Source organism: Sturnira hondurensis, unplaced genomic scaffold, assembly GCF_014824575.4.
Source record: "Sturnira hondurensis isolate 20B ecotype Veracruz unplaced genomic scaffold, ASM1482457v3 Scaffold0008897, whole genome shotgun sequence".
Classification (NCBI taxonomy): domain Eukaryota; kingdom Metazoa; phylum Chordata; class Mammalia; order Chiroptera; family Phyllostomidae; genus Sturnira; species Sturnira hondurensis.
Window position 1 is genome coordinate 2221868 of NW_028081528.1, and position 113025 is coordinate 2334892.

Here is a 113025-nt window from a genome sequence, read left to right on the forward strand (position 1 = left end):
TCTTTTCTGTTTGGTTGTTTTTTTGCTTCCTTCTGGTCCACTCCCTTGATTTGAGTCCCAGCTTCCTTTCCATCACTATTGGTTTCCTGGACATCTCCCTTCATTTCAATCAGTTTAGCTTTCATATGTTCCTCTAATTTGTGGCTAAAATCAACCAATTCTGTGAGCATCACGATCACCAGTATTTTGAACTGTGCTTCTGAAAGGTTGGCTATTTCTTGGTCACTTAGAATTATAGGCTCTGGGGCTTTGAGTTCTTCTTGAGTCATAATGTTTGGTCTGTTCGCACCTGTTATGTATGAGGGGCGGAGCCTTAGGTGTTTGTCAGGGCCGGGCGACCCAGTTGCTGGGTTGTGATGCTGTATGTGGGGGCAGGGTCAAAAAGGGAAAAAAATGGTGCTTTGCTCTGCTCTGCTCTCTCTCAGATTTCTGTCCCTTTTGTGGCTTCCCACAAGCAAATTGGGCCCCTCTGGTGCTGGTTACTGGGTGTGTGGGCCAGTGTACTGTCCAGGACCCTGTGGGTCTCTCCAACGAAATCTCTGTGGGCCTGGGAGCCTCTCCCGGCTCCTCGACCCCAAGAAAGTCTTTCCAGTTGGTGCTTTCAGGCTCTAATTCCCGTCACTGGGGCCCCAGCCTGAGCGGTCTGTCTCACTGTTCGCTCCTTTGCTTGGTTTATCTGCATGCGAATGTGTGACCACAGCCAGCCAGCCGCCCTGCACCCTCACTGGGCCCACCCGTCACCACCCTACACCTGGGATCCGCCAACAGCTGTCGCCACCTACAGTCCTGGGTCAGTCAAACCGAAAGATTTTTCAACCTGACCCCGCTCCGATACTGACTTCACCCCTCTTACCGGTCTGGCTGAGTGGTTTGTTGTTGTTGGACTTCCATACAGTTCAATTTTCACTGTTTTGGCTGCATTTTTGTCACTAAAACTTCACTGTCTTTAAACTTAGTTGTGGGAAGCGGCACAGTGTTTCCACCTACACTTCCATCTTGGCCAGAAATTGAGGACATTTTTAAAAACTGATTTTATAGAGAGGAGGAGGAGAGAGAGACAGACATCAATGTGAGAAACATTGATCAGTTGCCTCCCGTACAGGCGCTGACCAGGAACTGAAACCCCATTCCTTGGTGTATGGGATGACACTCGAACCAAGCCTCCCAACCAGGGAAATAATTCCTACATTTTATGTTAGGTTTTTGTTGAAGTAAAACATGTGTATAGGAATATATATAAATGATCATTGCTCAGCTCAACAAATTTTCCAACAATGAATGTTTGTGAAACCGGCATTCTGGACCAAGGAACGGAACCTGTTGCCTGCACTCTGAAAGTTTCTTCATTCTTGTCACCAGTCCTATTACTTGTTAGTACCCACACTTCAAAAGTAATCACTGTCCTGATTTCTAAACTGTATATTATGTCTGTTTTGAAAGGCATATACATGGAATCATAGAAGTTGAATTATTTGTACTCAGTTCACCCATGTTTTTGCTAATAGCAGTAATCCTGCTGTTCTCCTTGCTGTGTAGTATCCCATTGTATGAATAGCACAATTTATTAATCTACTCTACTGTGTTGGAGGCATTTGTCATTTGTAGGCAGGCCAATATCTGAGCTTAGTCTGGCCAGAAGGGTACAGCTAGAGGAAAGAGAAGCCAAAAAAGCTTCCAGCAGTAGCTTGGTACTGAGACACAAAACTGGACAGTTATGGTAATGCAAACACATTGCTGCTTTCCTGCAGCTAATGTAAAGAGCTAGATCACAAGTTTATAAAAAAAAACAGGGTGACATCCCCTTCTCTGATGGTGCTCAGAACCATCACACTGTTACATAGACATACAGGGTGTGGCAAAAGTAGGTTTACAGTTTTTATGGAAAATAACACAATAATTCATAAATAACAACACAAGAATAAACCCTGCATTTTGTGTACTCAGAATGGCAAACCTACTTTTGTCCACCCTGTACTGTAGAAGTGGGACTGGAATCAAAACAGGTGAGAGAGGAAAGCCCTAGAGGGAGTGGTGGACTGTTACTGATAATCTGTAATCAACCTTTACCGGTGTGTACAGCTAGAGTCTGCAGTTCAGGTATGGTCCCTGGCAGAAAGTTATAGCTGAGAGAGAGAGAATATGAGAAAGAAGAACTTGGCATTGATGTGGGTGCATGGCAGATATCAAGGTGAAAGTGATGTTGTGTGGCTTCCAAGATTAGGTCATAGAATCAGAGTTTTCCCCTGCTCTCTCTCCTGGACCACTTACTCTTCAGGAAGCCAGCTGCCATGATATGAGGACACTTCAGCAGAGTCCTCTGGAGAGGTCCACGTGGTAAGGAACTGAGGTCTCCTTCCCAAAGCCAGTGAGGGACTGAGGCCTTCTGCCAACAACCATGTGAGTTGCAGGTCATCCTCCAGACCCAACTGAAGACTCAGATAACTGAAAGCTTCACGCACCCTGTTGAGAAACCCCAAGCCAGAACCACCCAGTTAAGCTGCTCCTGTATTTCTGGCCTGTGGAAGCTATTTGAGATAATGCTTATTGGTGCTTCAAGCTCATAAGTTTTGGGGATAACTGGTTATACAGGTAAGCACAGCAGTAACCCAGCATAATCCGTGGTGCTAGAAATATCTGTTGAAGGTAAGGTTGCCTTGTGAAGTCTCTGGCAAGCTCTGAGAGTCATAGTCCAGTCGTCAAGGGTTTCTGAATAAGGACACCCCATCAGCAGCAGAGAGCTGAGTAGTCACTGTTCAATTAGTTCTTGGCATGCTACTGCATTCATTCTGGAGCTGAGAGCCTGACAATGGACCATCAAGTAATAGTTTGATCCAAGCTACTTATCATGAGCTGAGTGTATCAGACCCACCAAACAATCATATTGACTGGGTATAGCAACAATCCATTTCACACGGAAATGTATATTCAAATTACGTTGCATAAAAAGTATTAATTTTTAATTGGACTATAATGAGGATGGGGTATTATAATCAGGTTAATCACTAAAAGGGAAGTAAAAGATTGTGCAGTCTGGTATTTTTAAGCCTACAGTCACTGAAAATGTTGAAGAATGTCTCCCAATTATAAAAATATGGCCAGGAAACTTTACTTAATCTCCCTTTGAGAAAACTAATAGAAATGTTCCATTGTATTAAAAGATTTGCTTTAAACTTCACTCAATACTGAATGTTTTTACTCAATAATGAAAGGCTACTAAGTGAGATTAAAAAACACAGTAGTAAGACCATTTGGGGAGAAACACAAAACAGAGAAGACATAATCCTTACTATGTAACCTAAAACTTTACCCAAATGCAACACACCATTGAGAGCGTGCTTTCAATAATTTGTTTTAAACAAGAGATCCACTGACATTGGCTTATGTGAAAACATATTTATTTCAGGATCCCCCAGATGTCATGACCAGGAAACAAGAACGCTGATATAAAGGTCTCCCAGGGTGGTGGCTCCAAGCTGGGGCTCTGGGGTTGGAGAGACCCAGCTGAGCTCTTCCACTCACTGGCCACATTACTTGGACAAGTTAGTTAGCTTCTCTAGGCCTTAATTTCCTATTCCTTAAAATAATAATTGTGGCTATCTTATGGACCCTCAAGGATTAAGTTAGATAATGTACATAAAGCATTAGGTAGAGTGGCTCTGTCAAAGTAAATGCTTAATACTACATTTTCGCTAATACTGTTATTCTATCCCAGGAGCAATGATGCTCCTTACGGGTTATACCTGTCGTCACAGACTAAATGTTTGTGTCCACCCCCACACCCAAATTTATTTGTTGCAATCTAATTCCCAGTGAGATGGCACTTGGGGGTAAGGCCTGTGGTCATGAGGGTGAAACCCTCAGGAATGGGATTAGCACCCTTGTAATAAGACAGTAAGGCAGCCCTCTGCAAACCAGGAAGAGGCCCTCCTGGTCAGCCCTCTGCACTCACCAAGAACGGACAGTGCTGGCGCTGTCTGACTTCTGGCCTGCACAACTGTGAGAAACACATGTTTGCTGTACAGGCCGCCTTAGTCTGTAGTAATTTGTTAAGCGCCCCCAAACTAGGACACTGATCTCTGTCAGGGTTCTTCAGAGCAACAGAACCAGCCAGTTATGCGCATAGAGAGAAAGCAATTTCTTTTAAGGAATTGGTTCATGCCACTGTGGAGGCTGGCAAGCCCAAAATTTGTCAAAGGGCAGGCTGGGGGCAGACCAGAAATGTAGGCACCAGTTGATGGTTTAGTCTTGAGTCTGAAATCCACAGGGCAAGGGAACAGAGCGGCAGGAGTTTGTCAGGACGTATTTCTATCTTGTAGCTGTTTGGATGTTGCCGGCTTCTTCAGCACCAAGACTGGGACATAGGAGGCCAAAGAAAACTGAAAACAACCCAAATACCACTGCCTCGAGAGTGAGGTCTCCAACAGGTCTGCCTTTCCATTTGTCTTACATATAATGTCCAGGGTTTCTAGTTTTACTTAGAGGGAGAAATAGGGGGGAAAATGCATGTACCCCATTCTTTGTTGAAGCAGAAATGTTATTTTTTTAAATGTAGATCAATGTTTCCTTTTGTGGCTTTTGGGCTTAGTATCATCTGGCTAGTCAACAATTGTGATTTCTTTTAGGATTGATCATTTTTCTGCATTTACGACTTACCAATTAGGAATCATCCTGTGATTAAGTAGTTTTATGAATGTATGAACTACCTGGTAATATTGCCCTGAATTTGCCAATAATGCACCTTCCTAAATTATAGTTGGGGGTGTCAAAACTCACTTTCACTGAGGACCACATCAGCCCCAGGTTGCCTTGAAGGGCCAAATGTAATTTTAGGACCGTGTAAATGTAACTCCTCCTTAACTAGGGGCAAGGAGCTCAGTGCTGCCACTGGGTAGAAACAAGGTGCCGGGCCAGAGATAACACAAGGTGGAGGGCTGGATTCAGCCGGTGGGCCTTGTGTCTGCCACCTGTGTGCATCTAGACAAGTTTTCACCATTTAGAAAGATGCCTTCATCTATTTCTAAAACTAGAACTTTGTCCTTATAGGATATAGAAACTATGCTAGAGCAACTTATGGGGGGGGGAAGAATCTCCTGTTTATCGACTGAATTATTAAAAGGAAGAAATTTGCTTTTTACGAAATTAAGACCTGACTTTTCATCTATGCAAATGATGTTTTAATAGTACAAGATGTATTAGAATAGGAAGAGTATATAACCCTTTAGGTCCTACTTTTGAGAAAAGTTTCTTAGTAGCATATTGAAAATAATTCAACATGGTAAAAAAAAGAACTGGATGACCACCAGTTTTGATGGTGTTATAATGGAAATATCTATTTTCGGTTACTTACGACAAAGGGAGAAATTATAACCGGAACCAACCTCATTTTCTCTTACACACCATTTTCTGACCACCCTTTCCCTGAAATACATTCATGGAAAATTTTGATACTGACTGTTTATATGAAGTCCTCTTTGTCCAGTGTAAAAGTTCCTACTTATGTCAGTTACAGCTGTGTTACAGTTCCGATTCATATCCAGTCATTTCAATGAAGCGGAAAATCACCTCTACAGTGCCACATCTCTTGATTTTCCTATTTCCTTTGCTTTTTTTTTTTTTAAATAATTCCCCATGGTATTCAGAGACAGGGACCATGCTAATATTATAGAATGATGCTAACACAAATGCAAAAAGAAAAGAGAAAAAGTCAGGGAACTCGGATAAAGAATATATTTCTGTGCAAAGGCAGCCTGGGAGGACTAGTGTATTGTGTACAACCCCCAAAATAAACGTTTACATCAGTGTGCAGATGAGATACCTTGATGAATGAAGGGAGGCTTGTCACGACTGGTAAGTTCAGACAAAAATCGGCCTGAGCATTCCTAAACAGTTATCATTTACTCACACGCAGTCTTCCAAAGCAGCACAGTATAGGGCGTTCAGAAGATGTAAGTGCTTGGGACGAGGAGAAAAGCATCTTCCTCTCCTTTTAAGGAAAAAGAGAACCAGCAAGACAGAATAATTGCTCAGTGAAGTGAGGTGAGAATTCTAGTTATTTTGATTTGTAACTGTACACATGAAAATAATTACTACTTTGTTCCCCAATATTTGCCAAGTTTCCTAAAATTTGTTAATTTCTCTAATATTTATCACCCCGACAGCAGTAAACTATGAAACAAGACGTGAGCTGGTTATATTAATAGGCACAATTTATTTTACAATCAACACGAAACTATGAAACACAGCCCTATCTTCAGCTATCACACTGTTTAAATACTGCACACTCTGAAAACCGGCGCCAGAACATTCTATAAATGACAGCTATAAATCAGTTTCTGAACAGGAAGGGTCACTTGAAAAGCACATAGGCAGATAAAAGCCAGCCATTCAAGTGAGCATGGCACATGAACTAGTACAAGCACCGTGTTAACGGTACGCTCAGACATGCTTAATGAGAAAACCGTGACACATTCCTTTTAATGCACATGCTGAGATAACTCTGGCAAGCCTTCGTTTCTTCTGGGGGTGTGTGGCCTTTCTGAAAGTACGAATATTGTATGCAGATAAAACATCACTGCAGGAAGTACATAAAGTTCAGACTGCTCAAGATCATTTCTATACAAAACTATAATTAGCTGGACTATGGCAAAGATCCTTAAACACACAGCCTCTCTTCATTCCGTGACACCCTAACAGGTAGAACTTCACTACTATAAATGCTACTTATATGCATTTTATTCACACATAAGTTATATTTTTAAATACCTATGTCTGTAGCTATAACATTTTTCTTTCTTGAAAATCTCCTCTTTCCTACACCTGTTCCACTTGACCCTTTGCTCCCTAGAGCCCATGTGTCTTCTTCAAGGGGATTTCTTTTTCCCTTTGGAAAGCTGGCCGCAGAAAGGAAATAGAAATGTTTCTCCTGTTTTTTGAAAATATTTTTCCCATAGGAATATCTGTCCAATTATAGAACATAATCCAGTGGGAATCAGAGTGTGGTAGACACAACTTTGCTGGAAAGCATCTATTCTATGAAGTCCTGCCCCAGTGTCACGTGGGTGTCACAAGGCAATGGGGACACGGTCACGAGTTTTCCAGCCACTGCCAGGGTGAGGACCATCCTCGCTAGCATGTGCTCTGGCTTTCACTCCTCAGATGCCAGTGGTCCCGTGGCAGCATCCTGTGAGCATTCTGACCCAGCATCGCACCGGAGAGATTCTTTCTCCCCTTCCACAGAATCTTTAGGGTCGCTATCCTCTTGGGGGATGGCAGTTTCGGCCTCTGGCTGCTCTTCATGAACACAATTAGAGTTGACATCGAGTTTGCCATCTGATGATGAAAAGAAAAACAAGTCATTTTGTTTTTATCACGTGCCAGACACTGTTCTAAGTGCTTTCTGTTGTTATTTTATCTCTATAACAACCACAAGAGGTAAAGTATCTATTATTATTTTACAGATGCGGACACTGAGAAGAGAGGACTTTGCTAACTTGCTCAAAGCTTACAGCTAGTAAAGCACCAAAACTGGCATTTGAACTCAGGGCTCGGGCTCCAATGTCAGGCACTGAACCCAGGACTGTGGTCTGGGATCTGACAGAGTTACCATGCAGATACACCTGTACCTCGAACAAGCTTGATGTCCATGGATTAACTGTCTGTGCAGAGCTGTCTCCTTACCTGCAGCGTGGGGGACAATAAAACCTACACTTGTGGCAGACAAAGGTGTTTGTAACACTTAGAACAGTGTGCGGCACGTGCTGATGTTCAACAAAGGGGAGGGAGTTCCCACTCTACCAACAATCCTCTTCTCTCTCCCTTGACTTGTACAGAACATAACCAGCTATGTTATCCTGTCCTCGACACACAGGATACAAGTTGTGTCCAGAAAAATAGGAGAAAACATGCTGTCAGAAAGCCTGACCTATTTTCTGAACAGTTTACTTACACAAATTAGATTTGACTTGGAAGAAATTATCCAACCCCACTAATAGTTGTTTCTCAGCCAAGTGGTGAAGGAGACATGGCCCCTGAAGGGTGAGGGCACAAGTGCTTCGCATCAGTCATCTGGGCAACCTTTTCAAACGACAAGCTCTCCGCAGCGATACATACTCTGGGGTGCGGCATGGGAGTGGGGGTGGCTTACCCTTCCCAATAGCCAATCACTGCTGAAGCAACTCACTCTTTCTGACCCAGATGAGTCAGGTGCTTCATGAGGGAGGGAGAGGAAAAATACCGTGGAATTCACTGCTCTGACACTTGTAGAAATGTCACCTGTGCATTAGTAGATCTGCAATTCAAGTGAAATTCATAAATCTGCTCTAATTTCACCTAAAGTGTTTTAGTTAAGAAATTTAAAAGCTTTACAACCTTCAAGTCTTTGGGTGGCCATTAGGGGAAATTTAATTATCCCTTATTCAAAGACCTTAAAATCCTGTGCACAGAGTGTAAGTAAATGGTTAACTAAGAGCCCCCAGTTCTAGGGCAGCCAGAGAGCAGGATGTGCAATAAAATCACAGCTTTATCTTCTTTTTCCAGCAAAAGCTAGGCTGCCTATATCCTCTACATTATCCCCCCAAACAGGGATTCAAAATAGGGACACATGTGAGATCACACATAAGTGTGATCCTTACGTTAGTCACCCCCAAGCTTCGCTGGTCCCCCTGAAAAGACTCCATTTCTGTGGGCCTGTGTGTTAACAATGTCATCTATCACTCCTCTTCCCACTAAGAAGCAGTACCAGCTTGGTTTTTATGTACATACTGTTCTCCTCTTCACTCTTTTCTTTGGCAGCTTCCAACTGTTGTTTCTCATAAATGTCCTTGAGATTCTTACAGATTTTCTTATGCGCAAACCAGTGTGTTTTCTGGCAGGTCTGATCGCAGTATATTACCTGAAAGCAATTGCAGTTATATTTTCATTTCAAGAGCTGTGATTACAGAATTTTTCAAATTGTGACATTAGATTAAGACCTAAGCTGTCAAAATGTTAATTTTCCTGTATTTTAAAACCATGATGTGTATATGTATATTAATTTGTAATTGTAATTTTAGCTTACACTTTAAAAAAAATAATGGATATATAACAAATGGTCTACCAAAAACTCTTAATAAATGATTTATCTAAGAACCTACTATGTGCCAGGATTGGGACAGTGCCAGCTGTTGTCTCAGGTGAAGCTGGGCTAGAGAAAGAGGGTGGAACAGCATGTAGGGAACCAAACACATGTCCCAGCAGAGGATGTAACAGCAATGGGAACACACAGGAATCAATGACTCACTCCAGCTGGAGGAATGAGTAGGCAAAGAACTGAGAAAAGCATTCCAAGTGCAGGGAATATCTTGTACAAAAATGAAGGAAAGGGGAAGTGAATGACATGTTCAAGGACAGCAAGAAGTTCGTGTAAATGAAGCTTAGACATTTGTCAGATTATATGCCAAGCATTTCTGGTTGCCCCTTACACATTAATGGTGTTGGTTGTACTATGGGCCCAATTCTTATTCTTCCTGGCATGCATACACTTTCCCATGAAATCTTCTTTTGCGGAAGGGGAGGAAAACTGACTTTAAATTTGGCCACATGACTTGTTTTGGCCAAATAAAACGACACATAGCGTGGCAGTTTCAAGGCCTCATAAGTGACTCTACCTGTGGACTGATGCTTCTGCCATCACCATGACAACATGCTCAGCCGGGCCTGCTGGTCTGAGGAGCATGAGAGACACATGGAACAGAAGTGCCCTGGCTGAGCCCAGCCAACTACAGACATGGGAGAAGTAATAGTTCTTGTTTTAAATACTGAATTTTGGAGTGTTTTTATATGCAGCAATGGTTGCCTCTTACAGTCTCATTTAATCCTCACAAGAACTCTAGCCCCATTTTGCATGTAAGGAAACTAAGACTCAGAGAAGTAAGTAATCAAAGGAGATAAAACTGGAGAAGTAGGTTACAGCAGAATGTGATGGGTTACAGAAGAATATGCTGAATAATGACAACCTTAAAAACAGCCCTGGCTGGCGTAGCTCAGTGGATTGAGCGCGGGCCTGCGAACCAGATGATCGCAGTTGGATTCCCAGTCAGGGCACATGCCTGGATTGCAAACCGGTTCCTTGCAGGCTAACTACCAGCAGGGGATGCACAAAAGGCAACCATACATTGATGTTTCTCTCCCTCTCTCCTTCCCCTCTAAAAAATAAATAAATAAATAAAATCTTTAAAAAAAAAAAACAATAGGAAATTAACATTGTAGAGTAAGGCAAAGGTACAGACACACACGTGTGCAATATCTGAATGTGAGGAAAACCGCAAGCAAATGTTATTGTGAAGAACTGCCCTCGTGAAGATAATCTGGCAGAAGTAGGTGGTACAGAGCAGAGAGCTCACAGGTGGTGACACCGAGAAGGGAGTTCCAGTGCTACGAGGAAGAGCTGGTGAAGAGATTAAAGTCAGTATCACAGTACTTAAGACTGTATATTTATAAACTGTCCTATGCTAGGTTCTCATTTCTGCACGGGCCTCAGTCCTCTATCTATGATCTTTTATTTTCTCATATTCATTTGGTCACATCCTTCTTTATTTGGGGCAGTTGACACAATAGTTAGGGCAGCCTGGGCGTCTGGCCAAAGATTGGGCACAGAACTACATTTATTTTAAGTTCTCTTCCAAATTACTTTTAAGTATTAGATGCAATACTTTTTATCGAATATATCAGAATTTATTAAAAAAACTAATGTCAACCATTATATTACAGAATATTAAACTCAATTATCAAATTGGATGAAATTTAAACCAGGTGTTAGTGAACTTCAAAGAACTTCATTCTTACCATTTTGCATACTGAGCATCTCTTACTCGCTCCCCTTTCTCCACAGGTGGTACAAAATTCCACATCCACAAAGCCCACCTGACCAGTGATGGCTTGAGTAAGCACAGAGAATGCAGTGGGTTCAGAACCCTACAGTGAGTATAAAGAGAAAAAACACTCTAGAATCACACGAAATACTACTGAGACGACGTCTCCGGAACAATGTTGTATAAAAGCAGGCATGCAAGAGACAAAATCATCAAGGCTAAAGATGACACAGACTTATCTATGACAAAATGACAAATATATTTTCGAGTATACCTTTGGCTACAAAAAGTATATGGAAGGTAAGTCATGGTTCCAAATATTCAAAAAGAAAAAGTTGGCCGCCTTCTAAAATAAAAGTATTTTTCAATTAGGATTATCCCATAAACCCGCAATGATTTCTGATACAGGGCAATAAACTCTGAGTGAGATTTCCTTACAACATTGTTTATACTGTTATATACATGCTCAAAATAGTCAAACAAAATATTCAAAAGATTTAGTAAGTGTTTCATTTTGAAATTGTTACGCTCCTTCTGAAAACAAATATAATGGCCGGGTTCCCTTCCTTATTAAAATGCTAAGAATCCTCTTTTGGAATGCAGGTAGTATAATGGTGGAAAAATCGGTGAAATGAAACCTCAGACACTAGGTATTTAAGTCACTGCATTGTACCAGGAACGAAGCAGCTGTGCCCAAGTGACAGTATGTATCAGAGTTTGTTTACAACTCAGACCAGTCCGCCATCCCACACCTCCTAAATTGGAATCTCTAAGGTGGTCCGTCTACCTGTTCATTACAGGTAGCGCTGAAACATACCAAAGTTTGAGAATCACTGGTACTTAATGTTACACTAAATACTTATTAATCTATGTAAATTTTTTTTTTCTTCAGCAGTAGACTACTGGACCACACAATAAACAGGTCCACAAATCCACGGATTACAAATTATTCAAAGATTAATAACAATTACACTTTAATGTTCAAATGTTTTTTCACAAAATTACCTGAGACACATTCAAAATCCAACCCCCCCCAAATGGAATGTTTGTGGGAGTGAGAACACAGCAACATTCTCACAGATGTAGCCAAGGATAAAACTAAAGGCTATTTTGCTGGAAGCACAGCTGTTAATATGAACTATTGCTGCAGAAACAAGTGATGACGCAGCTAAGTAACCACATGGAATCTTCTCGTCTCTATTAGATGACAAGAACTCTTTCTTGCTCTATGAAGTCTTGTCATCTACTTTGTTAAATAAGAGTCTGTTTAGGTACCAAAGCCCCACCTATGGAAGACATTCAGCCTAAAAACAAACAGGACACTATTATTCAGTGTATCCTTTGATTTTACCTAGCTGCTAAAATCAGAGACATTACCTAGCCTTCCAGAAGTTAAAATATACACTGTGAGTTGATAAAGCAAAATAGCTTTAATCTAAGGCTGAAGTAAAGCCTTGCACTTCCTGCTGGACTCTGTGACAGACAGAAGCCAGAACTCCACACTAAGCAGAGGGAATCAAAGCCTTGGCAGCAGCCCTGGCCAGGCGGCTCAGGGGGCTGGGGCGCTGACCTGCACACCGGGGCTGGATCCTGGTACACAGGTCAATGCATACAGGTATACACAGGAGGCAACAGACTGGTGTTTCTCTCTCGCATCAACATTTCCCTCCCCCCCCCCCATCTTTCTCTAAAAAAAAAATCAATAAACATATCCATATATCTTCAGGTGAGGATAAAAATATTTTTAAATAAAAAATTAAAATAAAAAACAAAACCTCTGCAGCAGGCCCTGGCACCAGCACTGTCAGACGGGGCCAGCCAGAGAACCACCACGTTATGGAAAAAGGTTAGCACTGCTTCAAGGCTTATGAACTTGTAGTATTCACAGAACGCACCAGGCAGTCAACAGCGGCTGTCTGGGACACTCAAAACCACAAGCCTTCCACATAAAGTTTTCCACAAAGCAGAATATGTAACTCTTAAAGGACAAAAATTTTAAACAGAAGTTTTTCTAAAATGCATTAAATGCTATTTTATCTTTATTAATAAACCTCCTTTCAATGACGCAGATCACAAGGATGAACAATCACACTCCATAAACTCTAAGTACATTATTCTATGACGCAGGACTAAGACGATGAATTGTTGACCTCTACACTGATCTGCTTTAACTTTTTTTAAAGGACTCTGGGCTACTATTTTTAGTTCTGTTTTCCCCCTTGAATGCAGAAGGTCAACTACCACATGGTAATGGTGGAAATGCCCCGTAGCAGCCATTGCTAGCTGTTTCTCTGATAGCCATTTCCCCCACTTCCTTACTAATAGAAGCATAATTTTGTTCAGAACAGACCAGCCAAAAATTACGCACATTCCCAGATGACTGAGCAGCTCAGAGTGGTCATGCAGCACAGGCGGTGGGTGTCCGGGAAAGCTCGTGTTTCCCAGCTACAGAGCCCCTTCCCTTTCGGCCTGCCTGGGATAGCGATGTGGGCTTGGAGGGAGAGCAGCAGATGCCTTGCAACGTGAGCTCATAAGCATGAGTATGAAAATCTATACGGCTAAAGAATATTGAGAGGGAGAATGTTTGGGTCCCTAATCCATTTATTTTTGAGCCATTGTGCCAGATCTGGTCTGACTATTTTGGGGCTTCTGAGTATAATAAATAAGTAAACCCTTATTTATTGAATTCACAGTTGGCTGGAGTTTGGTATGTACAGCCAACACATTCATAATTAATAAACCAGCCCCATAATTGGCTAACTTTAATTTTCCAAAAGGTTAAATACTAAGTAGCCCAGCATATTAGAAGGGGTAAAAGATCTCTATGGGAAATTATGAAGCGTTCTTACACATAAATCAAGGCATGAACTTCCTGAGATCACCTTGTCTGCTCAGGTCGTTCGTATTTCATGGTTCTGAACAGGTGAAGTCTTAATGTATAAAAAATCACCCGGCGCCAGTTCCTAGTCTTGATGCACACGGAGAGTGACACTACACCCTAGGGATGAGAGAAAAGGGCTGGTGTTGCCAGAGGAAGGGAGGGAGCCATGGGCAGGACTAGTGTCAGGATCAAGTTCTGGCCTTACAGACAAGGCTGATAAAGGCTTTGATTGAAATTTATCAGCATGATGTATAGAGAAGGTGAACAGAAAACTATTCAAAATAGTGAAGGCAGGGAGTGCCTTATGAAATGCTACTTAAATAAATACAGGACAGTGGGGCACTAAGTAATTTAAAGAACAGAAAATAAAGTTAAAATTTACTTCCCACAGCTGCAAAGTAGAGACAGATTTCTTTTTAAGAATGGAGAATGTATAATGTCGGAGGCAGCGGGTAGAATATAAGAAGCTGGAATGTACTCTGAGACTGTTTATCAGCACATGCAATGAGGCACGACTCATCCCTCCACATCTCCGCTGACCAAGCCCGTCCTCCTCGACATCCAATGCCTGCCTTCACTGAGTGTGGGACTTGGTGGTGGTTTTTCACAAGCTACAAGTGAACATTTGTGCCTCTGTATTACATCGCAGATGTGTTTCCACCTTTACACGTTCACACAGGTATTTAAAAATGCCAGTTTTCACTGGAACCATCTACATTCCAACATAGGGAAACACTGTTTATTAAACCTCGAGCCCCATAAATGGAAGGAGAGGAGTGGAATGGATAAACAGAAACAGGGTTATTAGCAGGCAGACCTGTCCACATCTGTTCCTGAAATTTTTCTAAGATAATAGTTATTCCCTTTATTAAATCACGACTGCAAAGAGACTGTGTCTTTAACTACACGCGACATGCGAATGAGGTCTCCCTGACAAGGGTAACGGAGTGAGAGCTTACGATTTCCACAGGAGCGATGCTCTGCACCAGCTGCTGCAGGAGGGTGGCTTCGCAGCAGGGGAATTTCCTGATGCTCTCTCTGATGAGCTTTTCTTGATACACCGGAAAGCCGTCAGAGGGACGGCCTTTCAACAGGCTGAAAGGTAGTTTTAAAAACGTAACTGGAGTTGAATCACTAAGCATTTCCTCCCCATGAACTGTTAGTAGTTTCTTCTTGGCTATTTAAGATTGTCACTGTCTTTTCAAATCACGATGATTAGACTCAATTCAAACTGCCTGTCTCCCTTCTCTAGGCCGGGCCTTATCAGGCTTAGGGCCTGAAGAAGTACTTGTAAAAGTGACCCCTGCCATAAAATACGCTAAACACTGTTATCAGATTAGCTAGTTACTTATTACCGGGTCACTTCTTTGTACAAAGAATGAAAACTCTCACCAAGTCACACCCTTCCAACTTAGTTCACTTTTCTCAGTAAAACTGGAGAATTTGATCCCAGGTGAGCAGAGAACAAAGGTAACACACAGCTGTCCCAGGTACAGTGTTAGAGACACAGTGCAGTTAGGAACCTGTGGCATAGCACACCTGTCCTCACATTTGGTCTTGAGCCACTCTCTAGGTGTATGATCTTACGCACGCTCTTTAACCTCTCCAAACCTCACTCCTCACCTGGAACTGGAGCTAACAACATTACAAAGAGTAGAGAACAAAATAACCAGTTCACCGTCTAAGTATAACATTATTCTTGTTTCTTACAGACTGAATGTGATCCCAACTGTAACAACTGCTGCTAAATTACTTACACTTGAAATCTCTAACAAGGCTTCACATAATAAAACATTATCCGTTTGACTGGATTTTACACATGACGTGGTAAAAACAGTACCTTTTGATCAGAGTGTCCAGTTTATTCTCTCCATCTTTTAAGAAGTTAATACATTTCTGAAAGATACAGCTGATGTAATGCATTTTCACAGCCAATACTTCATTCATGTCTCTCTGCTTCATACACTNTTTAACCTCTCCAAACCTCACTCCTCACCTGGAACTGGAGCTAACCACATTACAAAGAGTACAGAACAAAATAACCAGTTCACCGTCTAAGTATAACATTATTCTTGTTTCTTATAGACTGAATGTGATCCCAACTGTAACAACTGCTGCTAAATTACTTATACTTGAAATCTCTAACAAGGCTTCACATAATAAAACATTATCTGTTTGACTGGATTTTACACATGACGTGGTAAAAACAGTACCTTTTGATCAGAGTGTCCAGTTTATTCTCTCCATCTTTTAAGAAGTTAATACATTTCTGAAAGATACAGCTGATGTAATGCATTTTCACAGCCAATACTTCATTCATGTCTCTCTGCTTCATACACTTCTCACAAATCAAATCCATCACCTTGTAGCATTTATTCAGAGCTGCTTCTTCTGCCAGCAGAGGATTCTCATTTATAAGCATCACGATCTAGAAGAAATTCTAATGAGCTTAGGAATCCCATGAGAAACTTTTCCACATAAAAATTAGGTATGCAGCTTCAGTTGATTTTAAAAGATTACCAAATATTACTATCTTAATTCAAATTAGAATGCAAATGGCCTTAGAGTTATAAAACTAATACAGAGGGACCCTAATATTGTGGAATTTCTTGGAACTCTGTACATCAAAGTTATCACAGGATCTGCCATCTAGCTAAATCAGGGTGTTAGTTAGCTACTCAGAGTCCTGGTTTGGTATCTCTATTGTTAAAAGTACTTTTACTAAAGATAAAGATGGCATATTTGCATACCCTTTATGTACAGAATCCAATCAATGAGCAATCCCCACTTTTAGTTAACATTACTGAGCTTTAGAATGTCCTGGCTAAAAGAACTACAGCGCTCATTAATTCTTATTAATTATAAGGAAGTGAGATTTTTATAGAAATAAGTCTAAAAATAAAAGGTGTATTCCTTTCTGATTAACTACATTTCTTTGTAGAAAATTTCCTTCCTAATGTTCTAACCATCCATAGTAATGAAAATAGATCAAAAAGAAAAGCAAAAATAGCTTTATAAGGAAGCATATTAGAACTATTAAATGTGAAGCATTGAGTCCCGAACTTCCCATATATGCACAAATTAAACTAGTGAGGCATATTTCCTTCTTACTGACTTTGTTATGGGGTAGATGACCTGCAGGAGGTCTGCACCGGACAGCTGTAAAATTCCAGTGACGTAACAGTAATGTGAAATGTGCGTGCCCTGGGTACAATTGTACACACAGAGCAGAAAGCCAGTATTTGTTAACCAGTGTGTTACAGCTAAATACCCATTCTGGGTAATGTAAATGTTAGGGAACCACAGGTAGCAGAGTGCGTGAATTAGATCCTTTTCTTTAGACATAAAAAAGAAAACTTGTTAATTTACATAAAACACAAGCCTAGTCTCCTACTTGGAAGTTTTATGTAAACTAGTGTTCTTGTGAAGTTAAAATATGAGTTTTAGCCCTGGCTGGTATAGCTCAGTGGATTGAGCGTGGGCCTGCGAACCACACGATCGCAGTTCGATTCCCAGTCAGGGAATCGAATGCCTGGGTTGCAGGCCAGTTCCCGGCAGGGGACACACCAGAGGCAACCGTACATTGATCTTTCTCTCTCTCTCTCCTTCCCTTCCCCTCTAAGATAAATAAATAAAATCTTTAAAAAAATATGAGTTCTACTTATTTTTGAGACGCCTAGATTGATATATAATGTGTTTTACTTAAAATATAGCACTCAATAATAAATCATTAGACTTCATGAACAAAGTATAATCGGAATCACTGGTGGTAAATTTGTTGACAACTTTCCCTACCATAACATACCAAAAATCAACTGCAGTAGTGAAGACTCATTAATTGGCCATTTATATTTCTGCAGTCAATTATAATCATTTGAAGCTGTTTGTTCAATATTTTTGTATACAGCATTTATAATAAAAGCATAGGATCTTAAACTTATAAGTTTAACATCAAAAAATCTCAAATAGAACTCAGATTAATGATTTTTTGTTTGTCAAGAAATTAGGCTTTCTTTTATCATATACAGCAATACACACAAAACAAAATGTTTCATCAACAGAGCTAAACGGTGAGCTTACAGAAACATTTACATAGCTGCACACAAAATGATAATACTTGAACTACTTTCCTTCCCTTAAGCTCTGCAACATTATAAAGTAATACAATATGAAGAAAATCCTTATTAATTATTAAGGAAAAATAAATATATTCCTGTAGGTCTGAAAGCCAGATGTGTCTCATCTCCCAGAGAGCAGCTACCTTAGAATATATTTATATAGTGGCATTTTGAATTTTTTTTATTTTTTAAAAACTACTAAATCAACAATTCTGGGCTTCAAGATCATGTTGACAATCAAAAACGGTATCGTTTGCGCACATCTGCCCCCTGACCCCTGGAGTCCCGTCATTGCCTGTGTGCGCACGCACACGCAAGTGTGAGAATGCGATTTTCTCCTTTCTAACCTCTGCATTCTGGGCAGCAGCTCAATTCCCCAAGTCCCTGTTTAAAACAAACATTCAGCCACTTAACCTCGACTCAAACACGGCTACGTCAGGTGCACTGTAGGAACAGACGAACTGTGTGTTGAGGAGGATTTCTGTGTGCTTTTTAAAGGTCTTTAGCTTTATGGAATGGTTGTTAATTACATTTTTTATAATGCTCCCTAGAAGACCGACGCCAGCTTGAAAAGGGGTGAAGTAATGAAAATGGTCCGCCTCAAAGGCAACTGGGCAGCTCTTAATCGAACTGTGAGTAAAGGCAAGGTTTTCAAGTGAATGGACCATTTATGCCTACAAAAATGAGGGTCTGTTCCTCAAGGGAGTTACTAAAACCATAGAATAGTAGCTCTTGTGAGACCAAGTACTCTAAAAACTATAATAGGTTACTCAGTTTATGTCTTTGTAATTTATTGCCTGTATAAACATGTCCTTAATCTTATTTACTCAAAATAATTGAAGGTACCATAATTCTTAGAACATTTAACTCCGAGAAACTAGGCTCCATGCAAACATCAAGAGTTACTGTACAGACTGAATTACTGCAATAACTGAGATTATTGCAATCTCAAGGAGTAGAAACACAGATATAAAAGGGAATCAGAAAAATGCAGGAAGCTTCTTCAAATCAGTCTAAACCAGAATATCCAGTAATGCTCCAGCTAGAGGGGTAACAACAAGGGCTTTGTAAACCCACACACATCCTCTGCATGGAGAAATAGGTGTCCCTAGGAGAAATCCCGACTTCCCACCCTCCGCCCCTCCAAAGAAAGAGTGCCCTGCAGGCACACTCGCTGCGATGTACAGGGGCCCTGTCTTTTCCTCTGTGCTGGGAGGACAAGGCTCACTGATACAGAAGGGGCTACATATTTTCTAAAGGTTAAGTTCTAAGTCCCGTATAATCTCTGGTAGAAATACAAACATGTGATTCACAGCTGCATTTCTTTCTTGCCCGCTTAGGATCACAAGTTTGCGTCTAGTGGTTTTTTTCAGAATGTTAGGTAAAACATTTGAGTTTTGAAAAATAAAAACAGCATAGACTCTATTCATCTGTCTTATGAGAAAGATCTGCTAGTTTGTCTTTTCTCTTGATGGTCCAGAAAATTAATTTGGATATAGGGCCACATGACAAGTACCATTTACTGGATATAATGCGCTCCTATGAATAACATATACCCACGTTTTTTACCCAAACTTTCAGGAAAAAAATCTTTTGATTTTTTAATTCAATTTTTTATTTATTTTTAGAAACAAAACCGGTTACTGTATTCCAGGTTATTATTCTGCATATGGATATCATTATTGCTTTCTAGAGCTACACTTTTAATGCATTAAGCATAAATGAAAGAATTAACATTTATATAGATACAGAATTAGTACTACCCATGTATAATGCATATCCTTAATTTTCCCTCAAAAATTTGGGCAAAGAAGTGTGCATTATACATGGCAAAATACAGTATTTTTTTTGGTTCATTGGTTTGTTTTAGTTTCAAAGACTATATGCATAGAGATACATCAATAAAGTAATAAGATTACATACAATTTGGAAATTTATATATATAGTTTTGTTGTTCAAGTACAGTTGTCTCCATTTTCACCCCACCCACCCCATACATCCCTACCTTCTACCCTTGAACCTACCCCCTTTGGTTGGAACTTCATATTTTCAAATGAGTGTGTACCATCAAGAGTTTATCAGAATTGTGCACTTACTTTAATGGTATTCAGTACAGTCCACACATTCTTTTTCCTAATAGACTTCTAAGGAAATCGATTTCACTGCATTATAACAACACCTTGTATTACAGCAAAATCTCAATTTTTGACCCAACTTATTGTCCTGCTCACCAAACAGCTCTGAATTACTATCAAATCTATACATTATGTATGAAGACTGTAACAGACATTGAAATGTGGTCAAAGACGGCGCTATTGTAGCACACATGCAGTTTTCTGTAATGACTCATTAAAGAAATTATATTCCTTTGGCTTGATTAAAATTTATTGTATAAACAAAAAGGCTGCATATAAAATATGAAGTAAACAGGTGTGAAAATAGTTCAGAACCAGGTTTTTTTTAAAAAAATATTTTATTTATTTATCTTTAGAGGGGAAGGGAAAGAGAGAAGGAGAGAAATATCAATGTATGGTTGCCTCTCGTGAGTCCCCCGCTGGGAACTGGCCTGCAACCCAGGCATGTGCCCTGACTGGGAATCGAACCGCGATCGTGTGGTTCGCAGGCCCGCGCTCAATCCACTGAGCTATACCAGCCAGGGTCAGAACCAGTTTTTGAAGTGTCCCAGTTAAATAAGTCATTTGAACTTCTGGGTTGGTCTACAAAATTTGAAAATTTGTGTGATTGGCCTACTTACTGGAAAAGCTATATTACTTAACATCATCAAATAGCTGCTTACATTTAAAACTGTGTCCATGATTACATTTCAGAATATTCTGTAGAAGGACAATTGTTAGAGCAGATGCTACTGGTGCCCCAACCAAATGCTCTTCACCAGGCCTGTGCACAGGCCGCCACTGCCGGGAGTGTGGCTGCTATGGGCTCAGAGCCACCTCCTTCCCCAGGACACTGCCTTCATCCAAAGGGAGCCACCTGACTTGACATGGACCTTTAGCTTTGGGGAACAGCCTCAGCCAACGCTGATCCGAAAGCCTAGCTCCCTTGCCTCTCTGGAGCCATTAACAGTGTGGATCTCCCTGTGAGATCAAGTGGCAGCTAGGCTTCAGCTGAATCCACCTCTTTGCCTAGGTTTTCTCCTTCTCTAATCTGTGTCTCTTACTGTAGTCTGTTCCACGTTTCAAATAAGAGCACTCCTTCACTGTATCGACCAAATTAAGAGAGCCCACTGCAAGCTCTGCATTTATAAAGCCCAACCAGAGACAATTATGATCCTACATAGTAAGAGCAGTTTAGACTCCGAAGCAGTATTTAAATAAAAAGCAAATACAATAAAGACTACCCTACCTTGACAGGATGAAGATTTGTCGTGGTGATAATTTTGTGCAGCGGGCCTGCCAACTTTGGGGGCAGTTTCGGCTCTTTATCTAGTCCCTGGGGCTTAGTGTAATAATCCAGTCTCTCTCGAGGAAAGAAGTTGTTGATGACAGTTACACAATCATGTTGACCTTTTAACAAACAAATAGGAAATTGGTTATTTTTTTATTCACAAGACATTTTCCAATTTTTGTATTATGTTGCTGTTTTCCTGTGAAGTAAACGTACATTCACATCTTTAATTGTCAAGAAAGGAGAACAGAGGAGGAAGAAGGGAAAAAAGTTTGGGGAATATTTATCAGCATGCTTTGTGAACTGAAGAAGTAATCTCTTTTTAAAGATACAGAATTCTATGTATGAAGACTGTGGATTACAAAAAAAAGCAGTGTTTGATTTATAATTTTTTACCCTAAATATTTTACCAAGGTTGCTTGTAATTTAAATGTCTCTTCTTCTACCCCTATATAAATGAGAGTCATTATTCCCTAATCACATATGGCTTTCTTTACACAGAATTCCAATTTATTCTATAGAACTTTTTATCATTATAAATAATATTCATATCAGTAAACTCATCTCCACTCCCGTGAAATCTGAGAAAAGCTTCTGCTCCCGAAGCCAGGAATCTACACTATGGCTTCTCGTAGATTCCCGTGAAACTTCCCTAAACCGTAGCTAATGGTGAAAATGGTTCTAAAAGAAAGCTGTTGTAAACGAACTCCTAAAAAGTATGAGAACAGACATAAGAAGGTTTGATGGGCTGAGAGGAAAATGAAGAATTAGCATGTAACCCTGTCTTCTCATCAGCCCCAATAGTATGGTCAGAAACGGCCCTGGTGACAGGTGAAATTATTTTTACACAAAAGTCCTGCTTATATAACAGTACTGTCACAGCACTAGAGGTTTCTTAAGATAACATCTTTGTGAGAAGGAAAAAATATTACTTTACTTTTCACAAGACTAATCTCTTTAATTTTAGGTTAATCAGCTTAGATTATTTTGTTATTTTATTGTAACTAATCTGCTACTAATTTATATTAGAGATATATATTTAAAGTTTATCATCATAAATATAAATTTTTATTTAACTTAGATTTAAATTTTTATAATCAAAACTATTAGTTTTATTGGTTAACTTATAAATTCTGAGTACATATGAATAAAGCAGTACTATCAATACAGAAAATAAATGCTGGGAGTGGGGAGAACCAGTGTACCATTGTGCTGCCATATTACCAGCACTTGGACCCAAGGCTTCTAAATTGAATGGGCTCACTGAGTCAGACCTGGGTAAGATGAATGAGAATACATACATACCTAGACAGAGCCTAGAAATTTTTTTCTTTACTTCCACAGATAAACTGAAATTGAAACATGCTTCCACAATGAGAATCAAAAAAGTTTATAAAGAAAAATAAATCAAATTATATTTGCAAAACCAGGATTAGGAAAATTGTGGAGTAACTCCTACATGTAATCGCAAGAAAAGAACAGTGATGCATGAACCCTGAAACTAGCCAAGATATGACTCATTCTCTAAACAGAAAGACGGTTTTGGTTATGATGAGTTTCTCACAATATACAACCTACACACCATCTGAGAAGGTCCTATCACTAAAACCTAAATGAGAACAGAGATCTCAAGATGGAACAAGGAGAAAGGAAACAGTGGAGAACAACAGCCCAGGCCTCAGCGATAATCAGAACGGTGTGGACAGCATAACTAAAGAATTGTAGTACTGACCACAGGGACTACTGAAAGAGAATATACCAAAGGTACACACTACTAACATATGGTTACTAAAAATACTAAACTCTCTCAGCAAAGTCCACAGCTAGTGGTAGTGATGGAGGAGGAAACAGGGCCTGTTGGCTAAAAAACCACAGCAGAGGATGTGAAGAAACAAATGAGTTACAAGGTTTTCCTCTTGTTGGGATGGTTAAATGGGCAAATCCAGGGCTTTGGGGGTGGGACACAGGGTACAGCTGTGTTCTTGTTGTTAGATGATAACTGGGAACCATGGGAGTATTGGGGATGGGAAAGTACGCACTGGTGGAATGGATAAACATTCCTGGTTGTTCAACTTAATAAAAGGAGAAATAAAATGCACTGGAACATGAATCAGGCCGTCACATGGAGGAAACACACACACGCACACACAACCACTAAATAAAGGGTAAAATAAGGGGTAAAACACTTTAGTAAAAAAGAAACAGTGTCACCAAGTTTATTAGGAATTATGTGAAATCATCCTAAGCTGAATGAATACCTTTTAAAACAGAGAATATCTTTTGGGTTATAAAACAGCACCTGCCTAAAAGATCTCTTTTAACAAGACAAGAAACACAGAAGCTAAAAGAAAAGCTATGACTACTTAATAATAAATTTTCTATGGTAAAAATTCCCATAATATCAAAAGAAAAAGACTGACATAAAACATTTGACACATATTCGATAAACAAAGGGTTAGCATCACACCCCGTGTCTCAGCCAGTTTTCATCTTCGAGTGTGTGTTACAGATATTAATTCACAACCATGCAAAAACAGAAGACCAAGGATCTTTATTACATTATTTATAGTGAAGTGATTCTTAAAGAACTAAAACCCGGGGCACAGCTAAGTGAACTGCAGTACCTCTATCACGGAGTATTGGGTAACTGTTGAAATAACTGAATTTATTCACACCAGTAAGATGGGAGGGACTCCATAGCACACTGGTGAATAAAGAAAACAAGTTACACAGAATATATCCATATGATCTCATTTTTAAAAGATAAAAATATTATACATGGGTGCAGATATGTGTATATGCTGTTCAGCTTGAGGGGGAAAAAAGGGGAGAGTGAGTTTTAAAAACTATACTCCATTGTAAAAGATAATGTCCAGTGAAGGGTGTAATTTTCTATGAAATTAGTCTAAGCAGATTAAAATGCAATGAAAATATTACTTATTTTAGGACGGGACTGTTGATAATTTCTACCTTAGGTTTTTATTAATATAGTCCTGTTAAGAAAGAAGAGGCTCCTCCACTTCCACCCTTGTGATCTGCAGAAAGTCACCTAACTGCTCTAGGAGCTCTATTTTGTTACATCGTGGACATCATGAAAACCTGCAGGGTCAAACAGAACCTCAGATCATCTTATTCCCCCGCTTCGTGGCACAGGTCCGAACGCCAAGCCCCCTGAAAGTGAAGAAGTCTATCTGCCTATGATCTTGTAACAAATTAGCAGCAGCCATGAACTAAAATGCAAACTGCAAGATTCCCAGTTTATTGTTCTTTTCTCACTGTACTGAAACCCTTGTAACTATCCTTGAAGTGTGTTGGGGGCGACCAGGGAACCCCATGACTATGGCAGACAAACACTTCTCTGACATGTGCAAAGCAAGGCCATACCTTTCTCAAGTCCGCCTGAAAATGAACTAAAATAACATCTGCTCTCACAGAGCTGTCACAAAGTGACAGGGACCGACATAATCAAAGGCAGCTAGTAGTAGTAGTCATAAGATAATTTGATAGTAAAACTTAACAAAATATATAGTTACAATAACCCATATCTGACTAATTCCCAGCTTAAATGTTATTTTTCTTGAACCCCCCCCTTGGAATAAGGATGGGAGGTCCTTCTCTGATGTACTTCTATGGACCTCTTAAGCAGTCCCTTGGAGGACACTAGTTCACAATGTCTGTCGCTGCTATTAGCTTCAAGTGCCACCAGCACATGAGGAGTCTCTGTCTCGTTCACCACTGTAACAAAGCAACCTAGCGTGATACAGGTTGTGAACGTCAAGTACTTGTCTAATGAATTCCCAGTCCCCACGGGGCCACTTACTGCACTCCCACATATCAGGTGTTTATAGCCTTTCAATGGACTCTGCTAACTGCCACTTCAGTGTGGCCCAAATACCAATGGTCAAATATTCACCCCCACTTTCTTCTAAAACCTCTACATTATGTACAGGATTAACACACCAAGAACACTGGGCACACACAATAACATTTGTGGTTGATGAGGTTGATAGTGAAGCAGCTGTATATTGTATTTTTTAATGCTCCTTCCTATGAAAGAATCACATTATTGTAATTAATATTAACAACAATAACTGATGGTATGTATTTAGTATGCTTGTAAAGCCTATCGTCTCATTTAATCCCTTCAATAACCATGTAAACACATTACAACAAGGAAACTGAAGGTCAGAATCATTAACTGAGATGCTCTTGAGTGGCACAGTCAGAATTTAAACTGAGGACTGCTGACTCCACAGTTCATGTTCTCCAACATTAGGTTTAACTACTTCTCTTAGGGCAGTAAAATATACTCAGGCAAAGCATTCGACTGCAACTAAAACAGCCCTACCGTTCTTTGTCTCTCACAAAGTAGACATTCAACAAACAGCTTGCTCCTTTTCTCCAAAGTGTCTGGGTATTTCAGTAAGGTAGACAAAACCTGGTGCCTATACACATTTTTTAGAAAGTAAACATAACCGTTTTTGTTCTTTGAGAAGCAAAGTGGTATTCTTTCCACTGAGGAAAGTTTGACTACAGCCTCATGTAAAACTATCATAAAGTAACTCACCCACGAAGGCTGCCATCTGAGCTGCTGTCCTTCCCACTGAATTAACAACATCCGTCTCGGCACCAGCTTCCAACATGACCCACGTGATGTCTTTACTACCTAGGGTTTTTAAAGGGAACACTTTTGTTAATATTAAGGAATGTGCAATTCAAATACCTCCTATTGAATTGTATATATCCCTTTGTCCCCACAGATTTTTAGGTTTTCCTCTTATGGATATTGTCACTTTTGTAACTACAATAAAGAGTAACATGCTATAAGAACCCACTAGAAATTAAACTTATTTTCTGTAAAACACATCAAGTAATATAAAAATTGAGTGGAAATATCATTTTTTAACAATAAAATACATTTCTCCTAATGATGATGCTTAGTGCAAAGTCAAGACAAACAAAAAACACCAAAACAAAGATAAAATGAGTATGTCCTTACCTAGTATCTATTAACCCATCCCATCAGGCCCTGGGATAACTATTAACAGGAGACGCTCTACCTTTCTGCACTTTCTTTCCTCTCTAACCATCTATTTGCATTTATTCTATTTGCATTCTATCACTAGTGGACTCATTACAGATATTTAGCTATTATATGAGTAAACTATACTCAGTGAACAGCACTTTCCATTAATTTTTGCAATCTGAACTACAATTTCCTTAGGAACAGTTCCAGGAAAACACTGCAGGATCAAAGGTTATGATATTTTAAATGCATACTGCCAGGCTGCCTTCCAGCAGAGTTGGTCTGACGTACAAGCCCCAAAACAGTGCAAAGAAGTTCCTATGCCAATGCCGGGTGTATTATCAGTCTTTCTTAACCTGTGCCGATGTGGTACGTAAGAAGTGATCACGTATTGTTCTTACCTGCATTTCTCTGCTTGTTGGTGACTGTTTTCTGTGTTTATTAGCCAGATGTATTTTTGTTCTGAAAATTTTCTATTTAATTTTCTACCGCAGTATTTGCTGTTTCTGTTTAATTTATAAGAACTTTTCACACAATAATATGACCCCTTTAAGATACATAATAAATATTTTCCTTAGTTTTTCATTGGTATTTCACCTCTATCTATGGTATATACTATATGTAGAAATGTTAAAATATATGTAATCAAGTTAAGCAATGTTTCCTTTTTGAACTCTATTTTATATCATGCTTAGAAATGCTTTCCTGTTCCAGGATTATGAAAATATGAATTTGTGCTTTTCAATTATAGTATCTTACTACATCTTCATTCCCTTAAAACATTACAACACTTATAGATAACTGCACTTAATTTTAGATAATGTTTCCTAACTCTTTACTTAGCAAATCATAAGCAACATGAATCAAAGTAAATTCCGAAATAGGCCCTGGCCAGTGTGGCTCAATTGGCTGGGTGTCGACCCACAAACTGATTTCTGGTCAGGCACATGCCTGACTTGTGGGTTCCTTTCCCAGTGGGGGCACATGAGGCAACTGACTGATGTTTCTCTCCCTTCCTCCCCTGAGAACAACATAGAAGTTTTCATGTGACTTCAACATATAGAGATAAAGAACATCAAAGGTGCCAACTTGAAAGAATAACTGATCTAGCTCCTCAACACCACACAAAATACAGGGTGGGGGAAAAGTAGGCTTATCATTATTCATATGGAAAATAATAAATCACTAATAAACAATACAAGAGTAAACACTGTTTCATATACACACAACTGTAAACCTACTATTGCCCCACATTGTATACTGTCAATACAAAGAATCAACTGATTTAAATAACTAAAAAAAAATCACCAAACTAATTATATAACATTTCATATAAAATAACTTTTCAAATACCAATTCCCACTGTTATTTTGCATTAGAATTGAACTCAAATTACTGTAATAAAAATTCATTTCATTTAAAAGTATATATGTACTTATAATAAACTTGTGTAGATAACTAATAACAATAACATATCAGAATAAATGCTAAAACTTCACCAGAAAGTGCAGCAAACATGAGGGCTGTGTATCCGTGTTCATGTTGATGACAGTTGACATCAGCTCCATGTCGCAAAAGTAATTTGCACATGTCGAGTTTTCCTTTATATGCAGCGTGCATTAGAGGAGTCATTCCATTCTTTAATAGAAAGGAAAAGAGTATTAATTTTATTTATTTGCTTTTTCACTTACTGATGAGTGACTCCTGCAATTAAATTAAAAACATAAAATAACATGAATTAATAAAATCATCTTTATAATCTGCCAAGTATTTTTATATTCACTTCCCCGCTTGTATCTTCCATGAACTGCTGAGGAAAAAAGATAGTCTTACTACTTTTTTTTTTAAATTAGCAAACAGACTCAGAGAAGACTTGCTCAACCTCACAGAACTACTCAAATGGCCAGGGCAGGGACCAACACCCAGATTACCAGGATTCTCATCTCTACCACACACACTTAGTTCCTGGGGAAACAAATGAACAAATACATACACATGCATTTTTTTAAAAAAGAAAAGAAAAAAAAACCCTCAAAACAAGTACAATGCCTACCTAGGGAAAACTTAAATAAAGAATGGTATATCCATAACCAAATTATCACAAAACTATTGACTAAATTCATCTCCATCTATTGAATTGGAGAAACGTTGATGAATTACTGCCAATGAGAAAAGCAAGATGCAGGCAATGTACATTATAATGGCATCATTTTTAAAACAATGCTCTCCCAAACTACTTTTATATTTTGATCACACACATGATTTGATCATACATACACTGTACAAATATGGAGAAATGGCTGGCAGTATTTGCAGTAGGCTGCATTTCTAGTTTCTGTGTGTTACGTGCACATCCAGTGAAACACCCAACCGTGTATGTCCTGGGCACCTAACACTGTTGGATAGGGAAATGAACAAGCTGTTCCCTGCCAAGTTAACTTTCTCAGTAACCATGATTACGTTCTACAAGTGCTGGAATTTCAAAGCTGTTTTGGATGAAAACCTTCCTAAAACATGTAATCTCTTACTTTACTAAATCTTAGCATGCTAACATAATTGGAATTGTTCCTGATGATTCCAGACTATTATTTTGAACATAAGCCATAATATTCTGAAAGGGCTGTTTATGTGAGAATTATAGGGAAGCTGGGACCTTTCAGGTGGTTGTACAGGAGGCAACTTAATGAGAGTAGTAATGGAAAAATGATGATTATAACTTTAAGACTCCCCTCGTTGGGTGTGTCTGCAACGATGTGGTACTTAAATGTTGGGAGTGCTTTGGGTGATCAGAATCTCATTGTACAGAGGCACCTTTAAGGGAGTGGGAATGGACTACATGGTGATTACCCTTTGAATGAGGCAAAAAAAGTACTGAGAGCATGACTAGGGTGAGAGCCCCTAAGGGTGATATAATCTGTACAGAAAAAGGGAGTGTGTGGCCTGGGGGCAAAGGAGGGACAGGTTGGCAGTCCATCACTGGGCAATCCCATCCTCCATTGACAGGCTGTCTGACTCAGCGAGTAATTCCGAGACTACAGAACTGTCCTGTAATTTAAAAAAAAATTTAAATCAGCTTTCACTACAACGTGATAATATGCTTACAAGCAGAGAGGATGTGCCAAGCTCTTGGATCTTACATCACAAACTGTCCTCATTTTCTTTTGTCTGCCGTGTTTTAACTATCTGTGTTAATCTTAATCACATAAACCCATCTATCTGACTGCCTTCCTGTTTCCTGATACCCCTTTTCTTCTCATTAAATAAAAAATGTTTTCCTGTTTCTTTCTTTTTGCTTTTCTCTTTGGTATTTCTTGTTTACCAGCTGCCTTCTTAGCAGGGTTGGTGTTCAGAGTCAACCAATGAGAGACCTTCTTTCCAAAAAGGTAATGAGCCATCCCAATTATAGCATTTGCTGTGCAATGTCTGAAACTGTTTTTGTCATGTTTATAACACAATGTATTTTTCCCACATCAATTCTTTGATAAATGTATTTTCAGTTCTAATTGGTAAGCAATTTCTACTTTTATTTCTTCTTTGAACCAAGAGTTACTTTGACTTTTTAAAAAATTTCAAGTTATATGTTTTATTATTTGGATATTTTTGTTCATTTTCAATGTATTCTATTATATTTGGTGAATTTATCTGAAATTAGCTAAAATTTCCTATAAAATAGTATAACACCTACATCAATGTTTCATGTAAAAAAAAGGTGTACTATTTTTTTCTGTCCTATACACAGCACAGACTTAATTAGACTATCTGAATTTTCTGTTTCCTGAATTACTTTTCTTCTACTTAATCTGTAGGTTTCTGAAAGGTGGTATTGTGGTTTTACAAATTTTTCCTGTTAATTATATCTTTTTTAAGGCTTACAAGCTTTGTAAGGGAAGTGTTAAGACTGGTATGTTCTCAGTGGATTATTAATTTAATCTGTAAGCACCTTGGTCTATTAAATTTTTTTGCTTTAAACTCTATTTTGTCTGATTCTAAGTCTGCTACACACGGGTGGCTAACGGGTTAACAAAACCGGTTTGCCTTCTGCACGAGAAACCGAAGTTCGGTTAACTTTCCAGCACCAGAACCGCTGCATGGCAAAACCGCCACACACGAGAGTGGCTGATCCTGGACAGCTCAGAACAGACTTGCCCTCATCTCCGAGAGCCGTCTTGGATAACAAGTTCTACGAAGCTGAGTTGAGGTGTAGTTAACTTTCTCTAGAGGTGGAGTTGCTGGATCAAAGGTACCTACATTTAGAAATGACCCAAATTTTAAAATTTTCTCCAGATGTGATGTCAATTTACATTTAATCCATTAGCATATAAAAGCCCATGTTTCCCACATTTCACAAGAAATGATATCATTTTGGGTTGATTTTTATTTATTTGATTACTAATAAAAGTAAGCATGTTTTTACATGCTTCTTTGTCTTTTATAACTTGTCTGCTTACATTTGGTTTACATATTAATATAACTTGAGCTCAAATTCTAGAAAAATGACTCATTAGACTGTATATATTGTTCATTCTCACAGGCAATAAAACACTTTATTAAACTTCTAAAAAATTTACCTCATCCAAACAGTTGACACGAACATTCTTGTTGGCTAACAGTGTTCCAGCTTCTTGGACAGCACCTAAAAAAAAATTTTTTTTAAAGCAAAGTAAGGTTATTTAGCATTAGAATAGAAAAAAATGTAACATTGAGGAAACAAAAGCTTATCTGTAAAATTAAGACTAGTCAGGTTAGGTTGTTAAGAAATCAAGTATCAATCACAGACTATTTATTCCACAAAGCAATTATCCAGAATAAAAGATTTATAGAAACTAAAATAGCTCCATCTTGTTTTTATTTCCATTGACCTTAAATATATTAAATCAGCCACTTTTTCCTTTTGGCGGTAATACAATAACCACAAAGCACAGGACTCTTAATACTGAAATAAATCTTAAAGAACATCTACTCTAACCCATCATCTGAAGCTTAAATACCATTCAATGTAATCACTGGAATTAAAAATAGTCAGTATTTATATACTTTGTCACCATTAGGCCCACGAACCAATGGCATGCTTATAATAGAATTCTTGGTTTGGAAATGCTTAGGTAAACATATCTTTAAAGCCTAGTATTATATAAAAGTACTCTGTGGTCAGTCTTCAGACTCTCATACTGAGAGTCCTCTAATGTAATCCTGGAGGGCAGTCCTCTGTAAATTTGAAAATAAGCTGTAATTGGGCCACAACTGTCAGGTGTTTCCAGTCCTCTGTGCGGCGTACCGATGGAAGCAAGTAGTCGCCGGAGAGAATGTTGCTATTATCATCATTAACAAGAGTCAGCCGCACATTCTGCCAACACAATTCTGGTTTGACAAGGAAGAGAACAATGAAATTGAATGTTCTCAGGGAGAAAGGATGAGATAAGCCTCTCCTCTAAAAAAACATAAGAGAATAGAAGCACCCCCAACTAGGAGTTAGTTATTTCTTCTCTTTAAATTTAGAATTATAGTTCAAGAATGTGCTATGTTCGCCCTGGCCCCATCCGTCAAAAAGTTGTGGGTTCCATCCCCGGTCAGGGTGCATATGGGAAGCAACTAATCAATGTCTCTTTCCCACGTCAATGTCTCTCTCTCCCCCTTCCTCTCTCTCTAAAAGCAAAAAAAACACAAAACAAACAAAAAACCATATCAAGTGAGGATTTTAAAAAAAACTTTGTTAAAGAATGTGCTAAATTCTCCAAGTCTTCCAGTCAAAGGTGGAATGCAGAATAAAGATAAGCATGCTTCTCTCTCCCTGACCTACTTCTTAGGCAAGTCACCTGATTGCTTCTCACCAACCTGGAAGAGACAAAGAAATGTCTCACAGACAGAGAAATAGCTCTGCTGGAGAAATGTCAAGTGAGTGACCTGTAAGCCCCTGGATTACGACAGCAGCTATTTTGTAAACAGCACACTGTCTGACCCTGTGCCGCATTCAAACGGCTCCAGAATGAGAGGGGAAAGCCTTCAAGCATGGAAGCGGCACGGGACCTTACCCGTACCTGTGTAGTGCAGACTTCTTCTCAGAGCCTTTCTCAAACATCTTCAGGGAGTAATTAAAACAGAACAAAAATTCCCACACCCCAGTTTCACTTGAATAAGATGCTTCAACTAAATCCCATTGTCCTCCAAGGAATAACAAGTCATTTTCCATCTGATCAGGAGATGATTATGCAATAAAAGAAGAATACCATAGGGATTGTGAGCATGTCTAGGCCTGCTACTTGTTAAGGAAGGATAAAGATTACAATCACAAACATTTGGCTCACAAGAAAAGACCAATAATTCTATTAAAATGTTTAGCCCAATGGCCAACAATCTAAGTTAAATCTGTCCTGTTAGTGAGCAACTAAAAATAAATAAATGAATGAATGAATGAATGAAATGAATGGTGAGGCATGCACACACATAACACTGCACATCAGTTAACCTTTTGAAACACAGAGACCAGGATGAGAATTTTTTTTTCTGAACCTTGTGGAGAATGAAAACACACCTTGGAAAATAGATGAGGAAAATATCCAAAGAGAAAAAACTTATGACAATTTCTAATTTGGTGTTTCTAATTTAATCACATTAGTAGGAAATTGCTGACAGTCTAGAATAGCAAAGAATGTGAAACAGGGCTCACACCAAAGGATTTTTACTTTTTGTCATACCTTACTGTGTATAATAGACTCTCAAGCACTATTTTGTAATTAAGTGTAAAATATTAATTGCTTTACTCTGGGAAGAAATATGTTAAATCTGATTTAACATACTCTTAAGATGGGAGATATTATACTATAAGGGGGATGTAAAATGAGCCAACACTTACCTCAACAGAGACAAAAATCAGCAGACTTGTAACTGATGAAAGTAATATTTAATGACTTGTTTTCCTTTTGAGAATTTCTCCAAGTTGCTCAATCAAAGAAGAAAACACAACCTACCTGCCTCATTAGAGTGGGATTGATCAACTTACCTGGACAGACCAGCATTTTAGCAGAGAAGAAATGATACTAACAGTGATGTTCTCTGTTTTTGCCCTCTCTTCTACCACACTACAGGACTGCTGTGAAACTGAACAAGCCCTGTGCAACCCTCGGTTTCCTCATCTGTGGAGAAGACAGTAGTATCCATCCTATAAGGTTAAGAGGGGAACCAAGGTCCTGTCCTAATGCAGGGCCCAGAGTGAGCCCTCAGTGCATATTACATGCTCTTGTTATTTTATATTCAGAGCAGCACAATATAATTTGCTGTGACATTTCTAATATCTATCTACATGGGAACCAATGATCTCTTACTGTAGCCAAAAGAGGGGAGAAACAAAAAAAATTTTAACCTTTCTGTTTCCAGCAATTCATCAGATACCATGAGATCTGGGTATGTATTGTTTTCAATCATTTAGTGGGATCCCCAAAAGGCATGTTTTAAGGAATCTATATTCAAGTTAAGTATTTAAAAGACTATTTGTCTTGTTAGTTGCTATAATGTGTATGTGTGTGTGTGTGTGTGTGTGTGTGTGTATATATATACTAAACGCATAAAATATTTAAAGTGTCTAAATTTTTAAAATAACAATATGCCTTTAACTGCATATAGCTATAAATGTATTTTAAAAGTGGAAACTTCTAATTATTACATACCTTGAAATCGTAAATTTGTATAAGTGTAAAGTTTCTAAAAGTGCTCACTCACATCTATTTTTAGACTAACAAATCGCTTTAAGTTGGATTATGAACCATTGCCTAAAAATCAGAGTAAGTAAAGAGCTTTTGTTTTATAAATAAAAACAACAAAGCCCAAAGAGGTTGCATAACTTTCTTTGAACTCTACACTATAATTATTAGTAGACCTTTCTAAAACATAAAGGTACTAGAAATAATATTATTAATTCCAAGGGAACTTAGAACAGGATTTTCTTTTAATAGTACAAAATTGGGAACAACTGAAATGTCCATCAAACTGAATGTATAAGCAAATGAAATAGAAGAAAATAAGAAACAGACTATTGGTGCAGCATAGATGAACCTCACAATCATGACACTAAGTGAAAGAAGTCACATAAAAAAAAGAGAGAGACTTTATTGTATAGTTCCACCTATATGAAATTGTAGAACAGAAAATAGAGACAGAAACTTCTCGGTGGTTGCCTGAAGACAATGGTGGATGAAATGAAAGATTATAAAAAGGCATAAAGAGCCCTTTGGAGTGACTGAACTGTTCATTATCCGGACTGTAGTAATGGTTTCATGGGTGTATACATAAGTCAAAAACTGATTTAAGAAAGTGTACAGTTTAAGTGTGCACCACTTATCACACTTTCGTCATACCTCAAAAGTTGGTAGAATAAACCTTATTATTCAAGTCCGTTTCACAGCTGCTTTTACACAAGTAATGGGGAAAAAAAGTGAAAATATTACTCTCTTGTTAAGTCAGCAACAGTGATGCCAGTGATTTCAAGTGCTAAACAATTAAGTAAATGGAAGATCTTTGGTTTATATCCTTAAGAAGGTTAAATTGATTTTGACATAGTGCTTCCTTGGTGTCTAAGGAAAAAGATGCCAGGAGTTAGAAAAATGGGTCAATCTACAAGTTATATAAGACAGTTCAATGAGATTCAGTGATTTTAATTTTCCCTTCTTAAATGTTGCGAAATGGAAGCTGTCATTAACTATGATTTAAATGAGTACACAGAAAACAGCTTCTCAGTTTCATCTGGAATTTCTTGGCATTCTAACAAAAATACAGTCTGCAGAATACCTAGCAAGTGAATTCACTCAGAAGAAATTGTTCTAAAAGTGTCTAGTCTTGGCTGGTGTGGCTCAGTGGATTGAGCACCAGCCTGGAAACTGGGAGAGGGGTTGCGGGTTCAGTTCCCTGGAAGAGCACAAGCCAAGGTTGTGAGCCAGGTCCCTCCCGCAATGACCCGTTGAGGACGTGCGAGAAGCAACCCATAGACGTTTCTCTCCCTTTCTTTCTCCCTCCCTTCCCATCTCTCTAACAAATAAAATCTTTATTTATGAATTAATGTGTCTAGAAACACTGTGCATTATTCTCTGGATTGTAAGTCCCACTTACAGTCTGCTTAACTTCTGGAGGGTAGTTAGTGACTGGCAGAAAGGAGGCACTCAAAACTTTGCTGAGTTTATTTAGCATTGCACAAGATAGGAGGCTACAATTTGGCCAAAACTGTACTTTTAGTTCCAAGTACAAGTATTTACTAATCCAGTGCTCCTCAAAGTTGGGAAATGTAGTAAAGAGGAAAAGAAGTACAAACACCCATTTCTTTAATGCTTTGAATGAGTATAAATGTAAACTTTGCTTATAACCTTTATTCAACTATTAATCAAAAAATTATGTTATAGCCCTGGCTGGTGTGGCTCAGTGCATTGAGCACTGGTATGCAAATGAAAGGGTCACGGGTTCAATTCCAGTCAGGGCTTGTACCTGGGTTGCAGGCCACGTCCCCAATGCGGGCACGGGTGAGAGGTAACCACATATTTATGTTTCTCTCCCTCTCTTTCTCCCTTCCCCTCTGTCTAAAAATAAATAAATATTTTTAAAAAGTAGTTTATAAATGCACTAAATCAATAACATTTAAAATTAACTTGACAGATTATAATGTTTTGCTTAAATTAAATTGTCTCTCAAGGTGAATATGGTATGGATGGCTATGGTGCTGATTTTAGTTTTGTTATTTTCATCCCTAGTATATTTCTAGGCCATGTGATATTTCTTCTCCACCACTTATTACTTATGTGACACTGGGAAAGTTATCTACTTTCTCAGTTCATTGCTTTTCTTGTCTATAAAGTGGAGATTACCATATTAACACCCAACAAAAATAGTATTTTAAATGCCTTACATATACTAACTCATTTCATCCTCACAATAATATTATGAAGTGGGTACCATTTTTCACACAAAGAACCTGATGCTCAGAAACAGTGACTTGCCCAAGGCCACATCACCATCAAATGACTGAGGTAAGATTCCACACCAGGCATGCACTGTTAACCACCCCCTCATAAGCTGTCTCTCTTAATGTCGTAGTTTAACAACAATTCCTACCTCATCAGGATTAAATGCATCAATACATGTAGAGTGTTAATAATTATGACTGACTCATTAACATTCAATAAAAGTTGTCTGTAATGGTCATTTTCTCATATTCCCCATTACTTTTCTTTGAGCGTACAGTGAGGTCAAATGTCCCTTCACTTGACAAGAATGCAACACACACTAAGTCCATCTCAGCTCTTTTCTCATCCTCTTGGGCCAACAAAACCCGTGAAACATAGCATCTGGGCACTGCTTCACCTGGACGCACACGAGGAAATACCATAGCACTAACCCAATTAAATTCACATTTATTCTCTTTCATCTTTAAAATAAAAACTGGTGGACACCTAAGAATATATTCAAGCATTCACCACCACCAACCTGCCCCTTACACAGAGACCCACTTTATAAAACTGCTCACTTGTTTAGACTTTTAGGAGACTGTAGTGGCTCTGGATTGCTTAAAAACACAGGTCGCATCGCTGGTGGATCCTTAAGTTCATCCCTGGTCTCCTTAATGCCCAGTACAGTACCTGGCACATAGGTGAAACTCACATGTTTGCTGAATGGGGTCCCAGAGCACAAAGGCAGGGAGAAATTACCGAGAGACAGGCAGAACATAAAGGCTGCAGTGCCAAAAGGTGAGAACCGTGAAGAACAACAACAACAAAAAAAACCACTCCCGAGTCCCATAATTCCAGACAAAGAGCATTTATGATAACTACAGCTGTGACTAACTTCAAATTGATATCGGATAGGGTGAGCTCGTCGCATCAGCACACCTGTTGAGTTCAGATCAGATTTTTTCCGCTTTTTCACTTAGATTTTCCTTGTCGCTACGAAAAATAATTTGCCATATTCTCTGGGGGAGCAGATTTGAGCCTGGCCACTTAGAAAGAAGACTGGAACCTGGGAAGCCTTTATATTGCAATGACTGGCCTCTCTGCCATTCGCGGACACACGTGGCCTTCTCACTTATTCTTGAGGTAGAAACCACATTATGCCCGCAGTCCCATGCACCCAATCCCCGCGCCTTGACTGCGCAGAAGCCACATAGTCACGCTGATGTCACCTGCTAGGTAACGGGACTTAGCTGGGAACTCCTCTGGGACCCACTAGGGAATGAGGAGAAAACATGGCTTCTGGCTCGTCCCCCGGGCCTGCGTCTCCCTCCCTACCACACGGAGCAGCGGAAGCTGGACACGCGTTGGGAGAGTGGAAGGGAAAGCGCGAAAGAGCGCAAGGATCTCCTTGCGCAGAGCGCTGGAAGGTGGGGACGCCTAGCCAAACTCCTCGCTCCCCTGAGGGTTCTCGCGGCGGCCGCGGTCCTTTAGAAGGAAGCCAGGAGGTCCTAGACGCAAAAGCCCCAAAGGGCCAAATTATAGAACTTGTTCAGTGCCCCAATCAAGAAGCCTTCTTCTCAGCTCCCTCCTCCCACAAGCGGGGGCGGGGACAGCTAAGGAATCCAGATCTTTCGGCCTCCGGAAGTCGAAACGGCCCTTTAGATACCGGCTTCAGAACGTTAAACTACTAGGCCACAGTCGGACCGAGATCAAAATCACCTTAGGAGTGTTATAGAATGCAAATCCTGGAGCCCACACCCGGGGTCGCTCACTCTAATCTGAGCAGGGGCCTGGAAATGGGTACCTTCCCAAAAGCCGGTTTAGAGGACGGACCTCTCCAACCTCCGCTACCGCCCCAGAAGTGCTTGTCCCTCCTACCTCTCCGCCCCCTCCACCGGCCCCACACCAAAAAAAAAGAAACCCTATGTCCTGGTCCCCGCTGGACCGCAGCCCGGGGTCCGCAGGGCTGGGGTGCCCCCCAGGCTCCTCCACGCCTCCGGGCCAGGCTGGCAGCTCCTCCGTCGCAGCCCAGCACCCATACCTTTCCCGATGACTTCCAACAGAGCCTTTTCCTCCTGGGTCAGCTCCCCTTTCTCTATGCGAACCATTGCTCCCGCCAGCTTGAAGGTTATTTTGTTTCTTTGATAGTATTAGAAAGAAACGCGGTGTCTATGTTAGGAACCCTAGCCGCACTGGGACAGCTCCAGACCAGAACACCGAGGAAGCTTTCGAATTCTCGCCTTTCTTCGCGGGCTGGCGAGCAGCAGGCGAGCTCCGGCGAGCCGAGCTGGCTGTCTCCGCAAGCCCGGCGGCAGTCACCGCCCCCCGCGCATCATTGGCCCAGATGGTGGGGGCGGTTCTGGAGGCGGCAGCCAGAGACTCCCATTGGAGCAGCCTGGGAAGAAAAAAACAAATGGCGAAAACCAGAGGGGGGCGTTAAATTCCTTTTACACGTTTCCCACCCCCATCATGTCCGCTTCACCTATTTAGGGACAGGCAACATTTAAACTGTCTACCTGTAACTTCGGTGTCCGGCGACGCCGGCTTGGAGCAGAAGGGTCCGACGCTAGCTAAACCCCCTCCATTTTCTCTGGAGTGGAGCGGCCCGGGCCAGGGGCGGGCTGGGAGGCGGGGAGGGGCGGGGCGGGAGGCGGGACTGCGCCGGGCGCTGTGTGTCGATGTCAATGTGTCTGTCCTTCACTCCTCCATTGTCTGCGGCCGCCACTGCTGCCGCTGCCACTACTGCTGCCGGATTCGCCGCAGCTCTTAGTCCCGCGCGTCGCCGCTACCTTCTTGGACAGGTGAAAAGCTACCCAGGTGGGGCCGGGGGAGCCGGGAGGGCTGCGGAACCCGCGTCGGTCGCTCCGCCGGGGGCTTCCACTCGGGCCGTGGCTGGCCGGGAGCAAGCATGTGCGTGCTGGGGCAGCTTCCTGCCTCTCGGTGGGGAAGCATCCCCTTGACCATATTAACCTTCTATACGCTTATCAGTGCCTCCGAGTAAAGACCCGCCTCTCGCCACCTTTAGCCGCGCGGGGAGACTCCGGGACCCCGAAGGGGTGGGGGCCCGCCACGCGGTGGGAAGTGGAGGGGGCACATCGTCTCGTGCGTAGCACCGCCAGACGCCGCTCCCGAAGGCCGGGGCTGAGGCTCCGAGCTGGGGGTTGGGGTGGGGTGGGGAGGGAGAAGGAAGTTACCTTTTGGCAAGCCTCCCCCTCACCACCACCATACACGCGCGCACTACTTGTCATCTCCTCTGTCCTCTGTGGGAGCTGTAGAAAAAAAAAACGGATCTGATTCACCTTATGGTGCCTGCTAAGGATGTTTGGAAGCAATTTACACTTGCACTAATACTTCATTTCTGAGAGAACCTGGTGGGATGAGGGAGGAAGGACCTCGGGGCTCTGCTAGAGTTCCCAATCTCTTTGTAACTCTTATCTGGAGGTTTATGGAAACAGGGAGGGGAGAGGAAGGGGACAGTGATTAAATAGGTGTTGCTTCCATACATAGCGTTAGATTAGCCTCTTAATCCAGTCTTCACTCTACTGGAGCTTTGACCATAGAACAGCTAGGGGGTAAATACCAGTGTGTTCCTTCTTGTGCTCAGAAGCAAGACCTGGTCGCTAGTATGAAGCCAGTCATCCCTCTAAGGCGCACATCCGTAACATACTTACAGCATCAATAAAAGCTTCTTTAGAAATTAGTGTGTACGTTATCCTGTTGTTTCTCTACAGACTAGTATTGATGTTTTTCCCAAGACCCATCTTCTTTAAAGATAAATACTTGAATAATTATCTCCTTGGTTTTGTTAAGCATCCCCACCACTCTTTCTTCCCNCAGTCTTCACTCAACTGGAGCTTTGACCATAGAACAGCTAGGGGGTAAATACCAGTGTGTTCCTTCTTGTGCTCAGAAGCAAGACCTGGTCGCTAGTATGAAGTCAGTCATCCCTCTAAGGCGCACATCCGTAACATACTTACAGCATCAATAAAAGCTTCTTTAGAAATTAGTGTGTACGTTATCCTGTTGTTTCTCTACAGACTAGTATTGATGTTTTTCCCAAGACCCATCTTCTTTAAAGATAAATACTTGAATAATTATCTCCTTGGTTTTGTTAAGCATCCCCACCACTCTTTCTTCCCACAATGCTGTATTATGAAGTGAAATGCATTTTCCTTTGGCCTCATGCCCCCTTTTTTTTGTTGTTGTTGTTGTTGATGCATTCACCAACATTTCCGAAATCCTGGAGATGTTCATCATTATTTCCTGCCTTTAACAAAAATCTTTTTTAAACCCCAGCTATCTTCTTTTTGAAACCTCCTTCATCTTTACAGACTGGGGCAGATCTGAGCCAGAACATCTCACATGAAAATGGTTTGAAATTATTCATCTCAATGTATAACAAAGAAACTTTTGTTTCATGATGCTTTAATAATGATGTGACTGTTCAAACAACATGCAGTAAGACTTGAGAGTGACCGGTCTTTTGTAACACTTGGAATACTGTTACTGCTGCCGTCTCAATTGATTTTAAAACACAGTACCATAGGGAAGAAACCCACCTAAAAAAAATGTTTGCAGAGTAACTTTCCCTAACATGTGACTTAACATCTTACAGCAAATGCATGGCCAGAATTGGGTATTTCATTGACAGTATTTCCATCTCTTGTGCCAAATCTGGGCTATGGTTACTTGAAGGTCGCACCTGTTTGTCTCACTGAGGTTGTCAGTTCCTTGCCTATAACAACTTACTATTATTTCTTAGTACTTTATGGCACCTGGTTTGTATATAGTAGTCCTCTGTGGATACATGACTTTAGTAATTTAGAGGAAGAACGAGAGGGAGAGAAACATCAGTGGGTTGCCTGTTGCAGTGCCTGAAGCAGGGACTGAACCCACAGCCTAGGCATGTGCCCTGACTGGGAATCTAAATGGCTATCCTTCACTTTTTGAAACTTAGATTTCTAGAAACAGATATGTAATGGATAGTGTTCATCAGGTGGATTACATTAATCATTTTGTACAGTGTAAATATTTAACGTGAGAGTAAGAATAGCTAATGAGCACATCTTAAACTTGATCAAGGAACTTCTCTTACACTAAGAATATACTCACATCAGATAAATTTTGTTGACAGTAAAATAGCAACTACTTACTGAGTATTTAGTCTCTGCCAGGTATTCTACCAGATGCTTTGTGTAGGATTCTTTTCATTATTGTTATAGAGACCTGGGATAGCCAGTATTATCTGTTTCTGCAAATAAGAGGACAGAAATTAAAAGAAATTAATTTGCCCACACCCCGCAGCTAGTAAGAGTCAGAGCTAGATCTGTCTCCGAAACTTTTTCTCTTTTGCCAACTTTCTGTGTATGTGCCTAACAGTAAGGAAGAACTTAGACGTTCTTTTAATTACCTCATAAGCAGTCATATGGTTCAGCATGCCAAAGGGACAAAAGTCTCTCCTACCTGACTCCCAATTCCTCTAACTATGCCCTACAAACAATGGCATCTACACGTATTTATCCACATACTTGTGTCTGTAGCTTATATATACATATGTTTCCTTTTGTTTTGTTTTTATAGAAATGGGCACATACTAGCACTGTTCCACACTGTGTATTAGAATCTGTGTGATGCTTTGTTCTCTCTTATGTTTTTCTCTTCACCTTTTTAAAAATAATGGTTTCTAAAATGTCTGAAATGTCCCCTTGTCTCTTCACTACTGTCCCTGTAGGTCTCTCCTGGCCACCGCACTTGATTCCTAAGTAGCCTGCTTCTTGCTCACCTCACCCCATCCAGCTAATTCATGACACCACCAGTTCAATAAACACTGGGCACCCATCGTCCTCCCCAGAGTGAGACATACTCTGTAAGGACAGAACTGATTCACTTTAAATGTGTAGATGACTTTTCTCTGGACACAGAATAGAGGCTCAGTTCTGGCTTAGAAGGCTCCAGCTTCTGGTCCCAGCAGGCATTTCTAGCCAGCCAGCTCCTCCCACACACTCTGCTGTAAGGTCACCACACTGCTGGTTCCCTAACATGCCAGTAATTTCCACCCGTTTCTGCTCTCCTCTTCCTGGAATGGCTGCCCTTCCCCCTTCACTAGCTCCCTCTCCCCATATGTGAAGGACTGTTCAATTTCCAAAACACTACTTACTATAATCTCTCCATCTCCATGATCACCTCTACCCCCCCAGCCAGTGAGGCGGACAGACACCAGTGATCACATGTATTCCTGTCCTCAGCCAGGGGTTACAAGGGAAATCTTTAGATGCGTGTTCATGGCACAATTATTGATATCCTCTATAATTCTCTCCTATCTTAGGACCTTGGTGTTACTCGCCCCCCCACCCCCACCCCTGCCCAAGTAATACCATTGCTTTTCCATATGGGTGCCCATAAAAATACCTAAAGTGGGCATTTTTTAAAATTCTCCATTAAGGATATGTTTTTTATTGATTTAAAAGAGAGTGAAACATTGATGTGAGAGAGAAACAATGATCGGTTGTCTCCCATACGTGACTCGAATGTCAATCGAACCCACAACCTAGGTCTGTGCCCTGACCGGCACTTGAACTCACAACCTTTTGATGCATGGGTTGATGCTCCAACCAGCTGAGTCACCTGGCCAGGGCTAAAGCAGACACTTTTTAAAAAAACTACATTCTATTAAAGCCAAACTACTCTATTAGATCCTGAGTATAAATTAACTAGGGCTCATTTACCTTTGTTATCAGCAGTGTAACCCATTGTCTTGCATGTACTGTGTGCTCAGCAGATGCTGAGTCGAATTCAGTTTGATCTCTAAGTTAATTTAGGTGGATTTGTTTCCCTCCCTGACTAATTCTTCCTGGCAGCTGGAGGTGATTGGGGCAGAAGTTCTTTAAATGTTTTTAGTCTCAATTTGTTTAACATTCTGATGAATGCTATCAACCAAGAAAAACATTTTTTTCATATGCACATGTCACAGATTTTGCATACCGCTCTTGGATTTCCCCCTTAAAGCCCCTGACCTCCAGCTCTCTGCTGTAAGAGAATGTTTCCTCTTTACTGATGGGCAATAGCTCATTTTTGAGTATCACATCTTTTTGGAGTAATGTTTTTCTTGACATTTGACTTTCTTATATGGAGGCGCTACATTTCTTGAGTGATTGGATTTTTGATGATTTTTAAGGAACTTTATCTTTTAGGTGTGAAAATAATGTTACATTTTAAAAGATCCTTTGTCTTTTCGAGCTGTGTACTGAATTGAATTATTTAAGGAAGGGATGATAATGACATCAAGATTTGCTTCAAAATAATTCTGTGGCAGTGGGGGACAGGGACTGAGTGAGTACAAATGAGACACCACTGCCTGCAACTGAAGCTGGGCAGTAAGTGCGTTGACTTCATTAGACTGTTCTCTCTACGTTTGGATATGGTTGAAATTTTCCATAATGAAGTTTTTGAAGTAAAATTTGGAAGTATTACAACCTGTAAAAAATTGTTGTTGTGGTTTTTTAACAAAGCATGAGAAAGTAATTTCTCTATACTTGGAGTGAGGCTTATGCAATTATTCATTTCAGTGCTAAAACATTCACACCAAATCTACAAGAGATTGTCTTGTGAACATTTTCACAAACTGTTCACTTCACATTTCATCTTCTCCACAAAACTAAAGGTAGGTGGCATTACTCAGTGCTGTATCACAGGCTACGAATATCTTCTTGGCAGCTAATCTTCATCTTTTTTGGAAACTGACAAAGTAATTCTCAGACAAGTCTGAACAAGGGGTGCAAATACATTTAGTTTAACCAAGAAAATCAAGATGTGAATGAAGTGGAGATACTGATTTTTTTCTCTGTCACATAAACCAACTCAGAAGGCATTTCCTCCAAAAAAAAAAAAAAGTGTACCAAAATAATTGTGAGGAATATCAGCACCGTTAGGGTAAGTATATCAATACAGGGAAACCAGGACCAGATTCAGGACAGGCATGCCCATTATATCCTTACTCGGGGCTTGTTTAATTAAATGGTTATTTTGTCACCCACTTTTTGGATATTTGCACCTTCATAATTTACGCTCCTTAATGTTTAAGTTTCTTTTATTAGGTTTTGGACTTATTAAATGTCATTGTTTCCCAGGGCCAAACTGTAAACTTTTTGTATCACTTATAACACGTCTCCCCAGACTTCCTTTGAAGTGTTTTTAGAGAATATTTAATTGAACTTCAAAGCCAAGTCTTTATAATGTCTACAGACAATGCAGCCAATCCAGTACCACTGCCAGCTAATACTGAAGTATGCGTTTGTGTGTATCCAAGTTAGACTCATTTCTCTATTATATATGTCACTGTGGAGTTTAAAACTCTAGGCTGATGCCTCTTATCTCTGAGTATAAGAACACTGTTCCAGTAATTAAGAATGGAGAACTATGTCTGCATCAGAAGAAATAAGTGAGAGATCAGTCACCTTCCCAATAAACACAATTAAGCTGGAAAGGTGGAGTTATCTCTGGTCACATGGTTATCTGTTGTAGGATTATGGTAGTCTACAGACAAAGCAGCCCTGAAACAGCATTCATTCATCAATCTCTGAGTAGAAAATCTTCCTGGTCTGTTGTCCCATTAAGAACCTCCTCTTGCATGCAGGGAAAGATTATGGAAGGGTGGGAAGTGGAGTGGGAAAATAAAGGCTCCTCCTTCCAGGTTGAGATTTATATTCTGAGGCAATCTCTCTTGCTTTCGGTTTCCTCATACATAATAAAACAGGGATGTTAACTATGTTTACAGGGTGACTTTGAGAATCCTTGAGGATATTCCGTGGACTACAAAATATTACGTAAAAAATGAATTTTACTTTTAGTGCCAATTCTGTCTATTTTTGCAGTTGGGAAATACATGAACGATGTAATTATGGGCCTAGTTGATCAGTCATTTCAAAGTAAAATTGTATAGACATTAGTATTTGTCATGAGCATTCCTACATTTTGGAAGATAATTATTTTTTAAATTAAAGACAGACTGTCCTAGGAGATATAATTTTAGTAATTATATCTCAGGATTGAAATTATGTTGTGCATTAATAAGAAACTTGGTGTGCATCTATTATATTCCGTGAATCACAAAGGATCAGACATGATCTTTGTCCCCACATACATATACTGTCCTCCCAGAGACAGGCGAGCCCCGAAATGACAGGGACCAAGGTAATCATCCTGCAGCTCTGCCCTGGTGGGTCAGCCGGGCATGGGTTAGGCATCTTTGAGGACTTCTCTTTCATGTTTAAGTGGCTGTCTGGCTCCTGCCTATCTTTCAGCTCTAATTTCAACAATGTTGTTATTCTTCTGCCCACCCACCTTGCTTCTTGCTCCTGGAATGCCCTCCTCCACCCATTTCTGCATATCAGATTTTACGCAAAGCCTTCTCAGCTCAAAGGACCTCTCCTCCACAGAGCTTTCTCCAGTTCCGAGCCAAAGCATCACAGACCAGGGTGGAGAGCTCAGTGGAAGGGCTGATCCCTGCAGAAAGTGACATTTTGAAGAAAGTCTGAAAAGTATTGGTGAGTTAGAATGGGCAAGCCAGAAAATGGAGAGCATTCAAGGGAGAACAACCCCCACCCCCTACCACCAAGAAAACTCTGTAAAAGATTATAACATACTGTAAATATTTTAGAAGTAAATACTGGCTGTGACTTCATGGCCAACTGCCCTGGAAATAGAAATGATTTCATTCAAAGCCACATTTCCCTCAGTATATCAAATTTTAAAATTATGAAAGTGGTAGAGTAGATTTTAAAGAGCACTGTAATGGTGTGTTCTTCCTGAGTGGTGTATAGGATGTGACATCAAAATTCAAGGCTACACTGAAATGTATAAACTGGTATCATAAGAATTAATGGAAATAGGAAAGTTGGTAGTAGACATCATAAAAAAAACAGCAAAAGAAAACTATGTACTTATTAGAATATTTTGCCCTTGAGCACAAAATGATTTGAAATAATCCAAAAATAGCTGTCATAAATAGCTGAAACACCTAGAAAATGAGTAGGAAATTCTTTGTGAAGTTTATTTTGCAAATGAAGTGTGCATAGATATACAGACAAGGAACCTGATCTTTACCTAAAAGGAATTGCAGGACTTGTGATTCTCTTAATTTGACTCTTTTCCAATTGGACTTTTCCCTTTTTTGCTACTTTTGTAGATAAATGTAATAGAGACATTGCTGAAGCCGTTAAACCTGAGAGGTACAACTCAGGGATTTAATAATCAGACTAACGTGAATCATTTTAATGCAGGGTTGTGATTTTCATTAGGAGTTTCCACAGCACTTTCTTTTTGTTAGGGAAAGAAAAAAAACCTTGATGATTTAGAATAATTTCTGATTTTTTAGAAATATATAATCTACCAAGATTAGCAGAGTATACACAAGAATCCTTTTCATTGTTAGCTCACTCCACGGTCTGTCCTAAGGCCCTGAGTCTGTCTCTTTGGCAATATCTTTTGGGCAGTTAAATGCCAAGTGGAGTGATGTGGCCTGTTCTAGGTTTGGCATGTGTTAAGTGAAGAATGCCAAAAAATGTTCTGATAGTCATATTTGTAAACTATCTTCTTTGAAAATAAAGGTTTAGGTAACTCATTGAAGGAACCATTCTTTTGGCCAATGCCAAGGAAACAATGCTCCCATTATTCTTTCTAGATTTTGAATATCAGGTGCATTCTTCTTTTTTTCTTTTAGTGTCCAAAACCAAAGAAAACAATGTAATGATTACATATAAGGAAGAATAATGCCACCATATTAATATTAAAGGCTGAAATCCTTTGGCAAGCTTTACTACTCTTAATTATGGAAATAATATTTTATTCACTTCTAGGGAAACAATACTTAAAATGTGAAATGCAAAAATTACGCTTTCTCTTTTTATATGTCAGCATATTTTTTCACTAGATGAAGACTTAAAAAATAATGGTGAGGTGTACTCTTATCTTTGAGGACTTACAAATAAACTTCAGGAAGACCGTGGGCACTGGTGAGCAGAGGTAAGGGACCAGGATCCTGAGCGCAGTGCAGACTGCGTCTGCGTCGTGAGCCTCTGGCGGCTGCTGCGCCGGTTCCTGGTGTCTGTCCTTTTTTTGTGTATTCACACAAAGGGTTGTAATGCTTTTCAGACTAACCTCAATGGCTTCCTGGATTTGTGATTATTTCTAAGGAAATAAAACGAGCGTATGTTTTTTTCAGTATACATGGTAATAGAATGGGGTTATTATAAACAGGAAGGAGAACCCCAAGTTGGCGGCACAGAGGAAACTGCTGGCGAAAGGAAAGGGCTTTGGCGTTGGTGTGTGGGGGGTGGTGAGGCTGCTGTAGGACGCAGTTTGATAACTGGTTCCTGGGGAACTAGAACCACAGTGCCACAGGTTGCCTACTATTTACGTGTCCCGAGAGGCAGGGTTTTCGTTAAATCCTCTTACTGAAGACATTTTTTTCCCCTTAATAAAGAGTCTTATAAAACTGTTTGAAATTTTGGAGGTGATATGCATATGATCCATCTAGTTTATCAAGTGCTGAATAGACACTAAAATTATTATGTGTGCTCTATCCTAATTTTAAATAATAAAATCTCTGAGCTAAGCAGTGTAAATCTGCCTTTGAGAATCGTATAAATAATGACCCAAGACACTGCAACAAACCTAGGCTGGCTGTTGGGCAAGTGTACTCAGTAGAGACTGAGCTGGTGAGGATCTGGCCCTGACTGTTCCAGGTGTGGGCGTCCCTGCCCGGCAGGGGTTTTTCAGCTTTTGTCTCCGGGGTATCACCCATGCAATGCGTGATCTCAAGCAAGTGGTTTGACATCTCAGAACCTTATTGGCGTGTTACATGAGGGTCTGGGTTTAGGTTCCTGGTTTGCAGACATGTATAACAACTGTAAGTTAAAAAAGTTTAAAAAAATAAATAAATAAGTTATTAGCATTCCTATTGACCAGTCCCAGATGTATGTTTGCTAAATTAATAGAAATGAAGTTTTTTCAAAAATATACTAGAGTGAGTTTGTAGTGCTGTGGTATTTGAGGTTGGTTGGTTGTTTCTTTCCCACTTTTAAGTCTGTGTGATCCACTCCAATAAAATTGTGTTGGGGAGTACATCCGTACCATCAGTATACTGTGTCCCATTAAATCCAAGGCTAGGCTTGGCTTTCGTATTCCTATACAGTTCACGCTCCATTCATTGTGAAAGAGGGTTATGTGTGGTTAGTAGCTTTTTGGTGTGTAAAGCCCTTCAATTAAACTCCGTCTGCTAGACAGGCTTAGGCAGATCCCCTTCTGGGAGAATGGCAGGAGAGAGGCTTGGTCGAGAAGAACTCTAAAGGGAGGAAATGTTTGGATGCTTGCCTACCACCAGCTTTTAGCATCCCAAAGGTCAATTGCTATGTTGTTTAAGCAGTTGCTCCAAAGCAAGTTATCTCCCTATTTAGCAGTCTAGGATGTTGTTTTTTCCCCCCCAGAAGATTCTGTTTTCCTCTCCTGTTTGATTAAAACGCTGAGAGTCGAGGAACACACTCTAATCATCCTTGCCATGATAAAGTAACTTCTAACTTCCCATTTGGACTAGCAGTCATAAACACTCCCATTCATCAGTTTTGGGTCTCACACAAAATCAGCCTTAGTAAACCAACTTGAGAGCAGTTTTAGGCTCACAGCAAAATTAAGAGGAAGATACAGAGATTTCCCATATACCCTCTGGCCGAGTATATATTATACATAGCCTCCTCCATTACCAACATCCCCAACCCGGGTGGCACATTTGTTACAATTGGTGTGTTTATGGATTGTTTTATAGCACATGGTCTTGCACATATTGGATGCCTGATATAAATGTTCAACTCATTTTCTATACACACACATGTATTTATTCTGATGTATGCATAAACATTTTCTTAAAGGATACATAAGACAGTATTAAAAGTATTACTTCCATGGAGTGGGACTGCATTCCATGAACATGAGATCAGGAATGAAAGATTGGGAAGTAGACTTTTTTTCACCATTTTTTGGTGCATACTCTTTCATTCTGTGTTAGTTTTATTTTGTTGTTGTTTGCTTGTTTTTTGCTGTCAGCATTATAGTTTAAATGAGTCGATTAAAATAATATTGAGAGATCATCTTGTTTTTTAATAAGCTTAGAACAATGTGATTAACAAATTTCAATGACATTTGCCTCTTTGAGAAACAGTTCTGATTACCCTAATATGATGCGCGAACACGGGGCTTTGAAGGGAAGGTACTGGAGGACGCAGTGGAGTCCGGTCACATGACTGCAAGTTCACATGCAAGACATTGTTCAAAGTTGTGCTTTGGTGTTGTGTTAGAAAGGATGATAGAAGTGGATTAGATTATGTTTTCTGTTTGTATTCACCAAAAAGGAAAGAATGGAGGATTATACTCGTAAAGTGTGCATAGTAATCATTATTCCAAATAATGATTATATTAGAATATAGATACTTAGATATTAGAATATAGATACTTTTTGTCCATTTTTTTCTCTAAATTTTCAATGTTGTACACAGTGAGCGGATTTTATAAATCAGTGATGTGTAAGGAATTATTTTATCCACAAGTATCCTTTTTCTCACATTTTTATCACATAATCCAGAGTTATGTATTATAATATATAAGCTATATGGCCACATATTAGTGATATAAACAAACATAATGGGTAATATAAAGCCATATCTTAGTAGGTATGGACTTTACAAATCCTCACCTTGCAGAATTTCATATTTACTCTGTTAATAATTGAATTGATAAGTGCATATTTTAAATTGCCCTTTGAAAAGTATGTTCATCACTTTTGAACACTATGTAAAAGAAGGAGTTCATAAAAATAATGATCCGCAGGAGTTTTGATTAATGAAAGCATTATTGGTTTAATTTATAATTACCCTGTACTGAAGAAATTAAATTGATCAGTAAATTCTGGAATGTGTTTTGTTAATCAGTTACTATGTAACATTTTGTACTTATATCTGTTTTTGCTTTGATAAGTATTTTTATGACACTTTTTTATTGTTTTTCAAGTACAGTTTTCTGCCTTTTCCCCCACCCCTCCCCACCACCCAGCTCTCCCTTCCTCCCCCAACATTTCTACCCTCCCGTTGTTGATAAGTATTTTTATTTTTTAATATATTTTGATTATGCTGTTACAGTTGTCCCATTTTCCCCCCTTTATTCCCCTCCACCTTGCACACCCTCTCCCACCTGCATTCCCCCTGTTTAGTTCATGTTCATGTGTCACAAGTTCTTTAGATTCTACACTTCCCATACTATTCTTGCCCTCCCCCTGTCTGTTTTCTACCTACCCTCCATGCTACTTATTCTCTGTACCTTTTCCCCCTTCGCCTCCTCCCACTCCCCTGTTGCTAAGCCTCCATGTGATCTCCATTTCTGTGGTTTTTTCCTGTTCTAGTTGTTTGCTTAGTTTGTTTTTGTTTTAGGTGTGGTTGTTAATAATTGTGAGTTTGCTGTCATTTTACTATGCATGTTTTTTATCTTCTTTTTCTTAGATAAGTCCCTTTAACATTTCATATAGTAAGGGCTTGGTGATGATGAACTCCTTTGATAAGTATTTTTAAATGTAGAAAAATAACAGTCAATTTTATTTAAAAAATTAAAAATCTTTTTTCTTCAGGAGTCATAACTTTGTTTCTAGGTATTTGTTTTAGATTAGTAGAGATTAGAATTTCTTATCTTTAAAATCCTTGCATCTTATTTTACATGCACACACGTTTCTTCGTTGTTGACTTTATTCTTTCCCTGATTGTGATCTTTCATAACATCCAATTTCATTTTATGCACTTCTGAATCTCTCCTCAATCCGACTGTAGGGGAATGTAATAAATGTAGGGGAATGTTTCCACGGCAGGAGTAATGCAGTGGTGCCGGGCATGGTCAGGCAGGTCACAGATCGCTCCCGCCAGTGTGCAGTCTGTGTTAGCAGCAGGGAAAAGAGTCCTCCTTCTGATGTAGCAGTAAGAGCATTTTAAAAAATTAAATATCTTTTTATACACAGAGCAGTCAAATACAAGGCGTATATTAACCAGAGTAATGTATTAAAAGCATCTTGAAATCAAGATTTGAGGGGTTTTGTTTTGTTTTGTTTTGTTTTCCTGGAGAGTGCACTTACTATACTACACAGCAGGGTTCTTTCCTTCTTCACAGAAGAGCCAACCTGAAGAAGTGTTTGAAAGTTAGGATGTCTCTCTCTGTGGCAAGCTTTGTTTCTAAGCAGTTGCGGAATGCACAAAAGCCCTGTGTTGGTCAGGTTCCCGGAACTTTTCAGCTCCCTCAACTTTCCCACTTGCCCAAGTTCATTTACTCCATGGTTCTACACATACATATTAACTTTTTTTCTGAACTGTTTGAGAGTAGGTTGCATACACTTTGCCTCTTATTATATACCTTACTAATTCAGTGTGTGTTTTCTAAGAATGAGATACTTCTTTTACAGAACCACAGTACAAGAATGAAGGTCCGGTGAGTTTAATATAGATACCATACTTATACTGTGGTCAATCGATATCATCAATTACCCCAATAGTGTTATATATGTATACCTGCATACATATGTATGTATCTCCCCACACGCTCTCACCCCCCCCCCCAAGACTGCATGCTACATTTAGTAACATCCTTTCCGTTCTCTTTTAATCTGCAACAGTTTTTTGGTCCTTTTTGTTTAAGACAGTGACATTTTTGAAGAATGTGGGCAAGTTGTGTGGAAAATGTCCCTAGATATGTATTTGTTTCCTTGTGCTTAAATTCAGGTCAGGAGTTTTTGCTTTTAATTCCACATAAACAATGTTCTGTGCTAGGTGTTAACCATCTAGAGGCGTTGGATGCCTGTCACCTCTTGGTTAAGGTATCTCGATTCTCCACTATGTGTAATCACTGTTTTCCCTTTTGTAATGTACCTCTGAGGCCACATAAATGTCTCATACATACATTAGGAGACTTGGTGGTTGTCATCAAGCACCCCTACACCCACATACACGTGTGTGTGTCAGGGTGCATTTAGCATACACTGATGCCTCTTGCATGAATCAATTTTTGGTGTAGTGATTGAAAAGTGGTGCTTTTCTAACTCCGCGTTTCCTCCTCCATTTCCTAATTGGCAGTCTCCTTAAAGAAAAGGTTTCCTTCTGCTCAGTTACTCCCCTTTCCCTTATGCGCAGATAAATCTGCTACCTTTGAAATGAATGTTATGAGTACGGGCCTGCGGAGTCTTATTTTATTCATTGTGTTGTTATCTGTTGCTGTCCTTAATTGTTTTGGCACTCAAATTGTTTCAGGTTATGGCAGCGAAACTGTCCTCAAGGTGGTTCCTATGTTGTTTGATCTATTTTGATTTTTAAAATTTTTGTTTATTGTTGTTCGAGTACGGTTGTCTCCACTCTCCCCCACCACCACTCCCCTACATCCCAGCCATCCCCAGCTCCCATCCTCAATCCAACCCTGCCTTGGCTTTGTCCATATTTTGATTTTTTTTTAAAGCAATGCTTTATCTTCTAACACAAAATGTTCCAGGATCATTTTGAATCTTCCCTGTTTCAATCTTGGAGTCAGCCATTTATTTATCCAAGAAACCTTGGATTCTATTGGTAGGATATTTATTTATTTAAGATTTTATTTGTTTATTTTTAGAGAGAGGGGAAAGGAGAAAAAGAAGAAAATATCAATGTGTAGTTGCCTCTGAGGCACCCCCTACTGGGGACCTTGCCAACAATCCAGGCATGTGCCCTAGACTGGGACTCTAACCAACCAGTGACCCTTTGCAGGCCAGCACTCAATCCTCTGAGCCACACCAGCCAGGACAGTAGGAGAAGATATTTAGATCCTATGACATATTTTTTATTCACAAATAATATTATTACAGCTTTTGGAATTGGTTTGGGCTTAAGACAGTAAAGGATTTTTTCTTTAAATGCATACATCTTTCTAATTTTAACTAATATATACTTATATTATAGAAAATACAGACAAGTAAAATAAGAGGAATAAAGTCTCCCCTGAACCCACTGCTCATGTTGACCACTGCTGAGTGCTAGTGTATTTTGTGTAACTAAGATCATATCATATATGTGGAATGTTTTTTTTTTATTTCTACTTAGCATGATTGCTTTCTCCAATTAAAAAATTATATTTTTCAGTCATATATTGCATTTTAAAGTTTATTTTTTCTTTGTCTTTTTATTTTCACTACTGCAATATCGGAAAGTAGAAAAAGTTTGTGTATGGTACTCAGCTTCTTCTTTCTGTACTTCCCCCTCTAAATCCCAGGTTGTTGCCCATTTTCTGCCCTCCCCCTGGGTATCAGAGGATCTAAAATTATCAATTCGGAAGTACATGAACTAGTATCAAAGACTGTGGGAAAGGTTTATTTTGTATTCTAAATATACTTTTGATTTTAGTTATGACAAGCTGCTTAGTGATAATTCATGTGCTTTAAAATTGACGTCAATGTTTGGCAAACAGAAACAAGTCATTCAAGGAAATATCTGCTGTTTACTGCTCTGGTATGCTTAGACCTATGCATACAATTTTTAACTCTTAAGAGCAATGTCGGTCTCTGGTTTTGCTCAACATTGTTTCCTCTTTAGTGCAAGGTTTTCCTGCCCTGGCGCTATTGAAATTTTTGAGGAGATAACCCTTGTTGGGGCTGTCCCGTGCATTGTAGATTGTTTAGCAACAGCCCTGCCCTCTGCCCACCAGATTCCAGTAGACATTGCCAAGTGTTCCATGGAGAACAAAACAACCCTGATCTAAGACCACCGCTCAAGTGCAATGCCTGACACACAATAAGCACCCCCAAAATCCTTGATAGATTGATAAATATACTTGAACCACAGCCAGACGTTTCCTTGTATTGTATCACCATTTCCTCAAAATTATCAGAATTTACAATTTGAAATATTGTAAGTATGCAGTCACTATCAAAACTCCATTGTCTTGTAGCCAGATATTCTAAGGGTCTTATCTAGAAGAGAGGTTTTAGACCTATTTGCTTATTAAAACACCCAAATCATTGTATTCGAGGGATGGGTATTCTGAAACCCAAAGTGTGCTACAGTGGGTATAGTGTGTGCATGTTCTTCTCTCTCAGTGAGAAACAGAGGAACATGGAGCAATAAGACCACCTGAGAGTTGAGTGAGCCTGGTCAGTTGTGGGAAGGAAGGATCTGGAGAGGTTCCACTGGGGCTGGTGGCGGAGCCCTGAGGAGGAATGTGCGTGCCCTCGAGGGGACTTCTGGTTCTATGATGAGGTGGTACGTTAATTCATAAACTGTAATGTGGGGGATATTTCTGTGTTTATTAAAAGACAAGCAAAAAGTCATTCAGAAATAGGAATACTAGTGAGTTTAAGGTGTGATACAGTTTTGGAAATATTATAATGGAAACTTCATCATGAGGCCTTCTGTCGTCTTGAGGAAGGTTTAGATGAACGCCCTTGGACTTCGGGGCCTTCCTCTCACAGCACAGCTCCTTCGCGCTTTGGTCATTCTTTCCTTGGAAGGTAGTTGCTCACGGTTTGTTTCCACTGTTAATGTCTCACTGGAAAATACAGTTACAAATTTTTGAGGTCAGAACTGTTATATTTCATGGTCTTTAAGAAAGATCCTTTCTTTTATATTGATGAAGATAAGAATGAAGGGGATATGAATATAACAGCTATATTTTGTATTAAAAGGGAATATATGGTTTTATTTAGAAATACTTTTCTGTGGGATATGTTATTTTAAAATTTTAGTGTTTTTTAAAGTTATTGTAAACACTAAAACTCTCAGCCCTGGCTGGTGTGGCTCAATGGATTGAGTGCTGGCCTGCACACCAAAGGTTGCCAGTTTGATTCCCAGTCTAGGGCACATGACTGGGTTGTGGGCCAAGTCCCCAGTAGGGGGCACACAAGAGGCAACCACACATTGATGTTTCTCTCCCTCTCTTTCTCCCTCCCTTCCTTTCTCTCTAAAAAAAATAAATAATATTTAAAAACACTAAAACCTTCATAGAATTTGCTAGGAGGTATAATGAAGATTTTTGTAGAGGTTGAATGATTTTGATTATATGAGAGATTGTAACAAAATCATGGTAAGGATATTAAGCTAATGTTTTCTGGGCAACAAATTATGTAGTGTTAACTAAGCATATATCTAGTTTATTGCTATCGAGTGTTAAAAATTTAACTTTTTAGGTGTCAATTTAATTATTTTTGCTTTTTGTGAAAAAATTGATACAACAGTGTTATCAGCCTAAGTGATTCCTGGATATGTCTATAAAGAATGTTTTATGACATTTGTTCTAATAGTTTTAGCTTCAATGGGAAAGAGAATAGTTTCTAATTATGGAGATTTTTTTTAGTTTGTTCTTATAGTGAATCATTTCACTCATTTGGAATATAGAATAAAAGGTAATTCTTGAAACACAACTGACCACAAACTACTTCATGAGACTGTTTCGGCAAAGTGGCTGAATTACATTACGAGTTTTGTGTGCTGGTGTTACTGCATCTTCAGGAAACACTTTATACCTTGGGAATGGTGTTGCAGCCTCATAATTTTTATTACCTTAGAATCAGATGTCTTCCCCCCACCCATTGTCTTACGCAATAGTGTCTCCACACAGAGAATCTCACTTTGAAGTTTGGTCCATCCTCTTTTCTTTTCCTGCTATAGCCATGTAGTTTTGAAATTTAAGCAAAATGCTCCTCAGAGCTACTATTGTAGAAAACTATTAATTAAAAATGTCTATTTTGGGGTGTACTTTCACCTTTATTTAAAAAGCCAAATTGAAGCGTGTTGGGCCATAAGGAATGCTTTAGAACTGGTTCGTCCAATATGATAGCCACTAGGTACATTGACTATTTTGTTTTCAAGTTTAATTAATGAAAATTAAATAAAACTAAACATTTGGTGTTTTAGTCACTCTCAGTAACGTTTCAAGAGCTCCATAGCCGTCTGTGTCTAGTAGCTACCACAGGAGACTGAGGACGTAGAACATTTCCACCATCGCACACAGTTCTGCTGGCCAGCTGCTCTGGAGTGGGGTTGGCAAGTTGTGACCTAGGGGCCCCGTCTAACCCACCGCTTGTTTTGTAAATAGAATTTTATCAAAATATAGCCAGTTGTCTCCTTGTTGCCTATGGCTGCTTTCAGGTTATAACAGAACTGAGTCGTTGGAATAGAGATCATATGACTCACAGAGCGAAGATATTTTCTTTCTAGACCTTTGCAGAAAAAGATTGTGACCTCACTTTAGAGTATACATACTTCATAAAGTTGAGGTTGTTTTAATAGCATAGCTCTTATATAGGTATATATAACATATATTAGTAGTCTAACAGGTTATATAAGGCAGGTTATCGTAATTCATAATGAACCAAATCGGAAGAACATAGACGATAGAATTATCAGGCCAGTCCTCTGGATGACTAGTTGAGAACAGTCATCTCCAAGTAGGGACAACTAGAATGCAAGTCCTTCTCTGGTAGATCAGATTCATTCCAAAAAGGTGAGATTTAAGGAGAGTGTCAGGCAAGGCAACATGTAAACGGTCGACGTGCTCAGGGTGGGCTGGACAACCGGCAGAATTCGAGCGCGTTTTCGTGAGGCCCACCTGTGCTGCTGACACATGGCCAGCCTAGGGCTGGAGTCTGGTTGGCTGTCAGAGATGGAGTCTGCAAAGGACACAGAACGGGTTAGGAAATTAAGAGTGAAATGGCGAGAAATTGATCTGTTTCACCTAAAAACATTTCAATCAAGTCTTTCCACTTAGACTTCAGTAGGAATGTATTCAAAAAAGTTTATTTCATTAATAGCGTACCTGTTTCTAGTTTTTTATTGATTGACTCATTCTATTGATAGTGTTTGTGGGATCTTGTGGAATATCCAAGGAATTTAGTCTCTTAGACAACATGTAAAATGTTTAAATCCATTTTGTTTTAATATTTTAAGCACAATCTTTAAAAACAATGTTTTAAACCTTAGAGCTTTTCCATTGTGGTGGGACATGAGCTTATTTTGTCTGTGTGTTAGTTGATTTTAAGTTGTAAAATGCAGTCTAGTGAAAGTAAGCTTTTGACATTGCCCTAACAGAACTGTCTTTGCTACTCTCTGTCACTTTCCCAGGTTGAAGCTAGCACAGTTTCTTATTCAAAGTGCCCTTGCTTCTCTGTGGCCAGGGCTTCAGTGAGTGCCTTATAAAGGCTGACCTTCACCGAAGCAGATTATAATGTAGCAGGGAGAGCTAAATTTAGAGGGAAAGCAAGCCTCTGCTCCAAATAGTAACGGCTTAAACATAGAGACTTGTGGTGAACAGAATATCTTCAGTTAGTCTTTCAATACCAGTAGGTGAGTCTGTGCTTGTTTGTTTGTCCGTTTGCTTGTTTTAATTTTTGGTGTTCTGTCCATCAGAATCTGTCCATCTTTTTTATGTTTACATGTTATTGTGTTCTTTTCCACATAGAATATATTGAGGGTGTGAAACATGAGCCCACATAATTAGTCTATGAAGAAACAAATGCTTGTGCTTAGAACTGAAGAAAATAGAAATGGAGCTAACGATTTTCGAAACAGAGTAATTCCCTCACAGGGAGGCTGTGTTGAGTGGTAATTCGCCATCAGCAGCAAAACAGAAACAAAGTCCGAAGGTAGAGCTAACAGGGGATCCTATGTGTTCATATTCAGGATCCTAAAGTAAAACTTTTAGAGAAGGCTCACACTTTTAAAATACTTTTGATTCCAAAATAAAAGCATCTTTGGCAAAGAGTAACTCCTTCCTGCTAAAGAAGTTTCAGGCCAGGTGTGCCCTATTTTTTTCTACTTTTGTTTTTGCATCTCAGTGTGAGATGCCAGGTCTTTAACCATGTACTTTGTTTTACTAACACAACAAAACATTTATATAAATTTGTTGTTTGGGGGAGGTATGGACACAAAGAGAATACATACATGCACATGTGTATACATGCATATACATGTATGCACACACATCAATTGTTCCCTGATGAAATGTTTCCTGACCCAGAGTAAATCTGTTGACAATGCCAACAGGGAAATTTCTGAATGAAAGTGTTTTGCAGGGAATATAAATAATACATTAGAAGCTCTTATTTCCAACTTCTATCAAATAAAGGGAGATTTCACTGATTGAGTTTATTACATTTGTAACTATTTCAGTATGTAGCTACTGCTGCCCCATGCACAGACAGGACTCGGTTACTTTCTCTGCCCTTGCTCTAAGGCTGTACTAACATTGCCCCACCCATCTCATTGTATTGTAAATGCTGGGATTTTATCTTCAGGGGCTCTGTTTTTGGTGAGCCCTGGGAATGTGCCTTAGTCACCTTTGTTTCGCAAGGCATGACCTATTAAGTTCACTTTATAGGATTGATAAAATTGTTTCTACTTAGGCCATATTAGTGTTTGGGTTTGTTACCTTATTTTTAGTTTATTTTAATTTTTGAGTTATGATTAAAGTTTTCAGTGATAAACAGATTGCTTACTACAAGAAGATAGAAGTATCTCTTCTTTAGTGGGTGGGAAGAAAGTTTGGTAGTAAACTAAATAATAATTTTTTCCATGCTTAAGATTTCTTTTAAACTTTGAGACATAAATAATTTACTTGAACACTACAAATTTTCTTGGTTGTTTACTGGTGTGAGTAATAGAGAAAAATTAGATACTTTCAAGTCATAATTTTTAAAAACATAGAAAGATAATCTGCTTCACATTTTCTTAACTGTTTGGTGGTCTTCATAATTTAGACAGTTGAAATGTATTTTCAGATTATAATATTTATGCTAGCAAACTTATTTTAATTTATAAAAGGTCTTAGGTTTTTACCTTTTTCAGTGATAATTTATTATATTTTTGTATATTAAATCCAATAGAAGAATATTAAATCTGCCCTCTGAAGTAAATAAATAAATGAAAGACCTCCTAGTGGGTTTTTTTTTTTTTTGTCTTTCTGAAATTTTTTCTGCAGGGCAGATGTATGTGCCATCTTTAACCAAAAAATTATATTTTATACTCTTATTCCACCTGCTTTTTCCGTTAGCAATGCCTTGGTCATCTTTCCTTGCCAGAGCTACAGCTTATTTGACAGTTATTTATTAAATGCTTGCTTTTTACTCCACATTATTTTAGGTGCTAAACACATGCTATCGAGTAAAACCTACAAGCCCCTACCACATGGAGGTTACACTCGCAGGGGAGAAATAGACCGTAGGCAGACAGAGAAAAATTAGCACAATGCAGAGAAGGAAAACCTCTGCAAAGGAGGTATTCAGTCGGATGTAGGTAGTAAGCCAAAGGAGTGCCTGGGGGGAAAGCCTGCCCAGAAGCCAGGTGACAGCCTCTGGCACATTGGAAGAAGAAAGAGGGCAGTGTGGCTGGAGCACAGTGGGTGATGGGAAGGGCTAATTCATTCTCTTGTAAAGCTGCATAAAGTTCCTTTCTATGGCTTTATTATAACTTATTTAACCAGCCTCCTGTTTATGAGCATTTAAGTTTCCATTTTTTATGCATCCAGCATGTTGAACTGAATTTTTTTAACTGAATTTTTATGCACATGTGCAATATTTGCACACTTGAGTGGGTGTGACCATAGAATAAATTCCTGGTATAGGAATTGCTGGAACACAGGTTATGCACCAAAAGTATTGCATGGACTTAACCCCTTATGCCAAAGTTTATGTCTGCAGTTGCTTCCTCCATGTATTTTGTTAACACTGTATTTGTCAGACTTTAAAACTTGCTAGGTCAGCAGTTAACATTGTATCTCATTTTGAAAAGTAGATTCCATATGTCTGAGATTAAACAGGTACTTATTAGTCATACACTTTTATATGAACTGCTTAAAATGCATAATCTTTATTTTCTTTGTTTTCAGAAATTTTATGAATAAGCATCAGAAGCCAGTGCTAACAGGCCAGAGGTTCAAAACTCGGAAAAGGGGTAAGTTGTATTGTGTGTTTGAATGTAGTTTTGTGTGGGTGTGTGTGCTTAAAGTTCTAATCAAAATATAAAATTGAACAAGAATTAGAATTATATCCTTATTTCCAGCTAACCTCAATAATTCTACTCTTTTGAACTCTTGGGTAGAGAATCTGAAGTTCTGAGACCCAGCCTCAGAATTCCCAGTCATCTGATGTTTAATTTTGGACAGGTCATTTAACTTGTCTGAGCTTCATGCCATATCTATAAAATGAGAGAGAATTATATCTTTTATGGTTGCCTCACTCTCGTGTGACGCTATGAAGACAGTTGATTAACTTTAGTGTTTTGGCATCAGCATTTGTGTTTGGTTTTGGCTCTCTTTATTGTTTTTTTTTAAGTATTTATAACAAAAATGCTAAAATTAAGAGAAAAGTAAATCAGGGAATTTTTACCCTTTCAGAATTCAGGGAGTAAAGTTAAACTTACTGTAAATATCTGTAAAAGGCAGGATATTTTCAAGTAACTTTTACTGTGGGAAAAGTAGTTTGAGGATGACTGGTAAATTCCTATTTACGTGAGTGACTTCTTTTTTATGTTATGTTAGTCTTACCATACTTTCTGTGTAAAGAATTTTGTTTTATCCTCGCCCAAGGACATGCTTGTAGATTTTAGAGAGAGGGGATGGGAGGGAGAAAAAGAAGGAAAGAAACATCAATGTGAGAAAGAAACATCAATTGTTTGCCTTTTGTGGGCCCCCCTCCTGTGAGCCGATGCCCTTTACTGGGAATCAAACCCTCGGCCTTTTGGTTTGCAGATGCTGCTCGACCAACTGGGCCACACTACCCAGGGCAAGAATATTTTCAAACATTTGTATTTAATCAGTTTTGCATAATTATGTAGAGACCTTCTTAGATTTAAGAATAGTCGAGCCAATACTTGATAGGACAACTTTTTAAACATAGGAGACAAATGAAATAATTGTGTTGACTAACACCGAGGAAAGTGAAAAATACTTGAGGAAATATCATGCACAAAGATAAGTGATGGCCGAACATCTTTCTGAGGGCCCCATTGCTGACTGTGAAGCATAATACCATGTAATGACCACCGAGTGGCAAACGATGAATTGATGGCCCATATTATATGCCTTCGGTGTGTCCAGTTGAGGCAGCAGCTGCAGCCAGTGCTCCCTTGCAGTACTCTGTCTGCGTGAGCAGCGGGTCTAGTCACAGAGAAAGAAAAGACGTCTCAGTATAATAGAGCATTTAGCTTAGATGCGTTTCCGAGGGTCTCTACATAGCACTAAGGCTGAATTTAACTGTACATACTGCCAGCTTAACAATGAAAACTTAAAAATATTAAACTTACTAAATGGTTATTTTGTACAGTATTTCTGTTTTGTACTCTCTTCCTTTCAGGTTTTTTTTTTTTTTAATCTCTGGCTCACCCCCATAAGCTACGTAGCAACATAGCCTGAGCCACTGCCGGATTTCCCCCATTGAAATCTGGAAACTGGTACCAACACAAGGCCCTACAGCCAACATTCATTCTTTGTCTTTTTCTTTAAAGCATTCTGGAGGTGGGGTGGGGTGGGGTGGAAAAGTTTTTATAAAAGTCATCACAGTTGATTTCCAGAGGATTTAACCCATAAGGAACGATACACTTGACTTAAGGTGTTACTTGGCCTAGTAATATGATCATGTTTAATACACACCCGACTGTGAGGCACGGAACGGGTCGCCGTCCGTGTTCATCTCAGACCGGATCTCCGACTGCAGCAGCTTTATTAGGGTGATGCTGATTCACACGCAGGAACTGGGCTCCAGAGCCAGGAGCCCGCCCGAGCATGTGTTGCACAACAGCAAGCGTGATTCGACAAGTAAACTGGCCCTCCAGTCTCCGGGCTTAAACCGGACAGGCCTTCTCCGATTCTGAGCTGGGCTGCCTCCTTCATCCGGCAGGCGAGACCGCACCCGTGCCGGACTGCTGCCGGAACACTCAGCCCAGACACCTTTCACGGGTCGTTTCTCTGTCCGTCTGGGTTTACGTAACGCGGGGCTGTTCGAGACTGAAGCAGCACTGGAGCTGTTCTGTGCCAGATGCTGACGGAGAAAAAATAGAGTCAACCTCGTTTTCTGCTCTTCGGGATCATGAATTGCCTCCCAGAGATGTACTGTGCTTTGGCTTTTCTTTTGCTATTATGACGGGGCTGACTTCAGATAAATAAATGGTTGGCAGGTCTGTTAAGCAGAGGAGAAATCTACTGAGGCTTTTTCAAGGTTGTTTTGATAGACTGTCTTCTGAAGATGTCTTCAGTTTAAAACTATTTTAGCAAAGCTAATGCTCGTCCATGTACAAGTTAGTACAAAAATATATTTCTTATTCTTAACATCAAGATGTAACATTATGGTAAGGACATGTCACATAGAACTCCTGTTAGACTGTCTTTTTCTTTATGAAATATGCATCAAGGAAAATACCTTTATGAAAATACCTTTATTTATTGTATTTTCTCCAAAGAAATTATGGTTTCCAGTGTGGCTTGTGAGAATCTCAAAGGATGAAAAATTCTATGCTGAATCATTGTTATGCTTAGCTAGATGGAATAATTAATAACTAAACTGACCTCCCTGTAAATTTTGTAGGGAAATTGGATTAAAATGAGTGAAAACTGGAGGGGAAACAAATGACCAAACCACAGGCATCCGGAGTGACCATGCACTCAGGCTTGTCTCTGAGACTTTCGATCTGTGCTAGTAGTTTTGGATTGGTTAGGTTTACAGGAAATGGCGTGAGCAACTGATCAAGTAACGCTTTAATGTGTAAATGTGTGTGTGTGTGCGCACGTGTGTGGTTAGGAAACCTGTGGTAGTTGTTCACTTACTATACACGGCACCAACCTCCTGAAAGGAATGTAGGTTATGTTATTCATCACTTAATTAATAGGCTAGGAAAAATGCTCCATTAACCAGTTACCTTAATTCCCAGAGAAAGCATTGTATTTAGATAACTCACAGTCATATGTGAGTGTCAGAAATAGGCCCAGTTCTCTGTGTCCCTGCAAGGACTGTTATGACCAACTCCTCAGTGTCCCGCTTGTGATTCACCAATGCCACATGAATTTGAGACCCTAATTATATGTTCCCACTTCAAGGAAAGCCTTGTTGCCAAATGGAAACTCAAGGAAGCAAAGGCATATTTTCATTAGGCTTTGTTAGCATTTCTGCTAGACTGTCCTCAAATGAAATATGACATTACATATGTATTGTTTCAGACAAAAAAAGAGCCGTTTGGTAAAATGTCTTGTTTACCTAAACTTCCATCCGTGTTCATGCCATGTTCCTGTACTGGAATTTTGTGTTCCTCTGGATGGACACTGATCTTAGCAGGTGGGAGTTTTGTTTTTCAGCCTGTAAAAGAATTGTTAATCCCATCACGCCTCATGACTTGTTAAGATTCCTAAGCTGTAAGTGCTCATTTTGAGCTGCAGTGCTCACTGTTGAGATATCTCTGGCCGTGATGTGCTGTTTCCTCCTTTTACTTTCCCTCTTCCTTGGCAAATCTTGTGGAAAGTAGAGCTGGAGGATGAAGGGATTTTTGCACACAACACTTTTCAGTTGTCTTTCAGATTCATTTCTGCATGAATCCGTGGGTAGCCTGGGTGTTACCTTACTTACCAACTTATATTTTCCAGTGCCTGAAATTTATAATTCTCAGGTGATCAAAGTCTGTTCCACCACCTGAGTCAACATCCAAGCATCTTGTGGTGCAATGGGGACGGCCCCAGTTGGTTTTAGAAGCTTGTCATTAATACTCAATAAACAGCTTGTGGTCTCTACTTCTCTGCTTCTCGTGATCTTTACTATCTATATTCTCATATTACAGGAAAAGGACCTTTTCTTCACGAGGGAAGGAGAATTACCCTCTGGGTAGACCCTGGGTAGGGAACGCAGTTTCCTTTCCCTGCCTGTGAGTTCCTTCTGCGCAGACTCAGGCAGTTACCCTCCCCCTCACTCCCTGAGCTCTATGTAGTCTGTGCTTTAATATGCTCACTCTCTTTCTCCCCCTCTACACAGTAAGACCCTAATTATATTTTTTCTGTAGTCGGTGTTTGCATGTTCTTGGCTGCATAATGTTTTGCTTGAGGCATGAAAGACTTATCTCTTGTTCATGATGAGTAGTGTTCTGGTTCGTTTGTGTCTGACTTTATGGTATCTCAAGCTGCTTGAGGCTCACTGGTACTGGAGATGTCAATCTCCTCTGGTTCTGAGACTGTGGTGTTAACCCTTAATGAAACCACTATAAGTAGTCAGTCTGTACACACCAGACAGGTGGTGTCTGGTTTTTAATTGTATCACAGTTATGTGTGCACGTGGTTTAAATAGTCACATCTCTGCAAGACATGTTATAAAAACAAATCTGCCCCCAGGAGAACTCTTCTACTTTTTAACTGCTTCTTTTAATATTTACATTTGTGTAGCCAGCCAAACAACATTCTTAAATGGCTATTTCTTGATTTTCTGCACTTCGTCTTATGGAAGATGAGGATTCGGCTCTTTCACTGCCCCCACGCCCCAGCAGACCTCCCCTCCTCTATCCACTCATCGTATCTCAGTTTTAGCTGGACCGTTTCTTGGGGTTAACATTATTGTGACTTTGAACACGCTATTCATAGCTGAACTGTTACTTTATCACTTTTACTTTGCTGAACACTGCTTTATTTTTGGATTTAATACCTTTAATTTTTGTTTTTCTGCCTTGTTTTCTGTGCCTTACAGCTAGTCACCCCAACCTTCCCCTTTGTTAAGTAACTCTCAGTACAAACACTAGGCATTCTAATGTTATTATATTAAAGGATTTTGTACATTATTATATTGAAAAAAGCGTTCCCGGTCGGTTTGCGGTCTGGGCCGAGTGGACATCTGTCACCTTACAGTGTGTGAACTGTCTTTTCGTCGCTGTCCTGAAGAGGACTACTGCTTGTCTCCTGTACTTAAATTGTAGGATCAATTGAAGATCATAACTGCAGTGGCTGCTTCAATAGCTTTAAAAAATTTCTGAGAAACGTAGCTTTTCAGGCCTTGACTAAACACTGGGATTTTAGCTTGGAAATAGTTCTCCCTCAGAATTTCGGAGACATTTCTCTAGTTTATGGTATTTCTGTTGAGCAACTTACTGTCATTCTGTTTCTTGATACTTAGTAGGTGCTTTGCCCTTTTGCCCCTGCCAATTCCAACAGTTGCTTTGCTCCTGTGTTCTGAGACACCCTGGTAAGGAATGCGCCCTGCTGGGGACCCACTTCAGTCCTGGTGCTGGGTGCCAGAGTGCCCTTTACATTTTTCAGTTCTATAAAACCTCCTTGAAATGTTTACATAATTTTCTTTCTTTTTTAATTCTATTTTTTATTAGACATATTTTTTCATAGCATTTTTTCTCTTCTTCCTTCTCCTTCAACTTTTTAAGTTGCAATATCCACACAGCTCTCTAAAGCTATGTATTTTTATTCTTGTTTATTCTGTTGCAGTTGTGCCAGTTTTTCCCCTTTGCCCAGCACCTTGCACCGCCCCCCCACCCCCACCCCGCGGTCAGTCCCCAGACTGTTGTCCATGTCTGTGGGCTGCTCATACATCATACAGGTCCTTCGACCAGTCTCTTCCCCTTCCTTCCACCACCCCCCTCCTTCCCTCTGGCAGCTCTCTAAAGGGAGTGATGGTAGCAGATATTTCTTTTTTGCAGTTTTGGATTCATCCCTTGTCCCTGTCTCCCCCCATCCGGACTCACCCTCCATAAGTATGCATCTTAGATTCTTCACCTTTAACCTAGTTATTCTTTTTATGTCTCACCTGGCCTCTGTTTTGTCATCTTTACTTCTTTTCAACAGTGTACATGATCCTTAACTTTGTTCAAGATCTGGCTCCAAAGTGACCTGCAACAAGAAGTCTGTCTAGACCTTTTGACAGACCTTTCTTTGTGACTTAGGGGCATTATAAAGAAAAACTGCGCTTGACAAATGGAGGAAGACTGAGGGCAAGTTTCCAGATGGCCTTGAGGTTGTTGTGGTTTGAAGCCTCACAGGTCAAGTACGAGGAAAATTTGGTTCCAGATGTAAAGAAATGGGATGGGGGGGTGGGATTAAAAAAAAAAAGAAAGAAAGAAATGGGATGGGTTACTGTGGTTAAGGCATTTTTGGTTGAAAACTAGCATTGTCTGTGTATCAATACAGATAAACTAATTTATCTGTATATCAATAAAGATTGAAATAAATAAAAAATAGTGAAGGACTAGAAAGAAAAGAACAAATGTTAAAGACCGCTCTGCCTTGTTCTAGGAATTGTATCTCAGCCGCTTGTGCCTAAGGGTGAGGGATGACCTTTGGAATGCCAGCCGCAGGAGATGAAACTTGTCTCTGGTAGCAAACGCTGCCTCAGTTTCCTCTCCCTGCCCCCAAAGCTTGGTCAGAAATCAATGATGGTTAAGACCCCTCACAGTGGGGTAGGGGGGGGGAACCTAAGCCAGACTGAATCACTTGGGAGGCCTTCATGGAAGGACTCAGGAGGCTGCAACAAAGAGGGAACAATGGACACTCCCCCCCCATCCCCCCACCCCACCCCCCACCTCCACCACCTTTGATAAAGCCCCAGTCCCCAGGTTCTCTAGGAGAAGCCTTCCTGACTCTAATCCCCTTAAGCCTGAATACCTGATGGGGAGAGGTGCAGCTCCTTGCTTTGCTAGAGGCTGTCCTGGGGGAAAATCTGGCATCACAAAGATTTCCTGATAAACCTGTGAAATCTGCTCTGCTAAGAGTGCTTTCATTCATATGTTAAGGGTTTGAGCAGGAATACCTTAAAACTCTCTGTTCCTGACAAACTGAGTCATAGTAAGCCCTCAGATTTCTTTGCAATCTTACCTGTGCTTTGATCCTTGCCACCCTGTATTCCTGTGTATTACAACCCAATAAAAGGCCCTGGAGGAGGGGGCTCAAGGCCCTTTTTCTCCTCAGAGAAACTGGCCAATGCTCATGGGTTTTTTCCTCTGGGAAACTGGCCACCTCTGCTCCCCAAGCAGATCACATCATGTGTCAGTCATGTTTACTCTCATCCATGGCACACGGGGGGGACTTTCGAGGAAAGTCGCCCCCACAAACAAACAAAATGGAAGTCTATCTAGAGAGCCACAGAGGACAGAAAGCCGCATCCTGGGTACGTTCCTACATGCCCTGAAACCCTCTGCAAAATCAAAACTACTTTCAAAATAATCCTAAGTATTATCTGTCCCTGTCACACACTGTCATGTGAGTGTGCAGGGGATTTTTCCAGAGGCTGGGGGACGTGTGGGAGCACAACAGCCACACCCAACACGCAGGAGATCCACCTGTCTGCCCTTTGGCCAGGCATTAAAGGGGTTTGCAACAATGTAAAACAGTGTCTTCTCGCTAAATTTTTTTAAATTTAGTAGGTTACCTGTTTTAATTTCTATAAAGTAAGTAACCTCTTTGTTGGAATCCTCAGTACTTTTTAAGGGTGTCAAGGGTTGAGGTCATCTGCTCTGAAGCTATGCATTTATTATGTACACATATAGCTCATCATGCAGAGTACATATTTAAGTGCCCTAGACTTATTTATCTTGTAAAGAGATGCCCCTCCGAGCTATGCCAGGTGTTGGTGAGGCTGTAGAGAGGAGAACCCTTGCACACTATTGGTGAGGATGCAGAGTAGTGCAGCCACTAGAGAAAACAGTATGGAGGTTCCTCAAATAATTGAAAAATAGAACTACCGTATGACCCATTGATTCCACCTCTAGGCAGTTGTCCGAAGAAAACAACACTAACTCAAACCATATATGCACTCCCGTGTTTATTGCAGCACTGTTTATAATCACCAAGATATGGAAGCAGTCTAAATGCTCATCAGTGGACATGTGGTGTATGTACATACACACACAATGGATTATTATTCAGAGGCCATAAAAAGAAGGAAATCCTGCAATGTGTGACAACATGAGTGGACTTTGAAAGTGTTAAACAAACTCATAGAAACAGAACAGATTGGTGGGTGCTAGGGGCAGGGGGTGGGGGGTGCGCAAAATGGGTGAAGGTGATCAAAAGGTACAGACTTGAGTTTACGAAACAGTGAAGTCCTGGGGGTGCAGTGCACAGCGTGGTGACTGCAGTTAGTACCATGTCGTGCACTCAGAACTTAGAGGGAGTAGATCTTAAAAGTCCTCGTAAGGAAATAATTTGTAACTGTGTGGGGATGGATGTTGATTAGTTAGACTTATGTTAATTCTTTCACAGTATATACAAGTACCAAATCATTATTATGGTGCACACCTAAAACTAATATATGTCACTTATAGCCCAATTAAAAAAACTAAAGAAATGTCCCTCTTTATTTCCTCCTTCTCAATCTTTATTTTGTTTTTATATATTCTTCTTCATTTTTAGGTGATTTTCCCTGGATCATTTTTTTTTCTGTCTTAGATGAAACAAACTTTAAGTTTTTAGTGTTATACTGTATTTTTTCTCAGATGGTCAGGGCTAATGGATTACATTAGCCCATTCTGTGAATGACATAAATCATGGATCCTTTTTTTTATATATTAGAGTCAGCATATTTTTGTGGCCTTTTTAAACAGCAGTAAATTATTTGCTTGAATAAATGTTTGAACACGTGGTTTTAGACCATGAAAATCTATTAGAAAATCTTGATTGCCCTCCAACTTTTAAATAATTACACTGTCAAATGCAAACAGTGAAGGAAGGAAATATGTGGTTGCATTTGGGAATGTATTATGCAAATAAAGTAATAATTTTATAATTTTTAAATTTCAGATGAAAAAGAGAAATTCGAACCCACAGTCTTCAGGGATACACTTGTCCAGGGGCTTAATGAAGCTGGTGATGACCTTGAAGCTGTAGCCAAGTTTCTGGACTCGACAGGCTCAAGATTAGATTATCGTCGCTATGCAGACACGCTCTTTGATATCCTGGTAGCTGGCAGTATGCTTGGTAAGCCTTGCCTTGTAGCACCGTCTTGTCATATATGTACTTCTAATCCTATTGGAATATTTTCTTACAAGATAGAATCTTTTATAAGTTTACATTTGTGGGAGTCTCAACAATTTTTACCTAGAGTACAGTTTGGAATGATATTAATGTGGCTGTGAGAAGGCTATTAATTAAGAGAGGCAGAGAGTGGAGGGTTTTTTTGACATTACAGCACAGTTGGCCATTTTGCTTTAGCTAGAAGCCAACTTTCCCACGTGTTCCTAATCTTTAAAAGTTTCTGGAGCATTTAACACAGGAGGAATGATTTCTGCACTTAACTTCGTACATGTCATCTAGATCCTTCCAGTGTGTTTATTTAAACCCCCACCACCATGCCAACTTTTCCATTTTTTTTTTAGACATGTGCATACATTTCTCCTCTTTGAGGTCAAGTCTTTCTTTAATTTCCCTCTCTGAGCTCTTATATTTATCTTTGTACTTGGCCCCGTTTACTTCAGGCCCCTTTCTGATCCGCATTGCTACTTTTCACTAGGTAACAAATTAATTGTGTTGTTATTGTATGTAAAAATATCTCACATCATCACTGTAGGTGATTCAATTTCAAGCATAAAAACTATAGGTAGTGAGTTCAAACCCAGAGGTAACCATGTTTAATATTTTGATTAATTACCTTCTCTTTACCTAAGTATACAAACTTTTGAAAATGGTAAGTATACAGACATGATACTGTACATGTATTTACTCTGCAACATGTTGTTGTTGCCTTTCACAGCAATGCATGTTGGTATCTTAAATGATTCTAGAGAGAATTAAAGCCATGCCAATTCTGAAAAATACTTAAGTCATTTCCAGTTTTTATTATTATAAACTACAATATAATAAGTATCTGCATGCACATATATCTGTGCTTTATTTGGTTATATCTTTACGTATTTAGCAAGGGATTAACGGACATCTATGTCAGTCTATATCTGTCAGTCTTTCTGAGAGAGAAAACCAGCCCCCAAAAGAAATGTTAGCATAGTATCAAAAGTCACGTGTTCCTTGTACCTGTACCTCCAGCAGTGTTTAGGTCCTCCCAATTTTGGCAGGTTCTTAGATCTTTGTCAATTAGATGAGTGGTAACTATTTTTATTTGAAAGTTTTAAGTTACTAATGAAGTGGAACATTTTCTGATGTGATTATTGAGGTTGTTTTCTTTTTAATTTTATTGAGGCACTGGTAAATTCCATGCAAAAAGTCTTCAGTGAATTTTGGTTGTTGCCAAACACATGACCTCATTAATCATTCCCACGGACCTTTTCAGGTCTTTAGGTCCTCTTGGCAGCCCTGGTGACCTTCGGTCCCACTTGACATGCTTTACTGTCTTCTTTTACCTGAGACCGTTTGGACTTCCTCCTATACCTGGATGCCACTTCATACGTGACTCCTGGGTTTCCATACTTACTCTCCCCACAGGTGTGCTAAATTATCCGTCTGCTCTGCGTTGATTTTCTCAAGGCTTCCTTTACCGTCTTTGTAATGCTGATCAGCACATTTCTATTGGCAGCCCAGGCTTCACTCCTTCGCTCCCACCCGCACACCCAAGAGTGGGGAGGGCACAGAGCACGGTACGAGTGCAGGCTGCACAGCCCCCAGCGACCTTCAGGGGCTAGACCTGTCATGTAAGGAATGAGGCCATGTTCACTTTACGTAAACACTTTGTCTACTTGTCAGCCACCTGAGGGTTTTCTTCCCACACACAAACATATTTACCTTCTCTCATTGTTCTTGAGGCAACGATTACCTTGGTTTTTCCGTTGTACCCTTTGAAGAGTAGATACTAAAAATGTTTATTTTTTGTTTGTTTTTTTTACTTCTACTTTGAGAAAAACAGGCCAACCAGAATTTTTAGAAATAGCAATTATTGCTTGCTCCCGGTATCAAGGAAAATAAATACAAACGTAGCAGTATTAAATGTGTAACAAATGTTTTATTTTGTAAAAATGCAAAGAGCGTAGTTTCAAAGTCAGACATTTCAGTTATATAATTTCTGTCAGGTTGCAATCATTAGCCCAGAATGTTTAGAAGATTATCATCTTAATAAAATTTTGGTCCAGGTGGTTGAATTCATTAGAGAGCTAATTAAATCTTATGCATAAATTATTTGAATGAAAATAGACTCCTAAAGGAGCTAACTTTTCTGAAAACTAATTTACTCATAAACTGTATGCTGGGAAAAATTGGCTGGGGGTAGATCTTTTTATTCAAAGATCTGAAGTCACGAGTTAAATCAAGGCGGTTTCACTTACGGTGGCTGGTACAAGTATAAACTCTATAAATATTTGTTGAGTGTATGAAAGATTAATCTAACTTGGCTTGCTCAAGCTTTCTACTCTAATTAAAATGAAGTAGAATGGGAAAACAAAAATACCTACTGTTCTGCTTCTTTTCTTATAATCAACCAATGTTTTAATGGGTACCATTAAAACTTACAGGGGGAGACTTTATGGAAAGTTGAGTCATAGAAAAATGGCGTTCTTTTTTTCTATTCATTTCATTCTACCATATAGGCCATGGAGGAAAAGATGAACGAAAATAAGATACACTCTTTCCTAGCCAAAGCAGCTACTTAGTGAGTAAAGACAGACAGCAAGGAGTCAGAGCATGTACTGCCCAACCCTGCATGGATGATTGGGTTGGTGGAGGAGGGAACAATTTTAGTCCCTGCCAGTGTTGGTGAACTGGAGTCTGACAAAATATTGTCAAGCCTAAAAAGTAAGCCATGTCCTGACATAGGAAACATCGGGAAGTTCATTGAGAATAATTGAATTAAGTTCACTGAATAAATGTTATTGTTCACTTCCATGGTTACGGATATAGTTTGGAAAGGACCAGACTTACGGTGATAGGATCTAGTGAGGGCACAGATGTATGTAGAACAGCAGTCTCATGCACTGTGGTGGCAGCATATAATGGCACGACTAATTTGCATCGTATTAGAAACATGAACAAATATATAACGCCATGTGCACACCGACATACGCATGTGGCTGTATGAAATTTTGTTGCACTTATATTTGACATCTACTTTTGTTGTTTTCTTTGAGGGGCAGGTTGATCTGTTTTGCACGTTCTCTGCTCACTTCGCTGTTGTCCTAACTGTAATTATCTCTCTCTTTTCAGCCCCTGGAGGGACACGCATAGATGATGGTGACAAGACCAAGATGACCAACCACTGTGTGTTTTCAGCAAAAGAAGATCACGAAACCATCCGAAACCATGCTCAGGTAGAGCCAGTCACTGAAAAATTGTTTGATTAGAAGGGAAACACTTGAATGGAATTTAAGGAAACATGCGGTTCAGGAATTCTGTGGGTTACTTTTTAAATAGGAATGCTATGTAGCTTATAACATTGAAGAGATACTCAGCTGCATTCATAATGATACAGTGGGCATTAAAACTTTATGAAGGTAGAGAATTTTACTTCTCTCCTATACTGAACATGGAGAATTGAATGCTCACGTATTTTTCTGGGGAGAGTATAAATTGGCCCAACCTTTAAGGAGAACAATTTGGCACTATCTTTCAAAACTAGAACTACATATTTTCTTGACCCAGGAATTCCCTTTCTAGGGTTTTATCCTGTAGATATGCATATAATGTTAATTAACATAGTGTTGTTTATAATAATCTCAAGGGATTAAAAACAATATATTAAAAAGTTAATCAATAGAATATGAGTAAAGTTTGATAATTTATACTAAGAGACTATCATGCAGCTGTTAAAAAGGAAGAACAAGAAGATATTTATGATACATCAAACCTATAAAGTATGCTCTGGCTGATGTGGCTCAGTGGATTGAGTGCCAGCCTGAGAACCAAAGGGTCGCCAGTTCGATTCCCAGTTAGGGCACAGGTCTGGGTTGTGGGCTGGGTCCCTGGTAGGAGGAATGTGAGTGGCAACCACACATTGATATTTCTCTCCCTGTCTTTCTCCCTCCATTCCCCTCTCTCTAAAAATAAATAAATAAATAATCTTTTTAAAAAACTATAAAATATTCACATCTAGGTTAAATAAGGAACTGCAAGTCAAAAAGAAAAAGACAAGCAACTTACTAGGAGAAGACGCCCAGGCATTTCAAACAAGAGGAAATGTATTAATAATTCCTCACCCCCCAAAAGAGATGAAGACATGTTTGAATGCATACATAATTAAGGAAATTTCCATTTAAATAATGCAATGTCCTTTTGCATTCATTAGATTGGTAAAAATGAAGAAGTCTTTAGGCCCTGGTGAGGGTCAGGAAGTGGCGGGACTCTGAGGAACTACGTCATCTTACAAAGCTGAATGCAGCGTGATTAGCCAGCTTAGGACTGGGTGGTTCTATTCCTAGTCTGTCCTGGTCCCTTGTTAAAAGTCTGTTATTCCCAACTAAACTTCGCAGGCAAGTCCTAAGTCAACAAGTCTTGCTATTCACTTTTCAGTATATATATGAAGAAAGGCCAATAGGACTTACTGGCACCTAAGTGACTGAATTTCAGATGTTAGAAACTGTCTTTACTTTGGTTGTTAAAATATGTAAGGCATGCTAAACCAACTAACTAATCTGAGGCTGTGAAGAATTTTAACTTCAAAAAATTATTTTAATTGTGTAGCATTTTAACAAATGTTTTTCATTAGCTTGTATGTATAAGAAATGTATAACAAATAAAAGCCAAGGAAATCTTTAAATAGAAACCAAAAGATTGAGCATATGGGATTGAGTGGGCCCAAGTTCTAACCTGCCCTCTGAATCTTTGCTTCTACCCTGTTTGTAAATGACCACAGAGCCCTTTAGAAGTTATGTATTGAAGCAAATGTATGCGATTCAGAAGATTGAGTTAAAATTCCCACTCACCTCTTGGTATATCAGATAAATACAGTATTTGCTAAGGATCAGAATTTCTGAGTTCTGTTCCTGTTCAGATACTTAATAGCAGTTCCCAGATCTGCCAAATAATCATGTTAATGCCTGCCTTATCTTCCTCGCTTAATTTTTGTCAGAACTAAATTAACACAAGTAACAAGGTGTATTATTTGCTCTTTAAATTCTACTGGGAAAAAAAGATGAGTCCTGGAAGAAAAATCAGCACTCTTCAATTCCGTGCATGGGTCGTTATTCTTCCCCTGTAGAGGGCAGCTCTGTGATTTTCACTCTGGAACCCCATCTTGATTGCATAAGGAATAAACACACTGAAAGTTTTAGATGAGAGTATATCATGTGGATGTAAGAGAGAAATTAGATTCAAAAATCATTTCCACACCTATTAAAACAGTATTTACAAAATACCACAGATTGGGTGGCTTAAGGAACAGAATTCTATTTCTTAGCTCCGGAACCGGGGAAGTCCAAGATCTAGGTGTCAGCTGACTTGCGTTCTGGCAAGAATACTCTTCCTGGCTCCGTTTGTAATGACAGGTCACACCTGCAGGCCTTCATTTAACCACCTCCCAAAGTTCCCAAATGCAGTCACATTGAAAGGTTGGAGCTTCTGCATACAACTTTGGGTCCCCCCAAATTCAGTCTATAACAAACATCTTTCCACTGAAGAAACAGTCCGGAACTCCACTGACGCCATGGCAAACCCTGCTTGAGATTTCTACCCGGATCGTGGCTGCCAGTCACCCTTTATTCCCATTAACTAATGTCGGTTTTTGCTCATGTGCTAAAAACATGTCTGTGTCTACGTGAAGTGTAATCCTCCCTGAACTCTGACCTCCCCTTCTTCATACCTGCTCCCTGTGTGATTGTATCTGTAACCCCCTTCGTTTCAGCTATTTTTGCTAAAAAATAGTTGATTTATATTCCACAATTTGCTCAAATACTGGTGTCCTTAACAAATTTCTGCAGGATGTTTTGAAACAAATTCTTCACTTGGCGTCTTAGTGCCTGTGACTTACGGAATCTTGGGGAAATTGCTTTGTGTCTCCTGATGGCTGAATTTGCATTAAAGGGATCACATGTTACTTGCACGTGTCCTGCACTTTTCAGTTATTTTCCATCTCTGCATGGCACAGTTTTTAAATTATATTACTTTCGTTTCCACCAGTTATTTGTGGTTGTTCACTTGTTATATTCTTGAATGAATTTATTTTATTCAACATGTCCATTTTAGTGCTGTTTTCCCTCAGGCCAGAATAACTCCTTTGAAATGCTTATAGTTCTTATATCACAACATGAGCTTGATTAACGACACATTTCTTATTATAGATCCATGTTGTGGTTTGGGTGCATTCCTACACCTCCTTCCTACTACCTTTTAAAACTGTTTACATAATATTAACTGGTTCTCTTCTATGTTAAGGTCTTCAATAAACTCATCAGGAGATACAAGTATTTGGAAAAGGCATTTGAAGACGCAATGAAAAAGGTAAAAGTTCAAATGTAATGCCTCATCTAAGTGTATTAAATGTTGGTTGAATGAATGAATGAATGAATGACTATAACAGATCATGAGCAAATGCCTGTAGTAAGAAGTACATGACAAGGTGCTTTATTCAGTAGGAATAGTTTTATAGAATATGATCTCTGATCTTACAGAGCTTAAAATAAAACCCAGAAATATGCAAGAAAAATAAACATGTCAAAGGAACAATCTAGAACAGGTGATTTAATCAGCTGATGCATGTGATACTGTACAGCAGCTAACAATACTCTTTAGAAAATATGGTTTGGCAAAAGGGACAAAACCCATCTTTGGAGATAATGTATAGGTGTAAATCTCAGTGTTTTTTCTCATCTGTAAAGTAGCTATAGTAAGATTCCATATAACGTATAAGGTGCTTAACTTAGTAACTGGCCTCCAGTAATTGGGGAAATAAATAGTAGTGCCTTATGAAAGAGACCTCTTTCCAGTGACTGCAGCGTGTTCCCTCCTCCAGTTTGCAGTTCCTCTATTTATATATAGCAGTTACTATATTAACTTGTTACAGATTTGTATGTTTCTCTGTCATTGTTTCCAATTTTAGATACCTGCCTAAATTTAAAAGGAACCATAATATCTTTTGTTATGTACTTACCTGCTCCATCCATCCCATTAGAAGTGGCTCCATATGTAATGAAAAACATTTTGATTGTAAAATCATTTAAAATAATTCACATTCTCCATGACCCAACTTTCGTTTTATAAGGATCCTTCAGCAAGGATACATAGAAATATATATATTTATATTTAAAGATGTTCTCACAGTATTGAGAAATTACCTCCATGTATATTGGTGGGAGACCGGTTAATTACATTATGTTCTATGCAAACAGTGGAATACTGTACAGCCTTTTAAAGAGTGAGGCATAGCCACATGAAGTGATTAGAGAAAATGTCCATGATGGATTGTGTTTTTTGGGTGTTTTTTTTTTTTAAGATTTTATTTATTTATTTATCTTTAGAGGGGAAGGAGAGAGGGAAAGAAACATCAATGTATGGTTGCCTTTCGTGCGTCCCCTGATGGGAGTTGGCCTGCAGGGAACTGGCCTGCAACCCAGGCATGTGCCCTGACTGGGAATCGAACCACGATCCTCTGGTTCGCAGGCCTGTGCTCAATCCACTGAGCTACGCTAGCCAGGCATGCTGGATTGTTACATGAAATAGCAAGGTACAGAGCAACCCTTTGTAGCGGTGTGACCTTAGGCAACTTACTTAGTTTCTTTCTGCCTCAGTTTTCTTTTCTGTGTGGTGAAGCTCGCAGCTGTGGTGGGTGTGGATACGCAGAGAGTTCAGAAGAGTATCTGGTCTACTCAACAAGTTTTAGCTGTTATCAAGGTATAATTCAGTAAAATCAGCCTGTGTTATGCCTGTAGTTACTTGTAATATGTAGACATTTAAAATCTGGAAGTACACACATCAAAGCTAATGCTAATTCTAAGGGAGTAGTAATAGGAGGTTTGTTACATTTTCATGTTATTCTGTGTTGTTAGATTTTATTCTATTATTCTACTACTGTTAGATTTTATTTATTAAAAAAGTAAAAAGTATTACTCTTTTAATATGAAAAAATTTAAACGAAAAAAATGTGATGCACTATATTGCTATGTACTTAGAAAATAAAGGGTGCTTGATTAAATAGAGAAATGGGTATGATGAAAAAATTATGTAAAGCATTAGAATAAATTAAACATCTTACTGCTTTTTCTAATGTCACTCATGTTTTTACTTCTCTTAGCTCATCTCAACCATGAGAACTTTTTTAACTTTTGCATTCATGTGATGAACATGCTCTCTAGAATGGTTTATTTTTTGCAGTATTTTTTTTTAATGAAAGTGCTGTTGCAATACATGTAGCATCTGATTTTAATGTTAATTAATTGAATTGAGCAATGTAAGTATTAACTTTAAGAGAGTGATCTAACTTGCACAATTTGTTCTAATGGAATATAGTAATGTCTTTAAACAAGTAGTGTTAAAATTTTTATTTTGGAAGCCAGTTTTCATTATTCACTTGAATCTTCCTCATTTTTATACTCAGAAGAGAGGGCCAGGCTGACCTGAAGTGTCTGTGATTCTGTCAGTTTTTCCTCAGCCCCATTTCTGGTGGTTCCCTGGAGCTTTAACCACTGGTGGTCGCATTCCCTCACGCCTATTTTATTGTGAACTTAGAAGATGACTTCATTTTAATTCATTGAAACCTGAATAGACATGAATTGAGAGTGACATGGACTGGTTTGATTCCATGTCAGCCACTTATTTACAATATAAATATTTGGAGAGTCACGTAACCCTTATGTAATGTAATAATCCTTTAACTGTTTGGGATAGTAAATTAATATTGCCAAACCCACCACAGAGAATTAATGGAATTTCTTTGGCACCAAAGCACGTAAGCCTACATTGGCACCAGCCACTTTTTATTGGTGCCGAGTAATGAAAAAGTCAGCAGGGCCCCGATAGTGATACTGAGCCCTGGGGATCTCGGGAATATGCCTGAAGACTGATGAAACCAAGAACATAACATGGGATATGGCCTCAGCTCCAGGCAGACAAGGGTGAAGAAGGAGGACAGAGCATCCCACAAGACCAAATACTCTTACAAGTCAAAATGAGAAGTGGTGTCTAATCCGCTTCTGGATTCCGAAGCTTTGGCTTCCCTTCAACCTCTCTGGGGTTGTTACTTTTTCAATCACCTCTCCTAAACTGCTCTTTCCAACTTGCGTGAGAAGTCTTGGTTCTGCTAGGAACTTTTCTTTATCACATATCCTCCATTACCTCATCACCAGGGCTGGTGGTAAACCTGCATGATCCAAGAAACACCAAGTTCGAATCTCGCTTTTTTTTTAATAGAGCGGCAAGAACTTAGAAAACCCATTTCTCATTCAACAGTCTTCTTTTTAAAGAGTTTTGTGTGCTGTGAACTCAGAAGTGTGTGCTTGTTGACTCTTTCCTCTTTTTTAGTTATTTGTTTTGCTTTAAAAGCCACCAAAAAGTAGGTAAGTGGTGGGGGGAGTTACCCAAAGAAGTGAGAAAATGTGAAAGACAATAGTGCATTTCAGGAAACATGCTCATTATGTAGCACTTGCCCTTGTCACATACAGAGTCAAATGCAAATTATGTAGGTAGCCTAATCACACTCTTTTGCAAATGTCTTTTGTCCTTCCTTTGAATGTTATCCGTGGTTATATGTCAGTGAACTTGGAAGAGAGGAACTATGCCTGATAAATCAAACATACGGGTGTATTTCCAATGTATGTTAACTGTGCCTTGCATATGGCCTGCAAGCTGTGTGCCATGGACATGCTATTTGCCTACTTCAGTCCTGTGCTTTATAGACATGGTTTCTTTTGTTTGACCCACAGCTTCTGCTCTTCCTTAAAGCCTTTACTGAAACAGAGCAGACAAAGTTGGCAATGCTGTCGGGGATCCTGCTAGGCAATGGCACCCTTCCTGCCACCATCCTCACCAGCCTCTTCACCGACAGCTTGGTCAAAGAAGGTAATGACTCGTGCTTTCTTCTTTGTCAGATGTGAAAAGGAAAGCCAAGCCACAGGTAGTCAGGAAAGGGCCAGCACCTCTTCCGTGGTGTCCTCCCACATCCTCCGTCCACCCCGCAAGGAATGTGTGTGTGTGTCTTCAAACATAAGAAGATCGTACCTGTTTACTGTAGAAAATCAGATGAGAAAGACGCACACCTATACAAAGACAAGTAACGAGTACTAATACACTAGAATTTTCTGTATGACCCTGAATGCCTGGGTCAAACACCAGAAATTGATTGGGTCCAAACCACTTCTCCCACTTGACATGCCAGTGGCGTGTTTTGTTGGGACAGCGCTTCCTTGTGCGGGACTCACCTGTGCTCTGTGCGACACGTAACCGCTCCGGCCTCTGTGTAGTGTGACAACTGAAAACACCCCTCCCTGTTCCCAAACGCCCCCATGCTGCTGCTTAGTTCCCCGGTTCAGACCACTCTTGTAAGCAAGCTGTCGCCACTCGGGCTTGTGCTCAGATATTCATTCTGATCACATGTCTAAGACGTCTATTACACTTGCTTTAAAAGTGTAATGGTCCCCAGATGGTCCCCAGTTGGGGGCGTGCAAGAGGCAACTGATCGATGTTTCTATCATAAAAGTCCAGATGGCTGCATCAGAACTTTGCTTTAATTTTAAGCCATTAAGAGTTTGATAGGCATACGTATAATTACTTCGTTATAGAGTAAAACAAAAGTGGACTTTTTTCTTGTAGGAGGATAATGATATTCAAGTTATAATAGAGCACAAAACAAAGATTTTTTGTTCTTAAAAATAAATTAAAAGAGCTCTTATGAAAACATCTGTTTCTTTTTAGAATTTAAAGTTTTTCTCTTATGAACATGAAATCTCAGCCTTATTCATGCCCACAGTTAAAAGGTTTCCAGTTTCCAAGGAATGAATAGTAAATCAAGAGTCAAGTTATTTAGAGATTATAGTTTTCAGCTTAAAATCATTCAGATTTATGACATTTCAGACTCTGTAATTGGTAATACTGTCTTGTTAATATTTTACTCTTTGAAAGTAGTGTCCTAAAAAATTCATGATCTTCACAGGTCTCATTTATATTATTGCCATATTACACTAGAAAAACAGGATAAAGTGTAAACTGTAAACATTAATTATATCAAATTATTTTAGCTTTTATAACTGAAAATGCCTAAAACCCACAGTTGTAGGATCTAGATGGCCAGGATATGAATTTTATTGTTCAAGTTTTCTGTGTGTTTGAAAATTTATATATTAAAGTGTTAGGGAGTTAGGGAAGGAGAAGAAAAATAGCTTTGCTATGGAAGTGACACATGGTCTTTCTTTATACTCCACCATCTTTAGAAACTAAAGGATAAAACTCCTCCTTTCTAAATAGGAAAGGAGTAAGAAATTACCCTTTTCCCCAGTTTCCCACTCAGTGAATGGTTGAAGGGGACAGGGTCATCCCAACCAGAAGAGTCTCTAAATTTAAGAAATCTCGCCAGTTTTTCCACCAAGAGCCACCTTTAATGCAGAACCATAGGTCCAAGCCAAGATTTTAGACTCCTGGTTTCAAGCATACTTTATTTTTCTTACTTAGAAAGCAGGTCACACCATCTGCAATTTTTAAAAATTTAATTACATAAATTTGTGTTAAATTCTATATTGACTTTATGAACTAATCAGAGTATTAAATATCCATGTCAGTAAGTTTAGAACATAAAATTCTCCAGCTTATAAGACACATGTTATTGTCATAGTCATATTGGTGGGGGGGTGGGAGGCGGAGCTCCATTGCCCTGTTAATTCAAATGAAGAAAATTTGATGAAGTTGGTATCTGTATAAATGATAGATTAAGTGAATCTATTTACCAGCAAGTCTTGTAGATGCCTTGAAGTCTTGAAGATGGGGACTGAATTAGTATATAAGGGCACTTATTTCTTATGTAACAATAAATATAAAAGTAGTGCAGACTTCAGGGTGAACGCAGCAGTATCACTCGGGTCTCGGGTATTTTCCTGTAACTGTGACTCTTTGTGGCATCCATTCTACCCCAAGGATGGTTTCCTGGTCGTTCAGAGAGGTCTGCTGATACAGTGACAGTACATGTTTCCTCATTCAGTTTCAGTGGATACAGGATACATAAAATAATTCATCTTGCCTTCCGCTGATTGGCTGAAATCAGACACATGACCAATTTCAGCCCAGTAATGGTTGCCAGAGTGGTACCTTAGGCAGATGAACTTAAGCTGAAGTCACTAAACTAATCATTGCGGTGGTGCCAGAACAGAGACCCATTAGGAGTCTCCTGGCCTGAGCAAAATGGAATTCTCATAGCAGAGGAAAGGGGAATTAAGGCTGCTCAGACCACCAGAGTAGTGAAGCCTGCGATTCAGAAGAATCGGTTTAATATTCCAGCTACACTTAATTTTCCATTGAAAGAATGGAACATTAATTTAGGAATTTGAAGTATTTACAGAAGAGCTATCTATTAGTTATCTGATTGTTTATATTAGGAAATAAATTCTAATGTAAGTATGAATGTATAATTGAGTGGTTTCCTGATTAATAGCTATTTTTAATAATTTCTTTCAAAATACCCAGAAGAGTTCAACTTAAAACAGCATTAACATTTTTATAGCTTCATTCATGAATATTTTTAAGTGCCTTCAAAGAATGTAAAAATGTAAAGTAAATGGTGCATGTTCATCTATAGTTTCATTTGTGTCTGCCACTGTTAATGTCCTTTTACTGGTTTGACGTTTTAGTTTTATGTCTCATGATTTATCTGTTGTGCCTCAGGACCACTGTTAGAAATATGAAATCTTGGTGAACCTCAGGGTGAAATAGAGGCAAAAACACTGGGGAATATTTGGCTTTAAGTCTGTTTTTGAGCAAGGTAAAAATAAATAGATTTATAGTTATACTAGGTTGGAATTACAAAGTCCAACTTGGAAAAATGTTTTTCAAGTATTCAGAAATGAAAATGTTCCTTGTGAATAACGTGCCAGAGAATAACCGTTTTTCCTTCGTGTGGATCCAGTCGCGGCATTATTTACTTGTCTCCGGATTTCTAGTGTGAAAGAAAGGCTGTCTGTGGCTCATCACAAGTGCTTTTACTTTATAAAAGTAATGACACTCTTTCTCTCTCTCTTTTTTTAAATACAATAGGCATTGCAGCCTCGTTTGCTGTCAAGCTTTTTAAAGCATGGATGGCAGAAAAAGATGCCAACTCTGTTACCTCTTCTTTGAGAAAAGCCAACTTAGACAAGAGGCTTCTGGTAAGTTCTGCCTGGACGAAGGGTGGCACGCCTCCCTCTTCTCTCATGGCTCTGCCAGCATCTGCCTTGTGACCAGCGGCCGAAGGGCCTGGGCCTGTGTTTCGAAGGGGGTGGCTCCTCTGATTTCTCCCTTGTGGCAGATGGGAGCTGATTCCAGTTTAACCTCTCCTTTACCAACAGGATGATTAAATGAAAGGCTCATAAGGAATAGGGAGACTTTCAGATTTGGAAGTGTGTTGATAGAACGTGAATATTTATCAGAATTAACATTTTCTTTTTTAACCAGTAACTATAGGAATTTGAATTGTTCATATGGTAAAGTCACATGGATCCCACCTAATTGGACATTTGTCATATCTTGGGTCATAATTGAATGGCGCTCATCTGAAATAAATGTTATTTTGTTAACAAAATAATGGTTTAAACAAGATTTCTTCTTTAAACCAAGATTCATTGGAAATATTACGCTATTTGAAAAAGCAGACAAGTTAATTGTAGTTCATTTGAAGCTCCCATTATCACAGTTGCTTGATTATTCTTTTATTTCTCTATCTTAATACATTTCAAAGGAAATCAAAAAGAATATTTGTCCTCATAATTTCTACCTGCTCCCTATAATTTCTTTCTCCTAGAAGCAATAGCTGTGCAAGTGACAGAGATTTCTGCAAGTGAAATGGCTTTTATGCCTTTAGGACAAAGTCTAAAATTAAAAGACACCCTTATCGTCTTCTCTTTACCTGATCTCTTGTCTGTTTTTTCTTCCATTGAAGTCCAGCATGCGAGGGTACTAGTCCATGGAATAATTCTAAAACTATCGCATTGCATTTTCCCAGTGGCTTAAAATTCCTTTGTCTTCTGAAATTCATCTTAAAATAGCCCTGTTTGTACCTGTAAAATCTTTACAGTGTTATAGGGAAAAAAAGTAAGATTCTAGTGCGTTTCTGGTTAATTTCCTCACTGATGATAATTTTCGTGGAGCGCATGGTCCTTGAGCACCTGCTGTGTGCCAGGCACAGTCCTGGACACCACGGAGCTGTCGCAGTGTCCCGGTCTTCGTGGAGCCTGCTCGCTAGAGACTTAGGGTGGATCCCTATGTACAGAAGGAAAAGTCGTTCAAGACAGGGAACAGGTTGCCTGTTCCCTGGAAGGAAGGAAGGAACATCTTCTTGTCTCCAAGTCTGTGGATTAGTTTATCTTGGCTAGGCCCCTCTTGAGATCTATATGCCTCTTGATCCTGGGGTGCAGGAACAACTCCCATCTGGGCCATTCTGTCCTTGTGGCAGAGGACCGGAGCACAGGGGACTGAAGTGAACTCCTCCAAGGCATTGAAAGCTCACCTTCTGTTGGCCAGGAGAAGTCACTGGGAAGCCTGGCAATGGGGTAGGAAAATGGAGTCCATTCACAGGTGTCTAATCCGCGCCTGCAAACAGACAGCTGGGAGGGCTGCCCTTCATACTTGTTCAAAAGAGAGGGGGCGACTGATGGAGAGCAAAGATACAATCTGTGACTGCTTGCCACAATAGACAGCTATGTCTTAAAGCATGATTCCTTATAATAACAGTAGTCAGATAAAACATTTTTTAAAGTATATTCCGTTTTTGAAAAGCACACATCATTTAGCTGCTCGTACTAGGTTCTGTGTATGCGTGTATTTTGGTTGTGAGGAGGAGCATAGGTTGCAGTTTGCACCAAAAACCCCTTGCGCTCCCTTCGTGAGGGGCAGGGCAGCACTCTGTGCTCGAGGACCATGCCTCCCCCTTGCCCCCTCAGCAAACGAGTGGGGAGCTAGGGGTTGGTTCCAATGTCAAGAAGAAACTTCAGTTTCACTAACACATGCAATGACAGTCTCTTTGGCTTTGGGCTTGTACATTTTAGAAAAGATAGCACATTCAAGTTGAGCAGTTCCTTCTATAATGCAAATGAAAGAGAAATTTATAGTGACTCAGAGAAGAGAGGGGATGTGAAATATCATTCCTTCGTCACTGGAAAAAGGAACAATGGTCAGGATATTAGCTAAACTTTTCTGGAGCTGGGAATCGAACAAACAGAACCTTACCTTTATGAGGCTACCATTCTGTCGCAGGGAAGCAGGTACTAAATTCAAGTATGTGGTATATTAAAAAGTGAAAGGTGCTGTGAGGAAAACATCACGCCAAGAAGAGTTAAAGAGTTAGTGTGCAGGATGCAGTCTTCAAAGGTAAGGCCTCTCCGACGAGGTGAAATTTCTGTGAAGACTTGGAGCAGAGGGATGAGCTACACAGACATCTACAGGGAGAAGAGTATTCTAGGCAAAGGGAATAGACTATGCTAAGGCTTCCAGGCATTGCATACCGGAGACTGCAAGAAAGGGTGTTTGGTGAGAGCCAGAGCATAGGGGATCAGTAGAATTACCAGGGCCCTTATCATCTAGGGACTTGGGCCTTTGTTCTGAGTAAGACAGGATGCTTTTGGAAAATTCTCTGCAGATTTGTGCATAATGGGACTTAGGGACTTAACAGGAGGACTCCGACTGTCGCACTGAGAATAGACTCAGGAGCAAGGGCAGAAGAAGGGTGACCTTACTGAAGGATGAGGTGATGGGGGTTTGTGCCGGGTTAGGGTTTCCTTAACAAGTACAAACCATGTTCCAGACCAGTTTATGAAACAGTTTAGACAGGCTGCTTCTGTTTGATCTGAATGCTAATATTCAGTATATTATGTAACATTCATGAGGACTTTAGGTAGAGTTCACATACAAACTGTGAGTAATATGTTTGATGACATACTGCTCTGAACATAATTTTAGATCAACCTCTTAAGTCACATTCTTTCTATATGCTGATACAATAGTAAATGCCAGCACAGGATAATGGAATAAGTATTGACCGGAAGGTCACACAGCTCTCTCCTTAAATATTTCTGGTTTGAGTCCAGCTATTTAACCTCGTTGGCTCGGTGTGTCATCCACAAAAGTTTCCGTGTTACACAGTTACAAGCAGTGGACCCACCACATCTTAGTTCGTAGCAGAAGCTCAGTCAGTTCCCCGCCCCCAAATTTGGAAGATCTCTTGACTGCTGGCACAAATGTCCATGATAGAGTTTCAGTCTGGTATGAAATGTTTGCTTTCAGTGCATGTGTGTTCGATACTGCTCCTGCCGGCTCTGCTCTGACATTTCGAAACTCATGACTCCACAAGGGAAATTATGGGATGCCGATATAAGAATATTGAAAACTTAGTCATGCTTAGAAGCTGTCTGGCTCCGTCCCTAAATCTGGTGACAGCCCAAATCTCTCTATGGAGATTTTTATTGGAGCCACGCAGCCATTGACCATATGTATGCAAATCTAACACCAACATGAAAGTTTAAATTTAATTTTTAGACTGCAGCAGTCTGAAAAATCCGAGAGCTTTGAAAACAGCTTTAATTTCTCGGTTGGGTGTTAAAGTCACATAGGATTAGAACATGACTCAGCGTTACTGAGACCCTGCCAAGCTGTGTAAGGTAAAATGGAAATGAGGTAAAAATAAGAGTAGCCATGGTATGTTGCTCTTTTTAAATTTCCCGAGAAAATTATGTAATGAACGGAAAAGTTGGTAGAATGGGTTTAGATTAGATCTCACCATGAACTTAAGAGCCACCCTCATTTACAGATTTTATAAAATTCTCCTTCACTCCCAAGTTAGTACTTTAGAATAACAGCAGCATTTGCTCAGAAAGTCAATGGAGGGGTTTGAAATGACAGTAGTCAGTGTTGTTTTCCAACATTATCTCACATCACCTCTGTGTCAGGGGAACTGACTCATCCGTTCACTCATAGCTAGGGAAACTGGGTATCGAATGGCTTAAATTTTTCCTGTCACTTTAAAACCATCTTACTTGCATTTCATTTAGCAAATTTAGTTCTGTATTTATACATGCTATACTTCAATTAAAGTAAAAGAAAAATAAATAATGGTTGAAAATGAGTGGTGCTAGTTTAAGTTGCTTAGCATTTTTTCTCTTTCTTTGGAAAACTGCATAATTTTAGAAAGTACTTAGCAAGTGCTCAAGAAATACACCCGAGATTTATTCTTTTTAAAATCAGTCCTTATTCTTTCCTCCCAAATATGAGATATTCTAAGTGCTACTTTAATATTAAAGTGCTGTCCTCTATGTTTGCTGAAATTTGAGTAGCTTGTGGTATAACAAGTCTCTCTCTTGTCTCTCAGGAACTCTTCCCAGTTAACAGACAGAGCGTGGATCATTTTGCTAAATACTTCACTGACGCAGGGCTGAAGGAGCTCTCCGACTTCCTGCGCGTGCAGCAGTCCCTGGGCACCAGGAAGGAGCTGCAGAAGGAGCTGCAGGAGCGCCTTTCTCAGGAGTGCCCCATCAAGGAGGTGAGACGGCTCCGGCCAGCATCGCTCCAGAGCGCGCACGTCCGAGGAATAACGTGGACTGTAGACTGTGTAGCGCAAGCTTCAGCTTCCTTAAGGAGACCTCGCTTTGTTTACTGCTAGGAGCTTTGTGCACATGTCCATACCATTTAAATTAGTTCACTTTTGAAGTGTGGACTCAGAATCCTCTAGACTATTCCAGAAATTAATGGTTATTTCCACACAAAGAACTTATTTTGCTAAGTTGCTATGATTATCAAAATATTCCTTTTGTCCAATAGATTTACTATTCGTATCAATATATCTCATTAAATGGTAGGTTTTACATTTTGTTGTAGAGCATTACATTGTTAGGCATTTGGTTTTGTCTCTAATCACCTTGGTATTCTGTGTCACTGGGTATGAATATGCATGGTGGTTTCTTTTTTTAACTCGAAGGGAAAGGTCAGCAATTGTGAATTTATAGCCTGGGAAAAGAGCAGCTGGACCCAGGGCTTGTGTGGTCCCACTCACAATAGCCATGCTTTCCCATTATGTCACTACTTTATTTTTGTACGGCTGCATGTAAAAATAGTTTGTATAGCTATAGCTCATATGGCTAGGACTGTATTTTTTAAAAAATTCAGGCCTGGAGAAAACTTCCTGTTTGAACTTAAAACACATTTTATGTGATAATACAAAAATTCAGCAAAAGGTCCTTTCATTTCGCCACTTGCTCCTGGGTCCCACTCCTCACCACCCTCATGCCCTCAGCCCTGCGAGGCCCCTCACGTAGCTGCAGAGCTCAGCTGCTACTAGGCAGTGGGTGGAGGTGGTGGAGCGCTGCGCAGTCCCAAGTCTTATAGCGTTCAGGTCAGCAACACGCCGAATAACATTCCTCCGAGCAGGAACTTGAACATGATTTTCTAAGCGAGCAAAAGCAAAAAGCATGGTCATGATTTTAGTTGCAGGGTTTTCACCTCTCTGTACAGTGTCCCCAGCCAGCTCTGAGACTGTGGGACTCCCCGGTCCTTGTGTCCTCAGAGCCTGCTGAACCCGCCGCAGGCAGCTCTGTAACTCGGTCAGCGAGGAAGACAACAATACACTTTTGCTTAAGAAGGAGGGGCTGTGTGACTCACAAAGTGGTGTGCTGGAGATGCATTATGGTTTCATCATCACCTTTAGGGCTCTGACCTCTATTTGTGATTTTATTTTAAAAGGAAAAAAGATTTTTCCAAACAAGTTTGATATACAGTGAAGTTAGGCAGACCTATATTTCATAGTGGGAGAGTTGAGGATAAATTTGCATATTTAAATTTAATACTTAGGGAAAATAATCCACTGGATGGTGCTGCATTGTTATGTATCATACAGAAATTGCCTTTACACTGTACAGTTTATTTACAAATTACCATTTTATTGAGGTGGCACATGAAGGTCATCAAAAGTAATAATCAAAGAATGAATTGTGGAGAATAGACTTGTCAAACCCAGGACATTACCCATCAAGAGTTTTAGAGGTGAGGGTCAGAGATAAAAATTAACAGCTTGGCTGCCTTTTTTAAACCCCGGGAAAGTCAAACTGGCTCAAGCAAACCCTGTTCAGCTGGGCCCCCGGGGCTCCAGTGTGGAAGAGCAACTCCCAAGGAACAAAGATCCTCTCTTATTTTCTGTTATCCGGGAGCTCCTGGCCAGAGCTAAGCCTATTAATTTTTGCACTAAAAATAACTGCGCTTTGAGAACAAATCATTATGATTTCTTGACCCTTTTGTAATCTGAGAACAGGTACCAGGAAGGGAGGGCCTGAGTAGAATATACTCACACATCTGCCCCAATCCTTTTGCTACCCAGGATGGTGAGAGGTAGCTCCCCATCTGCCTGCTGCTCTCTGACACCCGTCTCCCTGAAATTTAGGTGGTGCTCTACGTGAAAGAAGAGATGAAGAGGAACGACCTTCCGGAGACGGCGGTGATTGGACTGCTGTGGACCTGTATCATGAATGCTGTGGAGTGGAACAAGAAGGAGGAACTGGTTGCAGAGCAGGCCCTTAAGCACCTGAAGGTACAGGGCGTCAGTGGAAACAATCTGACGTGGGCCGACTGCAGCGCTTAGCGGTATGGCCAGTGGGTCCCAACCTCGATTTGCCCAGACTCGGGCCAAACATGTACTTCCTAATTTTTTTCTTTTCAAATTGGCCACTACCGGAAATGTTTCAGATATAAGAGCCTGTGAAATATCTAAGGGTAAAATTCTTCCTAAAAACAGTGTCAGAAATCCACAGAATAGTCAGATATTCAGTATTTAAAATTAAAGAGAAATACCATCTAACTATTGGTTTCCTTTCTCTTCTACATGACAGAAATTCTTAGAGAATATTTCTGTTTAAGTAGACTACAAATTGACGTTAGAATTTGCAAAGTATCTGAGTGGTGGAAGAAATCAGCTGGTTGTGTAAATTGTATATTTTTGTGCACAAAGATGTATGTTTTTACTTCTATGAATTGTCTTCTCACTGTGCAACTCTATTAAGACAAGAGGAAGACTTAGATCCTGCCTTCAGAGTTTACACTTGCATTGGGAAGGCAGAGACTTCCGAGTATAAACTTGGTTAGCGTATAAATGAGAGAGAGTTCTCAGTGTGTATGAGCACAGAGCAGTGAGTAAACTGCAGGTTCCATTGGTCAGGGAAGGCTCCTAGGAGGAGATCATTGTTGAACTGAGTGGGACTTAGAGAAAACAATGGCTGTACACCAGCGACCGGAAGCCAAGGACATTTGAGGCAAAGGGAACCACGTGAACATAACCATAAAGACCCGTGAGGGGATCTGCATGTCGGGAGAAGGAGAACCTCACTCTTTGTCTCACTTTCACAACGTCCAGTAGACAGGCAGTAGCCCAGCAGTCACCTGGAGTACACTCAGCAGTTCATATAGGTCTCGTCCTAGTAGGTGCACTGAGAGCAATCTGGTAGGATGTGGGGATGGAAGATTCATTTTGATTCAACACAATGTAATAAGAAGATAATCCTAAGAGTGAATGCTTTTAAAGCAAATCTCCAGATTACTATTGTGATTCAAGCACCCTGTAGCTCCCAGGAAAGTTAACGACTTTACCCCCCTCCTCTCTTCCAGCAATACGCTCCCCTGCTGGCTGTGTTCAGCTCCCAAGGCCAGTCAGAGCTGATCCTCCTGCAGAAGGTGCAGGAGTACTGTTACGACAACATCCACTTCATGAAAGCCTTTCAGAAGATCGTGGTTCTCTTCTATAAAGGTAATCCACCCACGTCGTTCCATCGCTGTTTCCATGTTTTGTTGTAGAGAAAGTAGAGCAGGGGGCCAGACGGGGGCAACATGGGGTTCACACTCATTTTTGCAAGTGCTGGAGAGGCAGCCATGTTATATACAGAGAGGGAAGGTACAAGCACCATAAATGCCTATTCTCGTTGCTGGGACTTCCCAGAAGACTGTGAGGACCTGGTTAGTATTTGGGGAGCAATGGGTGCAAGGCATGAAAACATGTAAGTGCATAAAGTAATTAGATCCGTTTTTGAATTATAAGGATGAGCTCTAATAAGAATGATTATCAAATGCTACAAAAAGTTATATGCAGACCTTTTCAGGTATCATAAAGCTGACTTTAAAATTACTGAAATAATTAGCCTTTTTACTTTCTGTTTTGGTTATTTGTCCCAGCCAGTCTCCTGTTTTCTGAGGAAATGGTTATTTTTAAATTTTCCCATTTACTGTCTTTTTTCATTGTATTTTTAAGGATTAGGTTGCCATGACAACTGGCACTGCCTTTAATAAATGAATGCGATTAAGGTTTTAACCGATCTAAATCTCTGTACGTACAGCATATAAAAAATGATCCTGAACAGTCCTTCAGTCTACATTTATGTGGTTCACGAGGGAGGGAAGGGAGGCCTAAGAAGTGGTATATTTTGAAGATTATAAAATGCTTATTAGAAGTTATTATGTCCTTAAATCGTATGATACCAGAAAAACTGAAGTACCAATTAACACCAGTCAACTTTTTTCCTTTTGTTGTCTTCTTAAATGTGTCTGTTTTAGTGATAATTTGGCATTTAGAATATATAAATTTTACATTTTTTAATAATAGCTATTCTCGCAATGCATACATCTTGCCCACAAGTTTTGGGGCCATATTTTACATTCATGGCACAGAGGCACTTGGCACAATTTTTAAACTGAATTTATTTGGATGATACTGGTTGATAAAATTATAGGTTTCAGATGTACAGTTCTGTAGTGCACCATCTGTATATAGATAGCATTGTGTGTTCACCATTTATTCACTCCGCACCCTCCTAGCCCTCTGGAAGTCAGCATACTGTTGCCTCAGAAGGAGAATGTGGTAGCTGCCCCTTTGAAGTTCAGGAATTGGTGTTTTCCTTGGGTCATATCTGGATTAGGTCCCCATTCGTGTGGTCATGAGATAGCAACGTCCTGAAACTAGGACTTAAATGACATCTCAGGTGACCCATCAGAACTAAACCTATAGGTTATATTGCCAACCCACCTGCGGTACCCAGCAGCCAAGGAAGAGAAGCAGGGCGCACCCACCCAGCAGGCATTCTGTCCCCATCAGCCACTGCTGACTCCTTTCTAAACCGGTAAAGAGGACTGGAGGTTAGGTTTCACTTTTGCTCTGTGGGTAGACAGTATATTCTGCTAGAGAAGAAAAAGCAAACTGGTTATAAACTAGTAGCCGAGGTGCACATTTCTCTTTCTTGTTGTTTAATAGCTAGCCTATCCAGACAGTGTCTCTAACCAAAATTTTTTTTAATCTTGAATTTTTTTAAAGATTTTATTTATTTTTAGAAAGAGGGAGGGGGAGGGAGAAAAAAAGAGGGAGAAAAAAATCAATGTGAGGTTTCTTCTTGCGTGCCCCCAACTGGAGACCTGGCCCACAACCCAGGCATGTGCCCTGACTGGGGATCAAACCTGCGACCTTTCAGTTCACAGGCTGGCAGGCACTCAGTCCACTGAGCCACACCAGCCAGGGCCAAATCTTCTTTAAGTGAGACATCCTTGTTTGAACCTCATCTGAAAAGCACCTAATCTTATTACTATATTTAAGTCAGAAAAAACAAACAAATTGCTTCTTATTAGTGAGAGCATCTAGGTTAGTGCACACAGACCCAGGGAAAAGCCCCAAGACTGAAAATCTACTTTTGTAAGGGAGGGCAGGGAAAGACCAAAAGAGGCAGGCCACTCCAATCTGGCAGCTAACAGTCCATTAAGGGAAACTCGCAGAGGAGTAGGTTGGGCGGCTGCAGGACAGAGTGGTTTCCTTGGCAAGCAGGCACCAAAGAATTATACGGGGGGCAGGGGTACAGTCATGGGTGCTGGTGCATGAATGCTACCGGGTACGGGAAATCACAGTACCTGCTTGGCCAGGTCACAACAGCCTGCTCCAGGAGGCTGCAGAGGGTACTGATTTTTCATCAGAATAAACATGGATTATGACCCAGCAGTCTTTGGAGTGGGGCTTGTAGTAAGCAGTCTCCATTCTGGCCTGAGTCCATCTCACGAGACAGTGGACATGGCGTGGAATAGTCTGTCCTCAAAACATGAACATACAAAATCCTTCAGGTTTCTCATTGTAACCATTAATGCCAACAGCCTTCCCCACTGTGCCCCTTCTAGGTAATCTAAAGTTAGAGAGGTCTGTGTGGCTCCTGTGAGCAGGCTCAGGACACAGGAGGGTATTAACATCATTTTGTTCTGCCTTAGTTATTTTTGGAAATTAAATCAGGAAACGTTAAAAATGAAAACCTAAAGTATATCACTGAGGGGTTTAAATGTCTTTTTTTTTCAAGGTAGTTGCATATTTTCCACAAAATTAAATACACAGTCTGTTTTTCTGAATAAAATAATTACATTTTCTCCTGGGAACATAAAACCCCGAGGACCAATTGTTCCATACTGCTCTGAACAGAGTTACTGTGTTTGCCTTCTCTTTCTTGAATAGTGGTTTTTATTCTGACCTTATTTCATCCCACAAACACGGTGCACCCAGAGACATATAGTTTGTGTTTTTGTAAGGATTTGGAAGCTTTTTTTAATGTTATGTTACTTGTCCAGATTAAGCTTTTTTTAATGTTATGTTACTTGTGGGCTTACTTGTCCAGAAAGGCTTGGTGAACAGCGTATTAGAGCACTTTTTCCCCATGAGTCTCCTGGGGGGCTCGTTGCAGCACAGATCCCCAGGGGCTCTGATTCCAGGCAGGTCCAGGATTAGACCTGAGAATGGAGTTCAAACAGATTTCCTGGTGATTCTGTGGCTGCTGGTCCAGGCCCACTGGTGTAAAGGCTGTTCGGTGCCAGAGGGGAAATTTTCATGAACTGTGGTATCATGTGTAAGATCATACTTACCACTCATGCCATATACACATGCATTTTACAAACATCTCACTGTGTCATGTTTGCTTCTTTTATCTGGAGATAGGGATTCCTTTTATTTATTAAAAGGAACATTTTTACCTCAGTGCAGGTTTTAAAATAATGGAAATGCTTTCTCTTATATTTTAATCTCTCTCATGTGCACACGCTGACAGTTTCCCCACATACCTAGAACAAGAGGACAACAGCATTTTGGGGACGTAGTCACTCATGTCCCTCTTGATAGACCTAGTTACTTTAATGAATATCATTATCGAAAGACTTTTTCTTAAGTATGTTTTATTTTTTATCTTCTTTTTCTTAGATAAGTCCCTCTAACATTTCATATAACAAGGGCTTGGTGAAGATAAGTCCCTCTAACATTTCATATAACAAGGGCTTGGTGACGATGAACTCCTTGAATTTGATCTTATCTGAGAAGCACTTTATCTGCCCTTCCATTCTAATGAAAGCTTTGCTGGATAGAGTAATCTTGGATGTTAGGTCCTTGCTTTTCATGACTTCAAATACTTCTTTCCAGCCCCTTCTTGCCTGTAAGGCCTCTTGAGAAATCAGCTGACAGTCTTATGGGGACTCCTTTGTAGGTAACTGTCTCCTTTCCTCCTGCTGCTTTTAGGATTTTCTCTTTGTCTTTAATCTTGGGTAATGTAATGATGATGTGCCTTTGTGTGTTCCTCTTTGTGTCTAACTTCTTTGGGACTCTGAGTTCCTGGACTTCCTGGAAGTCTATGTCCTTCCCCAAATTGGAGAAGTGTTTCTTCATTATTTGTTCAAATAAATTTTCAATTTCTTGCTGTTGTTATTCTCCTTCTGGCACCACTATGATTCTGATTTTGGAAGGTTTCAGGTTGTCCCAGAGAATCCTCAGCCTCTCTTCATTTTTTTGGATTCTTGTTTCTTCATTTTGATCCAGTTGGATGTTTATTTCTTCCTTTTGTTTCAAATCGTTCCTTTGAACTCTAGTTTCCTTCTTGTCACTCTTGGTTCCCTGAATATTTTGCTTTATTTCATTTTGGGTATCTTTCATTTGTTCTTTCATTTTTCAACCAAGCTCAATCAGTTCTGTGAGCATTTTGATTACTCTGGCTTTAAATTCTCCATCAGCTAGGTTGGCAACCTCCACATCGCTTAGTTCTGAGGTTTTGCTGTGTTCTTTCATTTGGGCCATATTTCTTTGTCTTGGCACAGCTGAAAAGTTGTAAGGGATGGGGCCTTAGGAATTCACCCTGGTGGGGCAACCCTCTTTGCTGCACTGCCTGTGGGGGAGGGGCCAGAGAGGGACCAGTGCAGCTCGCCTGTTCCTCTCTAGTGCACTTTCCAACAGTCTCATGTCAGACAGGAAGTATCTCCCACCGTGGCAACCCCAGCCATAGTCCACAGTCAGCTCTGAATCTCAGTTTCCCCTGAAAGACTTTTAAATGTTTTATATAAATAAAAGTGGAATAGAAGTGAATAAACTGTAATAATACTTTTCAGCAATGAAAAAAATGTGGTAATTGTTCATTTAGTGAAAATTTATCTTCTGTATTAAAATGTTGATTTTTATATTTCTAAAAGACAGTAAGGAAAAATAGTAAATCAACCATTAATTTTCAAATATTACATTATTCGCTTCAAAAATAGTTTCACTTCCTTCCTGAAGCTCAGTATCACATTCTCAGCACATAGGTCTGAAAAAGAGAATACCACCTTCACAAGTACCATTACTATTTCTGTTGTGGGCTTTATTGTTTGCAGAAGTTTCTAAGGTTAAATTCTGTTCCTCGTGCAAATTTTTCTAAAATAAGTTTTTCTAAAGTAAATTTTTCTTGTTCTAACAAAAGGTGAGTGGCCTTCTCACCATATGTTCTCAACATCTTTAGGATGCATTGTTTTTCCTTTATCCTTATGTGACAGCTCTAATAAAATTAATGAATTTCCTAAGTTCCAAGTGACATAGTATTCAGCTTGACTATCTAAATAACTAATGTTACCTAGAGCTCTGCAGTTCCCAAACCACTTTTACAATAGTGTCTCTTTGGTCCTTGTGAAATCCTAAGTTTTAAATTATAACTCTGTAAACTGAGAAATACTTAGTTTTTCCCAAGTAAGTGAGTTTGTTCATTATACATTGAGTGAATACAATCCTAGGTGGCAGTTGTTATGCTAAATGCTGGAAATTAAGTAGCCCCTGACTTGCTGAATTCCAGTGTGTGGAGAAAGGCTAGGAAGTAGAGTGACCATGGCAATGGCTAAGAGAAGCCTCCTGCAGAGAGTGACAAGGAAAGGAAGGGTGATGATCTTGAGAGGGCACCCCACTCACAGGCGAAGCTATTTGGAGGGAAAAGGGTGCAAGTATTGCACCACAGATGATGTAGTTGTTGGCGGGCATGAAGGAGAAAAATGCGCTTTAATCTCAGGAACTCTGTGCAGTTGGAAAATGTCTTCCTTTCTTAGTACTTTTACTGATATCAGGTCTGGCAGAAGTAATGCCTGAGTGTGGTTGGTAGGGTAATAGTATGGGTGTAATAATGTATAGTTTTAATTTGAACACTTCACCTAAAATGTTGTATGGTTTGCTTGAGTGTGATGTTGTTATGTGACAGAATTGCATGCTTATGATTTTGTAAGGAAAGATTTTGTAATAAAAAAGAGGCATTATTGGTGCCCGACCCTGTTTATTCTTAGCTAGCATTTCTGGGAGATCTTAACTAACTAACATTTTGTGCTCATCCAATTTTAACAAACTCTTCTACCCACTTTTCCTCATAGGGAAAAAAATTCTCCTTTTCTGTCATTCCTCGAGAAGGAATTCCTTGCTCTTCCTATAAGACTTTTCACTAAACAAAAGTTGAATTTCTTCTTAAACTTATTGATAAGAAGCCCTGTATCATTGCTTCTGTCCTTTCTGTATTATTCCCAGATGACAGAAATTTGGTCTTGCAACAAGTATTTAATACTAAATTAGATTCGTCTAAAAACTCAACCTTGCACAGTCAGTCTGACTTTTAGTGGGCAGGGCATCTGGTAAGTTTTACTTATTGTTTAGTGTCCTTGCACAAGAACTATCCTCCAAGGCATTTGAGTAGTTGCATGGCCTCTTTCAGCCTCTGGGGGGCAGTAAAATACAGGAATGAGCTGTGAACCTTGCGAAGGAAACACCTGGGCAAATACTATCACTAAACTGCAATCCAAATCAGCTTTCCAGCATTTATCATAGGCAATTTGTTAAGATGGGGAGAAATAGCATGTCCCTTTATGCACATTTGCCATATTTTTAACTATTTTGTTTTATGACATTAATAACATTAGTTCAGTAATACATACATATATAATTTATAAACCAAAAATATACATGTGTTTGGTGTATGTGCTTGAAATTGTTCACAGGGGAGCATTACCCAAACAATTGGGAGATTGCTAATCTAAATCTCAAGCATCCTAAAAATGTCATTAACTATATGAAAGAGACTTTAAATCCATGTTTAAAATGTCTATAAAGCAATCTTGCACAATAATAATAATACACTTCCTCAGGCTGTAAACTGCGCCTCACCTCTATAAAAACTGGGCTTTGGGCCCTGGCCGGTGTGGCTCAGTTGGCTGTAGCGTTATCCAGTAAGTGAGAGGTTGTGGGTTCCGTCCTGGGTCCAGGTGTGTGCAGGAGGCAACTAGTCACTATTTCTCTTACATTGATGTTTCTCTCTTCCTTCTCTCTAAAAAGCAGTACAAAATATTCTCAGTTGAGGATTAAAAATAAAACTAGGTTTTGATTCCAAGTGGGTAGAGAAGTTCTTTCCTCATTGTGAGTGGGGATGCGGAGCTGGACATAGAAGAAGCTAAAAAAAACTAGAAGCTAAGCGTAATTCTGTAGGGTTCCTGATTAGATCGATCACATCCAGTTCTATGAATAAGTACATCCAGACTCCTTCCTCTTCTTTGTAAAATGTGGTATGTTTAATGATTAATATAAACAAAAATCTTATGTTATCTAAAAAGGTCAGTGATATTTTAAATGAAAACCATTAATTAATTAATTTTAATTGTTGTCCAAGTACAGTTTCCTGTCGTTTACTCCCATCCCAGCCCACCCCCCATCTCTCCCACCTCCCATTTCTACTCGCCCCAGTTTCTGTCCATGTGTCTTTTATCCTTGTTCCTGTACACCACAATTATATTTTAACTGCAAATACATTATGAGAGTGGTTTTTCAGTATTCTAATGGGTTGGATTGTCAGTGAGGACAATAATAAATACTTTTTATTGGTTTTGCATCTCAATTCCCACTCCAAAATCCCAAAGACAATCCATTAGAACATTAGCAATGTATATATGCTATTATTTTGGTATTCCCCTTCCAGTTCTTAACATTAAATATTCTAAGTGATAACTTGATGGTCTCAAGGAGTTTTAGATAATCAATAGGTAAAAGATAATACCTTTGTTAGAAACCTGTAAGGGAGTTGTTTTAATATATCTGTTTCTCTCTTAATGGAGTACAAGGAAAACGTTACTCTTATAGTTTAGAATATGATGCTAAAGGAAAATAAATTAGTGATTCATTGGTAGAGCAGGTGTGAAACTTTGGGTTATGGGTGTATTAGTTCCATGATTCACCCAGGAAGTCCATCTTTATATCTAATCATTAATATCATTATTGTATCCTGTCTACATTTTTTTAAATTTGCCCTTCTCTCCTAAAATAGTAAATTCCCTTAAAAGTGTAGTCATTTAAGGTCGCTGCTTAATCAAGATGTGTTTGAAGTTGACAGGACACAGAGTATTCTGAAATCTTAGATTTGCTGATTCATTTGCAAGATTACAAAATAACCCATTTCCTGCCAGTAAACTCAGCCTGTAAGAGGTTTCCGAGTCCCAGGGTGACTTGCATATAGGCTTGCATTATATCATGCCGGAGGAGAAATGTCATCAGCATTACGATGTTAAAATCCGCCACTCTTCTATATAGAAATAAGCTTGGTTCCTGTCTTCTGGTAAGTTTCGGGTATAGGTTTCTTTAACAACAGAGCTTTTAATGTTAAATGTGATTGCTTTCCATTAAACTACAAGATGAAGTTGCTTTAAAACATGACATTTGTGTAGTAACTTGTGAAATGCTTGGTTTGAAATTGCAGCTGACGTGCTGAGTGAAGAAGCGATACTGAAGTGGTACAAAGAAGCACACGTGGCTAAGGGCAAGAGTGTTTTTCTCGACCAGATGAAGAAGTTTGTGGAGTGGTTACAAAGCGCAGAAGAAGGTATGACCCCTCTAACAGCACTGGCCACTGGCAAACACTTTCTCACTTCCAGAAAGCTCTTCCTCCCGCAGATTTTTCTGGCTTTCCTAAAACTAAAGTTCTTGAAGTGTTTTTCATATCAAACACGCAGCCTACATCTATCTTATCCTTCATTTCTGAAATCAAAGCAGTGAAAATCTCTACGTGGCCCCCCCAAAAAGGAAGGAAAATAGAAAAAACCCTCTTAAATGATCTACCCTAACCAAATGGAAAACAGAGAGGAAGCAATATTTAGATCTGAAAGGAAAAAAATGCACTTGCCTTAATCACTTACTATGGGATTATATAGATTTTTATGAGCACCTTTACCAGTTGACTGGTATTTAAAATGGCAACGCAAAGAATAATAATGGACGAGAGTGAGTGCAACCAAGAATGAAAAGTTTATTTTAGATGATTCAAAGAATAAAAGTAATTGTATTCTCTAAAAGTATTTATAAGGGTGTTGCATTTTTAGAAAGGCCAAGATCTTTTAAAAGCAAGGGGAACAAAAGTTTGCCATCTGCCCTCATGTCGGGGGCCTGGGACAGAAATGTCTTGGGGGGAGGCATGGTGGAGTGGGCGTCGATTAGAAACCCTTTCATGGCCTTATTGAAAAGAACAACAACAACAATGCTAACTTTCCTCTCTTGTCCCCTAGAGTCTGAATCCGAGGGTGAAGAAAATTAGGTGGCTCGAGAAGCACAATACCTAGGTCACCACACGACACTTTGGGACTGCTGAACCCTTCGAGAAGAGAAACTTGGCTTCTGTTTTCACAAAGGAAAAAAAAATAGGATAGGTTTCCCTGGTGCGGAGGGGGAAATGGTTTTTGTTTTTGTTTTGTTTTTAAATGGAGCCCTGAGGCATCAGCTATTATACTTGGGACTCTACCTCTCACTCACTATATGCTAACTTAAAGCCATTCAGCGAGGAGTCAAGTAGGAATCAGAAATTACTCAACAGACTCCTTTTTTAGCCGTATTTTTCAGGTACGTGTGGTGAACACCCCACTGGTGTCTATTACAGGGCCCCTTTGGTAGTTGTGTTTCTGCTCGTGTATGTGATTTGACAAACCAGTTTTTTTAAATAAATGGCTTTATAAAAATCCGGGCCTATATTCTCAGAGCCTTTATTTCTTAACCAAACATGACATCACATACAGATGACGTCTTAGTGTTATGCTGTATTTTCTCTCATCCAGACTTTCTGGTGGTTCCATTTCTTGTCAACCGTGAAAACAACACTGTTCCTTTAAGCATCATGAGTAATAAATTTCGGTTATTTTTCTAGAGAAATAGAAAGTGAATTCAGTGACCTAGAATGACATGTGCATTTAGCCCTAATAGAGTGGAGTGATATTATTAATAACATAGTTTCATACTTCTCATTTTCTGCAGGCCTATTTTGACCTGATTTAGAGAAGAGCTAAAATACTTCATATGTAAATAGATCTTTGTTTATATTTATTTATACCTAGGTGATTTTATTCTTTTTTTAATATATTTTATTGATTATACCATTACAGTTGTTCTATTCCTCTCTTCATTCCCCTCCACCCTACACACCCCCTCCCCCATCATTCTCCCCTTTAGTTTATGTCCACGTGTCTCAAGTTCTTTAGATTCTATATTTCCCCTACTATTCTTGCCCTCTCTCCTATCTATTTTTTACCTACCATCTATGCTACTTATTTTCTGTTTCTTCTCCCCCCTTCTCCTCCCACTCCCCTGTTGCTAACCCTCCATGTGATCTCCATTTCTGTGGTTCCGCTCCTGATCTAGCTGTCCTCTTGGTTTGCTTTTGTTTTAGGTGTGGTTGTTAATAACTGTGAGTTTACTATCCTTTCATTGTTAATATTTTTCATCTTCTTTTTCTTAGTTAAGTCCCTTTAACATTTCATATAATAAGGGCTTGGTGATGATGAACTCCTTGAATTTGATCTTATCTGAGAAGCACTTTATCTGCCCTTCAATTCTAAATGAAAGCTTTGCTGGGTAGAGCAGTCTTGGATGTAGGTCTTTTGGATTTCATGACTTGGAATACTTCCTTCCAGCCCCTTCTTGCCTGTAAGGTCTCTTTTGAGAAATCCGCTGACAGTCTGATGGGAACTCCTTTGTAGGTGACTGTCCCCTTTTCTCTTGCTGTTTCTAGGATTCTCTCCTTCATTTTCATCTTGGCTAATGTAATTATGATGTGCCTTAGTGTGTTCCTTCTTGGGTCCAACTTCTTTGGGATTCTCTGAGCTTCCTGGATTTCCTGGAAGTCTATTTCCTTTGTCAGACTGGGGAAGTTCTTTATTATTTGTTCAAATAAATTTTCCACTCGTGGCTCTTTCTTTTCCCCTTCTGGTACCCCTATAACTCGGATGTTGGAATGTTTAAAGATGTCCTGGAGGTTCTAATCCTCTCCTCATTTTTTTGGATTCTTGTAACTTTGCTTTTTCCTGTTTGGTCATTTCTTTCTTCCTTCTGGTCCACCCCCTTGATTTGAGTCCCAGTTTCCTTTCCATCACTATTGGTTTCCTGTGCATTTCCCTTCATTTCAATTAGTTTAGCCTTCATATGTTCCTCTAATTTGTAACTATAATCAACCAGTTCTGTGAGCATCCTGATAAACAGTGTCTTGAACTGTGCTTCTGAGAGGCTGGCAATCTCGGTCACTTAAGAGTTATCGGCTCTGGGACTTTGAGTTCTTCTTGAGCCATATTTTGGATTGTTCGTGCCTGTTACGTATGAGGAACAGAGCCCTAGGTGTTCACCAGGGCCGGTCGCTGGGTTGTGACGCTGTATGTGGGGGCGGGGCCAAAGGAAGGCAATGGTGAGCACCCCTTGCTTCCTCAGGCCGCCACCCTGAGCCGAGAGACTCGTCCCACTGGGCGAGAGTGGGCCGAGCAGTTCATCCCACTGCGCGCAAATGTGAGACCGCAGTCAGCTGCTGCTGGGTTTGTTGCTGGGGGCTGCGCAGTCTGTCTCACTTCTCACTCCCGCAGTCCCAAGCCCTCACTGGGTCCGCCGGCGCTACCTCAGATGCCTGGGCACCTGGGGTCGGGGGATCCTTCCTGCCCGACCCTGCTCCGCTGCTGGCTCCGCCCCTCGCTCCGCCCCTCTTACCATCCCAGTCAAACGGTTAGTTGTTGTTGGACTTCCGTATAGTTCAGTTTTCTGTTCTTTGGCTGTGTCTTTGTTCTCCAAACCTTTGTTGTATTCAAACTTGGTTGTGGGAGAAGGCACAGTGTTTCCATCTACGCCTCCATCTTGGCGGAAGTCTCGATTTTATTCTTTAAATAATCCTAGTCTCAATAGTAGCAATGTAAAGCCTACTACTGCTTGGGAAAGCTCATAGTTTATTTCACAAATCTGCCGTAACTCTCGGAACACTTAAGGACGGCCCTAGAGCAGTGGGGAGAGTGAGAGCTGAAACAAAAGGACACCCAGGTAAGAAGTTTTCTAGTTTCCCAGTTGTCTAGGAGACAAAAGATTTTATTTTCTATGACTTGACCGTATACCTAAATCTTTGACACAATGGATTTCCTTCCAGTTTTTTAAGTATTAAGTCTCTGATAAATGCATTTTTTTCCTGGTGCGGGTAGAGCACTGACCAGTGCTCATCCAACAACGGACAGAGACATACCACTGAATAGGTGTTTTGGAAAACTTATATGAGAATGTTATTTTCATTACATAGCAAGTAATAAGCACAAGATAACTGTAGCCAAAACTAATTGTAAGTCATAGAATCCAGAGCTTTATGGGACCTAAAGCATTTAGCCTACCACTGGGCGTACTTAAATACCCTTTCCTAAAAACTCTGCACTGCTCCCCTTTCATACTGGTTTTCCTTTCCAGTTTCCCTTTCGCAGTTGCCCTTCTGTCTTGCACACAAGGGACTAACTCCTTCATCCCAGTAAGGCACCCTGTCCTGGAGATGGAAACCACGTGGTACTAAAGAGAGGGACACCTGTAGAATGCAATGTTCTTATAGGATAGTCCCCTGAGAGAAGAGCAGGAAATGGAAAGGAAAGGTATCTGATTTCCTCCAGAACATTCAATTCCTGGTCTCCATTACCTATGTATTCTTCCTCCTATTTTAAAAATTAAAATTATGAAATAAATAAAAAGTTCTATTTTAAAAATAAACTTGGCCAACTAATTGAATAAGTGCTGACTGCCAGTTAGGATAGATGATAGACATTCCATAAACTAAATTAAATCAGCATCTCTAATATTTTGACAAAAATATATTTAAAGATAAAATGTTGAAAACTAAATTCAGTTTATGATAATTTTATGTAAACATTTATGTTTTATATTTTTGTGGTTCATTTTATATGCCAATATGTAAGAGGGTTTTTCCTTTATTTTAGGGGTTATTAGTTAAAAGGAAGAGGCCACTGCGTTAGAGGATATTTGACCTTGCCCATAATTTCCAAAGTAATCCAACTGAGATACAGAAGAGCACAGAATTGTCCAAGGTTGTAGAGTTAGTGACCCTGGTGAACTAAACTTCCCGTCTTTAAAGTCTCATACCTATGCTTTTTATCCTAGATTCTGCTGTCAAGTTATGTATGATAAGAATATAAGTTTCTACAGTTTAAACAAAAGTTTCTAAAATTGGCACTTCCACTGAATAAACATCCGGAGAAGTCTATGTTCCAATCTGTAAACTGTAGCAATTACAGAATAGTAAATATTTAACATTGTCTAACACAGCCCTTTTTCCCAAACAGAACTTGAGATAGTGACCTTAAGGTAAGCGAGCATGGGGTGCGGGGATGTTCAAACAGCAAGGACTTAATGAATCCTCAAACCAAAAGCACTTTCCATCTCTGAAAAACAAATGTCTCTGGTTTCTATTTCTTTTTTAAAATATTTTGTTTTAGAGAGAGGGGAAAAGGAGAAAAGGGGAGAGAAACATTGGTGTAAGAGAGAATGGACAGGTTGCCTTTCTCATGCCCCCAACCAGGTACCCGGCTGCAAACCAGATATGTGCCCAGACTGGGAATCGAACCATCAATCTTTCGGTCTGCAGGCCAGCGCTCAATCCACTGAGCCACACCAGCCAGGGAGAGAATGTAATATTCTACAGTTTAAGCAAAAGTTTCTGAAACTGGCATTTCCATTCAATAAACATCTGGCAAATCTATTTCTAATCTGTAAACTGGAGCAATTACAGAATAGTAAATATTTAACATTTTCTAGCACAGCACTTTTTCCCAAACAGAACTTGAGATAGTGACCTTAAGGTAAGCAAGCATGGGGCGGGGGTGGGGGGTGTTCAAACAGCAAGGACTTAATGAACCCTCAAACCAAAAGTGCTTTCTTTCTCTGAAAGACAAATGTCTCTGTTTTCAAAAATAAAACCTGTCATCTCTTGCTGCATGACAAATTACTCCCAAATTTAGCCACTTACAGCAAACTTTTATTACACTGCAGTTTCTGTGGCTTAGGTGGGTAATTTTAGCTCAGAGCTTCTCTGGAGGGTGTAGGAGCTGCTTCCCTGAGAGTGGTGATTCGTAGGCCTGTTCCTTGCTGACTCGAAGCAAGGGAACTGAGGGTTCAGTTTCCCCACGCGGGGCCCTCTACTGAGGCTGTGTCTGTGTCTTCATGACAGAACAGGTGGCTTCTCCCCAAATGGTCTGAGAACAGGGATTCCAAGAAGGAAGCTGTCTTCAACAACCCAGGATTGGGAGTTGTATGACGTCTCTGCCACATCCTGTTGCTGTCCCTGGTCAACCATAGTACAGTGCGCATAGGGACTGCACGAGGTGTGAATACTGGGAGGTGGAGATGATCAGTGCTGTCTGCCATCCTAGAGGCTGGCTACCCCAGGAGCACGTGCACACACGCTAAAGGAGTTCCTGGAGAGGGTAAAAATCTTCACTTAGTGTTAGAACAACGAAAGCACTAAAAGAAAATGGAGGGAGTATCTCGTTAACCTTGGCATAGTAAAAGCATGGCACAAAAGCCAAAAGAAGGTTAATTGTTTTCTATATTGAAAGATACATCTGAAAAATCAACACCAAATGCATGTGGAATCAGCAGAGCTTCAACAGATTAAATGAAAATATTTTTGGAAACAGTAACAAAAATACAATACAGGGCGGGGCAAAAGTAGGTGTACAGTTGTTTGTATGGAAAATAATGCAATAATTAATAAAAATACAAGAATAAACTCTGACATAAAACTATAAACCTACTTTTCCCCACCCTGTATAAAGAGCACCTATAAATCAGTAAGAAAAAATTGAAAATGTAAAAGAATTAGAGTCCATTCAAACAGGCAATTAACATGGCTAGATGCTCAATCTTACTGTTAGTAAGATTTTGTGGAACAAAATCAATGGTGTTGTTTAAAAACAGGTTCTTTTGTACATGGGCTTTAGAGATATAATTTGGCAGTAAATATTAACCTTTTAAAAAATGCCCATTTTTGGACTCAGCACTTCTGTTCCTGCAGTCATTGCACAGGTATACCACCCTCAGACATACATGTAGTGATCACTCTACTAGCGATAAAACTGGAATGAACCAAGACAACTGGTAAATCTGAAATCTCTGTGAGAAGTCAGCCGGTAAAGTAAATCTGGCAAATTCATGCTGTGAAATGACGTGGTCTCGAAAGGTGGTTCATGATATCACTAAAGGAGAAGGGCAGCGTTACTATTTCCACTAATGAAACCTGGTGTGTGTATAACATACCTTTATAAAGACGTAAGAAGGCATATTCTCTCCTGTTTAAAATAATTATTTCTGCATAAATCTTAGGTAGGGCTGGGAGGAAGAAAAGGGAAGGAGAACTGTCTCTACTTCCACTTGAACTTCAGAAAGAGAATGCAAAATCCTCATAATTTAAAAAATTAATACATGTTTAAATCTATATAAAAGCTTTTGGTCCTGGCCAATGTGGTTCAGTGGATTGAGTGCCAGCCTGCGATCCGAGGCGTCACCAGTTCAATTCCCGGTCAGGGCACATGCCTGGGTTGCGTGTGCGCTGGGTTCCCAGTGAAGGGTTCACAGGAGGAGGCTACACATTAAGGTTTCCTTCTCTTTTTCCCTTCCCATCTGTCTAAAAATAAATAAATAAAATCTTTTTTTTTAAAGCTTTTGGATGAAACTAGACATTACATAACATTCTGCCACAGAGATGAACACTTCTGTTTTTATATTTTTGCAAATATGATTTGCTTAATTTGTGAAAAATTGAGCTCATCTATATGTTTTATATCCTGCTTTAAATAATATTCTGTCACATTTTACTATATCAAAAACTGCAATTTGAAAGCGTGGTTTCATTGTTCCTGGTATTGTCAAGGCACAATCTCTATTGCTCTGTTGCTCAATAGAAGATATTTTATAATTTTTTGCTTTTAAAAATAACCACTTAAAATACTACCTAAATCTTTGTTCACCTATAATTATTTAGAAAAGAATAAAAATGGGATTTGAGTCAAAGGATTTGAATATTTTTAACACAATATGGTTTTATTTCCTGAATTGGTGTATTTACATTTGAATGCATTTTATACCTATTTGGGGTATAGTTTAAGACAATATCAGTTCCATAGGAAATTTTTTAAATTACCCATTAACCTCTAAAAATATGAATGTTTAAACTTCTGGAATTAATTCAACAGATCCAATTTGTAAAATTGAAGGGACAAAGGAAATGAAAATATTTTATTTTCAAGCCAAGAAGACCAGCAGTCTGGAAACACAGCCGCTCCTGCACCGTATCCAGTCATCTGGCCTGAGTTAATGCGGTTACGTCAGCTGATTCGGCGTCTCTGAGCCCCCATTCTCTGACCTAATGGCAATCATTTCTCTGTACCTTGAAAATGGTAGGCTTCGAGGACAGCGTGATAGATGCCCCTACACTGCCGTGGCCCTCTACTTGTGCAATAGGTGTGAGCAAAATACTTCTTCCATGCAAAGAACCTTTTTAGAGCTATACTTTGCATATTTACAATCACTACACCTTGGCTTCCTGAGTATGTCTGAGCCAGTTATTGATGGGAATCAGAGAAAAATGCCCAGTCTGTGTCTGGCCCGAATAGGAACAGCACACCTGCATAACAATCAAATGGCATTGTGATAGCAATCACACTAGAGGAGTCTCAGAAGCCCCGTTTTGGTACATCATCATCTGAGTTCTGACAGCTGAGCTTCTTTTCCCCTGTGTTTGACACGGATCCTGCGATAGTTTGCGTATGCCTTCTCTTAACTTCGCTTCACCTGTTTTGTGTCCTTTGTATTTAATTCATTCTGGTAAGTGGTTAAGTAGACACGGTCAATCTACCAACAAAAAAAGTCAGCTCTTTCAACAAGAACACGTGACACATAAGAACATTATTTTCAGTGAGCCAAAATGTTGCACTATTTTGGCACAGAGTAATTCCTAGGCACATAATTGTTTTTCAGAGATAGTTTTGGAACACATGCATTTCCTCATGGCATTCATTACGAAACAGAAAATCATTCCGTCTTCTCTTTTATATGAGCAACATTGATTTTTTTTAATTAAATAATAAATTACTGTGCCTTCTATTGTTTCTACTTCCATGTCTTTATTGGCTGTGAAAGTGGAGGAGTAAAGAGGTGCTTGTGGTTGGCTTGAGCTTGGAGGCAACTTTCTGCCATTAATTAGCCCTTTAACTAATTAGCTTGTCACTTAACTCTTAGCACTTACTATGCTTAATTGTAAAATAAGGGCCTGGACAAGATCAGTCCTGAAACTGGGACTTAACAGTTCACACCACCCAAAGTTGAATAACTGCAAGACTGTTTTCATCGGATTCTGTTGTCTGGCCCAAGAGAGATGAATTAATCAGCCCAGACTGCTGGTTCTCAAACCCTAACATGTGTCAGGACCGCCAAGGAGGAAAACTGGTTGCCGACTGAACTGCCCCGCTGAGTTTCTGACTCAGTAGGTCCAGACCGAGGTCTGAGGACAAGTTTCCACGTGACGGCTGATCCTCCTGGCATCAAGACTACACAGAACCATTGGGCCTGGTAGTTCCTAGAGCCCATTATTCCTGTCCTGGCATTCTGCGGTCCATTTTGTGTTCAGTAAAGGAAGTGGGCTGTACTTCCTCCTGTCCGAGTCTTTGCCATTCAGCACAATGCATAGTGTGGCAAGAATTGGTGATGTGTAAGTGGGAGCGAAGGTGCATTAAGAATTCCTTTTAAATGGTTGATTATAAATTCATCTAATATTCAGGGTCTGAATATAAAAGGGGCACAAATAACACCTCTTTTTTATTATAAAATCACAAGTATGTAATTCTGTAACGTAACAATGTCACACACCGTATGACACTGTAGGTGAAATGTTTAAATTAAAACCATAAGCTGTTACACTCTTATTATTACCCTACCAACTACACTCAGGCAGACCTTGTCTGCTAAGACCCTGTATTTCTTCTTTGAGCTTCAGAATTGGGCCCACAGCCTGACTGCTACTTAGTAAGAATTTGGATTGATTGCACTAAGGAGAAATGCATCACAACAGTGTCATTCTCTGAAACAGAGCCAGTGAACTGTGGGCCCATAATTTCTAAAGAGATCCATCCCTCATTTGTTTCCAAAAGAAGCAAAACTACTTTTCTCAGAAAACTGTTTCATAGGGCTCTGTCACAGCAAATCGTGGGTGCTGACCCTGCGATGACAACCCACTGTGATCCCCTTAGTCTTCACCCTCCCCCTGCCCTCAGAACAGGTCCCTGAAAATGGTAACAAAACATCATGGGGCTAGTTTAGTAGTTCTCAAACCAAGTGCGATTGGCATCCCTGGAGGGCTTGTTCATCACAAATTGCTGACAACAGCTCCGCAGCATCTGACTCAGCACGTCTGGGGCGGGACAGGCAGATGAGCATTCCTAACGGGCTGTCAGGCCGAGTTGCTGCTGTTGGTCTAGAGACTACATGTGAGAGCCAGTGGGGCCGTTCCTAATCCCGCAGAAACAGGCATGCTGAAGCGGCCTGGCCCCGGACCACAGCACCTCGATTTAGACCAGCTTGAAAGCTCTCAATGCCTTTTCCAGGGATGCAGAATCTAAGGAAGGAAAAGATGCTGCATTTCTATCATTTCTTCCTTAGTTCTCAAGCTCCTGTTTCCTCTGAAATCCTCAAGTATTCTTAAGAGATACACAAGGGTTTGAGGGATCTCTGTTCAGACAGTCTTAATTTCTTAGAATAGAAAAAATCCTTTGAGTAAATCTTTCTCAACAGTCCTTTCCCCCCTTCACCAGGACAACCCAATGGCTTTGTGAGCAAACACCCCAACCAGTCCCATCAGCGTCAGGAGCCAACTAGAAATGCCAGTCATCAGGGTCTTCCCCAGACCTGCTAAATCAGAAACTCTGTGGGTAGAACCAGCCATGTATTTTAACAGGCCCCTGCACCCTGTGGTTCTGATGCCTGCTCAGGCGTAAAAACCACTAACCTGGCTTAAACATCTGGGGTCAGCCCGTCTTAGAACACAACCCTAAACTGAAAGGATGGTGGGAGGATGGTTAGAACAGAGAGAAGACCAGGCTTTGGTGTTAGTGAGATAGGAGACTTCAGTTTTCTGTGAGACTGATCAGAGCCTGGACAATACCTCTGGGCAAGGTAATGGGTCAGCCCTCCACGGTTTTAGCTGATGTAATGGAATAGGTGACATCGTGGCCGGTGGCTACGTGACTCGGCTCAGACTAAATAATGAACTCTTTCCCAAGTGCGTGGGATCGCTTTCTGAAAAGTAATAGTTCTTCTGGAAGCTGGTTTCTCTCACTTCTTCCCTTCTCACTGAGTAGTGAAATGGAACTGCATTTGGGTTTTTATTTCTTCTTCCCGGTATGCTCATTAACAAGCACAGCAGATTTTGTGGTACCAAGTGGGAGCTTTTCTAAATACAATGTGAGCTGGAATATGAGTATTCTCAGCGTGTCTCAAAATAGACTTCCGGGGAACAGAAACATGGAGGTGACAGCAGTGGAATCGTGTGTACATGCATGGATTTGGTGTGTGCACGCATGGAGGAGTCTAGGTAGGAGCGTTTCATGTAAGGCCAACTCACTGGTGATAAAACGTTTTAGAATTCTGATGCGTGAATGCTAGGGATAAAGTGGCAGATGAAATGCCTGATCATTTCTATTTGGGGGCCAGACCTCAAAGCTTTGCCACAAATTTTTGAAAAGCTGTTTACTTCTGTCGTATGTCCTCTCCTCTTTTGTTCACAACGAAACGTGTTTTACAGCACAGCTGTGAGTGCTAAGCAGTTTCTGAAATACTGTGAACAATGACCATGACCCATGGGTAAGTACCTTGTTCAGTTTCCAGATATTTGAATTTTTCTAGCATTGTAACTGTTTTCTAGTTCGTTTTCTTTGTTGTCAAGAACATACACAGCATGGCTTCAAAACTTTTAAGTTTATTGAGATTTGTTTTGTGGCCTAACTATGATCTATCATAGTACTTTGTGGATGTACCCTGTGTATGCTGCATTGGTTGGGTGGAATGTTCTGTAAATATTGATGAGGTCATGATTGATAATGTTGTTCAGGGATTCTGTCTTTACTGATTTCTTTGCCCAGTAGTTGTCAGTTTCTGAGAAAGGGATATTAATGTCTTCAACTCAGACTATAGACTTTCCATTTCTCTATTTGTTTTGACCGATTTTGCTTAAAAGTAGGACTTCCATGTATCTGGAAGTTCTTATTAGATGCACATGCATTTATGATTATTATGTCTTTCTCATGATTGGCCTATTTTTCATTATGAAATATGTCTTTTTACCTGTAGTAATAATCTTTGTCTTGAAGTCTACTTTATCTGATAATATAGCCACCCCACCATTTTCAGGCATATTGTTTGTATGGTATATTGTCTTTCACCCACGTACTTTCAACCTGTGTCTTTATGCAGGGTGGGACAAAAGTAGGTGTACAGTTGTGTCATCCACTTTCAAATACAAGAATATCATTTATTAGTTACTGTATTTAAAAGTGAATGCAACTATAAACCTACTTTTGCCCCACTCTGGATAGCACATAATTGAGTCTTACTTTAAAAAAAATCCAGACTTCTGGTCCAGCGGGTGGCGTAGGTAAACGTGGCACTTGCATCCTCCCACAACCACATCAGAATTACAAGTAAACGACAGAACAACCGTCCTTTAGAACTGCCTGCAGTCTTCCTCCATGGGAGTCCTGCAGCTAGGGATTTAAATAAGCCACGTCTTCTCTTCTTCTAAGTATCAACCCCTTCCATTCTTTGCCTTCCAACAAGTATCTGCCTGATTTTTTTTATCACCCTCCAGTGCCTTAAAGTAACTGCTTTTCCTATTTTGTTGAGTTTATAGTTGTTACCTATTAGGAGTTTGGTCTCAGCCATCACCATAGCAAGACCTTGAACAATGAATTCTTTTAGGAATCTCATTGACTAGCCCATCATTCCAGTTTGCAACTGTGGCCACACAATCCCCACCCCTATCTTTGTTTGTTTATGTACTTATTAGGTGTCAGCTTTTTTTCCAACTCTGCTACATTTGTCTCATTAAAACCCCTGAAAAAACTCTGGAGCTCCACATCTGGAGCTCCAACTCCAGGAACAACTTATCTTGTTACTATTACTGGCTTAAAGTGGGGTTAAATTTACCTGAAAAGTCAAGAGATCTAAGAGATAACAAAGAGACTGTTTGCTTTGAACTTGGCATTGGACTCAACCACTCTCAAACAATAATTGACATTCTATACTATGCCAAGATCATAGTCAGAAATGAAAGTTAGTTAACTCCCGTTCAACTTGATTGCTCAGAGTTCCAAACAGAAGGCTCTGGTTCCAGAAACCCTTCACCTTAGATTACCATCTCTATCAGGTATTGGTTACTTTGGCAACAGCAAGAAAAGACTGATGTTTTATTTTTAAAAAATCATTTTAAATTCCATAGGACAAAAAAATCTCTAATAGAACTTAATCAGGAAGGCAGCTAAGCTCCCTTGCCAAATAATTAATCAAGGACTAGAAATTTATGCTGTTGTGAGGAAGAGAAAATTCCTTGTGTTTTTTTATTGTAGTATGATAACAAGATATAAGTATACCAAAATCTGTATTGGTCAGAGTTCTACCAGAGAAAGGTAACCAGTAGGGTATATAGACACACACATACACACAAAGGTATATATACACTTTTGCATGGGAGCTACATGGAATAAAACTTTTATTTTAAAGTACTGCAAACATCAATTAAGTTTTCTTCAGATCAAAATAATACCCTTCAAACTGTTGAGGAAAATATCTAAAATGAATATTATAAATTTCATTCTCATAATAATTTTTGGAGAACTACATTTGTTTGTATGCGATGTCTGAAGTAACAGTTCTGGGGACAAGTGCATCAGACTGGGACCCAAGAGACCACAATCTCCATCTTTCTTTACTTTAAAAAAAGACAGACCATGGTCTACATTCTTCATGCTTAATTTCTCTTGGGTTTCTTCTCTTGCAAAATCACATGGTTAGACATGATGACCTCAACGAACACATACATATCTTTCTATATTGTATGATTCCATAATTCTATACGTAGTACCTAAGACTTGGAAATGCTCCAGAACTGCCTTCTGATCTCTTTGTACTCTATTGACATTCTCTCAGAAAGCCCTTGGAAAATGGGTTATAATAGAAAGGTATGAAGATCTGAGAAAGCCACAAATCACAAACTTTTTTCAATGTCCACTGAAATTCATAAAAGTCTAATAAGTTTCTTCACCATCCTGTCGTTAAAAACAATCACTTGAGTCAAATGTTAATTCCTAAAATTGTTTTAGTTGGATGGAGTCCAAAGGTTTCTTAATTTTTCCTCCTGATATATTAAAAAAAGTTATTTGCATATGCAATGACCAACAAAGTTTCAAGGAAACAAATGAGATCCCCAGAGGGGTTTACGATTTGTGCTTTGTTTTCAATGTGGTAAAGATATTCTTGTTCTTAAAGTCATGCTCAAAAATAATGACGAGTAATGAGAAGTCTGCAAGTGAGTGTAGGAATTCAGCCAATGCCTCTGAAGATTAGACTACAAAATGGGTTAGAAATGTGTGCATTCAGGAGAATTTCAGAGAACTTATGAAAGAATATTCTGCTTCTTACAAAAATAGCAATGGCAGCCAGCTACAAGGGCTTGCCAAATGGTGGTAGGAAGGGAAATGACATCAGAGAGTTACAGCCCCACAATCCAACTCCCGCATGAAATGTCTGTGCCATTGTCCTCATCAGAGTCCCCTAGTAACATCTCATTTTGTCCTGGGGGTCGTTCTTCCTTCCTTGCCATGTTCTCACAGGGGAAACGTGAAGAGGAAAGGGAACTCGGGGCACAGAGAATTGAAGGGACAGGAGAAGGCGGAAAGACAGCTGTTTTAATGAGCCACTTACTTTTTGTCCATCTCTCTTAGGAGTTGGCCTTAGAACACTACAGGGTACTGTTTCAAAAAAGAGTAATAGCCCATTTTCCAAGAAACAAGGAGTAGTTTAGATTTCAGATAACTCTCTGTACATTTCTGTGTTTTAAATCCTGGGTAATAAACTCGAACAACACAATAGCCAATACAGAAGTGAGTGGCCTGTTTG

At 39.7% G+C, this 113025-nt stretch overlaps 2 protein-coding genes across 7 annotated transcripts; one reads left to right on the forward strand and one right to left on the reverse strand.

Moving 5' to 3' along the window:
• Nucleotides 1-6025: 6025 nt before the first annotated feature.
• ANKMY2 (ankyrin repeat and MYND domain containing 2) lies at nt 6026-38591 on the reverse strand. Of its 4 annotated transcripts, none has more exons than XM_037056261.1 (11): nt 38242-38591; nt 30846-30910; nt 27777-27915; nt 25819-25917; nt 21210-21370; nt 16049-16156; nt 15569-15675; nt 14688-14823; nt 10822-10950; nt 8761-8890; nt 6026-7329 (listed from the first exon to the last, which is right to left on the reverse strand). In XM_037056261.1, exons 1-11 carry the CDS (start codon nt 38306-38308, stop codon nt 7145-7147), a joined length of 1326 nt encoding a protein of 441 aa, XP_036912156.1. In that variant the 5' UTR covers nt 38309-38591; the 3' UTR covers nt 6026-7144. The 4 variants fall into 4 exon arrangements, with proteins under 4 accessions (XP_036912156.1, XP_036912157.1, XP_036912159.1 ...); XM_037056262.1 differs by having other exon boundaries at nt 15569-15651; nt 16025-16156; XM_037056264.1 differs by lacking the exon at nt 38242-38591 and adding an exon at nt 36779-36918.
• Nucleotides 38592-38857: 266 nt separating this feature from the next.
• Nucleotides 38858-99532, forward strand: BZW2 (basic leucine zipper and W2 domains 2). 3 transcript variants are annotated; one of them, XM_037056267.1, is made up of 12 exons: nt 38858-39001; nt 60117-60181; nt 68994-69170; nt 72336-72439; nt 75498-75563; nt 78980-79115; nt 82293-82402; nt 86593-86763; nt 88654-88800; nt 89871-90009; nt 98279-98401; nt 99081-99532. In XM_037056267.1, the coding sequence occupies exons 2-12, from the start codon at nt 60124-60126 to the stop codon at nt 99107-99109; spliced, it is 1260 nt and encodes a 419-aa protein (XP_036912162.1). In that variant the 5' UTR covers nt 38858-39001; nt 60117-60123; the 3' UTR covers nt 99110-99532. The 3 variants fall into 3 exon arrangements, with proteins under 3 accessions (XP_036912162.1, XP_036912161.1, XP_036912160.1); XM_037056266.1 differs by lacking the exon at nt 38858-39001 and adding an exon at nt 43838-43860; XM_037056265.1 differs by lacking the exon at nt 38858-39001 and adding an exon at nt 57497-57577.
• The last annotated feature ends 13493 nt before the right edge of the window (nt 99533-113025 follow it).

What these genes read in the sequence shown, in the direction of transcription:
- ANKMY2 (XM_037056261.1), bottom strand. Translation starts at nt 38,308, where the DNA reads ATGGTTCGCATAGAGAAAGGGGAGCTGACCCAGGAGGAAAAGGCTCTG. An exon ending in CTGGACACTCTGATCAAAAG is followed by an intron (nt 14,824 to 15,568) that starts GTACTGTTTTTA and finishes ACTACCTTTCAG; the next exon opens with CCTGTTGAAAGGCCGTCCCT. An exon ending in GATGCTCAGTATGCAAAATG is followed by an intron (nt 8,891 to 10,821) that starts GTAAGAATGAAG and finishes AATTGCTTTCAG; the next exon opens with GTAATATACTGCGATCAGAC.
- BZW2 (XM_037056267.1), top strand. Translation starts at nt 60,124, where the DNA reads ATGAATAAGCATCAGAAGCCAGTGCTAACAGGCCAGAGGTTCAAAACT. An exon ending in GGTAGCTGGCAGTATGCTTG is followed by an intron (nt 69,171 to 72,335) that starts GTAAGCCTTGCC and finishes CTCTCTTTTCAG; the next exon opens with CCCCTGGAGGGACACGCATA. An exon ending in GTTACAAAGCGCAGAAGAAG is followed by an intron (nt 98,402 to 99,080) that starts GTATGACCCCTC and finishes CTTGTCCCCTAG; the next exon opens with AGTCTGAATCCGAGGGTGAA.